Here is a 136,363-nt window from a genome sequence, read left to right as displayed (position 1 = left end):
GCATCTATTCAGTACAGTTCAGTCGCTCAGTTGTGTCCAACTCTTTGCGACCCCCTGCAACAAGCCAGGCCTCCCTGTCCATCACCAACTCCCGGAGTTTACCCAAACTCATGTCCATTGAGTCAGCAATGCCATCCAACCATCTCATCCTCTGTCATCCCCTTCCCCTCCTGCCCTCATCTTCCCCAGCATCAGGGTCTTTTCAAATGAGTCAGTTCTTTGCATCAGGTGGCCAAAGTATTGGAGTTTCAGCTTCAGCATCAGTCCTTCCAATGAATATTCAGGACTGATTTCCTTTAGGATGGACTGGTTTGGTCTCCTTGCTGTCCAAAGGACTCTCAAGAGTCTTCTCCAACACCACAGTTCAAAAGCATCAGTTCTTTGGTGCTCAGCTTTCTTTATTATAGTCCAACTCTCATATCCATACATGACTACTGGAAAAACCACAGCCTTGACTAGATGGACCTTTGTCTGCAAAGTAATGTCTCTGCTTTTTAATATGCTGTCTAGGTTGGTCATAACTTTCCTTCCAAGGAGTAAGTGTCTTTTAATTTCATGGCTGCAGTCACCATCTGCAGTGATTTTGGAGCCCCAAAAAATAGTCAGCCACTGTTTCCCCATCTATTTGCCATGAAGTGATGGGACCAGATGCCATGATCTTAGTTTTCTGAATGTTGAGCTTTAAGCCAACTTTTTCACTCTCCTCTTTCACTTTCATCAAGAGGCTCTTTAGTTCTTCTTCACTTTCTGCCATAAGGGTGGTGTCATCTGCATATCTGAGGTTATTGACATTTCTCCTGGCAATCTTGATTCCAGCTTGTGCTTCTTCCAGCTCAGCGTTTCTCATGATGTACTCTGTATATGAGTTAAATAAGCAGGGTGATAGTATACAGCCTTGACGTACTCCTTTTCCTATTTGGAACCAGTCTGTTGTTCCATGTCCAGTTCTAACTGTTGCTTCCTGACCTACATACAGGTTTCTTAAGAGGCACGTCAGGTGGTCTGGTATTCCCATCTCTTGAAGAATTTTCCACACTTTATTGTGATCCACACAGTCAAAGGCTTTGGCATAGTCAATAAAGCAGATGTTTTTCTGGACCTCTCTTGCTTTTTCGATGATCCAGCAGATGTTGGCAATCTGATCTCTGGTTCCTCTGCCTTCTCTAAAACCAGCCTGAACATCTGGAAGTTCACGGTTCACGTATTGCTGAAGCCTGGCTTGGAGAATTTTGAGCATTACTTTACTAGCATGTGAGATGAGTGCAATGGTGCTCTGGTTTGAGCGTTCTTTGGCATTGCCTTTCTTTGGGATTGGAATGAAAACTGACCTTTTCCAGTCCTGGGGCCACTGCTGAGTTTTGCAAATTTGCTGACATATTGAGTGCAGCACTTTCACAACATCATCTTTTAGGATTTGAAATAGCTCAACTGGAATTCCATCACCTCCACTAGCTTTGTTCGTAGGGATGCTTCCTAAGGCCCACTTGCCTTCACATTCCAGGATGTCTGGCTCTAGGTGAGTGATCACACCATCGTGATTATCTGGGTCGTGAAGATCTTTTTTGTATAGTTCTTCTGTGTATTCTTGCCACCTCTTCTTAATATCTCCTGCTTCTGTCCATACCATTTCTGTCCTTTATTGAGCCCATCTTTGCATGAAATGTTCCCTTGGTATCTCTAATTTTCTTGGAGAGATCTCTAGTCTTTCCCATTCTGTTGTTTTCCTCTATTTCTTTGCACTGATCACTGAGGAAGGCTTTCTTGTCTCTCCTTGCTATTCTTTGGAATTCTGCATAATCTTTCCTTTTCTCCTTTGTTTTTCGCTTCTCTTCTTTTCACAGCTATTTGTAAGGCTTCCTCAGACAGCCATTTTGCTTTTTTGCATTTCTTTTTCTTGGGGATGGTCTTGATCTCTGTCTCCTGTACAATGTCACAAACCTCCGTCCATAATTTATCAGGCACTCTGTCTTTCAGATCTAGTTCCTTAAATCCATTTCTCACTTCCGGATTTGATTTAGGTCATCTTAGGACGCCTTAGTCAGTTACTGGTATTTAGGTACCTGTCGTCTTCTCTACTGGAAGCTCTTTGAAGACTGAATCCATGCCTTATTTATCAGGATTTACAGTACTTAGCACTAAGCAGAGCTCAGAAAATACTTGTTGAAAGAGAGAACAAATCAATGAATGAATGTGTTTAAGAAGGTAAGAGGGAAAGAAAAAGAACCATTAAAAAAATTTATTGAAGTATAGTTCATGTGCAATGTAGTGTTAATTTCTTATGCACAGCAAAACCACTCAGTTATACAGATGTGTATGTATATATATATATATATATATATATATATATATATATATATATATGTATGAAAAAGAACCATTCTTAAAGCCTGCAGAATTGCAGTAAACATCCAGGGTTTTGCTTTAGCTACTGTCTGTCCGTTGACAATTTAACCCATTTCCCTGACTGCATTTTGTGACTTCTTGCTTCTCTTAAACTTCCGAATATTGATACCATTTTGAATTGTTCTGAATCAGGGAGGGTAAGCAAGGAGTGTGGTTTTTCCTGAGTGAAGATTCCATAGTTATATACTTCAGCTCCCAACTTTGGAAAATGAGTTTATGTTTACCCAAATATAACAAAACATACATGATGCCTAAAATTTTCTTCTATAAGAACCAGAAATGTAGTTCTTTTTATAATTGAAAGTTAAGCCACATGCAACTAGAGAGGCTAACAAACAAACAGAAACTAAAAACACCTGCCAATCTAGACTTCTGCATGCATGCTCAGTTACTCAGTCATGTCCGACTCTTTGCGACCCCATGGACTGTAGCCCACCAGGCTCCTCTGTCCATGGGCTGTTCCAGGCAAGAATACTGGAGTGGGTTGCCATTTCCTTCTCCAGGGGGACCCCAACCAAAGGATTGAAACCTATTGCTGGCAAATATGGAGATGAAATAAAGCAAACTTTAAAATCAAAAACTTGAGGACTTTGTTATCAGTAGACATACAAAAAAGGAATATTAGAGTATCCTTCAAGCAGGAGAAAAATTACCCACTTGGAAGCCCAGACTGACAAAAAAGGCAATTATGTGAGGGAATTTAAGTAAACACTGACCATATGAACAAAACCAATAATAAAATATTGGAGATATATATATATATATATCAACAAGATATATATATATGAAAATATAAAAGCAATAATAAAAAAATTGTTGGATAAGTTGGGAAGGTTGGGAGGAATGGAATAGTCTTCAGGCAGAAAGAAAATTAATACTAGATGGAAGCTCAGAAATGGAGTGAAGAGTACTAGAGAGGGTAAATAAGAGGACAAATTTAAATTAGTATTATATAGAATAATTCTAATAATGGTGATCTCATATAATCTCTATTGTGTTACTTTCTTCTGTCTTTTTCTTTTGGGATTTTATGAAACAGAAGTTTAAGATCACAGGTTAGAAGATATCACACATTTCAAAGAAATGTGAAAGACTTGTGTTTCTAATGTTGAACTTGATTTCCCTTAAACTTGTTTCTTTTTTAAAAATAGAATTTTTTTCTTGGGCAATATTTCCCCATTCCTGTATAACTTTGTGTGACACTGATGCTTACTCAAGAGAGCCCATGGTACCTAGTGTTTTTCACTTCTCTAGTGTTAGAATATCTTTTTGTTTTTGTTGAAGATGCAAATGAAGTATGTATATGCATAACCTGTTGAATTCACTTTTGTGCCATTTTTGTTAATATAGTAATTGGTACAACTTTTTGCATATGTTGGAACTGATTTTACACATCCGGTGATAGAGGATGTGCCAGATGGGAACCCAAGAGATTCCACACAAAGCTCTGTGTGTAGAGCTGTGTATAGAAAGAGTGGTTTATGGTCTTGGGCTTCTAGAATATCACACTGAAATCTTCACTCATCAGCAAGTGTCTACTTTTGTGACTGACATCTGTGACTTTCAGGGGCCTTGTTCACTTATAATATGTTGCCCAGCAATTTACTTAATATTAAATCATGGGTAGAATATCCATTGATAATTTTATGAAACTGCAAGTCATATAATCTATAAATTTTTTAAACATATAAAAATTTTACTTTCACAGTCAACTTCGGGATTTTAGAATAAATTTCTGTGAGTTTTCACACTCTCCTTTTATTTGACTGTTTTTTTGACTCAAACTGATGTGTAGCCATTTATACTGTTTGGAAACATAGCCGTCTGTGTTTATTCTTAATTTGTTCTGATGAATACTCTATGTTGTTCATTTTTAGAATGGTATTTTGACTATAAATTCTCATTTTAATTAACCGACTCTTGAAAACCGGTATTATTAGTAATGTTTGATTATTATTCAAGTGAAATTAGTTTCATGATAAAAGAAATACTTGAGAACACCCACCCAGGGATCTACAAGAGGAAGAACTGGAGTGGAGGTCAAAAGGCAAAGAGTAGAGGTCAAAAGGCAGAGAAACCAGCAGATGTCAGCAATTGCATGGGGGTGGAGAGAACAACTGGAGTTTGAGCAGCCAGGATGTGAAGAGCCAAGATCTCAGCAGAAAGGGAGATACAGAAAGGCACTTAGCTCTTGACACTTGTTTTCAGTTTCAGATATTTGCTGATTCTTCAGATACATGGATTAGAGGCTATACAACTAAGCAGAAAATGTCTAAAATGCAAAACAGTGTTTTCAATACTCAGAAACTGGAGTTGAACATCTGCCAAGAAGAAGGGAGTCTAGGAAACATCTCATCCCTCTCAACTGATACTCATAGAAGACATCTGCCTAGAAAGAGTGTAATCTAGAGGCAGAGGTATTAGGGGAAACACTGACTGAAACCGCCCATCCTGGCCAGGCACCAGTGACCATTTGCATGAGTTATTTTAGGATAGGAGGTCCTGGTAAGGAACACGGAACTAACAAGTCATCACCAACTGGAAGAATTCAGGAAGTGTGAGAAGGAGATGCCACATATCCTGCCAACCTCCCAGAATCCTCCTTGCTGGAGTCCATCTTGGCCGAGCCATGCATGCATTCAGGAAGGACCCTGAGTCAGAATGATTGGCCAGAGACAACCCGAAAGCTAATCCCATCACCATGAAACTGGAGACTGCAAGCCTCGTGGCACAGCGGTTCTCCTGGATTCATTTACCCTGTTCTCTGCCCAGGTGCCCCTTCCTGATAACATCTCTTCATTTGTCAGCATGTGTGTCTCCTCAGACAATTCATTTCTGAGTGTTAGGAGCCCACTCTCGGACCCCGGAAGGGGTCCCCCTTCCTGCAGCAGAGCAACTTGTAGCCCGACTCACATGAGCCCAGCCCTCACTGTAATGAACTGATCTGCCCTACTTTAGCTGCCTGCCAAAAAATAAGGTCAATGTTTTCTGTAGAAAGATAACATTATCCAGAACATTTGCAATTGTTCATTTGTTCTCCCACATTCAATCAAAAAATGCCAGAGATATCAAGAACAATGGCCTGAAGAAGCAAACAGTATCATATGAGAACTGCTTAGGGTAGAAATGACCACTACCACTTTCATATTCCCACCAGTCATCCCTGTGCAATAAATAGATAATATACTGCTTTATCATGTCCGCCCCTACCAAACTGTGTCCCATTTAAGCGCAAGTGTTCAATAAATAATGTCTGAGCATCTACTATGTTCTAGGTACTGTGGTAGACGCTGGGCATGGAGAGATGAGAAGACAGATAATTCATTTCCCTCATGCTGCTTACAGACCAGCAGGGGATGGCAAATAAGCAAAGTGTGATTAGTGCTATAAAAGATGAAACAGGGTTTCATGGAAACATGAAGCAGGAAGATCTAACTCAGGTCTAGTGAGTGTGCTGACCACCTTGCACCCCAGTATTCAGCATAATTCTTTTTTAAAATTTTTATTTATTTATTTTATTTTTGGCTGCCCCAGATCTTCTTTGCCGTGCGTGGAATTTCTTCAGTTGCAGTGAGCAGAGGCTACTCTCTAGTTGCGGTGCTGAGGCTTCCACTGCAGTGGCTTCTCTTGTTGCAGAGCATGAGCTCTGGGCATGCAGGTTTCAGTAGCTGCAGCAGACAAACTCAGTGATTGCGGCTTGCAGTCTTTAGAGCGAGGGCTCAGTTGTAGTGGATGGGTTTAGGTGCTCCAAGGCATGTGGAATCTAATTCTTGACACATGGAATACACACTCATGGAACACAGAAGTAAGTGAATGTGGTGACTGGATAGAGGCTGAGGAGCAGAGAGAAAGGACTGACTAGCTCAGTTTCACATCATAAGGGAGGATTTTCACAGAAGATTTAACACCCTGCCCACGTTGACCTCCCACTCTAAAAGATAAGTTTTGAAGTGAAAGAGTTTACCTAAAGGTGGAAAGAGCATCAGTGGTACAAGAAACAGCAAGTGAAAGTTAGAAGGACAGAAAGAGCTCTGGGTAAGATCAGAAAACACTTTCTTAAGGCTAGTTGAGATAACGACTGTTAAACTTTTATTTAGAGGCAAAAATGTATTCTTCAAAGGAAATATTATGAAGAACCCCAATATATTAAAAAATAAATGGCAGGGCATGGGTTCACTTCACTTCTGAGTGAAGGAAAGCCCTCTATCTCCTGCTGTGACCTCCAAGGCACTTCCAAGAAGAGACTTCGTTAAGCTCATTTTGTAAGCCCGTGGGCTACAAAGTGTTCACGGGAGTCAGGGGGAGCAGGCAAAGCCAGGGAGGCCGTATGGGGTCTTGAAGGGCTTGTATACCGTGCCAAGTAGGTGACAAAAAGGGCTAAATCTTTTTCATCCACTCAGTACTGAATATTGTAAAATGCCAAAACATACAAAGAGCAAAAACATCAAATCACCAATCCTGCGATTCAACATTTGGGTCCTTTTCCTCACTGAAGCATAGTTAAGCAGTGCAGGGGGTGGGGCAATTCCACTGCATTTTAAGAAAATGCTTTTGTTTGCAGCATGGAAGGTGGTAAGTGACGCCAGAGGCTGTTTAGGAAAAACTGCAATAGGTCAAACAGTCATCCCTGTTACAGTGGGAAGAAAAAGAAGGAACTGATTTGAAAGACATTGTAGAAATCAACTAAACCCTGTGACTGATGGATGGATGCGAATCAGAGAAGGTATATCCACAGTGGGTTTCTGTAGGAAATGAACCCATTTACTAAGACATGGATCGCATACAGAATGAGAAGCAGGTTTTGGAATGGAAGATCATGAGTTCACTAGTGAATGAGTTAAATTTGATAAGATGCCTGTGCTTCCTGTGGAGCAGTCTAGCTGGCTACAGAAAAATCATGAGGGATACACCTAAAACCATCGTGAATCTCAAATTTTGGTGACAGGGAAATCTTTTTTTTCAGATTCCTGGGATTCTCCAAACCATATTCCTGCCAAGAGAATTTCTTGTGTAAATCATCATCCTTCAAAATGATCACCTTTCAACTTCCCACCTCCCACCAATTTAATATCTCCTTTGACGATCATTTTTATTAGAGAAAACAATTCATGGCACAATTTCCTTTGAGAACCTATAATAAATGATTGGGGCTTCCCAGACGGCACAGTGGTAAAGAATCCACCTGCTCTTTATCTTTCTTAGGCTAGATGTGACATTATATTGATATGAGACCAAAGTTGCCAAGGACTAGTAAATACAACCTAAAGAAGGTATCAAAAACTGTTCAAGAGATGGAAAAGAAATGGTGAAAAGTCAAGACCTGACATCATAAGGGCCCCAGTCCCGCCACTGTGTTAACATAAAGTAAAAATTGACTTTGTTTTTGGTGTACACTTCCGTAAGTTTTAACATATGTACAGATTTTGTATAAGAACACCACAGCCAGAACACAGAACAGTTCTGTCCCTCCCATGCACAAAACACTCCTGCATACACAAAAACATCCTTCTCCTGAGCCAGGAAGACCGCAGTATTTCACTCCCAGATTTGAAGGGGTGAGGACACTGTTAGCTAAGAAGCCACAGACTCATAATTATTACCAGCTGCTCAGGAAATTCTCTATGGTTTCTGCCTAAGTTTATTCTCTTTCAGATTTTTCAAAAGTTATCTTTATTTTGTCTACTTTTTTTGTTATTAGCAGCAAGCAGCAACCCACTTGCTTTAGGCTGCCTCCAGTACCTCTTGAGAAGGACACAGAAGTATCTTTGAGGATTACTTTAATATGTTAATTATAAGATTTTTCTAATAGTTATGTTTTTGGTTTTTTAATTAGGATATGATTGTTTTATGATGTTGTGTTAGTTTTTGCTGTAAATTAGGTTATTTCAACCCACTTTATAGACTAAAACTCACATGGGCTTCCCTTGTGGCTCAGCTGGTAAAGAATCTGCCTGCAATGTGGGAGACCTGGGTTTGATCCCTGGATTGGGAAGATCCCTTGGAAAAGGGAAAGGCTACCCACTCCTGTATTCTGGCTTAGAGAATTCCATGGACTGTATAGTCCATGGGGTTGCAAAGAATCAGACACGACTGAGCAACTTTCACTTTCATTTATCTGTATGTATATATACTATATATATAGTTCATTTTGATCTTTTGGAATTAAAACAAGGGTTGGCAAGCTTTTTCTTAAAAGGCCAGATAGGAGAGATATTTTGGGCTTGTGATCCTAAAATGGTCACTGTTGCAACCACTCAACTCTGCCCATTGTATTATGAAGCAGTCATGGATGAAATGCAAATAAATGGGCATGATTGTGTTCTAAAAAACTTTAGTTACAAAAGCAGATGGTGGATCTGCTTACTCTGTCGATCCCTAAGTTAAAATACCTTAATAATTTATCTTACCAGACAACTGGGCTCTTGGAAAGATTTTAGTCAATATGATGTATCGAACAGAGAAGATCCTGATTAAATACTGGTGGAAGAAATGAACAATTTAAAAAGCCACTTTATTAATTATTTTGGACACTTACACATTCTTTAACCAACAGTGCCACCTACTGACAAACTAAGAGTAAATAATTTTCATGTAAAATGAATATTATGGGTGTGTGCTCAGTTGCTAAATTAAGTCCAATTCTTTGCAACCCATGGGTTGTAGCCTGCCAGGCTCCTTTGTCCTTGGGATTTCTCAGGTAAGAATACTGGAGTGCATATACACCATGGAATATTACTCAGCCATTAAAAAGAATTCATTTGAATCAGTTCTAATGAGATGGATGAAACTGGAGCCCATTATACAGAGTGAAGTAAGCCAGAAAGTAAAGACCATTACAGCATACTAACGCATATATATGGAATTTAGAAAGGTGGTGATGATAATCCTATATGCAAAACAGAAAAAGAGACACAGATGTACAGAACAGACTTTTGGACTCTGTGGGAGAAGGCGAGGGTGGGATGTTTCGAGAGAACAGCATCGAAACATGTATATTGTCTACGGTGAAACAGATCACCAGCCCAGGTTGGATGCATGAGACAAGTGCTCGGGCCTGGTGCACTGGGAAGACCCAGAGGGATCAGGTGGAGAGGGAGGTGGGAGGGGGGATCGGGATGGGGAATACATGTAACTCCATGGCTGATTCATGTCAATGTATAACAAAACCCACTACAATATTGTAAAGTAATTAGCCTCCAACTAATAAAAATAAATGAAAAAAAAAAAAAGAATACCGGAGTGGTTTGCCATTTCCTTCTTCAGGGGATCTTTCCAATCCAGGGATCAAACCTGTGTCTCCTGCGTCATTAGCAGGTAGGTTCTTTATCACTGAGGCACCAGGGAAGTCCCTCAAAATGAATATTATAGAGAAATTGAAAAAATAAAGATTATTTATTCTTTCAACATATATATATGTATGTATGTATGTGTGTGTGTGTGTGTGTGTGTGTATATATATGTATATAAAATCTGTGTACCAAGCACTGTACTTGGCATTAAACTGTATCAAAGATACAAGGCATGGATGTTTAGAATCTAGGAGGAAGGATAGAGATTAAGCAAGCAACCCTCCAGATGTATGATTAAAAATTTTGGTAAGAGTTACAAAGGAAAGAAACATAGTGAATTTCATATAATAGGAGTACATATCTGGGCTTGAGTCATCAAGGATGTCCTCACTAAGAAAGAGATATTTAATCAGAGATGTGAAAGATAACTGGAAAGTAGCCAGTTGAGGGGGGAGTAGAACTTTCCAGGCAAAAAGAGGATGCAGTACGTGTGCAAGCCTTCATGTGGAAAAAGAGCTTGGTATTTTGGAGGAACTGAACCACCAACGTGGCTGGACTGTAAGGAGTGGAAAGAAAAGAGGCTGAAGACGATGCTGGTGAGGCAGACAGGATTTTGCTATAGATGCTGTGTTTTATTGTAAGCACAGCTGGAAGGCACTGACAGCTTTTTTAAAAAACAAAGAAATAGAATACTGATTATATTTTAAAAATCAAACTCTGACTACTAAGTCAAGAATTAGAGTGGGGGAAAGAATGGAAACAGGGAAGTAAGCAACTATTGCTACTGCGGCTGCTGCTAAGTCGCTTCAGTCGTGTCCGACTCTGTGCGACCCCACAGACGGCAGCCCACCAGGCTCCCCCGTCCCTGGGATTCTCCAGGCAAGAACACTGGCGTGGGCTGCCATTTCCTTCTCCAATGCATGAAAGTGAAAAGTGAAAGTGAAGCCGCTCAGTCATGTCTGACTCTTCGCGACCCCATGGACTGCAGCCTACCAGGCTCCTCCGTCCATGGGAGTTTCCAGGCAAGAGTACTGGGTGCCTTTGCCTTCTCCGAGTAAGCAACTATACGTATTATTAAAAACAAAAATAGAAACACCTTCAGGGCTTCTGGCTGCCTTGCTTCTATCAGAACAATTCTCCTGCTGACAACAACTAGAAGAGCTGGTAAAATACATTTTAAAATGTTTTGGGGAGGAGAATGTTTAATTGTAGTAGAAAGTACATAATATGAAATTTACCTTCTTACATGTACATTTTAGCAGTGTTAACTATATTCACATTGTTGTGTAATTTAGACATGACTGAGAGACTTCACTTTCACTTTTCACTTTCATGCATTGGAGAAGGAAATGGCAACCCACTCCGGTGTTCTTGCCTGGAGAATCCCAGGGAAGGCAGAACCTGGTGGGCTGCCGTCTATGGAGTCGCACAAAGTTGGACACAACTGAAGCGACTTAGCAGCGGCAGCAGCAAATTACGTTTAGTCATGACTCTAGAATTTTTTTCACCTTACAAAGCTGAATCTCTGTACTCCACAGCACAGTTCCCCATTTCCCCTCCCCTCAACCCCTGGCAACCACCATTCTACTTTTCTACAATTTTGGCTACTTTAGATATCTTCTGTAAGTGGAACAGAAGTATTTGTCCTTTGTTATTGGCTAATTTCACTCAGCATAATGTCTTCAAGGCTCATCCAGTATTATGGCATGTGGCAAAATTTCCTTCTTTTTAAAAGTTGAATAGTATTCCATTGTATATGTATACCACAGTTTCTTTATCCATTTGTCTGTGGATAGATATTTGAACCGCGTCTTCTTTTGCCTATTGTGAATAATGTGCCTATTGTGAATAATGTACACTGAACACAGGTGTGCTAATGTCTCTTCAAAATTTTGCTTTCAAGATGGATAAAGGAGTTCTCAAAACTATGGTCTTTCCAGTAGTCATGTATGGATGTGAGAGTTGGATCATAAAAAAGCTGAGTGCCGAAGAATTGTTGTGTTTGAACTGCAGTGTTGGAGAGGACTCTTGGGAGTCCTTTGGACTGCAAGGAGATCAAACCAGTCCATTCTGAAGGAAATCAACCCTGGATATTTACTGGAAGGACTGTTGCTTAAGCTGAAGCTCCAATACTTTGGCCACCTGATTTGAAGAGCTGACTCATCGGAAAAGCCCCTGATGCTGGGAAAGAATGAGATCAGAAAGAGATGGTTGGATGGCATCACCGAGTCAATGGACATGAGTTTGAGCAGGCTCTGGGAGATGGTGAAGGACAGGGAAGCCTGGCGTGCTGCAGTCCACGGGGTCGCAGAGAGTCGGATATAACCGAGTGTGTGAACAACAACAACAAAAGAAAGAAGCTGTGGTGTAGATGCACGATGGAGTATTACTCAGCCGTGAAAAAGAGCCCGTTTGGGTCAGTTCTAGTGAGGTGGATGAAACTCGAGCCTATTAACAGAGTGAAGTAAGTCAGAAAGAAAAATAAATATCACATGTCAATGCACATATATGGAATCTAGAAAGATGGTACCAATGAACCTATCTGCAAAGCAGCAATGGAGATGCAGACATAGAGAACAGCTTGTGCACACAGTGGGGGAGAGAGGGAGGGACAAACTAAAAGAGTGACATTGAAACATATACATTACCCCATGTAAAATAGATGGTGGGGATTTGCCATATGGCAGGGAGCTCAAACCCCATACTCGGTGACAACCTAAATGGGAGGGAAGAGGTGGGAGGTGGGAGGGAGGCTCACGGGGGAGGGGGCATATATATATACATATATACGCATCTATGGTTGATTCATGTGGATGTATGGCAGAAACGAACACAATATTGTAAAGCAATCATCCTCCAACTAAAAAATGTTTTGGTATATACCCAGAAATGGATTATATGGTAATTGTAATGTTAGTTTTTAAGGAGCCTCCATAATGTTTTCCGTAGAGGCTGGACCATCCCTCCAGCTGTGCACACACTTTCCAACTTCTCCACCTTCTCATCAATGCTTGTTATTTTTTGTGTGTTTATTTACATTTTTTAGTAGCTGCCATCCTAATTAGCGTGAAGTGATATCCAATCACGGCTTTGATTTACATTGTCCATTGATTAGGCCTCCCGGGTGGCTCATATGGTAAGGAATCCGCCTACAGTGCAAGAGACTGGGGCTAGATCCCTGAGTTGGGAAGATCCCCTGGAGAAGGGAATGGCTACCCACTTCAGTTTTGTGGCCTGGAGAATTCCATGGGCTGCATAGTCCATGGGGTCACAAAGAGTCAGTCACAACTGAGCGCCTTTCACAGACAGACTCATTGATTACTGATGTTTAGCATATTTTCATATGCTTGTTGACCATTTGCATATCTTTTGGTGAAACGTCTATGCAGGTTTTTTGCTCATTTTTAATTGGGTTACTTTTTTACTGCTTGAATTGTAGCAGCTCTTTGAATATACTGGATATTCACCCCTTATCAGATACATGATTTGCATTTTCTTCCATCCCATAGGTTGAGTTTTCACTCTTGATTGTTTCCTTTAATGTGCAGAGGGTTTGAAGTTTGGTATAGTCTCATTTATCCATTTTTGCTTTTGTTGCTAAAAATCTTTCTGAAAGCATTGGTGTCCTAGGACAGCAAGGATATGGGGAACTGAGATTCAGCAGAGAGGGTCCAGAGAGGTGAACCTCAAAGCATTTACTGATTTGCATGTGGTAGCTGAGGTTCTAAGAGGCTGAGAGGCAGAAAGCAGAAGCTCTGAGGTTGAAAAGCTGGGCAGAGGTTTGACAGGACTTGGCAAGCACACCTGCAGAGCTGTATCTGAGGATTAAGATGATGCAGAAATAGAACAGCCTCACAAAGACAGAAACCCATCTTGGAATTGCCCTAGTCCTAGACGGGGTTAAAGTAATCTGCCCCCACTCTCATAACCTCCCAGAAGAGGTATTAATAGTAATCCTTTCTGGAGGAAGATAACATCATTCAGGCCCTCAACTTATTTCTATAATTTTTCACACTTAAAGACCAGGATGCACTAAAAAATGATCAGGCTTATCAGGAAATAAAACCAAATAGTAGAAAACCAAGAGGGAAAAGAAACCACTCACACACCAAACAACAGAGTAGAGACATACAGATAAATCCAGATATTGGAATTATCAGAAAAGATGTCCTATATATACTGAGCTGAATAATAGATGCCCAAATATGTCTATGTCTTAATCCCCAAACCTGTGATTATGCTGTCTTATCTGTTTAAAGGGACTCTGTGGATGTGATTAAGTTAAGGCTCTTGAGAAAGGGAGATTAACCGGGATTATCTGCATGAAAGTGAAGTGGCTCAGTTATGTCTGACTCTTTGCAACCCCATGGACTGTAGCCCACCAGGCTCCTCTGTCCATGGGATTTTCCAGACAAGAATACTGGAGTGGGTTGCCATTTCTTTCTCCAGGGGATCCTCCCAAACCAGGGATCGAACCCAGGTCTCCTGCATTGCAGGCAGACACTTTAACCTCTGAGCCACCAGGGAAGCCCTTATCTGCATGGGCCCAGTGTAATTATAAGGTTCTTAGAAGAGGACCTTCTTCCCTGGTGAAAGACCTCTTCCCTGGTGGCTTAGATGGTTAAGCGTCTGCCTATAATGCAGGTAGACCCAGGTTCAATCCCTGGGTCAGAAGAATCCCCTGGAGAAAGAAATAGCAACTCGCTCCAGTACTCTTGCCTGGAAAATCCCATGAATGGAGGAGCCGAACAGGCTACAGTCCATGGGGTCGCAAAGAGTCGGACATGACTGAGTGACTTCCCTTAGAAGAGGAAGTCAGGAGAATCGATGCCTGTGGTTGATGTGATGGCAGAAGCTAGAGATTGGAATAATGCATGAAAGCCAAAAAAGGCAGAAAAGTGGATTCTCCCTCAGTGTTTCTAGGAGGACTCAGTCCTGCCAACATCTTGATTTTAGCCCAGTGAGGTTCATCTTGGACTTCTGATCTCCCTAACTGTAAGATAATAAATCTGTGCTGTTTTAAGCCACTGAGTTTGTGGCAATCTATCATAGCAATAGGAAATCAACAGATAACCTAATAGGTGATACAATTATATCAACATACAATTTCCAAGAAGTAAATACTATGGAAGCACAGGGCTGGACTGCTCAGTCCAATCTGGGATTCACAGAATGAGGAATATTCACACATGTAATAATAACCCACATGATCCCATAATCATTGGTTACCCGTGAGTATAGGAATACAAGGATGCTGAATGGCAGATTTTTGGAATAACTAGGAGGCTGAAACAAAACTTCATTTTATCTCTAATTAACAAGTTGGATTTAATGAACATAGTACTCTGTATTCAGTACTTAAAGAACATATTTTTTTCCAGGCTCATGCATTTTCTCATTTCATCACTTATTAGGCTGCAAGTTAGGATACAAATGAAGTCTCATAATATTTGAAAGAATTGATATCCTGCAGACCATCATCTCTGACCACATGCAGTTGAATTAGATTTCAAATTTGAATGATAAATCAAAAATCCCCCTACATTTGGAAACTTAAAAACACATTCAAGGGAATTCCCTGGTGGTCCAGTGGTTAAAACTTCATGCTTCCAATGCAGCGGGATTGAGTTTGATCCCTGCTCTGGGAACAAAGATATAAGATCCCACATGTCAAGCAGTACAAAAAAAAAAACCAAACAAGGTAGTTACATCCTCATCTCCCACAGTGAGGGAAGATGATATCTAATTCCCAAAGTCAAACATTAAAGAAGTAATACTGTTATATTACTTCTGTTATATACTGTTATATATATTTATATAGTTATATATAGAGATATATACATATTTATATACTGTTATATATATTTAGTTGGAGAAGGCAATGGCACCCCACTCCAGTACTCTTGCCTGGAAAATCCCATGGACGGAGCCTGGTAGGCTGTAGTCCATGGGGTCGCGAAGAGTCCGACATGACTGAGCGACTTCACTTTCACTTTTCACTTTCATGCATTGGAGAAGGAAATGGCAACCCACTCCAGTGTTTTTGCCTGGAGAATCCCAGGGGCGGGGGAGCCTGGTGGGCTGCCGTCCATGGGGTCGCACAGAGTCGGACACGACTGAAGTGACTTAGCAGCAGCAGCAGCAGCATATATATTTAGTAATACTAAATAATGCTATTTAGAAAAATGGAACTAAATACTAAAATAATCAGCTAAAAAGATAAAATGATTGCCTTTGGGGACAGGAAAATGGGAGAGCAGTCAGTGAGACTTTGCTATTTTTCACAACAAACTTTGTATAACTGCATTATTCTAGACCAGGGGTTGGCAAATCTTTTCTGTAAAGGGCTAGGCAGTTAACATTCTAAGCTTTGCAGGCCATATGGTAGACTTGTTGCAACTACTTAACGATGGCTTAACAAAAGCAGCTAGAGACCATTCATAAACAAATGGATATAGTTGTATTCCAATAAAGCTTTATTACAGACACAGAAATTTGAATTTCATGTCATTTCAGATGTCATAAAATATTTTTTATTTTGAGTTTTTCAACTATTTAACAATAGCAGTTTTGGAGCTGTATATAAATAGATGGATTTAGACTGAGCTGTTGTTTGCTGATAACTGCTCTAAATGATGTCTTTATAACTATTAAAATAAACAAATAAAACCCAACACACCTCTTGCAAAGAAAGCTAAGACTAGCAGGAGACTTTATTTTTATCTTGATGTAGTGTACATTTTAAAACACTATAGCAAACAGCTTTCTTTTCACAGTCAAAACTTGTATATATGCACTTCCTTCAGAAAATCGGGAGCGAGACACAGATGTCTGTTATCACCACTTCTATTCAGCAGTGTACAAGGCTCTAGAGAATGCAGTAAGACAATGAGAAAAAAATATAAGGATTAAAAAGGAAAACCAAAAATATCCTTACGCACAGACAAAATAACTGTTTAGGAAAAGATGCAAAAAAATCTGCAATTTGTTACAGTTAAATGGAGAATTTGACTGAATATAAGTTCCATATATAAAAATCCATTACTTTGATATACCTGCAAGAAACTGTTAGAAAACATTAAAAATTATACGGTTTATAATCACAACCACTGAAAGCAAATTTACTTTAAGAATAAGTCTACGTGACATGGACTTCTCTGGTGGTTCAGTGGATAAGAGTTGGCCTGCCCATGGAGGGGACACGGGTTCGATACCTGGCCTGGGAAGATTCCACATGCTGCAGAGCAACTAAGCCTGTGTGCTGAGACCATGTGCTGCAACTACTGAAGCCCTCAGTCCCTGGAGCCTGTGTTCCTTAACCAGAGAAGCCACGGCAATGAGAAGCCCAAGCATCCCAACGAAGAGTAGCCCCCACTCACCGCAACTCGAGAAAGCCTGTGTGCGCAATAAAGACACAGCACAGCCCAAAATAAATCCATTAATAAAAGAAGAAGTCTACGTGCCTCAACTAGGACCCGGCACAGCCAAATAAATAAAAATATTAAAAAAAGAATAAGTCTGACAAAAGATGTGCAAGGGGTTTATGAAAACTCTGAAGTTTAGAAAGAAAAGAAAATTATACACTTGCTGAAAGACTTTAAGGAAAACCCAAATGAACGATAGTGTTAGGAAGACTCAATACCAATAGAAGAGAGATCTATTCCCGCCAAATTGATTTAGTGCCCTCTCAATTAGAATTCCAACAAGGTTTCCCTGGAAATCCACAAACTGACTAAAATGTATTCAGAAAATCAAAGGGTCAAAAATAAAAATGCCCCTGAGGAGAAAACAGGTATGGGGCTTGTCTAACTAGACAGCAACACTTCAAATTTTATTGTAATTAAGACTGGAGTTTTTGGCATAGAGATGCATGTCTGACTCTTTGTGACCCAGAGGACTGTAGCCCTTCAGGCTTCTCTGTCCATGGAATTCTCCAGGCAAGAATATTGGAGTGGGGTGCCATTTCCTTATGCAGGAGGATCATCCCATCCCAACCCAGGGATGGAACCTGGGTCTCTTGCTTTGCAGGCAGATTCTTTACCATCTAAGCCATTATGGAAATATATGAACTAACATTGTTGTTCAGTCACTGAGTTGTGTCCAACTCTTTACTACCCAATGGACTGCAGCACTCCAGGCTTCCCTGTCCTCCATGATCTCCTGGAGTTTGCTCAAACTCATGTCCATTGAGTCAATGATGCCACCAACCATCTTGTCCTCTGTCACCCTCTTCTTTTATCTTCAATCTTTCCCAGCATCAGGGTCTTTTCCAGTGAGTTGGCTCTTCGAATCAGGTGGCCAAAGTATTGGAGCTTCAGCTTCAGCATTAGTTCTTCCAATGAATAGTCATGATTGATTTCCTTTAGAATTGACTGGTTTGATTTCCTTGCAATCCAAGTGATTCTCAAGAATCTTCTCCAGCTCCACAATTTGCAGGCATCAATTCTTCAGTGCTCAGCCTTTTTTATGGTCCAATTCTCACATCCATACATGACTAATGGAAAAATCATAGCTTTTTCTATGTGGACCTTTGTTGGCAAAGTGATGTCTCTGCTTTTTAGCACACTTTCTGGGTTTGTCATAGCTCCCCTTGCAAGAAGCAAGAGTATTAACATATTAGGAATCTTTTTGACAGATACACATAGGACTCTGACAAATTACTAACAGAAATGTCTTTAGTGAGTTATTACCATAGATTTTCTATTGTAAGAAACATATTTTAAACATATATTAAGAAACTAGTTCATCAAGACTTTAGCACTACTATCTATACTATGTTTCTGTATGAAATAAACCTGTAGTTAAGTTTAAGTTGTGGGTAGCAGAGTTAAGTGAAAGGATTGCTAGGTGCCTGTGGGTAGGCACATTCTGAGGGCAATTGTTTCAAAGTTCTTTGAAGCTGTCAAAATAGCATGATACTGTCCATATAAAATATTGCCCCTTCTAGTTCCAAGCTTATCTTTCAGAAAGTACTGTTAAGAGTGATGAAAAGTAGAAAGAAGGATATTTAATTTTTCAAAATGATTATTTGCCTTCAATAGCCTATGCCTAAGAAATACAGAAAAATCTGTTGTAATAAATAACTTTCAGATAGCACATTTCAGTTAATAGTTAATGTGCTTTAGATTTAGTCTCTGACTTGCAATTCTCTAATAAAATTTGAAGTTCTAGGCATGGAATTTGATTTAAAGATATGCAAGCTCAAGACAGGCAATCCCTGTAATTTCTTTTAAAATTAGGTTATAATGATTCAAAACAGCAAGCATTTCTATAACATGTAGTTGTCATTGCTCTATACTTCTTACATGTATGAACTAAATCCTCATAACAATCCTATGAGGATTTTCCTACTATTAGTCCCACTTTATAAATGAGGACATTGAGGCAGAGGTTAAATTACTTGGCCCCAAACCCCATGGCTAGTAGGTGGCAGAGCTATGATTCAGACCTACACAGTTTGACTGTAGAAACTGTGCTTTTAATTATTAAATGAAACTGCCTCTCGCACTGATTTAATAGATTAGTGAATATGCAGATTCAAATTGCTCTGACCTTTAATTTCAATGTATCATAATGAGCTACTAGCGGATTAATTACAGTGATTAGCACAAACATGAAGAATATAGCACAGTCAAATTCATGATCACACAGAAGTAAAAGGAAAAAGTTTGCTAACCATTCAGCACTGATATTTCCTGTTATTTTCAAAATTTTTCTCTTTTCCCTTTCTAAAATGCCTGCTTTAAAAAAAAAAAATGCCCGCTAAGACTGCAAGTACCACAGGGATGGGATCCACCTTTCTGGTCTGTTTTTTCCATAACAATCTCTACATCTAGCATGGTGCCTGGTACCTAGTGGGTCCTCAAATATTTGACCAACTGCAGATTCAGGGGCCTCAAGGAATGTTCCTCAAGAGGCTGTTTACTTGCTTTGCTATTTTTGGTCCTTTTTAAGATTACAGAAGACCTTCACAAATTCTTATTGCTAAAGATTAAAAAACATGTAGGTAGACACAATAAAACTTGAAAATTCACTTTCTAAGCACCAATACCGGAGAAGGCAATGGCACCCCACTCCAGTACTCTTGCCTGGAAAATCCCATGGATGGAGGAGCCTTGGTGGGCTGCAGTCCATGGGGTCATGAAGAGTCAGACATGACTGAGCAACTTCACTTTCACTTTTCACTTTCATGCATTGGAGAAGAAAATGGCAACCCACTCCAGTGTTCTTGCCTGGAATCCCAGGGACAGCGGAGCCTGGTGGACTGCCGTCTATGGGGTCACACAGAGTCGGACACGACTGAAGTGACTTAGCAGCAGCAGCAGCAGCAGCAAGCACCAATACATACTCTTTTCCAGTTGACCACTGTCCTGTGTAGTAATTTGTCTTTATATGCATTTAATGCACATATGCCAGTACAGGTTTACATGAAAACACAAATGTAATCACAAACACACATTTTCCTGCAACTACCTCCTGTTACTTTCTCATGTCTCTATAAATATACTCCATGTCTTTAAACAGTTATCTAGTATTTCACAGCACAGACATATTCAACTTTGTGTAATTACTCCCCATGGATGGACATGCACAGGGTTTTTTACTAGTATCTACTGAAAACCATGCAGCAATGAACACTGTTGTGCAAATACATGTAGACATGTAGCATTACTGAGTAACACAGGTCCCCGATCACTGAAAAGCCTGTTAGCAGGTAGGCACAGATAGCTCCTTGGACAGCAAGGAGATCAAACCAGTCAATCTTAAGGAAAATCAATACTGAATACTGGTTGGAAGGACTGATGCTGAAGCTGAAACTCTCGTATTTTGGTCTTCTGATGCCAAGAGCTGACTCACTGGATCAGTCCCTGAAGCAGGGAAAGACCAAAGGCAGAAGAAGAGGGCTCAGAGAATGAGATGGCTGGATGGCCTCACTGATGCAACGGACATGATGAACATGGGCGAACTTCAGCAGATGGTGAGGGCCAGAGAGGTCTGGAGGGCTGCAGTCCATGGGGTCTCAAAGAGTTGGACATGACTGCGCAACTGAACACAACGGATAGCCACTTCAACTGGGCTTCTTCCCCTCTAGCTTTGTAAGAAGAGGTATGAATGCAGCCGGGGCCTCCCAGGCGGCTCAGTGGTGGAAGGATCCACCTGCCAATGCAGGAGATGCCGGTTCAGTCCCTGGGTCAGGAAGATCCCCTGGTGGGCTATGGTCCATAGGGTCGAAGAGAGTCGGACATGACTGAGCACGAAGCACGAAAGGTGAAGAGAGCTGATGAGTGCAAGATAAGCAGAGTAGTAAAATTCCTCGCTTAAATGTGTTCCTAAAGTAACTCCTCTTGCACACCGTTTTTGGTTTTTCCCTTCAAGAACAACCCGCATAGGGAGTGCAGGACAAGAGCGGCAAAAGCTCGAACGTTGGCGACCGGGAAGTCGCTGGCTAAACGAGCTTCTGGTATCAAGTGCCTGGGACGGCGATGTCCTAGTGACCATGCCTTCCTATTAAGCTCTCACCCCATCAATTTTGCCCTCTTTAGGCTAGAATGAGGAAGCAACTCTTCTAGCACCAAAAAGTTCCTGGAGACTGCAGGGCTAAACTGAAGGTATCGAGATGTGTCGTGAGAAACGAACTGGATGGTTGCGACGCCCAAGTAGGAAGCCGGGGACCTCTAAAGGACCGCCGCCACGGCTCTGGCAGCCTCCGCCGGCCCCCGCGGAGGACTCGGTTTCCCAGCGGCCCCCGCGGCCCGCAGGGGCGTCTAGCCCAGCCGGCCCTCGCGAGCGGGGGCGGGGCCGAAGCCGGAAGTCACGTGCTGCTACAGCCGCCGGGGTGAGGCCGCCGTCTCAGCCAAGGCTGGTTTGGGCTGTGACTGTGGGAGGCGCCGGGGTGATGGCGGTGGAGACTTTGTCCCCGGACTGGGAGTTCGACCGCGTAGACGACGGCTCACAGAGTAAGGGAGCGGCAGGGCGCGGGCTGCGGGTGGACGCTCATCGGCTCGCCGCCGTCCAGGCAGCGCTCCTGCGGGAGGGCTTTGCGATGCGGTGGGCGCGCAGCTTTCTGCGCCTTGGGGTGTGAGAGGGACGCGCTCGCGAGCCTAACTTTCGGGGTCGGGAGCCCCAGGGGTGGTGGGTGAGGCAGGCCGGGCCAGGGCTTGGCGTATGGGGCTGTGACTGTCCTGCGGAGCGCGCCGTGGCCCGGGGGGCGCGGCGTGTCCACTTGGTGCAACCGGGGCCCCGGGCGGGGCGCCCCCGGGGAGGTCCGCATCTTGGGGAGCGGGGGCGGCCTGGTCCCTGGTCTCCTGGCACCAGATCCTTCGAGCGTGCAGTTTTACGTGAGGTTGAGGTCCAGGTTCCTGTTTCGGTTTCCTGTTTTTCTTCTTTTTCCTCCCAAACCAACTTTGGGAAGTTTTGAGTGTTTTTGCCTTCATATTCTTAGAACTGTAGAAGGTAGCGAAAAAGAACTCACGCGTGAAAAATAAACACGTGAATGTCAATTTATTACCTTCCATGTCTTTTATTTATGTTTAGTGGTATTTTTCAAAAGTGATGCCCTGTGGTTTCCAGCGCACCTAGAAAGGTTTTGGAAATTAACAGCATATCTCCTGCAGATTTTACTTCATAAAATTGGATTGTCTCATTTTAATTTAGAAGTCCAACCCCCAAAACCTAAAAAATTCAGTTCCACGTAGCAAAATTTAGAGGTCAAGCTATTTCATTGAAACTGCTTAAGATGAATACAAATTGGAAATCTGTGTCTTATCTTTGGTAACATGAATCTGTATAGGTGATTTAAATAAGAGATATTAGGCCTTAACTGCTTTGTGAATTTATGTAGTTTTCTCAGAAGGTGTAGTTTTTAAAAATTACGTGTAAATTTTGCTTAATTTTTACAGAGACAGACACATTAGATGTAACTAGGTTTTATTAGCCTGTCAAAAGGGTGAGTTTAATTCAGGAGAGTTAGCAGTTTCTCACAAAACTTTCCGTAAGTTACTAGCTCTTACACAGCATGAAGAAACAATCCTGGTGGTAGTGACAGGATCTTTCAACTTGTTTGTGAAGAGGAGTCTGTCTTCCTTAAAGTGAACTGCACCTTGTCATGTATGAAGTTTTATGGATAGAGATTCCTTACTCTATCTGTGAAATATTTGATTAAAAAAAGGAATTCAGTTTCTTGGAAGTGATAAGCATGTTAATAGGTTTTTGGAATTTAATTCTTGAAGAATCACTGTAGAGTTCTTATTTCAGATCTTATTTTAACTTTTACCAACTTAAAAACTTACCAGCAAGGAACTTTAATGTTATTACAGGTTTTCTCTTGCCTGCTACTTTAATTTCCAAACAGCCTAAATGAATAGTTCATTGGCATGTTTTTGTGGCGTTGTCATTAAGAAGTCATTTGCTGGTCAAATGCAGCTTTGGTCATTTCCCTTGTAACTGAAAATTAGACAGATACTTGGGATTTTGAGAGTCTTAACACAGTTTTTAAAATTTAAGCTGTAAGGAAGGGAAGAGCTCTCTTCTCTGGGCCTGGTTTTCATCAATTTTTGGAATATGAATCATTTATATTTTTCAGAATTGCCTAGATTAACGCTATAATGAAGCAGGAACCTTAATTACAAGGATCCACCTGATTCCAGGCATTAAGTTAATTAAATGAATCCACCTGATTCCGAACATTAGTTGCAAAATAGTGGGGAATGTGAAGCTAGGTCTTCAGTGAATTAGAACATACTTATAGTTGCTTTGCATTGCCAATTTGAGGAGAGGGAAGTTTTACTTTTAAGAAGTCAGCGATTGAATAAAGTAATTCACATCAGTAAGAGAATCCGAGTTGGAGTTGCATTTGCTCCCTTTGGAGTAAGTAATGAGATAATGTCTGGTGCTGAGTCATTTCAGTCATGTCTGACTCTTTGTGACCCCATGTACTGTAGCCCACCAGGCTCCTGTGTCCGTGGGCTTCTCCAGGCAAGAATACTGGAGTGGGTTGCTATGCCCTCCTCCAGGGGATCTTTCAAACCCAACATCTCTTTCATCTCCTGCATTGACAAGCAGTTTCTTTACCACTAATTTTGATGAGTAGGGAAACTTTTTTGTCCAGTTTATTCCAGTGACCTCTAGAGTCCTGTCTTAATGTGTAAAGTCTGTAAATATCAACACAATGTTCTGTACTCAGTGTCCTTTACTGGCTTTTCCAATTCTGTTATGATAATTAGAACAGTATATCTTGGGACATTATAAATATAAAATTAGCAATATAAACTTGGGGCATTACAGAAATAATATGATGAAGCAGATCTAAAATCATTTCAAAAACAATATTTAGGTGTATTTTTAGGTGTAGCTTACTGTGTAATTAAGCATTACAGTTAAAAATTTTGCTTCTATGACAGCTCAGATTTTTGCACCTAAATCAGGTTTTTTGCACAAAATAGTTGTTTACAATTAAAATATAGAATTAGGACATTGAATTGTCTAAGGCATTTTCAGATTGTTTAGATTATGGGGTAAATGGAATAGTGACTTTTTCATAGTACTTTTAAAGTTATGGTTTTAAGATGATTTCTTAAAGTACCATCTACTGTATGTACAATTATTGTTCTACTTGGAGAAGATAGAAAGTTCAATTACTATTTAACTTTAGAACTTTATTTTCAAGAAGTCCAGACATTCCAAGGTGATACATTACCAATGCTTAGTATCTACTTTTCTGTGACTTTTGAGATTATTTGAAGTAAATGTCTTGTAATTCATTACTTCTCACAAACTTTTCAAATTTATATTTAGAAATTCATGCTGAAGTCCAGCTTAAGAATTATGGGAAATTTCTTGAGGAGTATACCTCTCAATTGAGAAGAATTGAGGATGCACTGGATGACTCAATTGGAGATGTTTGGGATTTCAATCTTGATCCTATAGCATTAAAGGTTGGAATTTGTTTATTTTTAATTTATGTATACATTTTCAGAATATATATGCCTTGAAAACAGTGTTCAAAAATGCGGTGTATATATTTTTTGGGATCTAGAAAGCTAAAAAAAACTTGGAGAAACATAGTTAATTTCCTTTTCTCTGAGCCATGCATGTGTTTTTTTTTAAAGAATGACCAACTCGAGTCTTTGAGCTGACTTGTCTTTCATTATCAAGAAAATGAAGAGGGTTGGAATAGCATATTCAGGCTTTGTTTTCTTATTGAGACTATTTTACATACAGAAAAGTGCGTAGATTTAATATACCGTTCAGTGAATTTAACCAAACACCTATCCCCTTGTAACTCATACCCCAGTCAAGATAAAGAATATTTCCATGATTTTTCAAAAGGTCCTTTATGCTATTTAGGGGCTCTTAATATGGGAGTTTTTTTTTTTTTTAATTATATAAAATAAACTGCTCTGTTCTATTTTGAGGTTGTTCTGTTTTGTTTCGTCTTTGAAACTGTAGCCTTTTACTACTTAAATAATAACATTTTTGAGCATTTATTATGTGCTAGACATATATGTCCTAAGGCACCAGTGTTGACTTTTTTAGTAGCAGCTTTCCTGAGATGTAATTTATGTATCATACAATTTTTTTGGTTTATAGTGTATCCATAGACTTGTGCCACAGTCGATTTTAGAACGTTTTCACCACTCTGGAAAGAAACCCTGTACCTGTTAGCAGTCCCCATCTGCTATGGGCCGGGTGCTGAGTACAGGGTCTCACACAACTTTCAGTAAAATAGAGCTAGTCTCAATTGTGTATTTAGAATTTTAATGATTTTTTTCAAATTAAAAAGGAATTTATTTTCCTTTGTTTCTATAGCTTTTGCCTTATGAACAGTCTTCCCTTTTGGAACTCATCAAGACTGAAAACAAGGTACAGATTCCTAAACCTAAAAATCTATTTTTTAAAATGCTTTAGTTATCTTCTATAATTTACTTCTTTCCTTTTGTATTTTTCCTCATGAAACTAGGTCCTAAACAAAGTCATCACTGTTTATGCTGCACTTTGTTGTGAAATCAAGAAATTAAAATATGAGGTAATTATTTGTACTCTTTAAGAGATTAAAAACATGATTTAAAAGCAAATATGAAAAAGAAAGCAAATATGTGTTTATATGTGTAAGTGTGCACAAACATTTCATGAATATTGGATGAGCTATATATTTATTTTAGCAATAATAATGAGACCATTCACTAAGTACTATTTACCAAACACCATGCTAACCCTCTTAACAGTAATAACCACTCAGGGAGGGACGTGAGGAATGGATGAGAAAATTGAAGCTTAAAGAGGGTGTCACTCATCTTACATTTTATTGGTAGTAACGGTTTGAGTCTGGGCCTGCATTCCTTCTGTATTACTTGTCATATACACTGGGTCTTCTGGATATAACTGATTTTTTTAAAAAGGTTTGAATTTTTAATATTTTGCATTGTGTCACCCATGAGCCTTTGAAACTGGTAGATGGTAAACTTCATCTTTTCTTCTTTACATTTTTTTTGTTTTGTTTTTTACGTTTTCCATACTACATGGTTGTTTTCTTTCATGAACTTGTGAGAGGATGTTGGACAGTTGAGAGTGGTCAGATAAAGTAAAGGCTAAAGAAATCAAGAAATAACTTTGAGTATCAGTAATATCTTTGATATTCTAAAGATAAATGGAATTTACCTATATTATAAGCAGTTTTTGAAGTTAAGTACATTTGTATGTTTGATGTAATTATCTGTGTATTATTAAATAGGGATAATGAAGAGAGCCTAGGAATTTAAAAACAAAATAGCAACCTTTAAAATTATTTTAATTTTTTTAAACAGGCTGAAACTAAATTTTACAACGGTCTCTTGTTTTATGGAGAAGGAGGTAAGTTTTAAAATTTCATATTGTAATGTTGTGGTGCCTTTTTTGAGATTGAAATAAACAGAAAGTTAACTGACAGTTCTAGGACTGTTAAGATCATGTAAAGTGTTAATTTGAGCAGTGAACAGTCACATTTTTTGTTGGTTTATGTTTTTGTTTAGTAAACGGGTGAAAACCTCAGTAAATAAGTGGCAGCAAATTCTGTATAAAATTGATTCGTGAATATTTTTATAAATTATAAAGCACAATAGCTGGATGAGGATTTTCCTTGAATTCATTAAATAGTGGGACAGATGGTTGCTTTTAATTGTGTGATTAATGATTGTTTCATTTTTCTCTTTAGTGTAAAATTCTATTTTTCATACTATGCAGATTAGAAGATGTCCTAATGAATAAAAATTATTTTCCTTTTTTGATGTTGATTTACTTTAAGATAAAAACTTGAAATATTCATGTTGCCTTTTAAAGCTACAGATTCCAGCATGGTGGAAGGTGATTGTCAAATTCAAATGGGGAGATTTATTTCATTCTTACAGGTAAGTGGTTTTTACTTTTTATTGAGTTTTTTTTTTTCCTCCCAAAAAAGTTTGAGTAAATCATGTAATCAGAAAAGAGTCCTGAAATGTCAAATGCTAAGAAATTGTACTCTGAGGGTAAGGCACTTCGTTGGCATTGGATTATATTTAAGGAGATTGTAATTCCTGAAAGATTTTCATAGCATTTTTAGTGACATAGCTATCAAAATAAATTTCTTTGTATAATTTCATTTATGGACAGTTTATCACCATGCCTCTTAAAACAATTTTAAACTTTGTACCTGGTAGGAAAAGATCATTTATGTTAGAAAAAGTGGTTAATGGAGCTCATTAAGCTATTATATGGACAAGGATGAAGTTTTAAAAGCAGCAGCATATGATGCTTTTAATCAGATGTTTCAATTTAGATGTATTTTTCATTACTGTAAAGTTTTATTTTACAGTGTAAAGTTATTCTAGGTCTTTTGGTTTATCAAAAGAATGAAATTAGTTCTGTTTCTCCCCTCTCCATTGTAAAAGCAGTGCTTATATGACAAAAGCAAAAACTGGAAAATGAGGAAACGGTAGCCATAATCCTACTTACTTCTGACTGTTGGATATAAGATTTGATACATTTCATTGAATCAAGCATGCTAATAGGTTCAAATCCTTTATATCTTTACTGCTTTGTTTTGGTCTTCTCACCTAATTGAGAGCATTTTGTCGCAGTTGTCCTTTATGATGGTATGTGTCAGTCAGGGTTCAGTCCGAAAGCAAGTATCACGCAGGGTATTTCAAAAGGGGAGATTTATAAAGAGCTACCATTTGGTCCAGCAATACCATTCTTGGGCATATATTCTGAAAAGATGAAAACTCTTAATTTGAAAAGTTAATGTGCACCCCAATAATACAACAGTTTATAGTAGCAGAGACATGGACGCAACCTAAGTGCCTGTCGACAGATGAATGGATAGAGAAGATGTGGTATATACCTACACAGTGGAATATTACTCAGTCACAGAGAAGTAATGTCATTTGTAGCAACATGGCTGGACCTAGAGGTTATCATACCACAAGTGAAGGTAGAGAAAGACAAATATATTGCTTATGTGTGGGATCTAAAAATAATACAAGTAACTTGTTTACAAAACTGAAACAGACTCACAGATATAGAAAACAAGCTATGGTCACCATAGGGGAAAGGTGGGGAGAGGGATAAATTAGTATGGGATTAACAGGTACACACTACTGTACTATATGCAAAATAGGTAAACAGCAGTGATTCACCACAGAGCATCGGGAACTGTACTCAATTTTTTTTATTGACCTATAATGGAAACTAATCTGAGAAAAAATATAGTTGAATCACTTTGCTGTACACCCGAAACTGATACAATATTGTAAATAACTGTATTCAATTAAAAAAGAATTTATATTAAATATAGAGAATTGGTTACGTAAGAATTGGAGGGCTGAGAGCAAAAGCAGGTAAGCCAGAGGACACGTCCCCTCTACATCTAGGGTGAAAAAGGAGCAAGGTTCGGGTTGTTAGACTCTGAGACCTGGAAGGAGGCGCCCCAGGGGACTAGCATTATCACGGCTCTGAGGCATCGGTGCAGCCTGGCTGTGCTGGGAGAGTTTAAAATGGAACATTGCTTCTGTGGTGCTGAGAGACGCTGGAGCCTGGGGCACGTTGTCATCGCTGGGTTGCACTGCTCCTGCCTGGGTTATCTTGATAAAAACAGCAAGAAATAGAAAGGATGTCCCTTGCCTGCCTTAAGTCTCCTTTTAGTGCCACCTGTTGACAGAACTTAACAGGAAGCCTGCTGGGCTGGGGTCTGAGGAAATGTAGATTTGCAGGGTTGACGTCAAGGTGTCAATTTCTCCATCTGGTTTTGTCAAATTTTGCATTTATTTTGATGACGTTTTATTTGGTGCTGATGAGTTTAGAATTGTTAATAATTCCCAGTAAATCGAATTGTTTATTGTGTGATGACCTTCTTAAACTGTGATAATAATTATGTATAAAATATATAATTACATATATATTAATTAGCTATACTAATGCTAATAAAAATCTATTTGATATTACTATCACTGCCCCAGCTCTACTTTAGTTAGCATTTTCTCTTTTTTTAAATTCTTTTTTATTCTTTCAACCTTTCAGTGTCATTATGTTTCAGTTGTGTTTCTCTAAAACTGGGTCTGTTTGGATTTTGCTTTTTCATATAGTCTGAAAATTTCTGTGTTTTAATTGGTTCTTTTTCTGTCTTTTATAGATAGTCTATTATCTGCCTTTTGCTTTGTGCTGTTTGTCCTGCATTTTCTAGTCTTTGCTTTGCTTTTATTAGATTTATAGAAGTTTAATAAGAGATATATAACTGGAGCTGTTTAAATAAAATTGAAATGCATTATTTTCACTTTTAAAAATTTAAATTGTGGCTCTCACAGCTGCATATAATTTCATTTTATACAGTCAACAATCAGTCAACAAATGTTCTGGGAGCCTGGCATATGTTAGAAACTGTCATTGCTGCCTGGGATACAGCAGTGCACAGAACGGACAAATTCTGCCCAAAGAGAGCTTATTTTTAGAACAGCCATAAATTTCATTAGATTCTAAATACTTTAGGATAGGTGTGAGATAGTTAATGACAAACACATTCCTGGGATAATCTATATTTCACTTAATGTGTGCCAAGCCTGTTAATAGGTAGGGTTAAAGGTTATAAACATTGGAAGTTATTTCAGAGTGATTTCTGAAGACCCTTTCCCTTCCCTTTCTAAACTGGCAGCTTTTGAGCTTCATTCATTCAGATGTTTATTTAATAGGCAGAAATTGAAAAGCAGTTGAAGATTAGCCACCATACTGGGCAGTGGCTATTCAAAGAAGGAGTAAGACAGTCTCTGTCACTTAGGAATTATATGAGCAGTGAAAGCAAGACTTAAAATACAAGAATGAATGAAATGCTATGAAGGCAAAGAGTTAGAAATGACTGTGGGAGGTGAGTGAAGAACTGATTGCTTGAAGGATGCTTGCAGTTGTCTTATTGCAGATTAACTGGAGATTTTTACTGGAAAACACTATTGTTTATGTTTAGCATTGTTAACATAAAACTCAGTCAGAAATGATGACATTTACTCAACTTGTAACATATACTCAACTTGTCATTTCAGGAACTGTCTTGTTTTGTTACGAGGTGCTATGAAGTGGTGATGAATGTAGTCCATCAGTTGGCTGCCCTCTATATCAGTAACAAGTAATGGATTTTAAAAATCATTTTGCATTTTTGATAGAAATGCAGGGAATGTTTTTTCTTAAACTAGCTAAATATCTAAAAGCTTTTTTGTGTGTTTACTCACTTATTCACTCATTCCTTCATTCACTTATTCAGCTTTCTTTGAATACTCATGATGTTTTAAAACACTCCTTGTTGTGTGTAATGCAGAGGTTAGTAAGACAGTTTATACCCTGGTGCAGGAACCCATTATCTGTCTGAGAATGTTGACAGGATAATCTTAAATTTAATTGTAGAGAAAAGGGCTAATATAGAATGTACTGAGTTCTCTTTACTTATTGCTTTTGAAGTGAAGTTTTCTTGGCTCATTAGAATCATGTAACACCTAAACTATTGAATCTTAGGGAGAGGGGACTAGATAATCTGTACTTCTAATGATCTTCCAAGTTTGGATATCATTGCCCTAAATCAAGAAAAATGATCAAATTGTCATAGTTAGTATTCCTAACCACCACAGAGTAATATCTGGCATTTGATTAAAACTTTATACTTAATTTTTCCCACTCAATTACAATCTTAATTACTTTGTTTAGATGTATGATTAGGGGTTCTCAGTTGTGAGAAGAGAGATAACTGAGGCCCAAAGGAAGGATTTGCCAGGATTCCATAGCCATTTCAGTCTGGTCCTTTTGGTCACCAGTCCATTCATTGTTCCGCCTCTGCCATGCTGCATCTTAACTCTCTTTATAAAGTGGAAGAGTGTGTTGTTTCTCAGCCTCGTGTTTTTCTGCTCTGTAAGATATTTATTTTATGTTCTGTGTTCTCACTAAAGTTCTCGTGGCAGAAGGGAATGAGAGCATAGCTACCCCAACCCCTATAGAACCTGGTGTGTGATTCAAAGAGACCCTTCTCTACCACACCCCGGTCCTAGAAAGACGAAAGTTATTTGAATTTTGTGTTTAATTTTTAAAGTATTCTATCGTGCTGAATATATGTGCTTTAGTATATTAAGTATTAATTTATTTATTGTTGAGTAGGTTGACTCTCTGGGAAGTAAAATTGAATTATCCTGGGGCTTTGACTTTGGTATAATCCCATTTATATGCATTGTTTCCTCAGTAGGAATGAAAACTCTAGAAATAAACCCAACTGAAGAGAGGACTAGTTTCCAAATGCCAGTTTGGGTAGGATATTAAAGATTCTAGTTGAAAATTGAGAAATTCTAATAGTTTAGAAATAAACGAATATCAGTTTCGTTATTTCTCTGCTTCATCCCAAGCTAGATGGGCCACATGTTGACGTATACCGAGTTGGGTACAGGTTAGTTCTCTTCTTGGGAGTGGACTGTGATAGTAAACTTGTGTTGCGTAAATTTTAGTGACTAAAGCCTAAATAAGAGTAAATACATTTTTATATTCCAAGAGACGTTTTCCTTAAAACAAACATGAACTGTGACCAAAAAACGAGGTTTTCTTTTAAACTTGGATGTTATTTTATTACAGGATTGCACCCAAAATTATAGAAACAACTGGAGTTCATTTTCAGGTAAAAGTAATTTAACTTGTAAAACAATAATTTTTTGTATATTTTACTTTGGCATTTATATGATTGGGGAGTACTACACTTATTGCAAAACTCTTAAAGGATTTCTTCTTTCTTTTGCATTTGTTCTCTCATCTGTGAACTTGATGAGGCGTTATTGACCCACTGTCAGTGTAACTCTTCCTAGTATTGGCCCAGTGTAGACTCTCGAAGTCAGTGGTCCCCAACCTTTTTGGCACTAGGGACCCACTTTTTTGGAAGACAGTTTTCAAACAGACCACAGGGGTGGGGGGAGGGGGGTGAGGGGATGGTTTTGGGATGATCCAAGCACATTACGTTTACTGTGCACTTTATTATTATTAAATCAGCCCCGTCTCTGATCATCAGGCATTAGATCCTGAAGGTTGGGGACCCCTGCTCTAAGTGGTCTGAGAGAATCTACAGTATCGTGATTAAGGATGAAATTTGGGTGAAGGGTTTTCCAATTTTAGGCTGACTGTTCCATCTTGAGGAGTAGTAGTTTCATCTGTAGCTTAACTTACCCACTGCTTTAAGTTAGTAATTATCCCAAGTGTGTTTAACTTTAAAATCCACATGAAGCTTAACTTCTAACTAGTGATTAAATGATAATCATTAAAGGTTTTTTGACAGACTATGTATGAGCACTTGGGAGAGCTGCTAACAGTTTTGCTTACTCTGGATGAAATTATTGATAATCACATCATGTTAAAAGACCACTGGACTATGTACAAAAGGTGAGCCAACCAAAATGTTCAAAATACTCTCTTTCTACAGTTAATGTATTACTAAAAAAAAATAGTGCAGATCCTTTAAGAGACCTGAAGATATATATTTAGAAGGATCTTATTTCAGATATTCTTTGAAGACAGTAACCATTCTTTTAATTGCAGATGGACTTTTTGAGAGTATGGTATACTTGTATAAAGCATCCTAATTCTTAAAGTATAGTGAATGTTAATTTGACTATTTTAGGACCCAGGTTTATTTTCCTTGTTCTATACAAGTAACAGTTATTTATTCTCAGCTTGGTTTTGTTTTGTTTTATACTCCAAACTTTTTAAAGTGAAGGCATTTTATTCAGTCTATTAAGTATTCACTTTTATCTAGAGAATACCAGGTATCTGAATTGAAGATGATGTAAATAGGTATGTGATTAGAAATTTAAGTATATTAGGATTATTTTTGTTCAAATTTTCAAATGTACAGAGCCAAATAAATAATGACAAATATAGGACTTTGATTTGGGGGGATATTTTTAATATAAGAATTTATTGGCAAATTGAAGGTCTGTCTCCTACTTTTCTACAAGGTTACTGAAATCTGTCCATCACAATCCTTCGAAGTTTGGAATTCAGGAGGAAAAGCTAAAGCCATTTGAAAAGTTCTTGCTGAAACTAGAAGGGCAGTTACTTGATGGAATGATATTTCAGGTATGAGAGCTGTGTCAGACGGTAATAAATGAGCTTCTCTTAGTAGACCCAGCTCAGAATTATAGTGGGGCACTTTGATAGCATATTGCTGTGCCTGTATTTTTCTTTAAAAGTGCTTAAGCTTGAAACATTGATTATGTTGTAAGATATAATTATGTCAGTATCTAGTAGCTAATGAAATTAACAGTATACTGGTTGTACTTGGGATAAAGTTTTTTTTTAATTATGTAAAAGGATAGAACTGTTCGAGGATTAGTATATAAACAGTTGTGTCAAGTGTTTTTTTTGTTGTTAATCTCTAGATTTTAGGTTTGTGAAACAGCCTCTTAAAAGTCTGTTTTATTTCTTCCTACCCAGGGAATATAATTTGGATCTATACAATTCAGGTAGCTTCTAACCGCATGTGGCTATTTAAATTTAACTTAAAATAAATCACCCTCTGCCATACTAGCAGCATTTCAAATGCCTAACAGCCACATGTATTATAGATGTCACACTTGTGTGTGCTTGGTCGTGTCTGACTCTTTGCAACCCCATGGACTGTAGCCCTCCAGGCTCCTGTGTCCATGGGATTCTCCAGGCAAGAATACTGGAGTGGGTTGCCGTTTCCTTCTCCAGGGGATCTTCCCGACTTAGGGATCAAACTCACATCTGCTGCATTGGCAGGCAGATTCTTTGTTGCTGAACCACAGGGAAGCCCTCACACTGTAAACTTAACATATGTTACATACTGGTGGTATCTCAGTAAAAGGGGGGGAAAAGTCAGCTGTGGCTAACAGTCATACCAGTCAGCGCATATATAAAACATTTCCATCATCACAGGAAGTTCTGTGAGATGACACTGCTTTGGTAGTGTTCACCAGAAGTTGCATTACAGTACACCCTTGAACAGCATGGGTTTGAACTGCATGGGTCCACTTGTATGTGGATAGTTTTCAGTAGTAAACGCTCTAGTATTACATAGTCCATGGTTGGTTGACTCCAAGTGTGGAGAGGAACTGTGGATATAGAGGGCTAGCAATAAGTTATATGTGATCTAACTCCCACTTGTTCAAGGGTCAAATGTATATTCCATTTAAAATCTGTTTCAAGGTTACCTTTAATTTACATTTTAGATGGTCACAATTTTTACAGAATGATCACAGCTCTTGTTTATACCAATTTAACTACTAATCCATTAATTTTAGGAGAATTTTTTTGTTGATTCTTTTTCTAGAAGCCGTTTCTACACATGATGTAATAAAGTGCTAGGAGAGTAATTGTAACCAGAAAAAATAAAGTCTCTTCTTAAAAGTGTAAATTAAAATAATAAAACATGCTTTTCTATGCTTCATCAGATATACCTTCTGTACATCACCAAGCACCACTGTGTCCCTTCATGTAGGATTATAGATTTTCAGTTCAGTTTTATTACTTTCACGTAACTGGTGCTCAAATATATAAGTATATATACATTTCCCATTCAGAAAGATTTAGATATTAGACTAAATTAAAAACTTGAGCCTCAGTGTTAGTAAAATTAAAAATGATGAATGTAGGATTTTATCATTCTATATTTAATTCTGTTTCATAGCATATTAAGTCATAATAACTTATGAGAGTCTAAATTTCTCTAAATGTTTTCTTTGTAGGCCTGTATAGAACAGCAGTTTGATTCTCTCAATGGAGGAGTATCTGTGTCAAAAAATAGCACTTTTGCTGAAGAATTTGCACATAGTATTCGCTCAATTTTTGCAAATGTAGAAGCCAGACTTGGTAATGTAAAATGCATTTTTTGGTTTTTGTTTGTAAGGTTTTCATTTCCTTTAAAGGAGAACTTTAAGTACACTGTTTTTCTCTCATGATGTTGTTTTATAAGGCGAACCTTCTGAAATTGATCAGAGAGACAAGTATGTGGGAGTTTGTGGACTCTTTGTATTGCACTTTCAAATTTTTCGAACCGTTGATAAAAAGTTTTACAAGTCTTTATTGGACATTTGTAAGAAGGTAAGAATTTGTAACTTCTGTTTTTTTCAATTTGAATAGATGGGAAAGATTTTGGATAAAACTAGATATTTTAAAATGTGTTTTATTCCTGCTTACAAAAAATGATAATTTAGTAATAATAGTTACAAAACTAGTAGCATAATATTCATTTAAAAAACTAAGCTGTCCAGAAATGAGTAACATTGTTCATGAAAATACCCCGTAATTCCACATCATATAAACACAGATTAGTAGGTGCTTTTCCGGATCTTTCCCTATGCATTAACTTCCTATTACTATTACTACTTTTTTCTCTTCTCTTTCTTTTCCTTCTTTTTGTCATTCATTCCCATTACTGAAGTAGGAAAAATATGAAATAATTTTTTTTTCTGTCTTTGCTGTTTCCATGGTGTGGCGCCTGATTTCAAAGTTGAAAATTTAAATATTGTGTAGAATCAAGTATAGTGACCATGAGAACTGAGCCATCTTGGATATGTATTTTGTATTTTTTCACTAATATAAAGTGAAAATAAAGGTCGTAACAATTCAAGTTTCTGTTAAATTTTTACATATTTTTGTTCATCTGAAAATCCATGAGTGTGTTTAAGTGTGTGTGTGCACATGCATGTGTATGTTGTTTAATATTTAGGCAGAATAAAATTAATGTCATGCTCCACACCAGATACAGGAATGCCTTGCCATGAAGTTTGTGCCATGTTAACATAATTTTTCATATTAATGATTATCTTTTTATCATTATTTTTCTTGAAATAAATTGTCTTCCATCGCCTGTTGTCAAACTATTAAATAGTTCATTATTTAGCCTGCATTTAGTGATTTCCCCGTTTGTTATATTTCCTGTTTCAGGTACCAGCCATCACTCTAACTGCTAATATTATTTGGTTTCCTGATAATTTTTTGATCCAGAAAATACCAGCAGCTGCCAAACTTCTGGACAAAAAAAGTCTTCAGGCCATTAAAATACACAGAGAGACTTTCCTGCAGCAGAAAGCTCAGTCACTTACCAAGTAGGTTTTATAAGTACCCATAATGAAAATACTTAGATATTTTATATTTTAACTGTTACACTGATTCTGAATATATGGAAAGCATTTGAATTATAAGATCAAACATAGTTACTCATTACCAGAGGAAAGGCTGGACCGTCTCTTGGAGATTTATTTTCTAGGAGTGTGTTCTTGTTTTAAATGTTTTAGGCTTAAACCTCAGCTTAAGATGTGGACAAATTATGCTTTTTGGAAATACATGTACCTGTGCGTATTCTCATACATACATACTCTTTCATCAGGCATTGTGTGTTTTTTGTGTGAATTGAAGCCACTGCCGTCGACGCCATCTGATGACGTTAACATTGCGTGCACATGCTTCAGTGTTGATTTTTGCAAGATTGACTCTGATGCCATCCTTTTTTTATTTTTGTGAAAGTAATGTATGCACATATTTAAGAAGTTAAAAAGTACTAAAGGTTCAAAGGGAAAACTAATTGTCCTCTTCTGAATTGCCCCCATACCTTAGTCCTGTTCCCTAAAAGAACACTTTTAACTCTTAGTTTCTTTTAATATTTACATCTTTTAGCTTCTCTTCCTATGTAAAATTCCAAATATGCACAAAATAGAGAAAATAGTATAATGAACTCCCATGTTCTCATCATCTGGCTCAATAGTGAAGTTTACTCACTGGAGTATATTGCATCCTCCCTGGAGTATAGTGCTAAAATTTTATGTTGACCTAGATGAAGACTTTAAGTGAAGTGTCATGGGACTTTGCCTCTGGCCGTGTGCTGATCACGGTTTTTATCTGTAACGTGGTTATATGATAATATGGAAAACTACCCACTTTCTATTGATCGTCACTGTTGAGGGGGCAGTTGCATCACTCCTGTACGGTGGGAAAGGAGGAGGGTGTGTGGGATGTATGCGATCCCCTAAAGCGTCTTTTAGTACTCCCAAGTCCTGTGATTAAAGTCATAGAGAGTGATAGCAACTCAATTCAGGCAGGACTACTCAGGGCAGAGATTCAGGGCTCTCCAATACATGGTAAGACAGAGTTGAGAGATGAAGACATAAGTTTGGGTTTAGATTACAGAGATGAATTCAGTAGGATGGAGAGACAGGAATCAGATTTATTAGCAGTAATCTTAAAGATTTGGATATTTTTGTTATCAGAGGCTTAACATTGTTTAACAATGCAGTACAGTTGCTAAAAATGTCAGTTCGTATTTAGACTACATTAATAATTATACCCAAATTTTGGAAATTAGCTGTCGTGTCTAGGCTAGGGGAATTGATAGTGGCATTGAATTCTTACTGGTCACATAATTAGTGTTTGGTGGTGCCACGTTTTGAGAGGGCCACAAAGTGCAGCATCCGTGGATGAAGCTGATCAGGATGTTAGATCTGAGAACCATGACCTTTGAAGACTCAGTGGAAAAGTCTCTATATGGTTTGACCTTTAAAAGAGAAATCTGAAGAATGATGTGTTTTCTTTAAGTATTTGGAGGGCGTTCAGGTTGAAGAGGGAACAGATTTAATTCCTGTGGCTCCAGAAGTTCAGTCAGAACCAAAGGATGAACAGATATTAATGGTAATTGCCAATGTTTTTAAGCTTGTCCTAGGCCTTCTGCTAAAGGATTTAAACACAGTCTTACATAAACTCTGTAACAATCCTCTCGTGTGGGAAATAGTAAAATCACAACTAATATTTAGTTGTGTGCTTTCAATAAGCTAGTGTGTCTTCTTTTTTAATCATCAGAAAATCCTGTGAGGTAGATACTGTTGTTATGGCCATTTTATAAGTGAGAAAACTGAGATACAGAGAGAGTGACCTTACTCAAATTTAAACAACTAATGTGTGGCAGAGCAGGGAGTTCACGTCTAGAGCACAAGCCCTTAACACTACTATAAAGTACTATGCTCATCCCATTTTCAGGTAAGGAAAATGAGGCTTAGAGAAATGAATGTTGCCAGGGCACACAGCTAGGTACATGTCAGAGAGGCCAGGCAGGCCCACGTGCAGCCTGCTCCTAGCCTTTGCAGCAGAGTCGTGCAAGCTGCCCTGAGGAGCCGTGACCCTCACGCCAGTGCTGCATAGGCAGTCCACGGTGCTATAGGAACTGAGTCGTCTTAAGTGAAAAATTGAGTAAGTTGACTTTCAAAGATTCGTCCCCCCGTATGATAACATTTTAATGTTTCTAAATTCTTTATTTCGAACATAAACCTGCAGTCCCTGCAGAGTGCCTTTGAGCGAAGGGGGCAGTGTCTTTTTCATTCTCAGAACTCGCCAAAGAAACCTCAAATTCACAACACTGAAGTAAAGCCCAGGAGAGGGGAGTCCTGCTTGAGTCCTGATCACATTCTCCTAAAAGTGGAGGCGTTGCCCTGGGATTCTGCCCTTTATCTGTGTTCCAGGCTTTTAAATCAAATCACCCACAAGTCAAATAATAAATTTTAGCACCATTTGAGGCAGAGTGCAGCTGTTGGTGGTGTTTGTTTAATGGAATCCTGGCTCAGCAGAAATAATTTTTCTCAGGTTTGGTGGTGAGGTTTCACCTCCTTAAAACACATTGAATTAATTAAAATTAATTTATTATTTTTAAAAGAGGAGTATACCTTAAATAGTTGTGCCCTGAAAGTTCTCATCTTGAGTGATTTAATATGCATTGATAGAGTGATGTAGTGTTAATAAGCAACCTGCTTAGTAGAATTTTATTACTGATTCAGCTTTTCCAGATTGGGACAGTTTCCTAGATTTGGGCATTAAGTCCTGGCTCAGCTGAGTACTAGTATGATGTTGGGCCCATTACTTAATTTCCCTGTGTGTCAATTTCCTGTTCTGTAAAATGGCGATCATAATATGTTAGTTACTTATAAGGTTAATGTGAGGTTGGAATGAGTTAATTTGTGTTAAGTGCTTAGAACAGTGATTGGGCATTTAGTAAGCATTCTGTAAATGTTAGCTTTTATTTTCAGATTCTAAGTACTTCCAGTCTGGTTCAGGCTGTCATCCCGTTTCCTCTGCATTATCACAGCAACTTCCTAAGTGGTTTTCCTGCTTGTACCATTGTCCCCTATATAGTTTATTTTCAGTATGCCAACCAAAGTGATATTGATCCTCCTCAGAGTTAGAGTAGTTTGCTCAAATCCGCTAGCAGGTGTCCCCAGCCTTCCGGATCTAATGCCTTGATGACCTGAGGTGGAGCTGATATAATAATAGAAATAAAGTGCCCAATAAATGCAGTGTGCTTGTATCATCCCATAACCATTCACCCCAGCTCCCCCAGGCTGTGGGAAAATCATCTTGCATAAAACCGGTCCCTGGTGCCAACAAGGTTGAGTCTAGAGGGGGGCTTCCCTGGTGGCTCAGAAGGTAAAGCATCTGCCTGCAGTGTGGGAGACTCAGGTTCAATCCCTGAGTTAGGAAGATCCCCTGGAGAAGCAAATGGCAACCCACTCCAGCACTCTTGCCTGAAAAATCCCGTGGACGGAGAAGCCTGGTGGGCTGCAGTCCATGGGATTGCAAAGAGTCGCCCACGACTAAGCAGCCTCACTTCAGAGGCTTTCCACTGAAGTCCTTCCCAGGCCTTATACAAACCCCTTCCTACTCTCCACTCTGCCTGCTCCTCCACCCACTCACCCCTGTGTATCTCTGATCTCCTTTTCTCTTCTCACCCCCCTCTCTGCTCTTCAGTCATCCTGACTTCTTTTAGCACTTCAGCATGGCACACACTCTTCTGTTGTGAGATGATTGCCTTTGTTGGTTACTTTCCTAAAATTCTCATCTGTTATATATTTTCATGGATTGCTTATTTATGTCCTTCAAATCTTGGCTCACGATCACTTTTTCAATAAGGCTACTTTGGTCCCTGTGTTTTAACTGTACTTGCTGCCCCGGTCACTTTTCACTGCTATATTTTTTTCGTAGCACATAGCTGACATCTCAGAGTTCAGTTACTGATTGCTTTATTGCACAACTCGTCTTTCTAGAATGTAAGGTTCACGGGAGCAGAGATTTTTGTCTATTTTGTTACTGCTGTTTTTTGTTTTTAGTAGTGAAAATTAGTGCCTGGCCTGTATAGACGTTGAATGAATATTTGTTGCTTAAGTAAATTATGTGTGTGCATAATATGTGTATTTTGAATTGGCTGCTGCAAGGAAATATTTTATTCTAGCCAGTATGAAGAAATGGAAGTAAATTTTATTTCCTGTGCTGAATAACCTCAATATTTTCCTTTGTTAGAGATGTACAGTCTTACTACGTCTTTGTGAGCTCATGGATGATGAAAATGGAATCTATTTTATCTAAAGAGCAGAGAATGGATAAATTTGCTGAAGACCTCACCAGTAGATGTAATGTTTTTATACAGGTAGTTGCATCTTCTTTCTTAGAATGTTTGGATTATTTATTTGTTAATCCAGGGTACAGAAGGTACACTGTGAAAGAACTGTAAAGGGTAGGATATGTTTTTGTGTTTAAAACTGAAATTGATTTGGTTATGTAAGTTTGGATCTGTGTGACTTGTTTAGATTTTCTAATAATATGCTTTTAATATATGCATCTGATGTATGCAAATCTACACTCCATGCAAGTCCTGACTTCTTAGCTGTATCCCGTAAGTTTTAATGTGTTGTATCTGTATTATTCTTTTTTTGTTTTGTATTATTCTTTACTTCAAAACACTTTAAAAAATTTGTTGTGATTTCTACTTTGCTCTCTTGACTGTTTTGAAATAGAATTCTTCATTTCCAAAGGCATGAGGATCTCCTAGTTACCATTTTATTATTGATTTCTCCCAGTATGAAAATACCTTCAGTATTGAAGTTTGTTGAGATTTGCATTGTGGATCGGGCTATGGACAACTTTGGCACACATTTCATGTACACTTAAAAAGAACGTAGTTTGCTTTTTGTTCGTCATGGTATTTTATACATATCAAGTAGGATCATATTTGTTAATTATTTTGTCTGAATATCCTGTCAGTTACTGAGATAATTAACTGGGTTGGAATCTCCCACTGTGTTAAAGATTTGTCTTATTTATCCTTTGTAGCTTCGTCAACTTTCATTTTATGTATTTTGAGACTAAGTAGGCACGTAACATTTAGAGTCGTTATAGCTTAGGGGTGAGTCAAACCTTTTGACAGCAAACCTGGTAATGCTTTTTGTCATAGGTCTCTTGTGCGATAGTAACATAGCTGTACCAGTTTTCTTTTAATTAGGTCTGTCTGCAAGGTCTGTCTGTTAACCATCCTTTTATTTGCAACCTGTTTGGCTCCTTTATTTAATGTGTGTCTCCTTTAAGCAACATATATTTCTCCCCAATGAAACTCTTTTGTGTATGTCAATACTGATACTCATATTTAATTAGCACCTGATTAGTTGCTTTCTATTTGTCTCACTTGTTCTGTGTCTGTATTCTTTTCCTTTCTTGCTCTCTTTTGAATTATTTTTATTTTATTTTTCCTTCTGTTAACTTTCATTCAGTATTTTACTGTTCTTTTAGTGGTTGCTGAAGAGATTTTAAGATGCATTATTGAACATTAAGCTCCAATATAAATGAGTAATTCACTTTCCAGACAGTATAAGGCTCTTAGGTCCTTTTAATTCTATTTACCCCTTCTCACCTGTGCTGCTGTTGTGTATTTTGATTCTATGTATATTTTAAACCATATAAGGCATTGTTGCTGTTGTCTTTAATAGTATTTGTTTAGATTTACCCATATATTTAGCTGTTCTGTTGCTTTTTATCCTTCTTGCATCTCCTCATCTTTCTACTTGTGGAATACCTGTTAAAATTTCACTTAATTTTTTATTGTTTTCTGGCTTCCTTTGTTTTTGTTGAGAAGGCAGCTGTCAGTTTTGCTGTTTTTTTCAATATATGTCTTTGTTGGATTGCTTATAAAATTTGCTTTTTGGTTTTTAAGCAATATTACTTTGATGCACCTACATGAGGTATGTGTTTTTGCTACTTGGGATTTGTAAAGCTTTTGGAATTTGTGGAAAATTCTCAGTTATCAACTCCTTAAGTACTGTTCCTGTTCTAGTCTCTTTTTTAATTATTTCTTCATCTAACCTACTATTAAACCCGTCTACTGACGTTTAAAATTTTTTCTTAGTTCTTAATTACTTTTCAGTTTGTTTCTTTTTATAGTTTCCAATTTTCAGAAATAATTTTGTGTTTTATTTCCTTCTGCATACTCAGTGTAATTACTTTGAAGCCCATGTCCAATAATTGCATTATCTAGCTATTTCTATTGTCTATTTTTTGTTGTTTGTATTTTGGATATATCTTATCTCTTTGTATGCCTGGTGATTTTTTTTTTTTTAATTTTTTTTTTTTTGCCTGGTGATTTTTAATAACACAAATTGTATATAGAACTATAGACATAATTTGAAGATCTGGGTATTGTTTTTCTTCCTCCACAAAGGATTTAGTATTTGCTTCCTATACACGTTAGTCTAGGACAACTAGTAACTGAGATTACCTCAGCCCAGTCATGGGTTTAGATGATCTAAATTGGGACCTAAATTGTATGATGGCTGTTTTTTCTAGTTCACCCTTACTTTTTGGGGGTAGTTTTTAAGAATCCCAACTCAGAGCTTGGTTGATAGAGCAGGACTCCCCCTTCTCCTTGATGGGCCATGAGCTCCTATTTTTATCCTCAGGGATCCTGAAAGATATGTCTGGCTTCTGTCTTTGTTATCCTCTTTTGGAATGGGCAGATGCCTCTATGGGAAAGCAGCCTCAAATGCTGGGCTCATGTCTCTGGATTTCTGTCTTCTCCCTATGATGGCTTTGTGGTTCCTTATTTTCTTAATAGCTCTTTGATATCTTCTAAGAGTTAAAAAAAATGTTTTGTCTAGATTTTCTGGTTGTTTTATATGGGAAGGTTGGTCCAACTTACCTATTCTGCCATTGACAGAAACAGACCCCAGACCTTCCCCCACCCCATTTAGATGCTTAAAATACATCCTTCTTGTATACCCTTCACAAGTTAATGACCATCTGGGAATGAGGTGATAGCTTGTGACCTCTCTGCCCCCTCCCACCTCTGCCCCCAAGAAAACCTCTTTTTCTGCCTGCCTTAGCGTTAGCTTTCCCTGTTCCTTGTCTCTGCATTCTGACTTTTCCCAGTGCTGCAGTAGGTTCAGGGTCTGGTGTAACAGGCCTGTAGCTGACAAGGTAAGACTTGCGGCTCTTTCCTGCATGCACACCCCAAGCTCTGATCTTACTGTCACCTCTTAGGAAGCGACCTGCTCTCTGATTTCTTAGTCCTCTTACTTGTCGCATCTCTTCACCGTAGAGCTGTTACTGGTTCACAGAAATTTCCCCTCCCTGCATTGTGTCATTCCTTTAGTCAGCCACTGTTACTCATGGTGGAGATGGAGAAAAAGGTTGAGAATCACTGGCATATAGCTGTTGCCCTGGCTCCTTGGATATATTCGCAATAATATAGTTTAGGTTCATCTCTAAACTGTACATGTTTCTCTTTTTGGTCCTTCTTTATAAACTCAAGGAATCTCCATTATTCTGTTTCTGTGTGTCCTTGGATCTAAATGAAAATATATTTGAGAGGTAATACCCTTTTTCTTGTTTTGTATTCTGTCCTTTTTCTTTGGGTTTATTAGCACCAAATTTTTTTTAGTGATTCCTATATACATTGCTCACAATTCTTTAATTGCGATTATATGCTGTAATGTCAATAGGACCAACCTTCTAGTATGTGATAGGTTACATAACTTTAAAGGGGTGCTTTGAAACTTCACCACCATGTATAATACTTTGTGTAAAGAGTATTTCAAAATCTTAAATGCACTCTAGAAACATTAGATATTGGTGAGTTGAAGGATTATTATCACATAGAGAATGAAATCTTGAAGAAATGAAACCTTTTATTGTGATTTTAATTGATGTTTTATGTTGGTTTTTTATAGGGCTTTTTATATGCGTATAGTATTAGTACCATTATTAAAACCACAATGAATCTCTACATGTCCATGCAAAAGCCAATGACCAAAACATCAGTTAAGGCATTATGCAGGCTTGTTGAACTTCTCAAGGTAAGTTTTGGATTATTTTACCTTGCCATTATAATTGAGAAATGATCTGAGCATAAAGTAGGATTTTGGGGGGTACGGTTTGACTTCATGATTATGAGTATAAAAAATTATGGGAATGTATATTTGTCTCTTAGTTAGATAAAGGAACTCGCCAGTGACAGAAATTTCTGAATAATTTTCTGTGAATGGCCAATATACTTAAACTTTATTAAAAGTTAACATGTAGTTAAAGGGAAAAGAAGGAAAATGAAAAGATTAGTCAAAATATTAGTAGTTTTACTCATGAAAGTTCTAAGTGTGTTGCATGAGTTTTAAAAACTACACATGAAATGTTATATTTTATAGCATTAAAATGCATATGAGGCTAGTCAGCATGAGGCTGTTTATTTTGTAATTTAGAGGAAGTGTTGTAATCTTGGGATTTGATTGCTTTTGAAAATGTGGTAAAATGTTTCTTAGCATACTCTTAAGTAAAAAAATAAAACTCATAGGCAGAAGAGCCTACTTGTAGCTTTTTGTAAAACTTGAGCTAAAGATTTGCTAGTGAATTTCTGTTAATAGTGGTTTTAGACTTGCTTAGGAAATAAAGATAGTTTGGAGATCTTGTCTTTAGATTTTTAGCAGTTTTTTCCTTTAAGATATTATTAGTTATATTTATTTTTAATAAAATGCAAATATAGAAGTGTATATATGTATAAATGCATGTATATCTTTTATTTAATATGTAAGCATAATTTAAAAATAATAAACACTTAAAAACCTATTATCCCATTTAGGAAAGCAAATGTTACCAGTATTTTCAAAGCCCCCTGTCTTGTCCTTCCCGGATTGCATCTTAATCTACGCCTTTGGAGGACCCACTGTCCTGAACTTTATCATTCCCTTGTTTATTTTTAGTTTGTGGCATATGACTGAACTTATCAACCACTCATTGTTTAGTTATAAATGTTTTTGAAGTTTGTACTAATGGAGTGATGTCTCATGTACTCTTTGTCTTGGTTTCTTTTTACTCAGAATTTTTTATTTGGTCTCACCCATGTTGGAATGAGTAGCTGTCGTTCATTAATTATCATTACTGTGTCGTCTTCCTGGGGTTGGACTTCTGTGTTGTTCCCAGTTTTTGCTGTTTTAAATCATGTTGCCGTTCCTTGTGTTAATTTATGTTTCATGGTATAATTGTGCAGAAGTTTTTATGAGGTGTTACAAACCTATGAGTGGATTGCTGGGTTTTATGCTATGTATATAATCAGCTTTTTAAGATGATGCCAGATTATTTTTCAAAGTAGTTAATGTCAGTTTACATCCCTCCGTCAATATATTAGATTTCTGTTGTTCCCTACCTGGCCAACATTGGTATTATCAACCGTTTGTGTGTGTGTGTGCGCACATGTACTTATGAATTAGTGTTTATAGATGACTTTATACTTAACATTTCCCTGATGATTAATGACAATATCTTTTCAAATATTATTAACTGTTTCTTTTGTGAAAAATATTTTCATGTCTTTTGTTCAGGTATCTGTTGAATTATTTGCCTTTTAAAAAAAGTGTTTATTTCGTTCGGTGTCTACATATTCTGAGTACTGATCCCTTGTGTGTGGCAGGTATTTTCTCATACATTGGTTTATCTTTTAATTTTCTTTATAGTGGCTTTTGATAAACAGAAATTTGTAATTTTAATATAGTTGAATTGACCAGTCTTACCCTTTATAGTAGTGCTTTTTTCATCTCATTTATAAATTTCTTACCAGGCCCAAAGTCATAAAGATATTCTAGAATTGTGCCTAAATATTTTAAGTTTTAAGTTGATTCTCACAGAATCACTTCTGATTCTTTTTAGGCGATAGAGCATATGTTCTACAGGAGAAGCATGGTTGTGGCTGATTCAGTCTCACATATAACACAGCACCTTCAGCATCAGGCTCTTAATTCTATTTCTGTGGCCAAGGTATAAAAGCATAATTATATTATCTTTCTAGTTTGCCCTTCTGTTGTTTTGTGTTTTCTAGTTAAACCTGTTTATCCACAGTATTCTTGGTTATTATCTCCAAGGTATTCCATGGAGAGTGATCAGGATTATCTTTAGCCTGAATTTCCAGCATTAACACAGTTCTACTAAAAAAGGACAAACTGTGCATTTTTAAAATAATGTTGTGTCTTTCTTAAATTATTTCCTTGTTAAATTGATATGGTAACTTTGAGGTACGCCTAGTAATTTGCTGTTCCTGACGGTGCTCAGCAAGAATGTTATGGAAATAAAGCATCTGACATTATCATAAGAAGTGAACAGGGAAAGTATTTGTCTTTTAAGTATTTGTTAAGTTGAATCATGGAAAAGATAACTGAAAAATTTTTCCTCATGAGTCCTTTGTTACTGCCTCAAATTTAAAGCTGCTCTGTCCTGTTTCCTTTTATCTTTAAGAAAAGAGTAATTTCTGACAAAAAATATAGTGAACAGCGTCTTGATGTGCTCTCTGCTCTAGTTTTGGCTGAAAACACTCTAAATGGACCAAGCACAAAGCAGCGACGACTTATTGTTTCTCTGGCGCTGAGTGTGGGCACACAGATGGTAAGGGTATTGCTGTTACTTACAGGGTAAAAATGAGACCTGAGGGTTCACACTTCCCTTTTTACTGACTTAAGAAACCTGTCCTTCAAGTGCAACTTCTCTGCGCTTTTCCCCTCCCTAATAGAAAACATTTAAAGATGAAGAACTCTTTCCACTTCAAGTAGTCATGAAAAAGCTGGATCTTATCAGTGAACTTCGAGAAAGGTAAGTAGGGATCTGCAGTGGTAACAAAAGATGCGGGTGGTGGAAACATCAGAGCTTTTTTTTTTTTTTTTTAAATAGGCTAGCAATACAAGGAATATAATCTAGGTAGACCTTTGGTTCCTCCTTGTAACATCTGTGGCATGACTAGAATGAGACTCTGACAAGGGTTCGTATTTCTTTCACTTGTCTTCTGTAGTAAGGATGAAGCTTTTGGAAGAACTCACTTGAAAAATGTGATATAGCCCTTAGAGGATTGGCAGACTCTGGAACTATTGTGCTTATTGTGATGGGTATCTCTGATGAACTCAGAGTTGCTGCTTTCTAACAAGCCTTCATCTACTTGTGAGAGACTTAGAGCCATCTCACATGGTCTTCCATAATTTTATTTGGGACAGAATTTGAGTTACATTGTTGGTTAGACAATCACTAAGATGGATTCATTTTTGGAAGGCTTATTTGTATAACTCCTGTGGCTTTATTGTTTTCTTTTTATCAAATAAGCATTGAGTTTCTTAGAGAGGAAAATGGGTTTTCTGAATTTTGATTTCCAGCTGAACTAAGATTACTGCACAATTTTTATTTAATGCTCATATTTATAGCATAATGTTTTTGTTATTCGGAGAAGCTCAGATTTTTGTAGTTAGTGGCATTTCACTTTCTATCTATGGAAGAAATACTGAACTTTTCTTCACTATAAGATATTTATGATCAAGTTGTTGCCCTATAAAGCATGAAATGGTCACTTGGCAAAGATAATAAATAGGTTGAGTGCCACTGGTTTTTGTGGTTGCTGTTTTGGTCACAGGTTTTTGAAAGGTCTCCTTTTCAACTTTAAGACAGGTAAAATGGTGCATGTGGTGCAGGTCTTGTAAGTCTAGTCATATCAAATAATACTGAAAATTTAAACTATCTTAATTAAAGTTATATATTTTTTAAGTATGCTTTAAAACTAAAATGCATTTATAAAATTCTGACAGTGTCAGATATTGGACTGTTTTGTTACCATTATTTGAAGAATATTTGTGACTTTTCTATGCTAATTTTGAGTTAAATATATAGGGAATGCAGATATGAATAGACACTCTTACCTTTACAGTATGTAATGTCATTCTTTTCATTATTTTGGGGGGTTGCTTCACTTTTGGTACCACTAATTACTACTTTACATTGTAGAGTCCAGACACAATGTGACTGTTGTTTTCTATACTGGCATCGAGCTGTCTTCCCAATTTACTTAGATGACGTATATGAAAATGCTGTTGATGCAGCCAGACTACATGTAAGTAAAAGAATAGTGTAAAGAACATTATTTCTTCATTTTTTTTAATTCACTGTCAAACCATTTTAATTAATTTTAAAATAGATCATTTAATAAACCATTTAAAAACTGGTGCTGTTTTTTAACAGTGCTATGCATATAAATTTTATATTAATACAAATTAATTTGAATATATATTTAACTCTTCTCTTATTCCTAATCATTCTCATTTCACTGGGTTTTAGTTTGTGTCAAAATAATTGACTTATTTGTCAGCAAGGTATTCAGATCTTTCCATTTCCTTATGGAAATGAATGTATTTGAATGCTCAAGATAAAAAGGATTAGTTAATATGATTTTGATTTTTTTGTTTGTTTGTTTGTTTTAGTATATGCTTTAGAGAATAAAACTCAACTCTTACTTAGGAAAGTAAGATAGTCATGTGTAGAAAAACAGCCTTCAGATTGAGGCTTTGTCTTTTAAGATAGGTGACTTCTGCAATATAATTTAGAGATGTAGTTTTTCTAAATTCATGTACATCCTAATTTTCTTCTTTAGTACATGTTCAGTGCTTTACGTGACTGTGTTCCTGCCATGATGCATGCGAGGCATTTGGAGTCCTATGAAATACTTCTGGATTGCTATGACAAGGAAATCATGGAAATTTTAAATGAGGTAACATTTGAGATTGAAAAGCTTAAGATGTGTTTGGAATGCAGTGTTTGGAAAAACTTTTTGGGTTGAAGCAGACTTTCACAAATTTATGATTCTTACTTACAAATCACTGTCTAGAACAAAGGAACTGTCACTGTTGTGCTTAATTGGTCTTTAATTCCTAATTTTTTGTATAGAAATCCAAATTAGGAATTTGGAATTTTTTTTCTTTTACTTTAGTAAGTAGTATATTTGAATTTAAACTCCTATTCATTAGAAGACTGCAAATGCAAAATTGGTTTGAATACTGTCTGCTGCTCATGGTAATACAATTAAGACAACTATCAGTGTTGAATTTCATTTTGAGAGCTAATGACTGAAATCTTTCATATTTAAAAGTAAACCCTGTTTCTTGTGTAACAATTTGATTGCATCTCTCCTTGTTCTAATGAAGTGTGTGTTGTAAACACTGCTATCTTTAAAACTGTATTTTCAGCCAGCAGTATTTTTATATGGAGGAAGGAATTAAAAATGAGTTTTACAGTATAAATCTTACTCAGGTTTGCTAAAACTGTGAGATTTTTAATCTGATTTCTCATGCTGAATATTCATATTTAGAAAATAAGGTACATGTCTTGGTCAGTATTTAGAACCCCATGTTACACCAAAAAAGATGATTAATTTCATTGCTGTTAGCTCAGTGAGTTTTGTGATTTTTTAATAATTATTATATGGAAGCATTTAAAAATTTTTCTCTTGCATGTTCTCAGGATCTTTCTTCCTTTGTTCTGGTTTATATAAACTTTATGCTTCATGTTGTATGTTCATGTTCCTTGTGGTGAAACTACCAGACATTAGCTTTTTATTTTCTTTGCAAGGATATTATACTTAAAATACTAATGAACTCATTAGAACTCATCTGACTGCTTCCTGGTTAAAAAAAAGTCATTGATTTAAAATGGATAGCAAAATAATTTCACTTTCCCAGTGAAACAGTATTTTACCAGAGAGTATTTAGTTTGACAGTTTGACAAGCTTTTTCATCATTGTACTGAGTATAAAGCTCTTCACATTGAGAACATGGACATCTAGAAGAATCATACAATTGGAATATCATTTTGAAAATTTAAGATATCAATTCTTTTCTGAATAGCATTTGCTGGACAAGTTGTGCAAAGAAATAGAGAAGGACCTGCGACTTTCTGTGCATACTCATTTAAAGCTGGATGACAGAAACCCTTTCAAAGTTGGCATGAAAGACCTGGCCCTTTTTTTCTCTCTGAATCCAATTCGGTTTTTCAATCGTTTCATTGACATTCGAGGTGAGTGTTCTGGTTTTCTTCTTAGGGTCATATTCTGTATGTGTTTGCTCTGTTAGAGAACAAATAACAAAAATGAAACCTTGAGAAAAATCTTTCTTTGTATTAGTCCATTTATTCTTGAATTCCTTTTTTGTTTCTTCATTTTTGTTTTCCTAGCAGCTTATTTTATTATTTAAAGAACACTTTTTAGCTCTCAGTCGTTACTTTTTAATTAATTCATTTTTTATTATTATTTTTGGTTGCACTGGGTCTCTGTTGCTGTGCGTGGGCTTTCTCTAAGTGCAGCAAGCAGGGACTTCTCGTTGTGGTGCGTGGGCTGCTGGTTGCGGTGGCTTCTCTTGTGAAGCGCAGGCTGCAGTAGTTGTAGCCCATGGCTCGCTAGTGGCAGCCTGTGGACTCTAGAGCTCAGCCTCATTAGCTGTGGTGCACTGGCTTAGTTGCTCCATGGCATGTGAAATCTTCCGGCCAGGGATTGAACCCATGTCCTCTGTGTTGGCAGGCAAAGTCTTAGCCGTTGCACCACCAGGGAAGTCCCATTCCTAGCACCTTATTTTAAAGGAAGAAATTTAATGTTCAAAGACAAGTTGTTTCCTTTTTAGTGTCATTTTTCTTCCTTTCCTACTGTTATCATGAATCAAAAAAAGTTTTGATTTTTTTGTTTGTTTTGAAGCTTATGTAACTCACTACCTAGACAAGACTTTCTACAATCTAACGACAGTAGCTCTTCATGACTGGGCTACTTACAGTGAAATGAGAAATTTAGCGACTCAGCGTTATGGATTGGTTATGACAGAGGCCCATCTTCCTAGTCAGACTTTGGAACAGGTATAGTATAAAGTGTTCTTAGTATAGTCTAATGGTAGCTTAATAGTATTTCTCTAAGACAATTTTTAAAAAAATTTTATTTAGTATGTGTTTATATTTCAAAGTTGAAAGTGAAAAGAGAATATTTGCTATATATAAAAACCTCATAGTTGAGAAGAATAAAAAATTAGTGCTGATTTGCTTTATGAAAGAATTTATCACATGCTTCCAAATGCTTATACTTTACCTTTTGTTGAAATTTTGGTACATACATAAATTTACATACAGCTTTTCAGAAACAAATTAGGATAGTGAGGTGACTTCTGCTGAACTTTTATAAGTTTAGTCAAGGTCACAGTTAAGAATTTTAAACTAGATATAATATATGTGCTTTAATATCTTAGAAAAATGGTTAAATTTATAAAATTGTATTTGTTTTCAAATTGAGTGCAAATTATTTAGCTTTATTCATTCAGTAAGCTAATTTACAAAATGGTTGTATCTCAGGAGTGCAAAGATTTGTCTTCATTTAATTTGCATGTAATTCTTTCTAAGATAATCCAGATAGAATATTTGCTAAAATCCATTAATTTAGTTCCAAAATTTGAAGATCATAATTTTTTGTTCATCTTACTGCATGTATAGGGGCCAGTTCCAGGATCAATTTGTATATCCTTTCATTCACTTATTTATAAAATTAATATTTTTCAAAAATTTGCTAGACGCTGCACTGTGTTACTGGAGAGGGTTGCCATCTCATTCCCCAGGGATCTTCCTGACCCAGGGATTGAACCCATTGACTGCTTTGCAGTCAGACTTTACCACTGAGTCTCCTGTGAAGCCCTCAGTATGTTTAGGGATACAAAAATAAATAGAAACAGTCTTAGCTTGTGTACCTGTAGCCTAGTGGGAGAAAAATAATGAGTAAATAAATTTTTAGATTAAAATGCGAGAAAATCTATAATAAAAACTTAATCAAAGGGGTGTTGTGATAGTACTTTGAGTCCCAATTAGAAAAGCTATGGAACAGTTTGCATGATACCTTTCACTAGATATTCGAGTAATCACTGAAGAATGAAGGATTCTTATTAGGTAACTTGTATATTAAAGGTACATATAGGTAAGCTCAGTCGCTCAGTCATGTCCTACTCTTTATGAACCCATGGGTTATAGCCCACCAGGCTCCCCTGTCCATGGAATTTTCCAGGCAAGAATACTGGAGTAGGTTGCAGTTTCATTCTCCAGGGGATCTTCCTGACCCTGAAATCAAACCTGCATCTCCTGCATTGACAGGAGGATTCTTTATCACTGAGTCATCTGAGAAGTCCTTATATTCAAGGTAGGTAGTCTAGTATAATTAAAAGAAGCATAGAGATTTGGAATTAGACTTTCTAAAATCCCTGGGTTCTGCCTCTTCCTAGCTCTTTGACTTTGCAGAACTCTCTTAGTTTCATTTTCTTCAGCTGTGGAATTTTATTTTTTTCCTTTTTTATTTTTTAAATTATGAAAGTAACACATTTATAGGAGACTTAGAAAATGCAGAACAAAGTTACATATAGTCCACTATACAATTATTTTTTAAGTAGATCAATTAAGATTTTTAGTTGGTGTTTCCTTATCAGACTCTCAAAAATTAATAAAATGAATAGAAAAGTAGAAGGATATAGTAGACCTGAAAAACACTATGAATCAATTCAACATAATTAAGTTTTATACAATTTTCACACAATAGCAGGATACAAATTCTATTTAAGTTCCCATAGACTAGAAACCCGGAGACACTGGAACATATCCAGGGACATAAAACAAGGTGTAAAAATTTCATGGTCTAAAGGTAACTGAAGTCATACAGTGTCTGTTCTCTTATCACTGTGGAATTACGTTAGAAATCAATATCAAAAGGTACTTGAAAATAGTCCACATATTTTTAAGTGCAATGTGTCATTTACCAAGAGAGATCTTTAACTTAGCCATTGAAAGCCTCAGTAAAAATAAAAGACTGAAAAAGCAGAGGGTGATCAGCTGTGGAATTTAGAAGAAGAATATCTTTTTAAGAATTCCATGTAAAGGACCTTGCACAGTGCCTGAAAAATAGTATATACTTTAGAGATCACCACATATTCTGGCTGCCTTTTAGAATTTGGCTGTTAATTTACTTTCTGAAAAATATAGAAAAAATTCCTTGGGAAGACAAATATTCTCAGAAGTGGTAGGGAAATGATTGTGAGTCATTGATCTTTGAAGTTTTAACTTTTCCTGTCCACACAAAAGGTATAACAGTCAGATTTCCCCAAGCAGTTAGTCCTGATTGTATGTGTCAGAAGCCTCTTCTGACCTTTGATTGTATGTTTTCTGTAGTTCTTTAAAATAATTTAAAAATATTGGGTGACTTAATATAAGCAGTAAGTTACCATATTGATAAGTTTGATTATTTTAAACTAATAATAATAGAACTTATATGTGGATTGTTTTATAGGGCCTGGATGTCTTGGAAATTATGAGAAACATTCATATATTTGTGTCTCGATACCTCTATAATCTCAATAATCAAGTGAGTAAGTTTAAAAAAAAATTTTTAATGTGGGTACGTGTTTAGTAGGAAAGGCTGAGGGGCAAAGGATTGATTCTTAGCAGTGAAAGTAAAATAAAGGAAACAGTGATTGTTTAGAGATCTTGTTTATTTCTTTGCTTTGACTATATTATCTTCTTGAATGACTTTCCAATTATCTCTAATAAAATAGAGTTCTAAAATTCTTAAGATTAACTGACCAGTGTTTGCTATGGATTGTGTTTGTTTTATTACAGATTTTTATTGAACGAACAAGTAATAACAAACATTTGAACACTATTAATATTCGGCATATTGCTAATTCAATTCGAACGCACGGCACAGGAATCATGAATACAACAGTAAGAAGCTTCTGGGAGGGGGCGTGGTACAGATGTTTGATGCTGCTGTTTAGTTTGGAAGTTTAAAAATAGTTTTTTCATTGAATATTCTGATAAATACACATTATTACCTGTTCATAATACCTGAATTTCCATTTTTCTGTTTGGTGTAATTGAAATATCTGGCACTGAAGTTGTGTTAGATGGAAATGGAAGCTTTGTGATTCAAAAGGCACTTTAGAATGTCTTACCATCTCAAGATCATCATCATGAATAACATTGGAGATTTGAAGGACATCAGCATGAATATATATCTATGTGGATTGTCTGACAGTCTGAAAAGTAGCTTTTGAAAGAAAATCGTTGATAGTTTATTTAACATCATCCCTAGTGGCTCTGCCACCAGGCGAAGAGTCTGCCTGTAATGCAGGAGACCCAGGTTTAATCCCTGGGTTGGGAAGATCCCCTGGAGAAGGGAATGGCAACCCACTCCAGTACTCTTACCTGGAGAATTCCATGGACAGAGGAGCCTGGCCAGCTACAGTCCATGGGGTCGCAAAGAGTCAGACATGACTGAGCGACTAACACTTTACACTTACGTGCTCTTTTTTGGGGGAGGGCACTTACTAGTTATTTGATACCCTTAAAAATAGCAATTTGCTAAAAATATCTCAAATCTTCCTAAAAATGGGCAGTCATGTGAGAGAATGAATCATTTGAGCTTATATGCTATTTGTCCTCTGTGGGAAAAAGAGAAATCTTTAGATTTACCTGCTTTTCAGGTCACAGTTTCTCCTTGAGGAAAGAATAATGCGAATGTTTAAACAGTACAATATTATTAAGCATATTTGGGAGTAAGGGAATAAGGAAAAGTTACATGACTGGAAGGTTACAAAGGACCATTTTTAGTGTAGTGGAGAAGCTATATTTGACCTGATAAATAATATGGTTGGAGCTCTTTGTTAGTGGTTGCCAGGAGAAAAATAAGACATGGATGGAGTTTCAGATTTCAAGTTAGGAATCATCTGCATAGAGATTTCTGAACCTTTCAGGATCAAACTCTTCTTTGACCTCATCTATCAACCATTCATGTAACAGATGTAGTTATGCTTGTATTTTATGTGTCTCAGGCACTGTGCTGGGTGCTGAGGTGAGAAAAACAGACATTTCTTGCTCTCATGGTAATTGTACTCTGGTGGGAGAAACAGCTGTTATTCAGTTAACCACACTAATAAATGGAAATTCCTGATGTCTGGTGATGGTGAGCTGAGCACAGAAAACATAAGATCAGAGACTGGCAGATTTACCCACTATTAAGATGGGTAATAATCTTCTAAGAACTACTACAACTGAGGAGATCATGAAAAAGCAGTGTTTTAAGCTGCAAGAAAAGTTCTGAGAAAGCACCCATTTCCATAACTGGGTGATGAAGACTGTTAACATGGGCATACATGTGCCAAAATAATTGGTAATATTTGAAGGTGGTGGGGATGGACATTAATGCAAGGCTTTCATCTGAGGTTCAGAATTAATCTTGTTTTGACTTTAATCGCAGCTTAAATCCTACTTTTTCAATGTTTTCTAAGTCTAGATCAGGACCTTTTAATCCATTCTCAAAACACCTGCACTTCTCATTTTACAGGTTATTGCAGTTGAGATTTCCTAGTTTATTTAACATATATTATACTTGTCTTAAAATTCTTGTCACTCCCACTAGAATACACTTGATGATGACAAGGGCAATGTCTAGCATGAGAGCAGGTGCATTGTCTTGCACATAAGAGGTGCTTAAAATATTTATGGGTAAATAATTGAATGTTTACTATCTTCCTTTAGGAAAGGTCAAAGAGCACCGTGTTTTTTACTTTAGTATCAGTTCATTCATGTGCATTGGTAATAATCTCCTGAGTGTGGTTTATGACATAAAACCTAGCGTGTCAGCAAATCTGGTGTATGATTCTCACTATAGCTCTTAGTCATATTATTATGTGACTATATTTTCTGTTTTTAAATTTCTTTTTTTGTGTCATAAAAATATTTAAGAGGAGCTTTTAGAAAGTTTTATAAACTTTGGCAATAAAAACTTCATTTATTTCAGGTCCAAAATGAATTAGACTTTATAAGTGGATTATTTTATTTAGTACTACTGATTTGAAATTAAGTTTTATATTTAATTTTTCCAATTTTAATTTTATAGGTCAATTTCACCTACCAGTTTTTGAAAAAGAAGTTCTATATATTTAGCCAATTTATGTATGATGAACATATCAAATCCAGATTGATTAAAGATATTCGGTTTTTCAGGGAAATCAAGGACCAAAATGATCATAAGGTATTTTTACATATTCTTCTGAAAAGGTAGTTTGATTCAACTGTTGAATATATTGGCTTCCCTTCCACTGCTGTGCTTTACTTCATTGTGCTTCACAGGTACTGTATTTTTTAACAAATGGAAGGTTTGTGGCAAACCTGCATTTTCAGATGCTGCTTATCTTATTTTAGCAGCAAAGTATTTTTAAATTAAGGCATGTACATTATTTTTTTATATGTAATGCTGTTGAATACTTAATAGACTATAGTACGGTGAAAACATACTGTTGTATTACACTGGGAAATCAAAAAACTAATGTGATTCACTTCATTGCAGTATTTGCCGTGTTCCAGGGTCTTGAACCAAACCTTCAATAACTTCAGTGTTTGCCTATATAGCAAATGTTTGTGCTGAAATTCATTATGAGTTACTCTACTAGGGATTTCTTTTTCTTTTTTCTTTTTCACATAACTCCCTGGTTTGACTTCCAGTTATCTGTATTTTCCCTTGTAATTTCTTACCCTTTGCATTCTCTGTAAGTGAAAGTGTAAGGAAAAAGTAAATGATGAATGTAACCAGGTATTACTTTTCTTCATTTTAAAATAATTCAAGAGCAGAAACATTTAAACAATGTGTTGTTTAACATTTAAACTAAATGTTCTCCTTCATTTCTGTCTTCTCCCAACTCCATTTTCTGGGGCCAGTTGCTATTAATAGTGTCATGTGACATCTTCCAGATGTCTGTGTGATAAACATGTATTTGTGCATTACAAATACTGCTTTTTTCCTTAACAAAAATGGACTGATGCTAAGCATACTCTTTTGCAGTGTGCTTATCACGTGTTAGTACCCATAGATCTACCTTGTTCTTTTGCAGAGTTGATAGTAAAGATGCATACTGTAAGTCCTTTAACCTCCTACTGAGAAATAGTTATTCAGTAGCTTCTGATTTCTCTGTGCTACAAACAGTGCTACAGATAACATCCTTGCATATTTATCTCTGTGTGTTAGGGACTGTTTTTGAAAGACAGATTCCTTGAAGAGGAAAAGGGCAAAGAATATGATTGTTTAAAATTTTGATACATGTTGCCAAGTACTGTAAAAATACTGCACCAGTTGACAATCCCACCAGTAATTTATGAGAATGCTATTTTACTTTCACCCTCTGGACTGAATTTTCCCATAGTGAAGTGAAGAATTGTAAGTGTTAACAGTACAGAGGCACGTATAGCCATGTGGGTAGAGAAACCAGCAGGCTTGGATGGATTTTCTGTTTGATTTGCCACATCAAGACCTGTTTTTATTACTCTTCTTAAGCATCACCTAGTTCTAGCCCTCTTATATATTAGTTGTTCATTCTTTTCAGTGTCAGAGCAGCAAAATAATTAATAAAATTACAGATTAGTTATCAGGAAATTACATTAACTCATTTTTATTGAATCAGAAATTAATGTTCAGAGAAATAAATGGTGCTGCTGTTATATAAGAATTGTTTCCATTTGTTACTCATATAAAAGGAATGATTTAAAAATTTTTTTAGTTGACTAAGACTTGAAAAACCATTTATCAGTGATAGCAGCTAGAAATTTTAGTTCAGCTGATGTGTGTTATTTGGGAAGGAGTGTGTTTTTATGTAAGCCCCTAATACTTTTCAGCCCATGGAAACTTTTCACAAATCTCTGAACAGATGTTTCTAGGAAGAATTGATTTCTTTTATCTATCTGATAGAGCAGCTGGAAGACCAATGTTGGTAATGGGAAACCTAAGTTTGGTGGCATTCATAATTATTCCCTTTAATATAAAAATATTTAATTTATATTGACCTTGAATATTGGTAGTTTTTGTGCTATATATGAATTTTTTGTCATTAAATTCAGTAATTGTTTTTTTGAACGCAATGGAAATGCAAAATTAGAACAGTGATACTGGTATGATTGATTTGGTGGGTATTTTATGTTTTAGGAGTCTTTATTAATAATAGCAGTCTTCAAATTTTCTCTGTAGTATCCTTTTGAAAGAGCAGAAAAATTCAATAGAGGCATCAGAAAACTTGGAATAACCCCAGAGGGACAAAGCTACCTTGATCAGTTCAGGCAGCTCATCAGCCAAATTGGTAAGTTATTGTAAACATGTTGAAAAGTAAAGTACAAATGCCAAGAATCTGTCTGATATATTATAAATATCTCATAGGAATAAACTTAATATGTGTGTGCCGAGTTTAGCTTTATTGCACTAGTAATTTCCTTTCCTTACCAAAAGTTTTTCAAGTATGATTAGATGGTTGGTGCACAAATAATTGATAGATAAGTAAAATATTTATAAATAAAATAGTATAAATAAATATTTTGTGGATAAATAAAACCTCTTCAATTAAATTAAAAATATAACTAACTCATCTCAAAGGCCATACTCAGTAAATAGTCAGCTGGTAATTATTTATTGGGTGCCTTTTCTTTTCAAGGTCCTATTTCAGACTTTTAAAAGAGGTTCCCTCAAGTTAAGCCTAAATGCAAAGTTGTGCAGTGTTTATGTGAAAGGTATTTAATAATTTTTCTGTGCTCCATCATTTTATATTTATATATAATTTCTTGAGTTGTCCTTCTGCCTTACAAGTAGAACTTGTTTTCTGAAATGTGTAACACTATTTAAAAGGAAGAACTTCACTTAAAAATAATCCAAGATTAAAAAAACTGTATACTTATTTGAGCTTTTCATATGCATTACCTCTATTAATGTCCTCATGGTAACCCTTGAGATAGGCATATAATCATCTTTTTAAAGATGAAAAAAGAGAAACTCAGAAATAAGTGGTGTTGCCGGGATTTTAACCAGGATTTTTTGGCTCCAACCCCGAAGATATTTCATATTCTTCACAGTTGCAGACCGCAAGCAGCTCAGTCAATTCTTACTGACTCTGAAACTGAGACTGTTAGTCGCTCAGTCGTGTCTGACTCTTGGTGACCCCATGGACGGTAGCCCACCAGTATCTGTCCCTGGGATTCTCCAGACAAGAATACTGGAGTGGGTTGCCATTTTCTTCTCCAGGGGCTCTTCCCGACCCAGGGCTCAAACCTGGGTCTTATGCATTGCAGGCAATTTCTTTACCGTCTGACCCACTGGGGCCCCATTGACTCTAATTTGGTAAAATTTGGCCTCCTGAGATTCACTGATTCATTGTTATCAAACATTTAAAAAGGCTTTGTTAACCAAATATTTTTCTCAATGCTGAGAATACAAATAGCCTTTGTTCTCAAGAGGCTTTAAGTTTACTAGTGAGAAAGGTATGATAAACATTTAGTTAGGGAATAAAGTCAGCATCAGCTAAATTGTATAGATTAATTGGTTTACACATTAAAACTTTCTATTTTGTATTAGTACAAGAACTTAGAGAATTTTACCTTTGTAAATTTTTAATTTTAAGCAATTTAATAGTGAGGTACTGTCTAATAGTGAGGTATTGTTTTATTCATAGTGATATTTAATGTCGTATTGGATTGTAAATTTATGGAGCAGTAGTTTTTAACCCTTTTTGAGAATCTGATACTGAATTGATTTTCCTCAGAATAATGCCCCATGCATGTTCACATATAATTTTGCATAAGATATACCAGAGGTCAGATGCCCAAAGCGAGAGTCCATGGTACTCAAATTAAGAGCTGTTTCTTCAGAGCAGTGTTGCTTAAAACTTTTAAATTCACACACCAATAAGTTTTTTCCCCTGGTGAATACTGCTTGTGGTAGTACTTATTTCATGTTTTTATATTTTCTAAAAGTATAGTTTTGTACTATGAAATAATCATTAATTCATGAGCTTAGGACGCTAGTCATTTTTCCCCAGTATACATCAAAATACACATTTTTCCCCAGTACACAAAAAATCATGTTATCTCTGCCCCTGCCATGTATTGCACAGTTGGTGAATATTATCCTTTATAGTTTGTTCTAGTATTTTATTCTTTATTCTTTTCTTAGGAAATATAAGTTCTTTACCTCTGCCTGTAAAAATTGTAATGTGCTTTTGAGTCTGTTAACTGTTGAGAAAAGGAGTAAGGAATCTAGAGCTAGGAGCAAAATGAGAAGTCTTTTTGTCTAATAACTTGCCTGCTGAATGAATAATCACCACCATTAACATTTATTGAGCATTCATTATGTGCCAAAGTTATTCTGAGTGCTTTATATGTTCTAACACATGTAAAACTCAATGCTAAGAAGTATTATGTTCACTGATTCCACATATTTATTGAGGACAGTACAGTAGGTGCTGGTAATATCTATGACAGTAAACCCAGTATCTAACCCTTTATAGCTTAATTTAACAAATGAAGAGACTAAGATACAAAGTTTATAACTTAACCTAGGTTTTGTAGCCAAAAAGCACAGAGTTCAGATTTGAACCCAGTGGTCTAGCTTCACAGATTTACTCTTTACTGCTGTTCCCTATTTGCTTCTCACTAGCATATTTTGATCAGCCAATTTGAAGGAAAACAATTTGACCAATTTGACAGTTTGAAGGAAAACAATCAAATACCTCATTTTTCTAAGATGCATGTTAAAGAAGCATTTTAACATCATTTCTTATATTGGGATAAGCCTTGGATTCAGTGATACCTAATTGAAGGTTTTTAAAGATATCAGATGAGATAATGTCTGTTAAGTACATAATTATATCATTATAATATATGAAGTGTTGACTGCTTCTTAACTTTTTGTCTGTTCTTACTCACAAGTATTTCCATTTCATTTGAGTAGGAAATGTTGGCTTTAGGGGTGGAGCAGTGAAGAAAACAAAAGGTATATCATAGATCTTGCATTCTAGTGGGGGGAGATACAGACAAAAAGATATGTATCAGTAATAGGTGCTGAGTAAGGTGACATATCATTAAACACTTAATGATTTAAAATGATACTCAGGAAATTAAATAGTTTAATGATACTTAGGGAGAGCTCTAAGTAGGTGACATGTGAGCAGGAACCTAAATAACACGAAGGAATAAGCCATGTGCGTGCATGGCTAAGGAAAGAGTTTACCAGGAAGAGGTGGCGGTAGATGCTGAAGTCCCGAGTCTGCTTAGCAGTTTTGGAAGCCAGTCAGGGGCTGGAATGGAGTTAGAAACAGATCAGGAAACCATTGCATAGTGTAGTATTCTAGGCAAGAACTGCCGGTGGTTTGGAGTAGGGTGAGAGCTGTGAAGGTCAGGAAAACTGGTTGAATTCTGGTGACATTTTGAAGATAGAGCCAGTGTAATTTGCCATTGATTAAAGTATGAGGGAAAGGGAAAGGAGGGTTTCCCTGGTGGTCAGTGGTAAAGAACCCTCCTGCCAATGCAGGAGATGCAGGTTTGATCCACAGGGAGAATCCCCTGGAGAAGGAAATGGCAGCCCACTCCAGTATCCTTGCCTGGGGAATCCCATGGACAGAGGCGCCTGGCGAGCTACAGTCCATGGGGTCACAGGGAGTTGGACACTACTACCTAAACTACGCAACGACATTGAGGGTAAGGAAGGAGGCAGAGAGGACTTCACTGCGTTTGGCCTGAGCTACTGGAAATCCTTCCAGACTTGTCAGTTTCTGAGGAAGAAAATATAACTGGGGGGTGAAGATCTTCAGTTGGAGTTAAACTTAAATTAAAAATTCTTCTTAGACATGGAAATGTAGGCATTGGATAAAAAAAGCCTAGAGGAATAGTCTTGGTTGGAGATACTAGTTTGGGAGGAATCAAATAAGGATTTCTTGATACCACTTGCAGCTGTGTGTGTGTGTATGTAAGAGAGAGAGGGGGAGAGAGAGAGAGATATTATTTAATGTGAGTGAAGAAGCTATTGGTAACAGTAATTTTTAAATGTTTTTTTAAAATGTGCTCAATTTAATGCATTTATCAATTGAAACGCACTTATTTTTAAAATATTTAATATAGGTTGTGTAAGTTTATGTACATTTATATTCAAAGAGTTGGACTCTAGTGACTGAGCAACAATATTTTAAGTGCACAAATGTGTAAGTTTTATTTTTGTGGAACAAAACTGAAGTAAAATACAGCAAAATTTCTCTTGGTACTTATGAGTTGAAACCTTGTAGTTGAATGCTATATATTATTTTATTCCTCATTATTAGAACTTAGAGTTATTTATATAAACATCTGATTTTTTTGTGTGTATGTGGTTTTTAAGGTAATGCTATGGGCTATGTACGAATGATAAGATCTGGTGGCCTTCATTGTAGCAGCAATGCCATTAGGTATGGATGCAAACATATTTTTGCCTTATTTATGCCATGTAGAAATTTTATGTCATTTAAATCTGTCTTTATTGTAAGTAATATTGTTTAAGGGGCTTTTTTTCTTTTCTTACTGATACATTTTGAGATCAGATACGGAAGAAAACCATTAATCCTACTACTTAAGTATTTTTCTCAAATTTTAAGACTATAGCAGACTTGAAAATCTGTATCTTTTGAAGTTAATTTCTTTTATCAGTGCAGTTTGAAATGTTCTATAGATTACATAATTTTTAAAGATTATAATTTGATGATTATATGTAAATAATTAAAAATGCTGAAATTGAGTTTTGGAACTCAGTTGTTCCAAATATAAGTGGTGATATTAATAATATAACTGAAATGCAAAGTTCTTTCCAAAGATATTGCTGAAAAATTTAGTCTTACAGTACTGCTTTTATGTCTGTCAATTTCATATATTTAACTTGCTTTAATAAATGCCTTCTAAAATTCTTACGTAGATTTGTACCTGATCTTGAAGATATTGTAAATTTTGAAGAACTAGTCAAAGAAGAAGGTCTTGCAGAAGAAACATTAAAAGCAGCAAGGTAATCTAATCTTGGAAAAATAAGTTAAATTTGGAGATTTAAAAAATCTATATTCATTTAAACATTAAAGACTAGAGGATAACATATAAACTGATATGTCAGTGTTTTTATTATGCAAATAATGGTCTGTTTATGAAATATAATTTTTTTGACTACAGTATTCTGAGATCTTTCCAATGTCACTAAAAGGGATCTTTTAGACGGTGCCCTCAAATACATGTGACTGTTCAACAACTTGACATGTGGTTAGTCCATATTGGAATGTGCAGAAGTATGAAGTTCATAACTAATTTTGAGGATTTAGCGTTTAAAAAAGAATGCCAAATATCTCATTAACAAAATGGGGCCTTCCCTGGTGGCCCAGTGGCTGGGACTTCTTGCTCTCAGTGCAGAGGGCCTGGGTTCCACCCCTGGTCAGGAAACGAGATCCCACACGCCCCGCCGCTCAGAGTGCTTGTGCTGCAGCTGGAGACTGGGTGCAGACAGATAGTTTTTAAAAAGTATAAATTAAAAAAAAATCTCACTAACAAAATTCATTTCACCTATCTTAAAAAAATAATTGTATTTACTTATTTATCTTTGGCTGTGCTGGGTCTTTGTTGCTGTGTGGGCTTTTCTGTTTGTGGCGAGTGAGGGCTGCTCTCCAGTTGTGGTGCATGGACTTCTCACTGCGGAGGCTTCCCTGTCGCGGCTCCCAGGCTCTGGAGCACAGGCCCGGGAGCTGGAGCACACGGGCTTAGTTGCTCCACGGCACGCGGGATCTTCCCGAATCACACATTAAACCCGTGTCTCCTGCCTTGCCAGGTGGATTCTTTGCCACTGAGCCACCAGAGAAGCCCCTTACCTATTTCTTTTTGCTCTTCTTTAATATTCCTCTTTGCCAGCACGGCTCTAGAATACTGGTCCGTCCTTTTATGTAACCTGGAGCAGTAGTTTCCAGTACAGTGGCCACTACCAATTGTAGCTGTTGAACACTGGAAATAGGGCTAAGGGACTAGGGAACTGAAATAAAATCTTTATTTCATTTAAATTTAAATAGCTAATGACAATCTTATTGAACAGGGCGTATGTATAGACTTTTAAGTAGTGATTTTGGAACACAATTTAAAACTTGAAAAGGCATGCAGAATTGTTAAGTATTTAGAAAATGGGGTTTTCTTATTAATAACTGTAACAGTTATTGAGTCAGGCATGAAGGGGCACCCTTGGACAAAGTGGAAACAATTTGAATATCAAAAAGAATAATGGTAGAAATTGATTATAATACTGAATTTAAGAAGAATCTGTGATACAGTGATAATAAAAGTTGGAGAGACAGAGGGAAAGTTCCTTTTTACAGTGCTTGCCAGCTGGTAAATATGAAAGGGATGAGAAAATTTAGGGAAAAAACCAGTTTTGCAACTACCACTGTAGTACTTGACATCAGAGAAAAATCATCAATGAATTCTCAAACATTTTTGGGGAACAGAATATTCAGTGTGAAAACATTGTCTCACAAATTGATTATTAATCATAAAGGGGAAAAAAACCACCTTCCCAATGGAGAGACTGATGTATCCTCCTTACATGCTGACATAGGGCCCCCTGATGCAGTGTAATGGCAAGTACCTGTGTTGTGTTCTTGCCTTAATGTTTACTTGTCAAGTGAAACAAAGTTTATGGCAGGTGATGTCAGGGAGTTAGGAGGTTATGATAATAAATTGATTCTCTAAATGGACATTAATGTCTTCTGCCGCAGGTATCATAGTTGAAGATAAATGGAAGGGCAGTGGTTAAAATGGTTAATAGATGCCTGCTTTCCAGAGGGAGGGGTTGGATAGTTGGACATAGTTGGGTCACATGCATCTCAAAGGAGAGATTTCTACCATTTATTGCTGGAGGAATAGTAATTTGAAAGTGATAATGGCCATACATAAGGATGTAGAAGCAGCAGCTAATGTTTCTGAAGGTTGACTCAGTGAACGAGTGAAAGTCGCTCAGTCGTGTCTGACTCTTTACGACCTCACGGACTATAGAGTCCATGGAATTCTCCAGGCCAGAATACTGGAGTGGGTAGCCTTCGCTTCTCCAGGGGATCTTCTCAACCCAGGGATCAAACCCAGGTCTCCCATGTTGCAGGTAGATTCTTTACTGGCTGAGCCACAAGGGAAGGCCAGGAATACTGGAGTGCATAGCCTGTCCCTTCTCCAGGGGATCTTCCCAACCTAGGAATTGAACCAGGGTCTCCTGCATTGCAGGCTGATTCTTTACCAGCTGAGCTCTGAGGGAAGCCTGAAGTTTGAGTGAGAAACTAGATTCTTGAAAAGGAGATTGGTTACAGTTGAAGTCAGGAAGTGTAGAAGTGTTAGTGAAGAAATTTAAGATGAAAAGGAATTTATTTACAATGAAATGGACTTCTGCAGGGTTCATTTTGAGAAGAAATACAAAACTAAAATTTCAAGAGGCACTACATATTCTGTTTTAGGGACTAAGTTAATTAAACAATGATAAGCTTCTGTCCATTAAAAAAAAAGTTCATCCTGTACTCCAAGGAGAGATGTCTTATAGTAATTCATATTTTTGAGTGCTCTCATCTAAACTAATGAGAGATAGATTTTAAAAGCTTTCTCTTCTCAAATTTTGAGAAAGGAACCAAATACTTTTTTTCTTTTTTTGCATTTTAGGCACTTGGATTCAGTCCTCAGTGATCACACACGAAATTCTGCTGAAGGCACAGAATATTTCAAAATGCTTGTGGATGTTTTTGCTCCAGAATTTCGAAGGCCAAAGAATATACATCTCCGAAATTTCTATATCATTGTTCCCCCTCTGGTGAGTACTTTTAATACCCAAAATGAATTTTTTAAAGAGTTAATAAATAGATCCAGTTTTTTTACAGCAAGAAATGCACGCAGACTGTACTGCTGACTTTTTGGTTGTAGGTAAAACTAAATGTCGTCTCAGTGAATGTGGCCTAGAATTTTCACTTACTGGCTATGCAGAATGAGACTTCTTTATAACTAAGATAGATTCTCATTAGTTAATAACTGCCAGAGGGATCCTAGTGTGATTTAAATGACTTGAGTATACTCCATTTTATATATATACCATGTAATCTTTGGACTGAATTATATAGTCATTTTAAGTGATTAATGTAGACTGTTAAAATGTGAAGTGTTTCTTAAAAGCATGCTGTTTAAAGGGACTTCCCAGATGGTGTTAATGGTAAGGAACCACAGCCGGAGCCTGGCAGGCTGCAGACCGTTGGTCGCGAAGAGTTGGACATGACTGAAGCAACTTGCGTAGCATCTCTCTCCTCAGTAGTAACTGTTAGCATCTAAACTAAGTTTTTTTTTTTTATCATATATAGTGTGTGCTGCTCTAATTCGTAGTTGACATCTTAAAAATACCCATAATTGCAGTATGAAAACAGTTATTACAGTGAGGAAAATGGAGTTAAGAGATTAGAGAGGTATATATTAGGAAAAAGAGTTATTCTGCTCTAAAGGTTTCTTTAACAAAGCTCTTAAAAAAAATTGTAAAAGAATAGCTCTAAAGTCTAAATATCACTGAGCAGATGTAACTTCTGATCACATCTAACGTTGACCAAGAGTACTGACTCTTTTCACGTTGTGCCTGAATTAACACGTGTGTTCTCACATACTGCTGTTAGTTGCTCAGTCGTATTCAGCGCTTTGCAGCCCCATGGACTGTTGCCTGCCAGGCTCCTCTGTCCATGGGATTCTCCAGGCAAGAATACTGGAGTGGGTAACCATTCCTTCCTCCAGGGAATCTCCCTGATCCAGGCATTGAACTGGGGTCTCACACATTGCAGGCAGATTCTTTACAGTCTAAGCCATCAGGGAAACCCGAAAGTGAAAGTGTTAGTCGCTCAGTCATGTCCAACTCTTTGCGACCCCATGGACTGTAGTCTGCCAGCTTAGAACCATTATTATGGATTCAAAGTATCTGATGGGTACAGATAGCTTTTTTCTTCATGCATTTTCCTTTCTGTTGTTTCTTTTTTAAATACATTACTGTTAATACTCTGTCATAATAATTGTTATACCATGTAGCAAAAATGTCCATATTTATGTGATAAGCATTATCTTTTCATATTTAGATAGTTGTGAGACTGGAGGCAAATCTTAGTCATATTTCAGTAATAATGTAGTTAACTCACGGTGAGTTCTCACCATCTTTCTTTAATTTGAAGCCATAGTAAACAGCAGTGAGGAACCATTTGTGGGTCTGAGGAAGAGTGGAGTTTTGCAGGGCAGCTGTCAAAATTCAGTTAGTGATGGAGAAAACAGGTGGGTTAAGAACACTACAAAGAAGAAAAGTATGGGACACTATTGTTTTCCTTGAGTTTTAATCTAATTTCAGAAAAAACCATGAAATATCTAAGGAAGAAATCTTTAACAAAGATTTTACAAAATGCAGTTCATTGTCAAGTCAGTTTTACAGGCAAAAAAAAAAAAGTGAAACTTGACAATCTTGTTTCCGTTGTAAGCTATTGTAGCACTTGTCATACTGTACCATAATTATTTTTAAACAGGCCTCTCGTTATTCTTGTGCTGTGCTATCGTAGCCCAAGTGGCCGCTTAAATTTAAATCAGTTAAGGTTTTATAAAGAGTTCGGTTACTCAGTTTTACCAGCCACGTCTCAAGTACACGTGGCCAGCTGTGGCTGGCGGCTACCGGATTGGACAGTGTAGGCGCCCTGCACTCCTGCCCTTGTCAGGGGTGTTGCCCTGTGAGTGTTACATGGTGCTCAGTTTTTTCACTGTAATTATTTCATTGGGCCTCCCTGTGGCTCAGTGGGTAAAGAGTTTACCTTCAGTGTGTTAGAGATAGGAGGAGTGGGTTCAATCCCTGGGTTGGGAAGATCCCCTGGAGAAGGGCATGGCAATCCACTCCTGTATTCTTGCCTGGAGAATCCCATGGACAGTGCAGAGGGTCATAAAGAGTCAGACACGACTAAAGCACCTGAGCACACGTAGTAAGTTTAGTAAATCTTTGTTGAATCAAATGCTGTGATTAGTTAAGTATTTTACAGGAGCTAAATTTTTAGGGAAGTGCTTTTTGGGGGGAATTTGTTTATCCAAATGACCACTAAGCTTTTTAAGCCAAGAATATGGTAAGCATGAATTGGGTGGGCAGAACTAAGGATTGCTGTGTTTAAGAGTACTTAAGCTTTTAAGTGAAGCAGACCTACTTTTCTGACTCAGCTTTGCTTTAGGTTATGACTTTAGGGAAGTTACTAAACCTCTCAAGCCTTAGTCCCTTCTTCTGTAAAATGCCGTGATATTTTAGAATGAATCTTACAGCAAGGCAGTGTGCTTGGGTTAAGTGGTGATTGAGGGAGTGCTGATATTTAAAGGATTTGGAAAAGAGCCATTATGAGATACTTACACATATTGTGACCTCACCAAGAGGCTTTTTATATGAGGCAAGTGTTTCAAATCAAAAAGGCAGGAACTTAGAAGAGATCCTATTTATAGTTTTTGAAATGTCTGTTTTAGGAACTAAATTCTGCCGACTCTTTTTAGCACAGTTGTTTCTCTGATATGTTGTTATATTTTTTTAGACCCTCAACTTTGTAGAGCATTCCATTAGTTGCAAGGAGAAATTGAATAAAAAAAATAAAATTGGAGCTGCCTTTACTGATGATGGCTTTGCCATGGGTAAGCTTAATGAAATTCTTTTCCCATGAATTTTGTGTTTACCTTACAATGAATTTTTCAAAATGTTTGCTTGAGAATAGATGTATGTGCTCTTTGTAGATTGATTTTTCACAAGCTGTGTGTGTTTACTGTTTACTTTTAGCTGGGTCATCTGGTTGGTAATACTTGTTTCCCATCATTTGTACTGTTCATGCTCCTTTGGTGTTGCTAATCACTTGGGTTAATTATTTAGGCTTTGTTTTTTGTTGTAGGTTTACAGTCTGACCATCTTTTATTTCGTTTCTCTGGGTTCCTTGTAGTTTCCTCACTTGTTGTCTGTTTAGCAGTAGAACCAGTCTTACAGCCCTGTGTTATCACCAAGTGATCTTCATAGCCATATTATTTCTTTTTATCTTCTTGATTGGCTTTTTAAAAAAAATTTCTTTATGGGATCACATCTTTTTAAGGAGGAATTAAGCCATGTTGCTAAACTTTTCATTTGTGCTGTAAAGTGTAATTGGAAAGAGGATTAATTTTAAAACAGTTAATTTTAAGAATTATTGGTAGAGTAAAATACAGTTTCTGTACACATTGTAATTTGATTTTGGTTTTGCTGACGACCCAGGTGTGGCTTACATTCTGAAGCTTTTGGACCAATACCAGGAATTTGACTCGCTTCACTGGTTCCAGTCTGTTAGAGAGAAATACCTGAAGGAGATGAGAGCAGTTGCTAAGCAACAGAATGTACAGTCAACTAGTCAGGATGAGAAACTACTACAGACCATGAACCTCACTCAGAAACGCCTGGATGTTTATCTGCAGGTAGAGGAGAATAGTAGTCAGATCTGCTCTGACTCTTTAGTACCCATTACTTCTTGATCACTAAAAAAATGTCAATCATTGAAACTCCCATTTTAATAGGTGAGATGAATAGTGGTCATAAAGAGTATATTTTTAAATGAATGATAGTTGGAAGCCATTTGACTCATATCTTTAAAAATGGATGGATTGCTTAGTTTCTGTATTTATGATTTGCACTCACTAGAGCATTTTAGAAAATGAAGAGATATTAAATATGGTAGTTTTGATGTTTTGCTAAAATATGTATTTTCAACTTTTATTTCTGATATTTTTATTTACTTAGGAATTTGAATTGCTGTATTTCTCACTGAGCAGTGCAAGAATTTTCTTCAGAGCTGACAAGACTGCGGCTGAAGAAAACCAAGAAAAGAAAGAGAAAGAAGGTTAGCAAGTGGCTTTTATTTGGAAAGACTAGTAAATCTTTCATCAATAATAGATATGAATACCCCATATCTAGTCCAGATCTACTATTTATACCCCACATCTACTATTTATCTAGTCAGACTTTTCTTTTTGAAAAAATATATAAACCTAGAAATGTCCTTTTTTTTTTTTAAAGTAAAGCCTAAGTGGATCATTTGTGAAACTGAAAAGAAATTTAACATGCATTTCATTCTGGAATAACACTTTATTCAGTTCATCTTCTCAATTTAAAATTTTACGAAGTTTGGGTTTTTTCTTTTGCCCTTTAACTGTTAGCAGGTGAGAAGGAACAGATAAGAGGAGACTACATGCCGCTGAGGGCAGGTCTGCTGATGACTAGGTGACTGAGGGCCTGGGCAGGTGACTCGGGGGGCGTGGAGCGGCCAGGACTGTCTCAGTGTCAGAGTGATCGCTCCCGTGCTCCTCTGTGGCCAGACCTTGGAGAGTCAGAGCAGTCCAGCCGTAACCACTGACGGTCACCGAGGAGAGAGTCTGTCCGATACAGTCTGTGTGGGTGTAAATCCTGCAGTATTTCGTATTTAAGGGACCCTCATGACCGTTTCTCTCAGATTTGAAATTTAGTACCAATTGTTTTCTCTGAAAAGTGATGATTTCCTTTTTTCTGTTACGGAAGTTATGCCACTTGGGCTTCCACTTCAGAAGCTCAAAACCAGGGACGGCAACTTGACAGGTTCACATTTGCTGTTTCCTTTTTCTTGTATTTATTTCACTAATCAAGAATAAAAGAGCTTCATGAACTATGATACTTTTATTAATCTTATCAGTTAAATTTTTAAAATATATATTTCACACTGAAGAGAGATCATTCATTTCAGTAGACCACTTACATCCATTACCCTATTCCCTATTGATAATGTTACATCAGTGTTACTAGCATATGCAGGCATTTTTGGAATCTATACTAAATAAGTATTGATAATTGTGTGCTTGAAAAATGATTTCAGGCTGTTGCCTGGAAGATAATCAGTATTTATTAAGTGAAAAAATACATATTTATTACTTTGGGGCTCATTTAAAAATAATATTTAGCCAAATCGTCTGGAAGAATCTGAGTCAGTATAATCTAAACTGTGAAGAGTTTAGTAACTGAAGTGTGAGTTCAGTTTAGATTAGAATCTAAGAGTTTAGATTCAGTAAGGGAACTCTTAGAACTTAGAATCTAGGAGTTTAGATTCAGTAGTTCAGTTACTGCAGTACATAGGCTGTGCTCAGGCCCGTCATGATGCCAGAACCTTGTCTGCAGGTGGACTGGATGTTTACTTTAAGGCCTAGAGCATTAAGACAAAATGAACATCGCAGTCTCAGTAGAGCTCCTTGCTTTGGACTGCTGTTCTTCAGCAACTCTCTGGGGTTTGGGGTTAATGTATATTACCCATGTATCTGCCTGATGCCTCGGTGGTGGCTCTGCTGTAGGGCTGTTTTAGCTAAAGGTTGCTCAGAGTTGCTAAATATATTAGCTAAATAGTTTTTCTCTGTTAATGAAGTATATGCACATGACATTTTTCACAAAAAGCCAGAAATTCATTTTATTATGTTCATAATAAAAAATCACATTTAAAAATAAATTATAAACATAATTGGGAAGGTATTCATTCTGGACAGTTTTATGTGTGAATTTGCAGTCATGTTTTTACCAGTAACAGCCCTACGATTTCCTCGCCCAGGTGGGGGAACGTGCAGTGTGAAACCAGCCCCACTCCAGACACAGTTCTGATGTCTCAACAGTTCCACACCCCCATTTCAAACTAGTCAGAACATCACATTTGCAGTATTTAGCCTAGAGTTCTAAAACATGAAGGTAGATAAACTGCATATAATTTGTGATATTAGAGAAATATTTGGTAGATGCAACATTTTGTTCATTTGAAATTTAGCAGTATTGTCCTTGATTTTAGTTTGTTTTTTGTTTTTTTAAATGAACATAAATATGTCCATTTTCACTCATGCTTTCAGAAGAGACTAAAACAAGCAACGGAGACCTGTCCGACAGCACTGTGTCTGCAGATCCTGTTGTCAAATGATACTGATGGTATGCGTTGCCCCTGTGAGATCATCAGAATTGTATGTGAAGTGGATGTTATAAGCTAATAACAGAGTGTTTCCTGGGCTGCATCTCTGGGAAACATTTAAATGCTGCATCTCTCTAAGTCAGTGCTCTAAAGTGAAGTCCATTCTCCGTCTAAAAGCTGTACTTTTCGAAGGTTGAAAATGAGATTTTAAAATAAGATTTTTTTCTTGGACTTTAGGCTTGATGTGCCTGCTTGGGAAACCGGTGTTTGAAATGAAATGTTAGAAGGGTTAACCCACATTCCTAAACTGCCACCTCAGATCTCTTATAATCTACATGAATGTTTATAATTTGTATTTGCATAGGTCTTTGGTCCGTATTTGTCTCAGTCATTGGAAATTCAGTGCATATACTATGTTCAGCCAGTAAATATGTTTAAACAAAAGGAATTGAGCCTGAAATTCATGAAGCATACATACCAATATTCTTATAAAAGGGATATATGAAGATGGTATTGATACTAGAGGTGAGGCGCTAGTGTATTCTTTATGTACAGTGTGAACTGGTTCATTGTTAATTTCATGTGACTCACAAGAGCTGCTGCTGTCCAGTGAGAAATTTTATAACTCGTTTACATTGCTTTGAGAACTTATTTAACCTCCAACAACTGCTTTAAATTTAAGATTTACTTAATACTCAAGATGGAGGAAAATACAGATAAAGCCATAGATTCCTGCTTGACGCTTTACTTTTGGCTGAAGGCATATTTATACCAGAGAAAACTGAATTCTTACTTCTACATCCAAACTCAGGTTTCTTCTACATTAGGTTCAGTTGAAGTCTTGGTGATGGTTTAGGCAGATTTTTTTTCTTTAAACCAAGTATAATCTAAGAAATCAGATTTAGCACTGTGCAGGCTTTAAAAAAATTACCACTGTGAGAATGAAGTTCTAAATAACTAAATCATTTACTGATTTAAAAAGTACAGAAAGATTTAGAGTAAATTTAGTTCCGGACAAGCAATTATTAGCTTTATTTTTGTAAAGATTATATCAGTTAATAGTAAAACGGTTAATCATGGCCTATAATATTTTAATATAATGATACCTTTACAGTGAAAACAAAGTTTGAAACTTTACATGTAATACTAATGTTATTTTAGGAAATACTTGATTTTTCCATTGCACTTGCGTATAAAGCATTTCTTTGGGTAAATTTTGGGAGTAATTTTAACGTTGTTTGATTTCCAGCTTTTGGAATGGATGTACAATGCCCTGTCTGTTCTCATTGATCACAGTCAGGGTAACTTTCCCAGCTCAAAATAAACATTTTCACTGTTAAAATTCAGAAGAAACAGAATAGGTAGGAAATGTTTTTTATTGTGTCAACATGACTTACAGAATTATGTACAATGGATGGATTAAAGACATTTAATATTTGTAATTCATACTAACTGTAGAAATGGCCCTGAAGCATGCTGCATAATTAATAATTTATATTTTCATTATCATCAATGTTTATAGTAATGATCTTGCATTTGACTATCAAATTGGTTACCATTTCATAGCAACAGTATTATTTTTTTTGTTCTCTAACTTCCCTAAAATCATTTCCTTTAATAGAAATTCTGATTAGAAGAGAATCAAAGGTTTCTGTCATTTTTCCCACATATGTCAGTTATTTTATCCATACTAGATAGAGGTCACATGCTGACTCCATGGATACCTATGATTATGAAAAATGTGACAGATCAATATTTTACCTTTAGTTCAAAATAATGTCACTGCAGACTGGATAGGGTATAATAAGTTTACTTATTTGAAATAAAATCTCTGAAAAAGATTAAGCATATTTAAATGCTGTTAAAGTGCAGAGCAACAGGGCTAAGTGTTCTCACACCTAAGTTAATGTACATGTTTAGATGATGGTTTTCCTTGCCAATGTATTAATGTTAACATTTTCATTTTTTTCAGACATACTGCAATTTAAAATTTGTGTAAGCATTTGTTGTAAATTCACATAAAACTTAATGTTCAAATTCTCAGGAATTAAGGACTAACCATAACATTGTCAATTCTAATTAGATTTTATAAAAGATAGTAAGTTTGTTATCTCCCTTAAGTGGGGGCTTTCCTCTCCCCCAGTTCTAAGAGAATACAATATGTATAATAGAACATTAATAAATGCAATTTCCAAAATTTACTTCCTTTGGATGTTTGTTCAGAATTGAATGTCTTAAACCAGTAGTTCTTACTCTTTCTGGAGTTCCCTTTAATAGTATGTGGAAATGTCTTTTAAACAAATACTTGCATGCATGTAGGCAAGAAATTTCAAGTAAAAAATTGACATTGGCTCCTCTGTGCAGCCCAGGTGAACTTTTTGTTTTCTTTCCTTTTTATATTTTTAATCTTTCTGTTGCTTGCTGTTTTCAAATAAAAGAACCCAAATGAATGTATAATTTTAAATCTTACTCCTGGGGAGGGATCATTAATCTGTGGTGCTGTAGTGCCATTTGCAGTCATGACTTGGACTGGAACAGTATAATAAAGAAAAGCATTCTAAATACTATGCTGGAAAAATGTTCTGCTTTTCTCTTCTGAGGTGGTAAATTTGTAAGGTTGTGGGAAAGCTGAGACAATACCATCACATACATTGTCCCCTTACTTTTTTATGCTGGACTGGCCAAATATAAATGGTGGACTTTAGCCAGTTTTAATAATTTTAGTTCTTTTTCCAGCTTAAGTTGCAGAAGTTTCAGACTGATGGTATTCCTTAAGAGATTTAATGCTACATTTTTTTGTTTTTAGATGTTAGGACAATTAAAAGTTTAAATTGTCACAGATTTCAGTTTTAAAAAAGGAGTCCAGAATAAGTGGGTCTGTAGCTATTAAGTGAAGTCATAGAAGTGTGCAGTGATGGTAATGACATATGAGAGTTTAGTTTATACAGGAATTTCTTATAGGAAAGGTTGATTTGGGCAAGTATATGGATATTTTCCTCTATTGTAATAGTTTGGTTCTTCTTTATCACCTAGTTTACCTAATAGCACTGCTTGTCCCCATGAGTGGAGAACATACTCGGGGAAAATAGGTGAAATTTCTCTCTCAGTCCGTGTAGATCTGATGTCATAATTCTGGAGTCACCTTTAAGGTGTACATTCTGTAATGTAAGATCTTTGTGTATTGAAACATTTTCTCATAATGCCGTCATTATCATTAATGTGAGGGACCAAAAAGTTAACACTTCTATACCCAGAATCTCCTGTTTATATAAAGGTGGTACTATTACAGTAAACATTTCAGAATCTGTACAAAAGGTAATAAGGCATTAAAGATGCACTTTTAAGTTGATGCAATTACTTAATATCAGAATCTTCAGAGATGACTGCATTGGAACATTTGGAGGTTGCTTTGTCTCTGGTTTTCTGTCTGCTAACAGTATAGCAGAAGCATAGATTCTGGAACCATGAGTGATTTGAATCCTGAGTTGCCGCTTACAAGTTTACTTACCTTCTGTGCTTCATTTCCTCAGGCCTAAAATGGTGTAATAACATTGTTCATAGATTGAGGATTTAGTTAATATGTATAAAGCCACTTTATTAGGAAACAGTAACTGCTATAAATACTATTACTGTGGTTGCTCCTATAGGCAGAAATGCACTTGGCATGTAATCATTAGCTGTTGAAAAGTCTGAAGATAAGCAGTCTGTATTTGACTGTCTCATAAAATCTTCCTTTTTAAACAGCTCGGTGGAGGGTTGACAGCGTGAGGCAGGTCTTGCTCCTCCCTGACGCTGGCCTGACAGGTGCCTAAACAACGAAAGGCAGTGCTGAGAGATGCAGTTTGGTGAGGCTAGCTGCCTGATAAAAGGTCTCATTTTCCTCCCTCCCACCTTCATTTACATGGATGGCACTTGTGAATTTTTCAGAGGGCTTTCCTATGCATTAATGCACATTTCAGTTGAGAGAAAGGGAGTCACCCACTGTTTCTGAATTTAAAATTTTTATTTAAAAATCTGATACATGCAAAAGTGTATTAGTATGTATGTACTATTTAGTGACTGAAAAGAGAATGCCTGTGTAGCCACCAGGTGGGTTATGAGCTTATTACCTTAGATGCCCCCATTATTCCTACAATAATCCCTTTTCTACTGCAGAGGAAGCCACAGGGCACTGCGTTTTTCTTGAAAGTTACAACTGTCAGTATTTTAAAAAATGTGGTGGTGATTGTGTTATTTTTTAAAGTTAAATGTATTCTTACTGTGTGCTTATATGACTTTAATTCAGTATCACTTTTGAAATTCATCCACATTGATGTATATAGATCTAGTTCATTTGGCTTTATTTCGCTCATCCTGGATTACATGAATACAGAGATTTAGTCTGTTGATAAGATCTGGGTCATTCCCAAATTTGGGATCGTGTGCCTAGCGCTGCTCTCGCCGTCACTGTACCTGTCCCTGGGAACGTGTGTGGAGTGTCCCCGGGCTGTGGGTCACAAGTGAACCTCACTGGTGCCAGGGCCAGCTCTACCTGCAGGTTCATTGGAACAGAATGCCAGGCTGTCGTCCCATCCCAGAAGTGCTCGAGGAGACTCCCATTCCCTGACAGGAGCTGGATTTCCGCAGTCTGGTCAATATCGTATCTGTGTGGTTTTAATTTGCATTTCCTTTTTATATGATTGAACATATTTCTATTTGAGTCTTCTTTTTCCTGTGAAATGTTTTCATGACTTTTTTTTAAAATTACTTTCATCTTTACTGGATACATACGGTAGCTCTGTTTCATCTTTTAAGGAACTTTCATACCATTTTCCATAGGCTATACATTATTAAAACTTTTTAATTAAAAACATTGATTTTGTTTTATTATGTAGATATTTTATACCCTGAACGGTTCTAAGCAAGAATTCAGGGGGCTGTGGCTCTTGAAGCTTGTCAGAACTTACTCAGCTATGAGCTACTATGGTTATGCTATGATTTTATGGTGTATACTTTCATACTGTTTTGACCAGGTTACTGTGTTTCTGATGGTGCCAGTTTAATTTTGAGTTACAAAAGTTTTAATCCATTTTAAAAGCAGCACCTTTTAAAAATTTGGCCTTGATCACGTTATTCCACTTACCTTGCATAATACATACCCTCTGCTGTGATTTCATTATGTCCTGGAGTTTGGTTTTTGTTTTTTTTAATTAACTGTTAAAGCTACAGAAACAACTTTAGTTTTCTTTCATGGATGTTGTAGAAAATAACCACAAAAAGAAACAGAATGATAGTTTTTATTTGCTAGCATTTATTGCTAGGTTAATTTATTACAAAGACAGTGGTATTTCTGTTGAACTTGGTTATAATTAAATACACTGTATCAATTAAAGATCATTATGCTTATTTCCTAATGGGCTAGGATGTCTGGAACCTGTGTGTCAGGGTACTTTTCTACCAAGCCCCACGGCCAGCTGTGCTTCAAGTGAGTTTAAAAATTCATTGGTCCCTTCTTTAAGGAGGGTCTGGCTCAGAAGAAATATAGAGATTGGTAGAGCTGCACACTGTCCATGGTGCTCCACCCCAAAACAGTATCTAAAGGCCCATACACTCCAAATGCTGGTTCATTAAGGTTCCACTGTAAAATCAGACATCTTCTGTGGTACTTATCTGCTTGTCTTTTTGTTGTGTGATGTTTGAACGATCACCAAAACTAGACCTGCGTTCCTGCTAGTGCTCGGACTTCAAAGCACAGGGCTCACCACCTGACTGCACAGATTAATGCTGTTAGGTCGAAATGATGAGACAGACTTGATTATAAACAGACCAATTTCAGAATGACAGGCACTTTCAGTTTCATTAAAATACAAAAATAGATTATATTAATAGGAAATACTTAGTGTCTATCAAATTATAAATCTAGACTTTTACCATTTTTTTTAAAGGATACTGGAAACTGAAAAGAGATGACATTGAAATAAAGTGAACAGTGTGTTTTTTTCATAGCTTTCATTCTGAGCACTGAACAATGCAATCTAAGAAAAGGACTTACCACAAAGCACCTAAAATAACATTTGTAGATGGGTATGTTGTCAACCATTCCTTACTGTTTCCCTCCCAAGTCTCAGTACCAAGGCATCAAGAGTACATTCCACAAGCGATTGTCAGCATTCTGAAACCAGGTGGTGTGCCTGTATGTATCAGAGAAGTTGAAAACCCTTAAGGAGGTAGCTCTCCTTCCTGGGTGGTCTTCACCCAAAGGCGCAAGGAAGTTATGCTTCAGATTCTGCGCCTCTATTTTCACTTGGACTTCCGTCATTGTCATCTGGTTGATCGTTTAATAGTACATATTTTCCATCATTGGTTAGTGGTATGGACAGCATTAATTGAGCCAGTGCTTCTGGATCCTGAAGTTACGGGAGTTTAAGAAGGAGAAAAGAAAACACTTAAAATGCACTTAAAACCCCTTTGGTTTGGCTGTCATATTCTGTAATCTAGCCTCATTTCTTCTGACTCTTGTCTTAGGTATGCCTTCTTGCATCTCTTAAAAAAAAAAAAAAAAACCACACCTCAGTTGTATTACTTCTCCCAAAAACTAGGCAAAGGTTCTACCTGTCAGCCAAAATATCATTTACATAGCAAACACAATCATTTTTGTGGAAGAGTCCAGAGCGGAATTTCTTTCACAGCCCTGACCGCTGTCTTTAAAACTCCTGTTTTTCCTTTTACTCTATTTCCTTTTACCAAGAAGTGCCAACTATGACTGGTTGGCTCAGCACTTGTCTTTATAAAGTTTTACTGGAATATAGCCACGCCAGGTCATTTACGTACTATGGCTGCTTTCGTGTTTCAACAGCAGAGTTGAGCAGTTTGGCAGCAGAGATGGTGAGCCTGGAAAGGTTTGGCCCTTTACAGAAAGTTTGCCAACTCTGACCTACACCATAAAATACAAACTTGCCGCGCGTGCTCCTTTTTCATCATGTTGGTCCTCGTCCTTGACCTGCCTGCCCCTCCCTGATGGAGTAGAACTGTACAAGTGTGATACCCACTAGCTACATGTTTCTATTTACATTAGGTAAAACTAAAAATTTCAGATCCAGTTCCTTAGTCACACTAGCCACATTCAATCTGCATACTAAACAGACCGTCTCTGTTACTACAGAAAGTTTACAGAAAGTTTTGCGGGGCAGTGCTGAACTAGAAGCCCCTGGGGGCAGGAACTGTCTCTGACTCACTGCTATAACTGCAAGGATTTTTCTTACACAGAATCTGCTATCAAAAATTAGTTGGCTAAATGAAAGATGATAAACTACTGATAGGTCTGAGAGTCTTCACTTCCAGTTTCCAGATAACATCTCAGTGTTGCTGGGCCTGTGGCCACTCGGGGGGGTGAGGCCTTAGAGCACACGGCAGATACTGGTTGGTGTCCTTTAATCTGAAACAGGAGACCTAGCCAACCACCACAGGAGCTGTAGCCGTGGTATTTGTTAGCAACGCCACGTGTTTCCAGTGACAGAGGAACCAGCTGACCAAAAATGCCTGACACACAGAAGGCCTAAAAGGAAGCCCCAGACGTGGCCACCCTGCCTACTGAGCATCGTTTTTGAGAGAAAGGTAAGTGTACAGATAACTTTTGAGTTGTTCAGCCAGCACTAAAATGAACCTTACCTTCTGAACCTCAATGATTTCTTTTCCCAAATTAATAGCATAACATATCTGCAAAAAAAAAAACAAGAAAAGCAGTGTTTGGCAGAGAAGGATAAGAACCTGAGAAGATGATGTGATCCTGAAAGTACAGTGAGGTCACAGTCTGCTTCCGTCACCGTGGAGGCAGAGGACCTGGCTGCAGGAAGTTGGTCAGGTGGGGCTTCTGAACACCAGCATCCACCTGTACTGGTCTCCTGTTGCCACTTTATGTTAAGTGAAAACTGACGTTATTAAATAGTCTAAAATTCTTACCGGATGCTTTTTTCCTTTCTCTCAACCATATTTAGCCACTGCATGTTCATACACACAGTGCTTAACAGATACTTCCTGAAAGAAGGGTTGAATCATTTTGATTACTTCTAAGTAGCAAAGGCAGCCACAAAGTTTCATACTAAAGAAAAGAACAGTTAAGATGTACTTTCCTGACATCTGCTTCCTTGGTTTCCTCCCTGAGAAAAGATTTTCTCCACTGTAACTTTTAAAAAAAGAACAAAGTTTAGGTGAACTGCCTTTTAACATTTCCTGATCTCTCCTAAGCAATTGTATTTCACCCTTAAAGTTCTTCACTCTTTCGCTTGATATGTACTTTCCATATGGAAATTTTACTCCAGTTTTCAGTGGGGACCTGAAGAATAGTTAACTAAATGTTGAAGAGGTTTGTGCAAAATAACCCTTTAAATATCTATTTTTGGACTGAAATATTATGGCATCCTCAGTCTAATGCTCTCCCAACTGAGCTGCTATTTTGGCCACCTTTGCAGCATCTTAAGATGAAGAAAAGAACAGGACCTTTTCGCCTTCTGAGTTGCTTTCAAAAATATACGTGCTCAGAGACTCTCCGCCTGTGGATTCAGGCAAGCGGACCACAAAGCCAACCAGTCTCTTGTTTTCTTGATGAGCAGCAAACTGGGTGACACTGGTGAGTTCAAACTAGAAAAAAACAGGAATAGACTGTTACGACGCAACAAACTGGAGTTAGGGTCATTCTCCATGGAAACAGTGCACACTACTAGTGACGTTTAATCTGGCAAGTAAATTTTAAGTGCACACTGGGTGTTTCCGGTGACTATAAAGGGGAATTAAAGAGTAATCACTGCAGTTAGCACGCAGCAGGTACTTACATTGGCCCTTGTTACTTGAGTCTGGGGGTCTATCAACCTGAAATTTTAATAAGAGATTCATTATATCACAAATGTTGGATAAAATTATATTCTTAGATGAGTCGGTAGAACTTCAGAAGGAAACCATATAACACTTTAAACATGAAAACATATTTTCACATGTTTTTGTCTGGTTGAGGGCAAGGTGAGCGCACCCTGTGACCATCCAAAGGGAGCGAGTGCCCTGGTTTCTGCCTTGATTGCACCTGTGCAGTTAAACCTCAGGGCATCTTTAATGGAAGATGATGGCAAACAGTGGGTTTCACGGCATTTTAGTGCTTATCCAAAGAGGCAGCATTATAATTCTCCAGAAAAATTAATGTGGATGGATAATACTCTGCAGCCGCCGCCTTAGAAATTCCTATCAGCCTGTTTCCCGTAAGTATCAGAAACAGATGCTTCTTAGTTTTAAGAAGTTTTCTCAAACACATGGGGTAGAGGTGAGACCAGTTAAGAGATTTAACGGAACTGTTCCCAAATTTAACCAAACTGTCAGTCTGGGTGTAGGAGGAGTCACTGTAGGAAGGCATTCTAGATACTCTCAACAGCACTTTAAGCGTCATCCATATCTGATCTGAGAAAACTATACAGAGTTTACCGTCATTTTATAGATACAAATTTCTACTTTCTAAAACATAGTATTGTGTATATAAATTATTATTGATGTGCTGTAAGTTTCATAAGTGAAAGTGAAATATCTATTCTCTTTATTAAAAGATGGCTATAATTCTATTTATATGGAATGTCCAGAACAGGAAAATCTGCTAAGACATATTAGTGGCTAGAACTGAGCAGGTTGCAGGGGAAAGGGAGTGACTGCTGATGGGTCTGAGTTTTTTGGGGGGGATGATGAAAATGTTCTAAACTGTCTGGGTGACAGTTGTGCAAATTGTACATACTAAAAAACACTGCAAATCGGTAAATTGTACAGTATGTTAAGTTATATTTCAATAAAGCTGTCCCCCACTCCATGGTAACAATTTGAAAAATATACACTTATATTTGTTAAAGCATAGGATTTATCATCAGAGGGCTCAAGACTAAATTCCTGCATACTAACTTCATGATCTTATGCAAGTCACCCTGCCTTCTCTCATCTGCTTTGTAAAACTGGGATAAGAACCTCGGTAAACTTCAAAGAGGTGATTAACAAAACATGCATGGAATTTTAAGCTACAAAGCTAAATAATTACTTATGTCTTCATTAGTGAGTGGCTCAGTAATTAGTGGTGGCTTAGAAGGTAAAGCATCTGCCTGCAGTGCGGGAGACCCGGGTTCGATCCCTGGGTCGGGAAGATCCCCTGGAGAAGGGAATGGCAACCCACTCCAGTACTCTTGCCTGGAAAATTCCATGGACTGAGGAGCCTGGTAGGCTACAGTCCATGCGGTCGCAAAGAGTCCGACACGACTGAGCGACTTCACTTTCTTTGACTTTCATTAGTGAGTATGAATTTAATGATTTTTAAAATATACATCATAAACAATTTCCCTCAAGTTGGGATAACCAAAGTATTTTGTAAGTTTTCTATAAATGGAAATTTAAAACTTTTAGTTTGTTGTGTATATCAGGTAACCTGTATTTGCTTCTTAAGATCTGATTTCTGTGTGACTTCTAAAAACATATGAATTCCCATACAAGGATGTGTGTGTGTACAGTGGTAAAATATACCCAACATCAAATTCACCATTCTTGACATTTAACACAACACAGTATTGAACAAGCATCACCACTATCTAGTTCTAGAACAACTTCATCACCTCAGAGGGAAATTCTGTATCTGTTAGAGCAGTCACTTCCCATTCTACTTTCTTCTCAGCTTTTGGCAGTTCTCACTAATCTTTGTCTCTGTAGATTTGCCTATTCTGGATATTTCATATAAATGATCATACAATATGTGGCTTTTTCGTGTCTGTCTTTCAATTAGTATGTTTTCAAGGTTCATCTGTGTTGTAGTATATACCAGTACTTCATTCCTTTTTTTAAAATTTATTTTTAATTGAAGGATAATTGCTTACAATAGTGTTGGTTTCTGCCATACATCAACATGAGTCAGCCACAGGTATACATATGTCCCCTCCCTCTTGAACCTCCATTCCTTTTTAAGGCTGGGTAGTACCCCACTGTACATATATACCCTATTTTGTTTATATATTCATCTTTTTGATGGACACTTGGATTATTTCTCTACCTTTTGGCTATTGTGGACAGTACTCTTATATGAACACTTGTTTTAAATTCTTTTGGCTATCAACCCAGGAATGGAATTCTATGTTTAAGTTACAAAGGAACTGCCAAATTACTTCCCACGGTGGCTGAACCATCTTACATGCCCACCAGCAATGGGTTCCAGTTGCTTCACATCCTTGCTAACACCTGCTATTTTCTTTTTTTAAAAAATCTATAGTCATCCTAGTGGGTATGAAGTGGTTCTGGGTAAGATTTTTATTCATGACATGAGCATATTTTCATGTGCTTGTTGGCCAATTACATATCTTTGGAGGCAGAGATAGTCCTTTGTCCATTTTTAAACTGAGGTTTTCCTTTGTTGATTTGTGAGAGTTCTGTGTATTAGATAAGGAGGATCTGACAATGTTCTCTCCCTTTCTGTGTGTGGTCTTTGCCTTTTTTTTGGATCGTGTTCTCTGATGCACTACTTTTTCCTCAGTGCTTTTACATATATTTAATCTTTTTGGTGGTGATTATAAGAACAATGAGCCAATGGCTATGAACGGTCCAGGACATACTTGGAGAAAAGCTTTAAATAAATGTAAGTTTTTATTCATAAGAACCTCAAAGCTGGTGCCCTGGGACAACCCAGAGGGGCCGGGGGGGAGGGTGGAGGGGGGTTCAGGATGGAGAGACACATGTACGCCTGTGGCTGATTCAGGCTGCTGTATGGCAGAAACCACCAATTAAAATGAATGAATTAATTTAAAAAAACCCTCATTCTAAGTAGGTTTGTAACAAATGAAAAGGACTGATTTTAATAAATGGAAGAAACTATATTCTGATTTTGCCAAAATACTGGTTAACTGTTTTGAAACTTACCATTTATTGAGCACCTTCTATGTGACAGTCATGGCTGTATTTTACATGAATTAACTCATTTATTCCTCATGACAACACTATGTGGTGTGGATATGGTTGTTTTCATTTTATAACTGAAGAAACTGAGGCACAAAGGTTAAGTAACTTGCTCAAGTTCAAACAACTAATAAATGCCAGAGTCAGGAATAAGACTCTAAAGCAGTGCTGCTGTCCCATAGAAATTTAATGTAAGCCTTATATGTAATTCAAAAATTTCTAGCAGCCACATCAAAAAAAAAAAGTGAAAGTGTAATTAATATACTACTATAATAGATCAAAAATCTTACCAGCCAGAGGTGTTACTAACATAACAATTACTTTGCTTTCTCTTTGAGGTGGGTATGACCCTGACCCTAACCCTAGTATGAGAGCTTAAATATTGGCATGTGTTTTACACTTCTCAGCTCAGATGAGTTAGGTTTCAGATGTTACATGTAGCTGCAGCATGGACAGTGCAGGTCTTAATAAAACCTGTGCCAACCACAGCTTGACCACTGTTTGCCATCATCCATACAGATCTTATTATTTGAAACCCCAAATCATGTAGTTGGTATGGCTTGACTATTTTCAGCCCAACAAATATTAACCAGATTTTCCTTGTGGTGGTCTAGTTATCTCAGGCAGGCTCATGTTCTGTTTTCACAGTTTTTAAGGTTTTATTAAACAGTACTCTGAGCTGAGGTGAAGGAAAAAACAAAACCCCTTTCATTTGCAAGCTCAGAGAGAGAGTACACTCAAAGGACAGCATCTTTATGCACAAGGGGTGGGATTCACTCACCACTGAAAATGCCAGTTTCTAAAAGTACCAGCTTTCGTCTTAAAGGGCACTTCTTTGAGCCAGTGTATCTTATGAAATCGAAATGTATTATAAAAAGCAAAGCAGAAACATGAACCGTGTCTTCACTTAATCCAATCAAACAAGTACTCTACTGTGAACATTCTAGATGGTTAGACGTGCCTTAACAGGGAGTTGGTAGAAGCTGTAGGAAGTCTGAGAACGAAACTGAACGCACCTCAGGGCCTGACTGGTGACCATCAGGTGGGACTCTGTCATCCGGAAGATGTTATGAATAGCCCGAGCAGCCAGTACTTGTCTCATCGCTTCGTAAATCACTTCCGTAGTGTTGTCTGTTTTGACTGCCATTGATCCCAAAAACCGAACTATAAACATCTGCTGCAAAAGAGAATCTGCGAGAGAGCATTTTCCGCTCAGGATCATGTTCACTTCCTGCCTGCCGACCCACGCACAAGAGGCACACGTTCTGGTCTGAAGACAGGCCAGCTTCAGATTCTCCTTGCCTTCTGGAGGGCTTTCTAAAGCCAAAACTTCTCAGTACTCTGATTATGTAAACCACAAACTGCCAAAGCTCTGAATCTTCTACTGTCTACATTTTGTCTGTTTGGAACTATTCATTAGACTAGAAAAGCACCTCTTTTTCTTCATCTATAAAATGAAACCAGATGAATGTCCTTCTAGTACTAAAACTCTAGGGACCACATGTAAAAGAAAGTGTATCATCTTCCTTTTGTCCGAAAATGAGCTTTTCCAGATAATAGAATATTCATTCATTACTTTGGCCTGCTGATAAAATCCTCTTATATAAGAAAATTTATTTGAAGACCTGATGTTGGATCTCACTCAATTTATGCACATCATTTATTACTGAAGGGCAGTGATGACATTCCATAAACTCTGGGAGATCTCACTTAACTTATTTGATGCTGATGAGCTTACAGTATTGGCTTCTTGATAATGACACATAACCTGACAAGCTGAGTGACAGCAATCACAATTGGAAAATCATGAAGAAGGTTTGGAAGATCTTATTTTCTGTAAGAACAACAGTTCTCCTTTCTACCATTTGAAAGTAAGCAGCCTACATTTTCTTCACTTTTCTTCCCTTTTAGTATCCTAGCCCCTAAAAAATAACTAAATGGTTAAAAAACAAATTAGGAAAATATAAATGACATGTTATAAATGGTTACTCCCATATGAAGATACTTTTTACAAGTTTGATGTTTTCTGTATAGACCGGTAACAAAGTGTGGACTGTGTGAAAAGTCAGCTAGAGAGTCAGATCTGAGGCAGAGCCTATTTAATAACATCATTTTTCCTTTTTCTGCCTAAAGCTGTGAGAAATGCCTCTTCGCAAGTCCTACTTTTAAATTTACATAAGTGGCATTTCATTCTAATGACATTCTGTGGCTTCAGTCAGGAAGCTGTGTTAAAACAGAAGGCCTTGCCAGCACTTCTGAACTGTCCTGGCTGGGAGCTGCACTCTGTGGAGTAGCAAGTTATGGCTAGCTCTATTGGGTATGTTCTTATGTACCTTACAAGAATGTAAATCAGACAACAATCTGAGTTACAATGAATTAAATACCTTTTATCCCCCCCCCATCTTTCATATCATCTTCAAATTTAAGAATGAGTTTTTGTGCTTTTATTTTTCTAAAATGAAACAGCCTATTTATGACGCATCTGGATTTTACCCTCTTGGAGTTTGTTTTGCAGTAACATGATAGCAGATTTAGATTCGGCAACATTGCTCTGCAGGAGCTACAAAAAGGTTATTGGATGTGGCTAGATGGTATGATGCTTGCAGAGAATGTGTCAGCCACCCCTCAGTTTCTACGCTAGACCTGTCCTAACATGACTTCACATCTTACTTCAAGGGCCCTGATAATTCTGTGCTGGGGAAAGAAAAAGCACACAAAACGAGCCACTTACCTTCTGCTTCTGGAAATGTCACATCCTCAGTTTCACCAAAGGGGTTGGTACGCCTAGGGGGACAGCCAGAGTCAAAACAATCCCGAGGGCTTCAGTTCAAACAACACTTAACACCTGAACTCTACGCCAGAAGGGGACAGTCTTTGGGGAGGGGGGGCGGGGGGGGGGACGACATTCTCCCAGAGGTAACCCCCCTTTTTAGCCCATACCTGCCTCCTCTGTTCTGATCAAGGAATTCTGTAGCGGGAAGTACAATGTCAAACTGAATAGGTGTTCCAGGTGCAATTAGTTGTTCTGCTTCAGGTATAATGACTGTTGCTTTTGGAACTATCTTGTCATTTTCCATCTCTGAACTTTTCACATTCTGGCTAGAGTACGAAGTTGGAAAAAAAATTTTTAAATGCCTCTTGACCTTAAGTTTTTACAATCAAATGAATACATGTCGAATGCCTATGTGACTTTTACAGGTAGATAAGGGAGAAGATCTAACTTACTCTACCAATAAATCTTTTAAGTTGTCATTCACATCCGTGGTTAAAATTCGTTAGATACAGCTGGTTCTGTGCATGACATTCCACATGATGCTAGAGTGCTGCTTATATTACCTATTAATTTCCTGTATCTTTCTCTCTTTAAGACAGGTTTTTGAGGGCAAGAGCTGTAGCTAAATCATATTTATTGCTTGGTACACAGTAGGCACTCACAAATGTTTGCTGAATGAATACTACATTTTGGCCTAGCGGTCACACCCTGGCTGTCCTTCCTCCGGAGGGCCTCCCTCTCCCCCGCTCAGCGCACCCTCCACTGTGCTCCTGCCAACTCTGCCTCAGTTCCACTGCTCACCCTCTCCTGCACTGCAAACATCGGCTCAGACCGCCCTCCGTCCACCAGGCCTTTCAAGCCAGCCCGACCCTCTCCCTCTGCAGTCCTGTGGTGCTTCTCAGGAAGGCAGGAGGATAGTCGTGGACCTCCGTGTGCCTCCGGGGCTTAGCACTGGACCCACACATGCTGTTTGGAGATTGTGGCCAGAACAGTAGAGCACTGTCTGAACAGTGATTCACCCTGTCTGTCCTCTTCCAGTGTCAGCATGCTGTAATTTAACCTTTCGTATGTTTATAATCTTTTCTCCTGAGCTAGAGTGTAAGTGCCTGTGAGGGGCAAAGAATGTGAAAGTATTTTGAATTTCTTACATTATTTGAACCAAAAGAAGACTCTCAGTATCTTTCCATTCATTTGATATTTTGTGTATCAGTATTTCAAATTTCTCAAGTATGTCAATAACTTAATACATTGTAAGAACTATTTTATAGTATCATCTGACAAATGAGCATAATGAATGGAAAGTGGACAGAGATACAACAGACAGAATAGCAGATAGTCACTACAAGGAGAGACACTTAGTTTAACCTCCACTGTTAACAGAAAAGGAATCCACAGCTTCTAGAGAAGCTGATGATCCTGAATGCACTCGGTTATCTGGTGGGTGAGCTAGATTAAGAACTGAGTCTTTCCCACAGTGTCACACTGCCTTAGTAAGCAGAATGACAGAATCACACCTGCTGTTCAATGCAGTCTTTAAGGGGGAAGTATGATACAAGTGACTCACTGGAGGAAGGTGTGAGTCTGACTTCCTTTACAATCTGTCCCTGTCTCCCTCTTTCCCAAGTGCATCTCCTCTCTGGCCTCCCTTGGCTGACCATCATCTAGTTACACTGATATCCTTTCAGTTCCCAAAAGACACCAAGCTCTTCTCTGCCATTCAGCCACCACAGCTGATGTTGGGAATGCAGTATGTCTGGCTCTCTGCAAGAGAGGCTACTTCTCATCTCTTACTTCTCAGTTTAAATACTATCTCCCCAGATAGGCCCTAAATTGGTCTACTCTTTATTCTTTACGACAGCATTCTTATCTTGACCATAATAGTGCTTTCCTGTATTTTAACTTATTTACCTCTTGCCTGTCTTTCCCTACGAGTCTGTAAGTTTCATGCCCTAGCTCATTGCCTGGCCACATACTGGACATTTAACAAACGTGTTGAACAACAGGATAAATGAATGAATATTAGATATAAGTAACTGCAGAATAAGTGAAGGCCACACATGAGATTTGCTTGGAAGTGAACAGCAATTTGTCCCCAAGAACACAGTTTGTCTGCTTCATCCCCTCACTGTCATCAGAACATTTCTTTATCCTTAATGAGTTGACCCTAAGAGAGTACCCTGCCCCTCCACTGCTCAGAGGCCACCTGGCAGCCACGTGTCACCCTGCCAGTCTCTGGGCTGATTCAGCCAGCTGGCTACAGTCATTTTTTTCTAGGGATTCTTCTATAGGGTCCTTTCTAAGAATGTAGTTTACATATTCTAGAACAGAAGAGAAAAATCAGTTACTGAATCTGAGGCTGCAAACTGTTTTTTCAGAAAGCCAATCACACCTAATTACTAACAATAACTGAACTTTGGCACCCCAGACAGTATTTTAAGAGTGGGAAGAGGCCTTGGAGGTGGTCTAATTCATTTCATGTCAGAGTCGGGACAGAGGCCTGGAATGTTGATAACTCACTCAGGGACATCCATCTGTGTTCAGAGCAGAGCTGTTGGTAAGACCACGTCTCCTAACTCCAGTCTAGGGCATGTTCTCCACTCTGTCCCCCTCACAATCTTGTCCCCTCACACTCGCATGGCTTTACAAAGAGAGGACAGACACTGACCCAATCCGAGGCTCAGAGAGGAGCCCCACTGGCTGGATCTGGATTTCCATTTCCATTCATAAAGTTCTTTCCTTAAAGCTGCACTTGATAAGCATGCTACTTGTGTGTAAACTGGTATCCTTAAATTAGGGCACTGGAGTGTTCTCAAGACTTGCTGCCTCTTCCTCATTTTCATTCCCTTGGCTCAGGTTCTCCTCACAGGACATCGCATGGGGCCCTCTGCCCTTCTCCTCTCCCACCCCACCCACTCTCTCCTAGGAAGGGCCACCAAGCAGTCTGGCCACGGCGTTCAGACTGCCCCCCCTTCTCAGAGCCTGCCACTGCCATTCTTTCACGGTTGGACTCAACCTGTCTTGTTTCACCGCGTGCTCTTCCTCCTCCCGTCCCCGTGCTGGGTGTGTGAACACTGGCTCCACACTGCACCGGACTGAGACCCTGGCAAGTTACTTAACCACTCTGCGCTTTCTGACAACTGTCTGCTGGAATCACTGGACAGCAGCCGTAAAACACATAATGGGGTTCTTCCTCCCATGCCACTGAAGATGGGTGCCTGATACATCCATGATTTAACTCACCCCTTGATACCATGCTTTCATCAGCATAACAGATAAATCGGCCTGCTATTATTTAACCAGTGGAAAATCCTGTTTAGATAAAGGGCGGCATTCCTAGAATAAATCCTAATGCAGCATTCAAAACAAGAGGATAGCTGTCCATGTGAAAATGCTCACTATAAATGACAACAGCAAGTAAAGGAAGGGAAGACAAACCAATGTACTCAAACAGACAATAATAATAATTGATGGAATAGTGTGGAGTTAAAGGAACAATTATGAAAAAAGTAAAAATATGAAAAATATGTATGTGAAACATGCAGATATGAAAATACCACTGTATGTGCTGAGAAGGCCTACAGCTGTAACATGGACACACAAAAGGTGACTTTCTTCCTTATTTTAAAAAATTTTGTTTTGGTTCCATAACTCTGCTGATACTGACACCAATGTGGGGAGAACTCCTGACTAGCAGACATGCTGGTCGGTGCACGTGCCATTTGCTCAGGCTGTAGCCACGTGGACCCAGGGAAGGCGGCCGATGTTGAAAGTAGGCAGCTTTGAATCCTGGCTTGGCCCCCCATCTGTGGTGTGACCCTGAGCGAAGTGTTTACCCTTTCCTGGTCAGAGTTACTGTTTCTGTAGAACAGGGCTGGACTGGGAGGTCTGGAAGCATGAAATTTCTAGTACATGTGAAATTCCTAATACACAGTTTGGCTCCAAAAAGCTACTTTTCTTTTGTCCTTTAGTTACCTGGGGCATGGACTTTCTTGTTTTTTTGCAAAGCTTGTAACTGGAGTCACTGCTTGGAGAGCTGTCTGATTCAACTTGATGGCGACCGCCTAAAAATCCACAGGAAGACACACTCAGGTCCAGGAGGTGGGTGCTTACCTTTCACACTGAGAAAAGTGCTGAGATGCAGGTGGGGTGGCTGTGAATTACCTCTGGGTTGTCAGTCAGGTAGATCTGTCTGGAGATGTTGTTTATTGCACATATCCACTGCAGACGACATAAAAAAAAAATCCTGCTGAATCCCAAAGTCACCCACCATACTACAACAGAATAGAACAAATGAAATCTTTACCTCTTCGTTTTCCTTTCTGCTTTCTGCCTGGAGGATTATTCCCCTGAAATAAAGAACATCTAAGTAAGTGCCTCCCAGATCTCTGTGACTGGGACATACTTCCCTCTCCTGGGCCTCAGGTTTCCCATCTCTACAATGAACAAGCTGGACTCAGACCTGCTAGCCCAAGGTCATGATTCTGCAGCGTGGACCATCTTGTGGCCCTGCGTAGATGATCCAAGGTGGCCAAAACTCTGGCCTCACCACTCCTCCAGCCACACCCAAAGGAGAACCAGCAGCCATTCCACACCTTCCTAAAACTGAATAGCTGCATGCCCTGGGCTGGGAGTAAGACACAAGTCACACTGCCCTACCTCCATAAAGGCATCGCTCCTAAAGGGACTCCACACCTGCCGGCTCGTGTGTTCCTCATCTCATCTCTGGGAGCTGGGCAACATGGATCGTATTTCTTACCTCAGGGAAGTGAAGCCCAGAGGAGTTACGTAACTGCCTGGGACTGTGGCTAGAATCCAGAATCTTCATTCCCAAGTCATTCCCCAACACCCAGGGAGGAAGGATGTCTAAATATGCTCTGCCATTCTGGGAGAAGAGACGGTCTACACCATACAACACTGCCCCGCCCCTGAGAACGTCAGTTCAGAAGCCCAGTGGAGAAGGGAAATGTAAGCAGAGCAGCTCTGAGCACAGGGCCGCTCCTCCCACAAGCAGGTGAGGCCTGGAGCACCTCACGGGGCTCCGGACTCCGCGGAGCAGTTTCAGAACAATGCTCTAAATGAGAGGGGATCCCGCCTGGACAGGGTCTACTGTGATGACACGAGCCTGCCGCTGTGTAAGTGTGTGGTCTCTTCTGGGCCTGAGGTGCACAGCAGTATGTGGGGACAGCGGGTTAACGAAACGACACTGCTGCAGCCGAACGTCCTGCTCACATCAGCTGGGTCAGCTGGAGGAGTGGACTCCTCAGGCAGGCACCCACCTTCCCCTTCAGCTGCACAGCCAACCCCCATGATGCAGACACAAAGGCTTGTCTAGTAACAGGAAGAGCCTGGCACCACCCCTCTCTCTGAGCTGCTACTGATCAATAGCTCCTTCCATCGCTCTCTACACATGTAGGTCACCCCTTCTCCAAAGTCACAGACAAGTCCTGCCTGGGACTTCTTCTTTTTGGCTGCGTGGCATGCAGGATCTTAGTTCCCTGAACATGGATCCAACCGGCACCCCCAGCAGTGTCATAAGCATGGAGTCTTAACCACTGGACTCCAGGGAAGTCTCCTCCCTGGGACTTCTTATATAAGGCAGGCTGGACTCTATATGGTCCTGTGTCCTTGGTTAATTAAAGAGAACATAAAACCAGCCTATGCAAAGGTCGACATCACTCAGAGCGGGGCCTCCCCCAAGGAGGGCCAGCTCGCAGAGTGACCTAGGAGGCCCTCACAGAGGCGGACTCTGCCCACTCCTCCCGCAGGAGCCCATGTGGCCTACGCTTTTCCATTGGGAGTGGTGATCTGGAAGCAGTATCGCCGGTCCTCACAGTCCACCGCCATCACAGAGCAGTTGTCCAGGTCCTGGATCAGGCCCCCGGCCACGGCGCCCCGGGGCTGGCACATGAGATTCCCACCTTGGGTGAAGAAGTAGAGTCTCTCCCAGGTGGTGGAGACCAGCCCTGTTTTACTGTGAGAATTGAATTGTGAAAAGCCCGTCAGCGCCAGGAAGCATGAACAGCACCTCAAGAGTCTTGCTGCCTCTTTATGGATATTGGTAGTGTTTTAGAAACAATGGGTTTCTTGACATTAAAGCAAAAGTGCTTTGAAAAGAATTCAAGTGCAAAGACTAGCAGGGGAGGGGCCACGCGGCCTGAACGAGTGGGGAGAAGACAGGCTCTGCTGGTCCCAGGGCCAGCTCCAGGATGTGTGCGGGTAGACTGCAGGCACCTACGCCACGGCAGCCAGACTGCTTCTCAGCCCAGTGTCAGCCATCGGACACTGAAAACCTGGACGGCCACTTCTCTCAAGACTCAGAGCTGAACTGCTCGAAATCTAGTTATAGAGTTACCAGGGTCACCTCAGCCCACAGCACATACCCCAGAATCCTGGGTGCCTTTTATCAGACTGGGTTTTGTTCCAGCTTAGGTGTTATTCTTGTTTTTTGGGCTGTTTACAAGAGAAAAATCCAGCTCCTGGCCAGTAACACCAGAACCTTGTGGCGTTTTCTGTACAGAACTAAAGGAGATGTGTGGCTTGTGATCTTGACAAGCTTTACAGACTCTCAAAGCTCTACCCTGGAAGGAAAACAGCTGGCTATTCTTCTTCATACACCCTCCATTTGGGGGAGCATCGAATATATTTACTTCATTCCCTGTGTATGGAGTGGTGACTATGTATGGGACACCAAGTTTCCTGCCTCAATAATTACAATTTCCAAAAATGGTAACAGCTAACATCGGAGTGCTTCTTGTACCTGCTAGGAATTACCTCAGTTAATCTTTGTAACAATTTAATGATGTAGCTTCAATTTTCAGCTCTATTTGACAAATGAAGTGACTGGGGGCCCGGCCAAGCCAGGGCGTCTGACCAGTGGGAGTTCACCACTGCACCTGCTCTGCTCTCAGGCACAGGTAAACCTGAGTGTCTCTTTAATTTGAAACAGGCAATTGGAAGACCTGAAGGTTAAATGTGAGATTCAGTCTATAGAAATCTAGACGACTCTGAAAGGTTCCTTGCCCTCAGACTCTGGCCTCAGTGCTGGGCCACTGGCACGCTGCTCTCACCCACTGGGGGTCTGGGGAAGGGTCTCAGTGGTCTAGGACGATGACCGGTAGGCGCTGTCTACCTACAGACGGCCCTGGAGAGCAGGAGGGGGTGGCCTGTGGTGTCCTGGACTAGGTCTTACTGGGTGAGCCTCCCGGGTTCTCACTCCCACGACTGTTTCAAGCCCACCTCTCAGCAGTTTGGGACCTGGCCCAGGTCCTGTGTCCCAGGCAGGAGGGGCGCCTGGTGGGAGCTCTTCCCCACCCTCACACACCCCCACCCTTTGATGGGGCACGTAACAGGTGCTCTTCACTGCTAGGGAACACAGCTTTCAGAAGGAGGCAAGCAGAGCACTCTTACTTTCTAAGATTAAGGTAACCGGCCTTCTGGATAAGGTTCCTGTTGATCTGGGGCGCAGCCACATCGAAGTCTGGGGTGTAAACAGCTTCATCCAGAGAAAGTAATTCTTGCTGGGATGCCCTCATCTTCTCTGCTTCCACTTCTAGTTCCACCTGGATGCTTGGGACAGAAGGTGTCAGGTCAGCTGCTTGTCACAGCAGACGGCTGCGCCTCCCCATGGCTTCCTGCCTCACGCAGGGTACACAAGGCTCCACCTGAGGCCCTGAAAGCTGAAGACCACAGGGACTCCAGTCTGTGTTACCCCAAGTGTCAACAGGACTGCTGCTTCCAAACAGAGCGTAACTGGGCGAGGCCTGAATCCAGGTACGCGGTTACTCTGCCCACACAGCAGTGTCCAGGCTCAGAACTACCAGCACGAGCTTGAGAAGGCAAGCCCATCCTCGGGAGCCACAGGTGCTGGCAGCCGCGGAAGTGCCGGAGAGGCGAGGAGGAGACGGCCGTCACTCATGCACCCACCTACCCGCCATCTAGGCAGGAGTGGAGGCGCAAACACAAAGGCAAGGCCAATGCTTCTGCCTTGTGTGATAGCTACTCAACTGCTTTTGAGTTGAGACGGCACGGGCCGGCAGGCCAGTTTGCCCATGGTCTGGCTTTCATTTCCTTGTGCCCTGAAGTGTGGAAAACCTGGAAGCTTTACCTTGAAACAAGCAGCTGCCCTTTCTCCCCCATAAGGTGAGGCCTCAACAGCTACCCCACCCAGTGAGGACAGCCTGGGTTATAAAGTCTTAAATACAATCTGCCAGGATGGTCCCTCCACCCAAGAAAACAAACTCTGGAGGTACTGTTCCACGTCCCCACTGCGGTAAGGAGGCAGGACTGAACTCCAGTGTTGGTTTCAGAAGGAAGCCTGGGGGCCAGTGAGTCCAGGGTTTTAGAGTGAGCTCCTCAGCATTTCCTTTCAAAAGCGTTCTGCAGGTGAGTGAGCTCGGGCTTGGTCATTCCACGTTCTCCTCTCAGAGGTTCACAGTGTCTACTGCCTGGGTCTTGTTTAATGTTGCCCTGATACAAGCAGTCAGTCTGAGTTAATTTTGGCTATTGAGACATTTGAATGGAATGCCTGGGGCTCCACCAATGAACCTCATTAGTTTAACCTGCCTGTCACTGCCAAGGCTGAGAGAAAGAAATGAGGGAAAAAAAATTAAGCAGTAAGGACACAGAAAGAGGATATACAGAACCTCGTATGCTCATCAGCTTTTGTGAGAAGCCTCTGAAGATCTCATGAAAGGTAAGTCATGTGAACCAACACAGCATCGTGCGCACATCTGCAGGGAGCTTTTAGTAACTGCCCCCTCCCCTCCCCACCCATGTGGACTCAGGCTCAGAAACTGCGCTAACGCAGGAATTCAGAGAACAGGGTAGAAAGGTCACCATCTTCATATGTTCCCTTCAACGTTTTTTGTTTTTTACAAAATCATGTTTTATTTAGTTAAAAAGTGTGTGAGAGGAGAAACCAAGAAAAAAGGCTGAAGTGTTATCACTTGGAGTAGGCATTAAACGCAAAGCCCCTGGCACCAGGGGTGGTTTGAAATACCACCCATTTGGGTTCAGGCTAGGTTCTGAATCCTCTCACTCCTGATGGGAGCCCAGGCGTCCATCTCCCAGGGGAGCCCTGCAGAGCCCAGAGCCGCCACGAGACACTGCTACTCGGCCTCTCAGGTGGGCTGGCTGCTGACACACGGCAGGCAGTGCAGCGGTAAGACCCCTCCCGTGGGGTGGCGGGGGGCAGCAGTACTTATCTACTCACCAGAAGAAAACGGAAGGGACAGGAAAATGAGAATTCTTCACTGAATGCTTTCACTGTTTGAACCAGGAGGTGCCGGGGCTCCCGGGTTCAGCTGGGAACCCCACCTGCTGCCTCCGTAGCAAAATGCCTCGTCAGGCAGCAGAAACGTAACGCAACTCATAAAAGTAGACCCAGCCCTTGGGAGCAAGCTGTGTGGCCAGGGCCCAGTCACGAGACTCTGGGAAGAGCTGGTGCCCTGGTGATGGTTCAGAGAGAGGCTGACAAGGAGAGAGGACGCGAGCACTGCAGCATGCCGGAAACGGGCACAAACGTCCTGCCATCCGTTAATATAAAAATCTAGTCCACGAGAAAACCCTGAAGCACAAGTAATTCTCGCAGAGACACAGAAAACCACGGGACTCTGAGAGTTAAGGCAGGATGAGAGAGGTGGCGAGATAAGGGGGAGAGCGTTTTGCAGTGAGAAGTTAATGGGCTCCCGATTTTCACTTTCTCCTGACACTCCCAGGGGCTCACAGTCAAATTACAAGGCAGGAAACCGAATTCAGATTTCACAAGCCGCTCTCTAGCATAATTATAAACTTACCCTGCATCCAGAAATTGGGGTGGGCCGGGAGGGAAACAGCTCAGGGACTTTCACGAAGGAATATATGCTTTCCTAAACCACAATTCTCCTCGTGTTGCCCAAATAAATTCTGCTCCCTGGCCTTTTAAAGATACTTTGAAATTCAATGTCCTCAAGAAAATGAACAACTTTCATTTTTCCACACAACATAAGATCCTATACTTTTTTTACACTGACTTATCAGTTATACATCTATATATAGAGAGAGACAACATTTCTATATTCCAGCAATCGTGAGGGGTGCTCAAGGAACTGCGCGTCTGTGCTGTTAATGAAATGAGCCTGGTGTTGGCGGTGCCTGGGCGCCTTCCATGAGCTTACTACCGGGGACACTGATGGCAGGAAGCAAGGAGACTCCGAGCAGCCGCAGCCTCAATTAAACGTGGGCAGGACGGTCTACATTTGCAAGGCTGAACTGCAGTTTGTTAAATGAATTTTTAAAAGGCTTAATGTCTTATTTATCTATTTGTCATTCACAAATGATGCCAAGTTTCCTGAAAAGCTGCAGCACTTCTGGCTGATAACCCCATTAATTCTCAAGAGAAAAAAGCAAGCATCTCTTCTAAACTGAACTTGCTGGCTTATAATGTGAAACTTGAGTATTAACAAAAGAAGATCTTAAGAAGAGGAACTTGGACTTAATGGGAAAGTACCCTTGTGGACGTCTTAATTTTTATTTACAATTTGTAGTAGATAGGACTCTGGCTCCATACAAGTCAAGAACTGAAGATATCATGACTTTCCAAGCACTACTACTCACAAAGAGCACAGTGAAGAGATGGGTGCTGTCTCTGAGCATTTACGGAGTGGAGGCGGTCGGGGTGGGGGGTCTGTGGGGCCCTCCCTCCACCTTGCAGAGAGACTGACTCAGGAGAAAAGACAAAAGGCAAAGGAGACTCAAACCAGAGCACAGCATTACCTTTGAACCATGTCTGCGACGGAGGATAAGAAGCCGTCCATACTCTGGGAAAACATCTCTGCTCCCCTCTTAAAAAAGTTAATCTGAAAGATACAATTATCACATTCTGAAAACTGTCTGGGAAAGGTGATTGATAAAACTCATGAAATGTGAGCTTGACAGCACCAGGGCGGAAGACACTAGCAGGCCCTCCTGCCTGCAGCACTGGCTGCCTTCTAGCTGAGCCCCACCTCACCAGCTGAGAGTCACTCCCAAAGCCCTCAGTGCGTCAGCAGAGGGAGGGGGGTGAAGCCTGCTAACTCACTGAAAGGCTGTGAAGACCAGAGGTGGTGTAAGTGCTTGGTGCATACTCCCCTCATCAATAACTACTACTGATAATTATTTAGATATTATCATCCACCTTTTTCCTGTGTGAATTTAGAGTTTAGAGTCATTTCTTCAGGGTCAGTATTAGGTCTTATTCATCTCTGAACCTCCAGCAGCTACCACGGAGAAATGCAGAGCACCAGCAAGAAGCAGAGGCAGTGTGTGGCTCTCAGTGAGGGGCAGGCCACACTGACCGCCCTGCTCACCGAGCCACGTGTGGCTCTGAACAGGCCGGACAGACAGTGACCTGGCTGCCAGCTTGCAGGGGGAAAATGGGGCTGAGGATCCTGAAAAGGCCCTTCCAACTCTGACATCAACTTAAAGGGGATCGTGCATGAGGACACAGCAGGGCTGTGGCACTGCATGGGTGCTGGACCCTGGGGGTGGGGTCCTCCTGCTCCCCTACATTCTCATCTGGAAGCAGGTCTTGTCTGGGTGGTGGGCATGGAAATCGACCTCTCACCTCGAAGAGGCTAGGAGGTGTCATTGGTACAGTCTGGCATCCTTATGCCTGGCCCCCCAGACGCCCTGCGGAGGTACGTACACCAGTGTACTTAGCTCTCACAGCACAGAATCACAATGCTCGGGGTATTCCTAACGCAAGGGATACCTGCAAGGAAATGCCCTGGCTCCATGATCTTGGACCCATACAGAGATCAACATTGTAAATGCCACTCTGAGTCCCAGAAATGTTAAACTAATCAAAGTCTGTTAAATAAGCACTCCACATTTCTGAGGACACAGCATGAAGGTGGTTTTCCTCTGCTTCCCCTCCCTGAACTCCTTGGAATTGATACTCTAAGTCCATACCTCAGCTCCTCTACTATTCCGTAAATGCCGAGGGCAGAGGCTCATGCAATTCTTAAAAAAAAAACCTGATGGAAGGAAGGCATTCGCCACTGGCTTCTACAACCACATGATGTACAACTCACCCTGTAAATACAACATTTTTTGTGTTCTCGTGTGCCTGTACACAGATGACAAAACCTCAATCTGTAGGCAGGCATCAAGCCTGAATCATGGCTTAACTGGAAAGCTGTTTACTGAGGGCCAGAGAAGGAAAACATGGAGTCAAACCACCCCCACTAAAGTGAGTGGTGCTCATCTGGGGCAATGTCATCCGAAGACCTCAGTTTGTGGCCCTTTGTGAACAACAGAAGTACTGTGGTCATGTGACCATCGCTACCAAAGCAGGTGCTCCGTGGGCAGTGGGTACAAAGGGCTGATGAGGCAGGAGGACAACGAATGCTTCAGAATCATCCAAAGATTCAGTGTCAGGCAACAACCTCGTTTCAGGAAGGAACTATAGTTTTTATCAGAATTTAAAAGTCTGCAGGGTGAGACTTTCATCCAGCCTTCTGTCTTGAAATCTGCATACTTTTCATATAAAAAATTAAACATGCCATCCTCAGTCCTCAAAAACGATGCTGCCACCATCAAACAAGGATGGTGTGCCCCATCCTTCTTCAGGCCTTGTGAGGACCCTGCTCTGACCAACCCAGCTCCCCAAGCACTGACCTGTCAGGGCTGGAGCTGTTCATCTTTCTGAGATGCTGAGTTCAGGTCCTTCCCTGACTCGGGGCCTCTAACTGAGAAGGAATTACTGCTCCAAAGACAAGAACTGCTAATCAAGGAGGTCAGATGTAGGAAGAGGTATCAGTCAGAGAGAGCAGGGAGTCCTGGCATTGTCTAACTATGCCAGGACAAGGGCAGGGGCAGAGGGGCAGTATTTAGCAGGAGAGGGGAGGGCAGCACGGTGTGAGTGAGTATACACGAGTAGACACACGTGCCCCTTCCAAGGAAGCTGGCCAGCGCCCAGGGATTTGCTGAGGATTGGAGCCCACAGCTGGACAGCGCCAGTTTTTGGTTTAATCCAGCTTTACTCAGCTGACACACAGATTATATTGCTCTAGTTAAATATTACCTCTGAAGACATAAGCTGACCTTACTGTCCCCACCACTAAACAATGTAACAAATGTACTGAGAAGATAGCTGAGCTTAAATATTTGAAGGTTCTCTCTTATTCTTTTTGTATGAAATGAATATTTTATTTTTTGGAAGTATATGTATTTTTAAAGTGTATTTTAAAAATAATAGATGCTCACATGTGGGGTTTTTTTAAAGTTGCCTTTTTCCTTCTCAATGTTTTGCTTCCTCACATTCCCTTCTGTCCCTAGAAGGTTAACTGAGAGGATTCCCAGGTGTGTTTCTCACTTGCCCAAGTGAGGTTCTGGAGCCAAGCTAAGTGGGGCAAACGCAGGGCAGGGGTGGAGGGTGAGGGCTGGTGCCCCAGGTCAAGGCCCCATCCTGAAACTGTAGCCTCCCTGCAGACAGTGTTCAGCAGCCCGTGAAGTGGGAGGAAGAAGCTGGATCAGTATTCTACAGAGACTTCATCAGGCAGTGGCAACGTTTCCCCATGCCCCAGAAGCCAAGGTGCTGGCAATAGCCTCAGCAAGGTTATCTTGTGAGAAGAGCCCTTCCCACACAGAATACAAAGGAACATGCAGAGTCCTGGGTTGCAGGCCCAGCTCCACCAATCTGGGAGTCAGAGGCTTCTCAGAAAATTGAACCAGGCCTGGCTTTCATTGGAATCAGACACAAAGGCCATGCCGGCTCCTCCCCACGGGAGTCCTGGGAATGGGCCATTGTTTCCTGCACATACAGCCTAACAGGTCCAGCTACTGAGGACCCAGCCCCTCTGGAAGCTCTCCAAGTGCTGCATCTAGTAGCTTCCAGGAAGGCTGTGCACCTGTGTTTCTTTCTCTGATGATGCTTCCATGTCTCCTAGGGGCTACGTCAGCAGAACACCACGCTGTTCTCCACAGCTGGTCAGGTCTGAGGCCTTGGGGCAGGGGGACCGGCCTACCTGTCCGTGGGCGAAGCCCAGCATGGGCTCCATCATGGCCACGCGCTTCCTGTACTGCAGCGCATTGAGGGCACAGTAGTACTGAAGGGAGGAGAGGTGCTGTTTCCGCCGGGCTGCGGCCACCTCCTTCACAATTTCAGTCTTCACCTGGTTAAAAGGGGAAAGCAAGACCGATGGCAAGCTGTCCAAAGCAAGAGGCAATTCTGTACAAGCCGGCAACTTCAAAACATGTTTGTTTACTCATTAGAGCAATATTTGTGACAAAAAACATAAGGTTCTCCCTCAAGTTTTTAAAAAGTCAAATTAAAAATACCAAAATTAATGACATCTCAGTGTTTGGGAGGGTGAAGACAAGACTTTCTGCTGGCAGCACTACAAAGATCTACAGTCCTTTAGGGAAACAATATGGCAGCATGCAATCAAAGCCATAAACATTCTGGTTCACTCATAAGACTGTATTCCCAGGAAATCATGGAATGGAAGTAAAAGTTATATACCTGAAAATATTTGATATTCTGTGTGTGTGTGTGTGAGTCATTTAGTTGTGTCCAACTCCTTGTGACCCCATGGACTGCGGTCCACCAGGCTCCTCTGTCCATGGGATTCTCCAGGCAAGAATACTGGAGTGGGTTGCCATTTCCTTCTCCAGGGGATCTTCTGGACCCAGGGACTGAACCTGGGTTTCCTGCAATGCAGGCAGATTCTTTACCATCTGAGCTATAGGGAAGTCCCCGATATTCTCTATAGCAGCTAAGAAGCTAGAAAGCATTAGTTAAAGAATCAGAGTCTACATCCAGGGCAAGGAGATCAAGTGCCTGAGTATATATGAGTCAGATAATCATATGAGGTATCAAGCTTAGGTTAGAATCATTAAATGATTATCATTTTACAATGGTTCCAAGTTCATGTTTAATAAACCAGTTTGAAAAGCTAGAACAGAGGAGCAGAAGTCTACTTAAGAAATTCAGAATAAATATTTTTAAAAATCCATATGTAGGAAAAAAAAAAAGAATTCATCAGGATACCCTCAATGCCACAAATTTATAACAGAAAAACATAAAAGGAGCTTAAATAAATGAAGTGAAAAATAACATGGAAGGTAGGTTTTCTTACCTTTTCATTCTCCTTTTTTTTAGGAAGCCTACTATATTTTGCCATTGAGAGGTCGTGCTCTAAAAATAAAGAGATATTTTAGCACCCAGATGGGCTGAAAGGCAAGAACATTCATTCAGCATCTCTACCCACAGACAAACTAAACCCTCATACCAAGACCAGAGAAGATGCTTACCGCTGCTGGCGAGTCCAAAAAGATCCTTTAAAGTGCTTACTTCTGAATGAGAGAAAAGAATCATCTTAAAACAAGGAAAAAGAAAGTATGCCAACACAGAGCTCTGTGTTTTCCCAGGAAAATAAAAATATGTACATGGAAGGGAAAAGTCTTCACCAGCACTCCCAGGTCCTGGTGACTGGGGACGCTTGCTTTAATGAAAAACATCTGAAGTGATGTAGTATACTGTACTTGCAACAAGCCAACACCAATAAATGTTACCCCATGTAGGTGCCACACACATCATATATAAAGACAGCTTAACAAAGTCTAAGACCAAATAATCAAAGTCAATGTTAAGACAGCAATGACTGTCCAAGGTTAAAAACTTAAAAGCATGGAGATATTTAAAAGGAAGTGACACTTTCTACAACTCTAAAATAATCCATTTTTACTTTATCAACAGAGAAAAGCATTTTCACATTTTTTATGTTGTTTTTTGTCTGAAAACTGCCTCCAGCTTACAAATTTCTCTGCACATTTTTGTTCTTTCTAATATGGGGGCTACTTTCTACCTTTCTGTTCTTTAATTTTTCTTTCTCATCTTTTACTTCCCATTGGAGCAGTTTTAGAGTTTTTTCCTTATCAATTTTAAATCACTTGCTTAAAACTTTTGTATTATCTTCATTCAGATTATGTACTTATACTGGTGGGTAAGCAGGCTTCCCAGATAGTTCAGTGGTAAGGAACCCCCCTGCCAATACAGGAGACCCAGGTTCAATCCCTTGGTTGGGAAGATCCCCAGAGGAGGAAATGGCAACCCACTCCAGTATTCTTGCCTGGGACATCCCATGGACAGAGGAGCCTGGTGGGCTACAGTCCATGGAGCTGCTAAAGAGTTGGTATGACCCAAGGCAAACCCTTCAAATCTCTGTCTTGGTGTCATCAGAAAAGGATAACAACTTTTTTCATGGATACTAAGAGACTTCTCTTTTCAAAACTACTACTGGATATTTTTATTCTCTTAAAATAAAAATTAACATCCTGGTAAATACTACTACTCCACAAGTTGAGCCCTCTGGACTAACCAAAGCCACGTCATCAAGGCTGCGGGGCACTCTCAAGCCGAGGTTCCCATCAACAAACCTGAGAAACATCAGTCTGACCATACAAGTTGTCAGGAGAAATTCTTCTGTCTCCAAAAAACTTAGAGTTTGTTTTTTAAATGACACCCCTACACATTTCTAGTATTTTCATTTAGAGAAAATCTTTTTTTAAAACGCACTCAATGAAGTTTTCAGTTGCCACTGGCTAAACAGCACACAACACAATTGTATTTAGGTCTGGGATTTACATGCGATTATAGATGAGCAACACTAAAAAACATAAAGAATTCTGCTCAATCAAGATTTCTCTTCGTACAAGCTGACATACTATTATTTTTTATTTATTAAGTGTTACTGCTGCCAAACTGCTCCTGGGTGGAGTTTATGCCACTTCTGCCATCCCTCTGGTAGGCCTCAGGTGATATGATCACAGAGGATCTCAAAGTGAGGGGGAAGAAAGCTTCGTATTTAAGATTTGGCCTTCCATGAATGGTATCTTTTCTGCCTAAAAAGAAAACTTTAAGGTGTTGTATTTTTAAAGAGGAAGTACTATCCTAAACAACAGATCTTTCAGTACTCAGGTTCAGACTTTCTGTTCTATAATTTTTTATATCAGTGTTGTAGAAAATACAATTCTTTACTCTCTGAGCAATGAATATTTTCAATGAAATAAAAATGGACAAAAGGACTAGAAAATCCCCATTCCCAAAAGTAATATCAACTAAGTTTTTTCAAGATTATATTTATTTTTTCACTACCTTCATTTCAAATGATATAAAATTATCCTAAAGTTTTATTTTAGTTGAAGAACCAAAATTAACCAAAAAGAGCAACTAGGTTCTCTGAACTAGTCACAGGTACTCCCTCCCACTAAATGAGCTCCACTGTTGTTGTTCATAGCTGTATCCCAGAATCGAGCACGGATACTGCATGGTCCCTGCCGGGAGCCGGCACACAAGATCCCACCCATGACAAGGTCATGAGGGAGAAAACCTGACAGGCAAGGCAGATCAGGTTTTCAGGGGTTTCGAAAAGGCCAGCTCACGAGATCCCACCCATGACAAGGTCACAAGGAGAAAGCCTGACAGGCCAGGCGGATCAGCTTTTCAGGGGTTTCGAAAAGCTGCCCCTGGTGCTCACCTTAAAGATGATATCTGTCTTTCTGATGCTTGCTTCAATAGACTACTCCCTAATTTCTGTGACACAGGCAGAAGGCCTTCCCCAATCTCTTTCCAAATAAGAATCAATTTAGAACTTTCATCAATAATTTTCCCGGGTGGTGGTATCTTATGAGATTATCCAGGATGAAAGGAGTGTTTCAATTTAAACTCCTTTGCTGGAATTCTAGTTTGTTTAGCAAATGCCTTTATGCCCTTGGTACTAATATGCATGACTGCTCATAATACCCTAATCATAAAATAGCATAAAGAACCTGATCATATAAAGGCCCTAATAGACATAGAGCCTTTTTGTGGGGTGGAGGAGTCCTATTAGAAAACATAAGAAAAATTATTCTAAAGGTGGTTATTGGATTAACATTTGCTTGCTGTGTTTTTGCTCTTAATGTGCTAAGGTTGTGTTATGGAAACCATTGTTAATATAGTTATAGATCTAGAAAAATAAGAGCTAAGCCCTAGTGTGGTGACAATGAGATGGTTGTGAATTGTCACCCAGGAGTGCTAGGCAGAGGCTGCCTCACCAAAGTCGCAGAGTCAGTGTGGAGTAAACTTCTTAGATAAACTCAACTGACAACATCTGCAGAAGGATTAATTTTTATGTTAACAAGGTTATACTTCTACTCTGTACTGTTGCCCTATGAGACTGCTACCTTTCAGTTAAGGTCACCACAGAAACGGAAAATAGGTTTACATTCACCTGACCTGCATAAAATGTTAATGGGCCCCAAGGCCAAAAGATAATGTACAAGACCCTCATAAACAAAGAAGTATGCAGAAAACACCCTGGTTTCGTGAAGAACAAGCTGATGTAATGTTAACCTATCTTCCCCTTAGAAATGTACTAACTTATGGTATAAAAGCTACAGTAAAAAATAAAGCATTACCAGACCCTGCAAACACCCCCGTCTGGTCTCTCCCCCCCCCCCGTCTGTCTCTGTCTGTCTGTCTGTCTGTCTCTCTCTCTCTCCCCCTCGCAGACTTGGCCCCATCAAGGCTGGTCTCACGTGTCTTCTCTCGCCGACACCGTTCACCCTGAGGGTACCCCCTGGATCCTGCCAAGGCTGGACCCCAGCAGGTCCCCACTTTGACGTTTCCTCCTGAAGCTTCCCACTTACATTCCAAAGTATTCATTGGCTCCACAAGAACAGCACGCCTTTAACAAATGCCCCCAACATGAGTTTGGGCAAACTCCGGGAGATAGTGAAGGACACGGAAGCCTGGCATGCTGTAGTTCATGGGGTTACAAACGTTGGACACGATTCAGCGACTGATCAACAACAACCTGTAATATGAGCCTTGTTATCTCTGTCTACTTGGTAAGCATTTATTTATCAAAACCCAGCTCAGAGATCATCTTCTCTAGGAAGCCTTCCTTGACACCCCATCCTCAAAAGGGTAATCGTGCCTTTCTGTATGCTGCTTCTGTTCCCTGTACAGCTCTACCCTGCTGCCCTCGTCACATTACAATTGTTTCCAACTCTGTTTTCTTATTAGCCTTTGACTTCCTTTAGGTGAGCCAAGAACACTGTGAGGATTTAATAAAAGCTGAAAAAGAGGCTATTTCTCAATGATCCACACACTTAAATAGTTGCAGAAAAAAAATACTAAAAGAATTAATATTCTGAAAGTATATGGCATTGAACTCAGATACTTTACCTGTAAGATCCTTTTCTCGAAATTGTATAATTGGTAGAACCATTGTGTCTGCCAACTGTTTAGCCAGCTCTGTATGGAGAACATTAAGCTGAAAGAAAGAGAAATCTATTGAAGAAAATTATACCTACAATTTCTGACATTGTCTTATTTCACCGAGCGATCACACTGAACACTTCCATGTGGTTAAAGAGCTCAGTTAGACTTCTTAGCAAACAAATTACCCTTCATAAAGCAGTAAATGACATAGGCTAAGAGGTATTAAAAACTAAAGGCAAGGTTCTAACTGACCAGAGCACCCCTTAAGTTTGCTAAAGGCATTTCTGAGCCCATGGTTACTGTTTGTTTACTGTGCAAATTCTGGCTCTGTGTTCTCGATGTGAGCCACACGCACCTGGAGAAGGAAAAAGTTCTGATGTGCGGGCAGTAAGGTTAGCACTTTGCCAGGCCTCTGTGCGCATGCGCTCTCTCAGACGGGGCTGAGGTCATACCTGAAAGACTGGCCCACTGGGAACCTACCTACCCTGCAAGTGTAGGCACTGGGGACCTGGGAATTGCTCTGGAGAGAGAAAGCTCCCTGTGGAGACAACCCAGCCAGATTGCAGACCTTTCCAGGAGCAAGAAGGCTATATTCAGATATGCTCCTCCTCACCAGATAATTTTAACAGCTCTTGATTCTTTCCTCCCTTCCATCTCAAGGCCTTACTAAATCTTGTCTTTGTAAAAGGTCTGCTGCTGCTGCTAAGTCGCTTCAGTCATGTCCGACTCTGTGCCACCCCATAGACGGCAGGCTACCAGGCAGCCCCGTCCCTGGGGTTCTCCAGGCAAGAACACTGGAGTGGGCTGCCATTTCCTTCTCCAATGCATGAAAGGGAAAAGTGAAAGTGAAGTCGCTCAGTCGTGTCCGACTCTTAGCGACCCCATGGACTGCAGCCCACCAGGCTCCTCCGTCCATGGGATTTTCCAGGCAAGAGTCCTGGAGTGGGGTGCCGTTGCTTTCTCCGGTAAAAGGTCTAGGAGAAATAAAAATCATCCCCACCAGCACTAGCTCTTTGGAGCACCTCGTGTACCACTGTGTGCCAGCTTTTTGTGCTTTTGCATCACTTACTTCCCATCTACTCTGTCAGATTGGTATTATTTACTATCATCAGTTTTATAGGTGGGCAAATAAATCTCTAAATCTAGAGAGCAGATAAGTGGAACAGCTAGGATGTTAATCTCTGGCTACTGGGATCTAAAATTCACACTCTTCTCAAAACAATGTCTAGGATACAGAGTTTGTCTTTCACGCTCACAAAGTGGCCAAAACATTAAACATGTGGTAGCTGGTAATGAACACAGTGGAAGGCCCAGACTTCCGGATACTATGAGGATGCTCTGGGATTCCTGTTGGGTGTATAAGGAGCAATCACCCAGCGACTGTTTTTTGGGGTAAATGTTAGGCGAAGTTTCTTTCAGCAGTGATCAAAGTCACACGCCCGCATCCCCCTTTTGCACATAGATCTCCCAACAGATCTGGTCCTTCAGGGTCGTGCTTGCAGGGGCTGCTCTGATAAGATTAAAAATTGGCCTAAGGTCAACCATCTGTCAGGCAAGGGAGCAGCTGGCCAAACAGTCAATGTTCCCCTTATCTTTCAATCAAGCCAAAGAATGGCAGTTGTTTTCTTTTCTACCTGTGGGGGAACACATGAAGACAGCCATGCCAAAAAATGCATTAGGATAGAATGTGTTAACTACTTTTCCTGAATAACTGCAATAAGAAGTGTACCTTTTTTTGTTTTAACTAAGTTAATTAGATGAATTCAATGAACTGGCTCTGCATCGAATACTCTAATTATTTAATCGTTATAACAGCTTGGCTAAGTGGACTATCCTGCTTCTGTCATTTACAGATGAAAAAAACCAAAACACAGAGAGGTTAAATGGTTTTCTTTCCCAAGATCATAAACCTCAGGAATGGCAAATTTCCGAATTATTCACTTTCTTCCTAATTTCTTCTTAAGGACCAAGGGATCTGTGTCGCCAACTCTTTCCTTTGGGGCTTTGGGAGGTAAGGGATAATCACTTCCAAACACACCACCTCTGCTGAGAAGTGTGCAAAGAGCACAGACCACCTCTTGGCACTTCAGTATCATCACACAGAAAATGGGCATCACAGCATGTCCCTTGCATGACTCTTTTGAGGATAAAACAATAACGTGAATAAGTATCACTCAGAGCAGGGGCCTGACACACACTAGGCAACGGAATCAATAATGTAAAAAATTTCCTGTTTCAGATGCACTAAAAATAAGTAATCTAGAAACCTTGCTTTTGGTGAAATCATCCAGGATAAAAATCTCTATATGCCTATAACATCAAAGATCTGAATCCAACACATCCTATTAAATATAAGTGACACAAATCTCTACTTTTAGTTAGATTTTTCAATTTCTGAGTCAAATTACTTCTTTTGAAAAACTGTCAACCTGATATAGAGCCAGGAAGAGAAAACTACCTCAAAAGTTACTCTCCACTTTCCACCGGAGTTAACTGCTTTTACTGGCTTAAGTCTTGACATCAACAGGCTTGTGTGAAAAGTCACAGTGCTAAGCTTCCAGGAGGCTATGATACTGCCTATAAAAATCACACTTCCAAGCTTCCATCCTTTTGGAATGATCACTCCCCACTGAAAGAATCATCACTGGCCAATAAGTTCATGAAAAGATGCTCAACATCACTAATTGTTAGAGAGATGCAAATGAAAACTACAATGAGGTATAATAAATGCTGGACAGGGTGTGGAGAAAAGAGAAAGCTTCTATACTGTTGGTGGGAATGTAAACTAGTGCAGCTACTATGGAAATCATATGGTAACACTTCTACATGGAATTTTTAATATGATACAAATGGGCTTATTTACAAAACAGAAACACACTCACAGACATAGAAAGCAAAGTTAAAGTTATCAAAGAGGAAAAGGTATGAAAGAATAAGTTAGGAGTTTGAGATTAGCAGATATAAACTACTACATATAAAATAAACAACAAGGTCCTACTATGGAATCACAACTATATTCACTATTGTGTAAGAAACTATAATGGAAAAGAATATGAAAGAAAAAATGTATATCTCAATCACTTTGCTGCATACCAGAAACTAACACTGAAAAATCAACTATGTTTCAATAAAAATCAATTCATTAAAAAAAAAAAAAAGAATCACCATTCCTGCCCAGGAAAATATAGTCATGAGCAAAGATCTTAAAGTAGAAATCCTAATTTAGGATTTCTAATCCTAATCCACATTTCCTTAGCAACTCTCTTTTGGTCAAGAAAACATAACTTCAGTGAGTGGACTACTGCTTCTCCCCGAGTTATTCATTTACTGTTAATTAAGAAAAATTCTTCTCACTGTCAACAAAATTACTTGTTCAGTTCAGTTCAGTTCAGTCACTCAGTCGTGTCTGACTCTTTGCAACCCCATGAACCGCAGCACGCCAGGCCTCCCTGTCCATCACCAACTCCTGGAGTCCACCCAAACCCATGTCCATTGAGTCGATGATGCCATCCAACCATCTCATCCTCTGTCATCCCCTTCTCCTCCCGCCCTCAATCTCTCTCTCCCAGCATCAGGGTCTTTTCAAATGAGTCAGCTCTTCGCATCAGGTGGCCAAAGTATTGGAGTTTCAGCTTCAACATCAGTCCTTCCAATGAACACCCAGGACTGATCTCCTTTAGGATGGACTGGTTGGATCTCCTTGCAGTCCAAGAGACTCTCAAGAGTCTTCTCCAAAATCACAGTTCAAAAGCATCAATTCTTCGGCGCTCAGCTTTCTTTACAGTCCAACTCTCACATACATACATGACCACTGGGAAAACCATAACCTTGACTAGACAGACCTTTGTTGGCAAAGTAATGTCTCTGCTTTCTAAAATGCTGTCTAAGTTGGTCATAACTTTTCTTCCAAGGAGTAAGCGTCTTTTAATTTCATGGCTGCAGTCACCATCTGCAGTGATTTTGGAGCCCAGAAAAATAAAGTCAGCCACTGTTTCCCCATCTATTTGCCATGAAGTGATGGGACCAGATGCCATGTTCTTAGTTTTCTGAATGTTGAGCTTTATGCCAACTTTTTCACTCTCCTCTTTCACTTTCATCAAGAGGCTCTTTAGTTCTTCTGCACTTGTTGCTCTTCTCTAATTCCATTTTCCATTCATCTTCCTCCTCTTCTGGACTAGACATGCATCCATATTATTATACAAAGAGCCCCAGAGTGGAACAGAGGACAAAGCTCACTACCAACTGGACAGTTTGTATCTACATCCCTAGTGCCTCGAACTGCATCTGCTAAATAGCAGGTGGTCAGTATTTGTTGAATGAATATCGACTTGGTGAACTGAATGAACAAACAATTGGCACAAATTTATGTGAACATTAGTTTCTCATTTTATATGCTGAAGACTGTCACCTTCACATCAATGGTTGCCCAGTGAAATGGCACCTGTACACTGTCTTGTTTGCTTATTCTCTGAAGACATTCTATTGTAAGTACTACAAACGCTTTGAAAAATGAAGTCGTTTATGCTCATCTAATTTGGCAGAGGGTGCTGCCCAGCACCAGTAGCACCTGAGCTCTGAGTTTTTTACAATTAGGATTTAGGCACTTTTCACAAATATTCCACATATATCGTACAACAGAGCCGTAAGAACAGCTGTCAGAATCTCTGTAGTGGGCTGACTCACGCTCCTGCAAAGTTATGTCATACCATGTGAATTTCAGGGAAAAGGATCTTTGCAAATACAATAAAGGATCTCAAAATCAGATCTGGGTTATCCAGGTGGGCCCTCAACCCACTGACAAGTGTTCTAATAAGAAGCTAAGACACAGAGATGAAGAAAACACATGCTGGTAGGGTAGGGAGAGAAGGCCACGTGAAGTCAGGGGTAGAGACTGGAGTGATGCTGCTGCAAGTCAAGAACACCCAGAGTCACCAGAAGGTGGGAGAAGCAAGGACAGATTCTCCCCTGGATGCTCCAGAGGGAACGTGGTCCTGCCAACAACTTGATTTCATACTTGTGGCCTCCAGAACTGTGAGAGAATACATTTCCATTGTTTTAGGCCACCTATGTGTAACTTTATTATAGCAGCCCCAAGACACTAATTCTTCCTCCTTAGGAAACTGAATTCTTAGAAGTCTTTCTTTCAGTCTATTGCTTATGTGTACCAAAGCCCTTCCCCTCAAGCCAAAATCAAACATAACCACACACAACCTCATTTATGAAATGAGCCTTGGAAGATAAAAGTTGAGATACCTTCTCAGATATTTAAGTAGATATCTAAAAATAAAAAGTAGGCAGAAATAAAGATGAAAGAAAGTTCAGAAAAAGAATCAAATAAAAATTTGCTATGTATACCTATGGCTGATTCATGTTGATGTTTGGCAGAAACCAGCACAATTCTGTAAAGCCTTTATCCTTCAATCAAAAAAAAAAAAAAAAAAGTTTGCCATGTTGCTATCTTACCTCATCCACTACTTTGGAAAAGTAGTGGAGTGTAGAAATTACCTCTTCATCGCCTTTGCCAAGAGCAAAATTCTAAGACCAAAGAAAAAAAGGGCCAGGTGTTAGCTGAATGCCAGGGAATTCAGCACTACAGCATCATCCCACAAGACACTGCTCTCCACATCGACCTCCTCTCCTCCCAAGAGCACATGATGTCAGAGGTCTGACTGCAGAGAACCAGAGCTCTCCCTTGGTCTGCCCCGGCCACGCTGTCAACTGCCCTTCCCAGGCTATCCCGTTGGTGGTCATCACCCCTCTGTCTCGATATAATGGCATCTTTCAGTTTATTGCCTGGAATTCTTAGTGGTGATGCACTTGTAGTCCCTCAAAAAAAATGAACCCTCAGGGCAGTTGATTACTTTTGTAAACTAATTTTAAGCATACATAAGAATACATCATAAAGACTTTGGGATAATCATCAGTTAGAACTTATCAGTGGATAGGAAAAGGCAAGAAAAAGAAAAAATGGAACTGGCCTATGGAAAAAAACAAAGGAAAGAAGGAAGGTCTCTAAAGGATGCCCGTAGAAAATTCCTTTATAAGAACTCCACCTAGGACTCTCTTAAGACATTTGCCACATATATATCTGTTACCTGCTTTTCATATGCCAGCAGTTGCTTAGAAAGCTGTTGAGTAGCCAGGCACATTTCATTCTGTAGGGAAAAGAGAAAAGTAAGTAAGATTTGTCCAGTGCACATACACTGAAAATAATGCCACCTCAGAAAATCCCTTAAACATAGTATGTATCTATGAAATAATAAAATACTTTGTTCAGAAATTATTTGAAATACAAGACCAAAACAAAAATTAAAAAAAAAAAAGCTTTTCTCATACCCACCATTTATAAATCAGTGCTCCTTCTGGTCATTCAGTCAGTAAACAAATGTAGTAAACCACTAAAATGTGCCAAACATCCAACCAAGGTGTGGTCCCTGCCCTCACAGGGTTTGTTGGGGAAGAAGACATTAAAAACTAGTTACAAGCATGATGAGACCCACAGAGGAAAGACTGGGTGCATTAGGAGGCTCTGACTGGAGGAGCTGGATGGTCTCTAATGAAGAGATGTTTTAAGCAGACAGACCCCTGGAGAAAGACCAGGAATTGGCCACAGGGATGAGCTTTCCAGGAGGGATGGGCATGTAGAAAAGCACCCAGCATGTTTGAAAAGCTATAAAGCGGGGTGTAGCTGGAGCTTCAGAGAAGGCAATGGCACCCCACTCCAGTACTCTTGCCTGGAAAATCCCATGGATGGAGGAGCCTGGTAGGCTGCAGTCCATGGGGTCGTGAAGAGTCAGACACGACTGAGTGGCTTCACTTTCACTTTTCCCTTTCACACATTGGAGAAGGAAATGGCAACTCACTCCAGTGTTCTTGCCTGGAGAATCCCAGGGACGGGGGAGCCTGGTGGGCTGCCGTCTGTGGGGTCGCACAGAGTCGGACACGACTGAAGCGACTTAGCAGCAGCAGCAGCTGGAGCTTGGGGTACAGGGTGTGGAAGTGAGACAAGCCTGGCAAGGCAGGCAGAGGGAGGGCATGCGGGACTCTGCGGCCCAGTTGTAAGCAGCATCACGACAGGACACATAGTCGGATTCTACCAAAACCACGGCACTAGGTCAGTGTTATCCACGGGTTATCACTGTGTTACCAATGATGGATGGTAACTCAGAAGCACAGCTACAACGCCTGGGAAGGGCCCTTTGGTACTGTTTTTCACTGGCAGACATGGTCCACTTTCATCTTGTTGTATTTCTCCCTCTCATCTCTGGCTACACAGCAGCTGTCTACCACTATCCTCCCACAATCAACACATCTGGCCTAGAAAATGTGTCTTACATTTCTATAGCTCAGTCAAGGCTTCTCTCTAGGTTTGGGGTATACTCCTAAGAGAGGACCAGTGCCAGATGAGGGGAGGGTACTGGCCAGCCTTGACCTCCACTGCTGTTCTAATTCTCCTGGGTTTCTGTGCCTTAGGGGTGAAGGCCTGAGTTCTGCCGGGGCTTGTTTTATTTTTCATGGGCCTCCTTTGCAAGATCCATCAGAACCCAATCCTGTGGGTTTTTTTGGCCTTCTTTGCAGATAACTGGTCAACCTGTTCCCCAATTTCCTTCATCTGTCCCAAGAAACAGACATCAGTAGACCCTGAAACATGGTATGCTCTCTTCTCCCCCATAACAGAGTCAGGCAAACATAATGAAAATTCCTAGCTTTGGCATCCTACCAGGGTGCCACCACTTTGAAAACAAACTAGAGCTGGCAGTCAGGTAGCCAAGAAGGAGGCAAGGAACAAATCCAGAAGCACCGTGTCCTGGATCTAGACAGGAGTGTGCAACTGTTCTTGGCACAGAGAAGCGCTCCCCAAGTGCGTGATGAATGGAGGGACAGAGAGGGTTAGAAGATTCACCTAAATTTCAAGTTTTTAAACAATACCTGGGATCACAGTGTAAGGGCAAAAATACTTCCTCATCGTATAAGGCAGCATCACAAACAAGGGGGAACAGGGTACAGAGTGGACAGGGATGATGCAGTCAGCCAGGAGACGGTCTGCTGACCATCTTCAGCAGTGCTGTTCTGACGATCAGGGCGCAGGGGAACAAGGTCTGAGCCCACTCACTGAGCTGCTACTCTGCGGTATCAGAAAACCCCCGACTCCTCTTCTCTGAGTTCATGGCAGTGGGTCTGAGATGCATCTGTTCAAGTCACCCCAGACAGCACAATGGAGACTATGATTTGCAGACCCACAGAATCATCCTAACCATAGCAGTGAACATTTACAGAGCACTTAATTCAAGCCAGATGCCACACTAAGTGCATTCTTGGCACTGTGTCATTTCATTCTGACAACCCGGTAAGACAAGTTCTAACTATTAACTTGATTTTACAGAAGAAGAGACATTAGGACATCTGCCCAAGGTCACATAGCTAGTTAGTAGCAGGGCTGGGATGTGAGTTCAGGTCTGTCTGACTCTAAAACCCATGCTCTTAAACACTATTCTCTAAGATCCTAAGTCCTGCTAAGAGAAAAGATCTGAGAAGACCACTACTTTGGGCTAGAGATGACACACTTTTCCTATAAAAGGCCAGATAGCAATTATTTTTGACTTATTGGACAGATGGTCTTCGTCATGACACAAAAGCAGCCATAAATAATTCACGGGCAAATGAGTGTGGCTTTGTTTTCAATAAAACTTTATTTACAAAAATAAGAGGCCAGTCCAAGGGCCATCAAGTGCTGGTCCTGTTTAGACAGTAAACGTCTCACAAGACTGTCCTCTGCCTCACCTCCCTCAGGAGGCTCTCCATGAAGCTACAACCCTTCTAGAGTCAGGAACAGATTCTGCTCTTCTAGTCCATTCTTTTCTTTATTTTAGCTAAGTCTAAAATATTACTGCCCCATATCTGCCTCCTTAGAGACCAATCAACATGATAACCACACTCCTTGCTTTCATAACAAGCAAGGGCCACAGGCTGCTTGAATCCTTCTCTACCTCAGAGGTCCTGGCAAGCACCCTCACATGTGGTGGAGATACCTGCCAGGGAGCCGCCGGCCCCCGACTGTGCCCAGGCCTGGGGGGGAGAGGGGTTGTTCACGGGGAGGGGGTGGTGCAAAGCTCCAGAGGCTCGGGGAGACAGGCGGAGCCAGCAACGCACACAGCCGCTTCCAGAACTCCTGTGCACACTGGCCTCTGCCAGGTCTCTACTAGAAAGAATTTCTGAAAATGCTGTGCATCTCATGTGTGTGATTCCAGGCAGCAAGACTGTTCTACCAGCGTGACTCCACCAAGGACAAAAACAATATATGCTACAAAATGGCCTGTCACCTGCCCTGAAAGGAAATGAAACTCCCCTGTACAGAGCACACGACATGAAGTCTTTTTAAACTAGACCAACTTTAATCTTAACTCATACTTAATCTATTGTACTCAAAGGTTTCATAAACGCTTTACCAACATCAATTAATTAATCCACACCCTGTGAGGTAAGCCTGCTTAATTATCTCTGCAATAAGACCTGTAAAACTGGAACTTATGTGAAGAGTAAATATTAGCAGTAACAATAATAAAAGTAGCTGCTAATATTTACTGAGTCTTTTCTAGGTACCTGAACTGCTGTTACGCATTGTTTATATATCATCACATTTAATCCTTATACGGCACTTACAATGTAGAGAATATTCTTATTCTCATACAAATGAGGAGAAAGGTTCTTCTATAACTACACAATTAGTACCCGGAACGGCAACAACTCAACTCAGATCTGTCAGACTCAAAATTTAAAGTGCAAGTTCTTAACAATATATTGGGTTAGCCAAAAAGTTCATTTATAAAACCCAAATGAACTTTTTGGCCAACCCAATACTATTTCTATCCAAAGTCCAAAACTGCACTTAGTTGTACTCTGTGGACAGGCCTCATAGGGCCTATAAATATCAGCATAAATTCTCTATTTTTCTAGCTGTAGTTCAGCAAAAGCAGTGGTCTAAAATGTAGACTCTATGAATAATGGAGTTCTGGGAGTAGCGTCCTTCAGCACTCTGGAATAGCTCTCTGGTTACTATCTACTCTATCAGATGTGTCATAAGAATCCTTAAGAGAGAGAACCTGATGAAGGGCTTACTGACAAAATGTTCTATTTTAAACAGCGCTTCGCAAGGCTGGTGTGGAGCAGAAAGACCATTGGTAGACAAACTCAGAAGGAAAACTGAGATTTGGACAAAGGACAGTTCACCTCATGGTGGCAGGGAGCACTCCCCACGTGCAACTGTCACCTGAAGCCACCTGAAGGCCCCGGACAGGGGAGGAGAGGCCGGGGCGGGGCAGAGGAAGTCCACTGGTCACTGTCACAGCGAGGCTCTGCTTGCATCTCCACCACACATTTGGCCAGAAGCGTTGCCTAAAGTCAAGTGGTTGAGAGCCTCATTCATCACAGCATTACACCCAGGCTGACGGGATCGGGAGCCCTGGCTGGAGCGCGGCAAGGAGAAAGGTTAGAGCGCCCTGACGGGGCAGACCCTGAGGGGTACCCACCGAGGACTCTGACAGTACTCTGCAGGCACCGGGGAAGCCCTGAGGAGGACAGAGGTTAGAGAGCCCTGACGGGGCAGGCCCTGAGGGGTACCCACCGAGGACTCTGACAGTACTCTGCAGGTACCAGGGAAGCCCTGAGGAACCTGGGCAAGAGAATACAAGGTCAGATGTGAGCAGAATTTCGTAAGTGGCTGTGTTGCAAAAGAAACCTTGAAGGGAGAAAGAGGATGACATGAGGGTCAGGAGACCATTTGAAGTTGAGTGAGACAGAGAAAAGGCTGAAGCCAAGCCAGAAAGTAGAGAAGGTGGCAGAGATCTGCCTGGTATCGCCCAGGCAAAAACATCAGGCTTGAGTGAATGGGGGAGGAGGAGGAGTCCAAGACGGCTGGACCCTAGACCGGATGACCCACGATGGCAGTGTCCCAAGCTCCGGTGCTGATGGCGGGGCACAGATCTAGGAGGGACAATCAAGTACACAGTGGGGGTACGCGACATTCCAGTCGGTCCTTCACTTAACACCTAGTTATCAAATGGTGAATGAGGCCAGGCAAGATGCTGGGCACTGGAGACAAAGAAAATCTGCTCTCGGAGCTCACAGTGCACAGAGAGGCAAAAAAAAAAAACCCCACACACTGTCCCTCAGAGCTCTGACCAACAAGAGTGCAGGGTATCCGGGTGCTTCGGTCAGAAGGGAGAAAAAGAACAAAGGAAAGGCGTCAGACACCTCAGATCTGAAGTCAGTCTCAAAAGTCATCTGCTGGGAAGGTCATTTGCCAGGACAAGGAGCCCATGGGGGTTCCTGGCTGCAGGAATGGCACAGCAAAGTCTCAAGATGTGTGGAGGGCCTGGCACACTGGCCCAGCTGAAGACCAAACTAGAGGAGTAGGCTGAGACTCAGCTCACAAAGGGCTTTGCGTGCCTTACTGAGGGGTTTCATCTCTGCTGTGTGGTTACAGGGAGCCACAGTAGCATCTGAAGACAGGGAGGGAGGGAGGGAAGGTTTGGATGTGGTAGCTTGAGGGTAAAGAAAGGACCGAAAAGCAAAAGACAATCCTCTGACTAAAGGGAAACTGCTTAGGACGGTGCTGCAGTAGCCCAGGTAAGAGCGGAAAACTCACTCTCCACAGTGACAAGGGGCAAAAGTCATTTGTAATAAGAACCTAAAGATGAGGGCTAGAAATAGATTCTGAAATGGCCAGGCTGTGCTGCAGTGACCTTGCCCAGGAAGCTATAGAGACTAACCAGAGAAGGGTTCCTGTGGAATTAGACTTAAGCGGTAGACAGCAAAGGGTGCCAGCACAAGAAAGCAATCAAGAATGGTGGGCAGAGACTCGGGAGAGACACTGTCACGGGGACCAATGATAGTTGTGCAGGGGCCGCTGGTACCAGCGTCAGGGGCTGCCCCGGAGGGACGGTGGACCGGGGCTGGGAACCAGGCACCAAGCGGCCTGTGCAGCCAGCGGGGGACGGAATCTAGAATGAGGAGCAAACATCAACGATGCAGTGAGGAGTTAGAACGCAGGTACACTGCTCCTTCAGGAAAGTCAAGATCAGAGGACCAAGTTCTATTTAACCCAACCAGTGGACCCAGGGTACAGTGCTATCGTAACTATGATTATTCTAATGCTTAGAAGGTGGTTATGTTAACGGTGAGCACTTCCTGCCAAGAACTGATCTTATACTTTACAGGTATTAGCTCCATTAACCCTCACAACAACTTATGAGGTGGTTATTAATATTAATATGACCTCTGTTTAACTGATAAGGAAACTCAGGCAATCAAGTGACCTGCTCAAGGTCACCCAGCAAGTGGCCAAGACTGGAACTCAGAGCTGATACAGCTAAGGTCACACACTTAACCTTGTACCTAAGGAATGAGCCTGGCCCAGAATAATCTTCTCTACCCATCTGAAAGCCTTCAATGCTGGCATGAGGGAAGGCTGTAGATTCCATATGCAAACCCAGGTCTTTGAGGTTGCTTCCAGGAACCATTCAGGGGCTCTCTGCTCCTGTACCTCACCTCGTACCTGTACCTGTTCCTTGAGCTACACATACTCCTCTGTCCGGGTCACACGAACCTCAGTGTGACTGTTTTTGAGAGCTGTTAAAATGCACTGATTGAAACCATTACGAATAAATCCAATTAAACAAGGGGAGTTTCCCCGGGACACAAAAAGGAGCTGGCTCCCACCTTTAACACTACAAAGCTGCTAGGCTGCTAAGCAGGGTTGTTCCGTGATGACAAGAACAACTGTGGAAGACTCCCACTTCCTTAGCCTCGGCTGCCACGTCCAGAGACCAGCATGTCAAGAGGGGTGGTGCAGAGTGAGAGTGCAGTAAAGTTTCACAGCCAAAGACTGAGTTCAAATTCTGATCCTGCCTCTCATCGGCTGTGTGATCACAGGCAAGCTGCATAACCTCTCTTCGTTTCCCTGCCTGTAAACACCTACTATGATAACACCTCTCTATTGTGAAAGCTAAATGAGATTACACACAAGAGGTGTCTCACCAAGTGTGTGGTACATTTATGTGTCTCATACTATTTTTATTATTAAAATACACAGTTCTAATCCTCTTTGACTCCCAAATCCTTCTCTCTCCCCCATTAAGGCTCACACTCCTGGATGCCCACCACTCTGTTTCCCAAGAGGAACACTGACTTATTTAGCTTGATATCTATCTATCTATCTATCTATCATCATTTATAAAGAAAAGTATTTTCCTTTTTATAATAACAAATGTACGCACATCTTGCAAAGTATTTTACTCCTATCCCCTCCTGCTGTCTAAACCCAATTTGAAAAGATATGATTCCCAACTCCAGTGTAGACTTTTACATTTTAGAATCAGGAGTTCTGCACTCCAAAAGGTCTGTTTAAGAACAGCTGCAAAGGGACCTTCCTGGTGGTCCAGTGGTTAAGACTCTACCTTCCAATCCAAGGGGTATGGGTTCGATCCCTGTTCGGGGAATTACGATCCCATATGCTGCAGGGAGTGTTTTAAACTTGTAAAAAAAATTTTAAAGAAAAAAGTTAAATAAAAAAGGAACAGCTGCAAAGATAAGACCATGTTTAAGCAACCCAGTTTTGCTGAAGGAAAGGCAAAGAGCCTGAACCATGGTTCTCACATCAAAAAATTCCATCCAAAATGTAATTAAAAAAAAACCAAACAGAACAAACGAAAAAATCCATCCAGACTGAAGGCATCAATTACAGAGACTTGTCATCTGTTGGAGGAGAAAGACAGGTTCTAGGAGACGCCAGGTTTCACTAACACTGCTGGGAACATCATTTGACCTCCCCCTGTTTCCTCAGTACAGTGTCTGAGAGGGGAAGGTATCTTACCAAAGTAAACTTGCCAGATCCCTAACAAATCCATTAATCCTAACCTTTCTAAGAAAGAAACAAAAGTAAGGCAGATATACAAAATCAAAACAAATATATGAAATATATCAAATGCAAAACTTGGGCAGATTTTTACTGAATATGTATACACGTGCATATATTTAAACACTATGTAAGTTTTAAACTTACTTAGTCAATAGTTTCAAAGACAGAAGAGATTTCTAAGTATGTAAACCACTTCTGCTGCAGGAGACGAGTTCTTTCATTCAGATGACCCACAATAGAGTACTCAGTTCCTGCGTGTGCAAAGGCATGTCTAACACTTAGGAAACCACATGTGATCCAGGGACTGCTGCAAAACGCTGAAAACAGCTTAGAGCCCACAGCTTCATTCTACTGCTTAAGACAAATAAAATTACAGATTTTCCCCAAACCAGCCAATATCAGCAAAACTGCCCACAGAACTTTCCTCTAGTTTTTTTTCACTCTTCCTCTTTCTAAAACTAAGGCCCAAATGGTCAAGTTCACTGTATCAGAATCTAGTAAATTACCATGTGGCTTGACTTAAAATATCATTTATGAACATTTATCATTTATTAACAGCATTAACCTGGTTTAAAAAATGTAATAATGAAAAACATCTTGCTAAGCACCTGTATTTTAAAACGAAATTACAAAACTCTATTAATATAATTAACAGGTCTAGGTGTAAAATATTTAAGGAAGAATGTTAAATAAAACCAAGAAAACATAACCTAAGGGGGAAACGCTGAATGAAAATATTAGCAGCACTTTCTCTTTCTTCCTCCCTCTCTTTCTTTCTCTGTTTCTTCCCAACCACATACAGAGACATAAACAAATGGATCAAAGAGGAGTTAGAAAAGTTTTCTTTTTAATTTAATTAAAAAGAAACAAAACGTGTTCAAACAAACCTGAAAAACAAGTAGCCCTGACCCAACTAGCCCTGACCTCAGCCAATCTGAGCGCCTCTGGACACTGCCAGCATCCGTCACTGAGCTGGCAGCATCAGCCAGACGTTCCTGCTAAGCTTCTGCCACAGGAAACGCCGAGGCAGAAGGAAGGGTTTCTGCCAGCACAAGAGCCCATGTGACGATCATGTGGTGTGAGCTGAAAACTGGTTACAGTCTCTTGGAATGCAAGACCCACTTAATTTTGGAAAAATGCAGTTTTCTGGGCTCAGAAGAAAAAAAACACATAAGAGAGTGTCTGGACATCTCCAAGTAAATGATTCTGACAGACATGGAGAAGCAGAGCAGAGACTCCTGGGAGTGGCGGAGTCGTAGTCCCTTAAGTCTTGGGACTCTTAAACCTTAAACAGGAGACCAATCATTTGACAGCAATATTCAAATTCCTGAAGAGCAAGCAAATTTCAGTACAAGCTCAGTAAAAAAAAATTTTCTATTCTCTTAAATTTTGAATATTCAGGGAAAAAAATACAAAAAATGTAATTGAAATAAAGAGGGTTTTTAAAAAACTGACAAAGTGGGTCTCCCAGTTACTGAGTGCTTTACCTGAACAGACAAGCAAAACCACAGATAAGTGTGTGATTCTTTTGGTCATTAAAATTAGTTCCAATTAATAAGTAACACTTTTATAACACAGTAGTTTGCAAATCTCTTATCTCCAGCCTGAACTCTGGATCTCAGCTTTCAGCATGATCTCTTTCCCCCCTTTGATGTCTCATGGACATCTCAGCCTTTCAAGAACTAAGACCGGCATCTCTGCCATCCCCGTCACGGCCACCCCCCCCACAGCCCGCTCCTCCTCCTGTGTTCTCCGAGCTGTGCACCCTGCCGTCCAGGTCAGAGACCTGGGCGCCACTCCCCATTCCCTCTTCACTGACCTGACCCTTCACATTCGGTCAAGCACCAATCTACTCACCTACTGCCACCGCCCTAGCTCAGGCTACCACCCGTATGTTTAGTAGGTAAGAGTCTGGGCTTTGGCTTCAGGCTGACTTGCTATACCACGTATTAATAGGGTGGACTTGTGAAGCCATTCATCACCAGAATCCTTACATCTCCTGACCTAGAAAATGAAGAAAATAGTAACAACACTCACCTCACAGAGTTGTGAGTGAATTTAAATGAAATGGTTACAGGTAAAAGCCTCTGAAACTGCGCCTGGAACTTAAGAAGCAGTCAATAAATCTCAACTGTCACAATCCTCCTCCTTTTGGGTGTCCCAGCACAATTCCTCCGGGTTAGATGCCCTTTCTGGCCCAGCACCTCTACACTCTTTGGTAACTGTTTTGTCTCCCAACCCGGCTGTAAGCTCCCTAATGGCAAGGACTGAGTCTTTTTCCCATTTATGATATGGACGAATGATTAATAAAACAATGATAATAAGTGATTATACATGAAGAGTAAGTATGTAATAATAAATGACTACACACGATTACTAACATATACTATTATACACTGAATGTGGTCTTTATTTAGAGATCATAAGTGAGAAAAAGACAGATTTAAGTCAACAAGGAATTAATAACGAAATTAGTTGCCATATTTTGATGTGTAACGTAACAAATTTTATTTTTAAGTTAACTCTCAAGTTTTATCCTAGAAAGTAACATACATAGGCAATTCTTAATCCTAAAAAGATTCACTTTTGCTACTCAGCAGTTTATTTTCCAAGGTTTTGCAAGACAAAGATACTTGTTCCTCAAAACAAAGAACCACCCAACTGTTCTAGAACTGTGACTCAAGTCTTTTCAGAGGAAGCACTTGAAAAAAACATCTCTACGCGCCTGCGCTGACATCTAAGACTGACCATTTATGAGAAAGAAAAGAGCCATGCCTCAGAATACTGAACCCACTCATTCACAAGTAGGAAGAGGAGACTCAAACGTTTCCCTTTGGGACTGCATTTTTTTTAAGTTAAATAAGCAGTGATGTGGTACCTTTCTACTGGTTCTACTAGTTACAGGAAAATCACCCTCTTTCTTAGGCTATGAAAACAAACTGTCTTAGTTTTTTGAGGTGAAGAGAAGAGAAAAACAATTGTGATTTCATTTCAAAAATTTAAAAGGGGATGTTCTGACTCAAATCTCTCAACCTCCTGAGAGAAGTTCAAGACGAGGGCAGCGGGCTCCTACTCTGTTCCCCTCCAGCCGAGTGGGCAGGAGCATACCTGGGCTCCATAGACGCGCTGCATCGCCTGGAGCAGCTGGTTGGTGTAATCTGTGAGAGTGCCGGCATCTTCCTCAAACACACTCAGCAAAGAGCGAGTCTGGAAGAAAAGAGGACAATGTTATTTCTAAGTGGGAAAGTTACACAGAAGTAAAACAAATACACAGACACACACAGAAATGGGGAGGGAAGATGCCTGTTCTCTGGCTTTCTTTTTTTATTCCTAATACTGATACAAGTCGATTCCTGGAGCTTTAATTTAGAATTCCTTTTCTAATCCTTTAGACTACAGTGCAAGGGCAAACTGAATACAGTTCGAGTATTGGGAACAGAGAAGGAAAGCCAGTTTCTAAAGGGTTAAGACTCAAGGGCTATTATCTGTCTTGACTTTAGCCTCTACCTAAGCACCAGTCAAGTTCACCCAATAAAGCAGTGTTAGAAAGGGCGGCCTCTCCCTTCAAGCCTGTAAACTGAGTTCACCGCCAGTCCTGTCTGTGTGCCTGGGGCGCGGTCACCCGGCACCGCATCATCACAGCAGTTAACCACCTGTCTGGTTTTCTGCAACCCTGAGTGTCTTGCGGGAGTGTGTCATTGCTTCCGCTTAAGACACTACAGTCAATCTCCATGTCTTTCATCACATTCTAGACAACCAAGTTTTTAAACTCATGGCCAGGAAACTTCGTGTACGGTGGGCATGCCAGCAGAAGTTCTGGGCACAAAACTCAAACAAAAACTTAGGAACGCTAGCTCCATTCCTTTGGGAAGACTACTCAGTGTTTCAAGAACAGCTGACCAATGTCTTAGATGAAAGGTATTTCCTATCATTTTCATGCAGAGTGCCTGATCTGCTGAGCACTAAGAAAATATTTATATATTGGAAGATGTCTAAAGAAGTATCACGGCATTACATAAGAGACCATGTCTGTTCAAGGGGCTACTGTTAATGTGTCCAGCACAATGGGAAACATTAGTGACAATGGGATCTCTATTTCAGAGAACAACCCAAGAGGCACAGAACAGAGAGAAACTATACAGAAATGTCTTTAATAAGGTGATACCCGGGCAGCTTACAAAGAACAATCCATTAAGGTGCACAGCTTCCCTGCAAATGAATTTCAATTCCTTCTTTCTTTTTCTAACTTATCTCAGGCAAGAGAACAATAACTGACCCAAAAGCATCCCCCAGTAAACTAGAAGAGAAATCCAGGCGTTTGAATCATCCGACCTTTGATTTTGTTGACAAACTCTGGGGCACTTCACAGCAGTACATATTATCCTGGTTTTGCCGGAGGTCTTTATGGCTAAAAATACCTTCTCTGAAACCAGTGAACTCTCTTCAGTACCAATTCCTATCAACAGAAGGATCCGAACAAATCAAACAAAAACCATGGCTGTGACCCACCGGATCTCTTAATCCATCACTGGGTGTCAATGAGTAGGTGAAAAGCACTGGCTTACAATTCTTCATTACATCTCTTTCAAATATACTATTTGAAGAAAAGAAGATTGCTAAAAGATGTTTTTAGAACCTACAGTGACTAGTCTATTACTCTGGAGTCATTCATTCATGTATATACTTATGCCTTCATCCAATATTGGATGAAACACTGTGATGGGAATTGAGATTCAGTGGTGATCAGAACCAACTCTGTTCTCCAGAAGCTTATAGTCTATTGGGGCCTCTCAAAGGCTCTGTGATCCCCTTGGGACCATGTCAGTCCTGGGTCCTAATTCAGGCCCTAACACTAATCTGCAGGTAGCCCTACAAGTAAAGAAAGCACTTAAGGTGCCTACCAGCGTCTAATACATAGTGGTATCGGAGGATAGTGATCATGAAGAAGAAAATGAATGTCGGCTGCTTATTACACATTGGCTTCACATGTATGATTTCATTTCAACACTATGGCAACAACATCATCTACACAGTTAACTACTGATATAAACATCAGCTAATAGGAGAGAACCATTCAGTATTCATGGTGTCAATGATGAAGGAGTCCTTCAATGTTTATGATGATTCGGGTTCCCTTCTTTGCTGTAACAGTATGTCTAAGAGAATGAAAAATAGTGATACAACCAGACTGAGGCTATTTAATTTTTTAAAACACTACTGACATCTATTTAGTTGACTTCTACTTACTGTTTTTAAAACTCTTAGGAACAAAACAGAATGGAAAACGAGCTGTAGGATGAAATGAGAGGGCTTGTATAAATATCCTCCACAAAGAGAGCAGAAAGAAAACTAAAAACTACCATTTACTCTGTACGTCCTAAGTGTCAGACACTGTGTCGAGCACTAAACACTACTTCATCTAATCCTTCCACCAACTTTACTAGATACCACAGTTAAACTAACTCCATTTTACAGATGACAAAACTGAGGCTCATCAAGGTTAAGAAACCTCCCCAAACTGGGAAGCAGCAGGGCTGCAATGTAAACCCAGGTCTGGCTGGCACCAACGGCCAACCTTTTTTCCACCATAGGAGTCTGCATCCATCACCCAGCAAAGATGGGTCTCATCAGTGGGCATGCTCCTTGGCCCACAGCCCACCATCCCGTCTGGAGACAGGATACAGCTGTCTGGAGCTGGCTTCTCTTCGGCCATCCTACTATCATGCTCTCACCTGTGATAACAGCCAAAACTACATCACAAATCTTTTTTTCTTTATATCCTGAACATGTTTACCATGATACTCATTAAAACTAACAAAAACGCTCCAATCTTCCCTTTCTAACTGAAGGAGGCCATGATCATCCTTGAAAAAAAAATACCCAGCTATCTCAGACACTGTTTTAACATCCACATCTATCAGCTCTATATCTGTTTAAACTTATACATGGAACAACAGGAATGTTCTGAGATATGAAGAAGGAACAGGACCAGTCAAAGGTACACTAGTTGCTGGAAAGTTCTACCAGAAAATCCAGAGGACACTGTTGCATATAATTATAAGGACAATAACAGCAATCCTTTATGGAGTTACTGTAATATGCAAGCATGAAGATACTGATACTTTACATATGTTACTTATTCTCCGTAAGAATTAAGCAAGTATTTTATTCTGATTTCACACATGCTGAAACACAAGCTCAGAGAGGTTGAGTCACCTGCTGGATCAAGATTTAAATTCCATCCTTTCTCTACTAGTCTGTACTCTCAAGAGTATGCCTGGATAGAAGAACAAAACCAAACACCTTAGCCTTAGCTCCACACTACCCTCTATCTCAGAATAAAGAAACCAAGCACCATCTAATAAAATAGTCCTAAACATTTTTCATGCCTAAAAACAGCATCTAATTATATAATGGCACATTTTAATAGCTGTGATTATAAAATATACACACACATAGGTGTATGTATACACACATATGTGTATATTTTATATATATTTAAAATGTTTCAATATTTATCACATATACTATATACAAGTATAAATATTACATATATATGTTTAAGGTAAAAACAAAACTCTTATTCCCATATTATGGGAGAGGGAGAGAAATGTCTTGGTAGCACCAAGTCTACTGAAATAAAAATGTATTATAAACAAAGAGTACAGCAGGACAAAAGTCTTCCACAATGAAGACAAAACCACTAGGTAATGTTCTGATGCATCTTGCCTGAGTTAAGAAAGGCCTGGTTTCCCAGCTGGACCTCTCACTGTGTGATCTCAGAACTCAATCTTTAAATTGTCTGTGCTTCAGTTGTGCCAACTGCAAAGGAAACAAACATCATAACAAAACAGCAAGCAACCGCGCTTCCCTTTATCTCAAAAGCACACCACGTACAGGCAAAAGACCAGCCCCTGGAGAGGGGCAAGCTGCAGCAGCTCACGGTTGCATCTGTGTTCCTATCACAGTGGTGCTCACTCAGTGCTGCAACTGCTGCGTCCTTATCTGTCTCCCAGAACAGACTGTGAGCCAGCAGAGGGCAGGCACTCTCGTCTTATTTGTCACTACATTCCAGCATTTACCGGCACTCAGCCAGGAGCAGGGGGCTTCCCAGGTGGCTCTAGTGGTAAAGAACCCGCCTGCCGATGCAGGAGACAAAGGAGACGCAAGTTCAATCCCTGCGTCAGGAAGAACCCCTGCAGAATGTAATGGCAACCCACTCCAGTATTCTTGCCCGGAGAATTCCATGGACAGAGGAGCCTGGCGGGCTACAGTCCATAGGGTTGCAAAGAGTCAGACACGACTGAAGTGATTTAGCACAGCCAGGATCAGAGGCTCCCAAACAGCAACAGAGACAAGTATCTTAATCCCTAAAATATTCTGTCTCTCATATAGCAGAGATCAAATTGTGAACATCCGTTGGATCACTGAGAAAGCAAGAGAGTTCCAGAAAAACATCTACTTCTGCTTTATTGAATAGGCCAAAGCCTTTGACTGTGTGGATCACAACAAACCGTGGAAAACTCTTGAAGAGATGGGAATACCAGACCACCTTACCTGCCTCCTGAGAAATCTGTATGCAGGTCAAGAAGCAACAGTTACAACTGGACATGGAACAACAGACTGGTTCCAAATCGGGAAAGGAGGACGTCAAGGCTGTATATTTGTCACCCAGCTTATTTAACTTATATGCAAAGTACACCAATCAAAATGTTGGACTGGATGAAGCACAAGTTGGAATCAAGATTGCCAAGAGAAATATCAATAAACTCAGATATGCAGATGACACCAACCTTATAGCAGAAAGCAAAGAACTAAAGAGCCTCTTGATGAAAGTGAAAGAGGAGAGTGAAAAAGTTGGCTTCAAACTCAACATTCAGAAAATGAAGATAATGGTATCTGGTCCTATCACTTCATGGCAAATAGACGGGGAAACAATGGAAACAGAGAGATACTTTATTTTTGGGGGCTCCAAAACCATTGCAGATGGTGACTGCAGCCGTAAAAATAAGACACTTACTCCTTGGAAGGAAAGTTATGACCAACCTAGACAGCATATTGAAAAGCAGAGACATTACTTTGCCGACAAAGGTCCATCTAGTCAAAGCTATGGTTTTTCCGGTAGTCATGTACGGATGTGAGGGCTGGACTTTAAAGAAAGCTGAGTGCCAAAGAATTGATGCTTTTGAACTGTGGTATTGGAGAAGACTCTTGAGAGTCCCTTGGACTGCAAGGAGATCCAACCAGTCCATCCTAAAGGAAATCAGTCCTGAATATTCACTGAAGGACTGATGCTGAAGCTTCAATACTTTGGCCACCTGATGGGAAGAACTGACTCCTTAGAAAAGACCCTGATGCTGGGAAAGATTGAAGGCAGGAGGAGAACAGAATGACAGAGGATGAGATGGTTGGATGGCATCACTGACTCGACGGACATGAGTTTGAATAAACTCTGGGAGTTGGTGATGGACAGGGAAGCCTGGCATGCTGCAGTCCAAGGGGTCGCAAAGAGTTGGGCACGACTGAGCGACTGAACTGAACCAGAAATAATACATGTACACCCATCAACTAGTCCTATAATACGTTGTGCAGCACTGTGAACTATAAAGAAAAAAGGATGTGAATAGATGTATCTAAGGTCAGTGAACTGTTATTCAGCTCCTCTTGGGTCACTGAGTTTAAACATAAAAGCTTCTGTGTTCATTAATGAATCCTGTGCAACCAGGTTACTAGAGTAACCCTCATAAATACTCCATTTAAAACAAGAGGAAACAAACAATAGACGGTTTCTTAAGAACACTTCCTTTTAGTGAAATATTCTAAGTCACCAATAACAGAAAAGCCAGGTGCTAGGTAGCTGGGCCAACTTGAACAACACAGGCAGACTGCCTGGGTTCCAATCCCAGCTCTTCCAGTCTATAATGTATAATCTTGGGGGCAAATTATTTAACTTCTCTGCTCCTTGGTAATTTTAATAGAGGACCTACTTCAAAGATTGTTGAATTAGATGAGTTAATATACGTAAAGTATTGAGAAGAGTGCCTGGCACATAAAATGCATGTATGATACAGGTGTTTGCTATGGTTTTTATTCTTTATAGATAAAATGAAGGAGTTGGATTAGATTCCTTCCAATTATAAGTCTATGAATCTCTTGGGAGGAAAGCTGCATTAGGCACAGGCCCCACACAAGAACACTATGCTTTGATGTGTCCTAGAAGTTAGCTTCCTTTCAAACCTCACCAAGAACCCTTATAAGTAACACTCATGTCTCAAAAGCAATGACAAATTCATCACATAAAGAGGAACATTAAAGACGAAGGACAAGGCCTCCATACCTCTTCTTCCTCGCGCATGATAAAACTTTAAGCCCCTTAAAGATCATCTGCTTCTCATTCTGCAGATGAGAAAAACCAAGCCAGTCACACGCTTGGGCTCCTGCTGTCGCTCGGTCATGCCCAACTCTTTGCAACTCCATGGAGTGCAGCCCACTAGGCTCCTCTCTCCATCCATGGGATTTCCCAGCATGAATACTGGAGTGGGTTGCCATTTCCTCCTTCAGAGGATCTTCCTGATTCAGGGGTTGAACCAGGTCTCTTGTGTCTCCTGCATTGGCACGTGTGTTTTTATCACTGTGCCACCTGGGAAGCCCCAGTCACAGGACAGAAATGAGGAATTCACCCAAATCAAACGGTGAATTAATGTTAGAGCCACAATTAGGACCCAGGTGTCCCGACTTGCTTGCCAGTCCTCTTTAGCCTGCCTCACAGCTGAGTACATCCCGAAAACCACTCAGAACTAGTGCAAATTCATTGATGTGAAAGCCAAAAATTCTGAATGTTAACTCATCGGTGAGGGCAACACTGAGATTCAGTTAGTGCAGCCTCTCTAACCTGGCTCGGCCATCACCATGCTCCATTAGGAAAGCAAAGTATCTTTGCATCTCAGTTTCTCCAACTACAAAGCAAGGGGAAATCCTTGTTCAAAATGATAGAAATCCCACTTTATTATCTTCAGATCCCATACAATAGGTGTGAGGATGGACAAAATGACTTCTACCAAGGGCTTTTGTCCCATCAAAATGCCAGAAGTACAGAAACTTCAAAGCAGACTGAAAAAGGTCAATCAGACCAGAGGATGCCAATTAAAACACAAACAGACAAAAAAAATCACAGCTTCCTTACAATTTCTTGACGATGTAAGGAAGATCACAAAGAAATGGGCACAAGTTTCCAAGCAGAGTCCTTTGACTACTAAGTCTGAAGTGGAGAGATGTAGAGTGGGTAAGTTCATCAAAGGATCATCTCCAGGAGGCCCAATTCATTAAGAAGGAAATCGAAAGGAAGCAAAAAGGGAAGAGAAGTTGTGAGAGAAAAACAGTTTTACTCTTAAAATCTCATTCTCATTTTTCAAGAGTTGAGACAGTAGGGAATAAAGAGACCTACTTAAATAACCCAGGGATGCAGAGCCACTAGGGTAAAGAAGCAGCTGGGGAAACGTTAATGAAGGTGAACAAAGGTTCCCTGGGGAAAGGTGCACTGATTTAGGAACTAAAGTCATTCTGCACTCACTATATTTACACACCAGCTTTCTGCAGAGCTCAAAGGACTTGAATCTCATCTCGGGAGTGCTAATGAAGTTTCCCCCGTGCGACAAATGAGAGAGGTATTGTATTGTTACAATTTCCTCTTCACAAATAGGAAAACAGGGCCAAGGGGAGGTCTGGCACCGCTGGGAAAGAGGTCGAGGCTCTCTGTCTCTCACTCTGGCCCTAAATCCACCAGGTCTCAGCATATCAGCAGCAGTAATAAGACTGCCTTCTTATTCTGTGTCAGACATTACTCGCTAACAACTTTACAGGCATTTCTTTAATTCTTACAACTCTAGGAGGCAGGTACAATCATTATCCCTATCTTACAGATGACGAAACTGAGGCAGAAAAAGATTATCTGCCCGGGGCACTCGGCTAGTAAGCGGTGAGCCCAGGTGTAGGCCAAGCAGCCCCGGTTTCAGCTGAGTTTGGAAAGGGGTCGGGACACAAAGACAGAGGGTTGCTTTCCCGGTGTCTCCAGCTCTGCCTGAGGGATGCCATGTCCCGGAGCATCCCGGGTTCAGGACGCTGGGCCGGGACCCGCCCCCTCCTTGCCCCCAAGGTGGCCCGGCGTACTCCCCGCCTCCACCCCGGGGCTGGAAGGGCCTCCTCGGCCTCAAGACCTCGGGCGAGGGGGACCCGGGCGGCGGGAGGTACCTGGGGGCTGTCCTGCAACGCCTCCTCTAGCAAGAGCTTGTCCACGGCGGGCATGGTGCCGCGCGGAGAGCCGGGGGCCGGATGGAAGCACGGAGGGCGGATGGCGCGGCAGTCGAGGGTGCTCCAGGCTCAGGCGACGAGCGTATGCTCTGTGCCCTGGGTGGCCCCGCGCGCGCCCACGCCTGGCCAGTGGCCGTCGCCGTCCGCCCGCCGGCCCTCCTCTCAGCCCAGCCCTCAGCTGAGCAGGATCAACAGGAAGTGTGGCGAGCGGCCGACGCGGCCACCGGAAGTGTGGCGGCCCCGCTTCCGCCAGCGCCCTTCTCTCGCGGGAAACCGCATACCCCGCCGGGCCGCAGAGAGCCAGTAGAGTGTGAGGGTCGGTGGGAAGGGGCCGGTGCTTAAGCTCCTCAGTGCGTCTAAAGCCCAGGAGGGGGAACTCAAGAGCGGAAGCGAGTGAAAGTCGCTCAGTCGTGTCCGAGTCTTTGCGACCCCTTGGACTATTCAGTCCATGGAATTCTCCAGGCCAGAACACTGGAGTGGTAGCCTTTGCCTTCTCCAGGGGATCTTCCCAACCCAGGGATCAAACCCAGGTCTCTCGCGTTGCAGGCAGATTCTTTACCAGCTGAGCCACAAGAGCGGAAAGATAAGGTTTTATCTGCTTGTGGTACCCAGACTTTTTGAGTAAACGAGATTAAGAGTCGATAGGTTTTGAAAATCTGTGAAATGCTCTGTGACAATCTTAAGCTCCCCGCACCACTTTTTCTAGAAAAATCCCCGTGCCCTCGGGACAGCTCTGAGAGCAGAGAGGTCAGTTAGTTCTAGGGGAAAAAAATAAGTAACTGAATCATCTGTGGTGTTTAGAAGTAACCTTTTGGCGAAACCACAGCTATTTGGCCAACATGGTTAGGTCTCGTCCTCGTGAATTGCTACGTTTTATCATTTTGGAAAATGTCCTAATTAAGTTTTTAGGGTAGATGATCTAGTTCAGTGTTGTCATTTAGAGATTTTTTTTTAAGGGACCCAAAGAATGATTTGGTCAGAGTCAGTTAATGGAAGCTAGAGGAAGAAGAGAAAGCTTTCAGGGAAGAGGAGGTGATGGTGAAGACTGGCAAATGAAACTTGGTATCTTCCTATACCAAAGGCAAGGGTTTCAGAATCTCCTCCTTTAGGAATCTAAGATTTTTGTAATAGGACATGTCACCAAAAACAAACAAAAACACCAAAACCAAACCAACAAACAAAAATGGCAAGCAGAATATGATTTTTTAAAAAATACAAATTCTGTGTTTTATAGAAACACCTGGGTATATTAAGGCACAGTCTGAGTTGCAAACACCTCTGAAAAGCCAGTGATATTCTGCCTGATCACTTGAAAGCTCCAAGGCCATTATTCCCTGTCTGGCTCTAGACAGCACTAACCTTTCCTGAGCCATGGTGTAGGCTCCATGGGGAAATCGTCCACCATCCTTCCCCCACCATATTGTTTCTTCTTGTTGGGTAGCATCATGCTCAAACCGTGTTTCTTCCTTTTCCTGTATTTTCTATCAAGTATCATTCAGAGCTAGTGGTAAAGAACCCACCTGCCGATGCAGGAGGTGTAAGAGATGCTGGTTGGATCCACGGGTCTGGAAGATCCCCTACAGGTAGGGCATGGCAACCCACTCCAGTGTTCTTTCCTGGAGAATCCCATGGACAGAGGAGCCTGGCAGGATGCAGTCCAGAGGGTGGCAAAGAGTCTGACACCACTGAAGTGGCTTAGCACTCATGCACATCATTCAGTTAATTTCACCTCACACACTCTCCCAACTCTTTTGTGACTGAAATCCTTTTCCACAAGGTCAGACTCAAACACTGTCTTCTCCCTTCCTGGCACCAGAGATTGCTACCTCCTCTGAGCCTTGACCGTCATCTGAAGTGACTTGATTGTCATCCAGCATGACTTACTCGGTAGGACCTTTTCTTTCTACATGCAGGTCTTACTCTGTCTATAGTGAGTCTCTATCACCTTCCCTCTATTCTGAATACTGAGACACATAATACAAGTTTGCTGTTTATAGCACATTCATTTCTTCCAGTTCAGTTCAGTTCAATTCAGTCTCTCAGTCGTGTCCGACTCTTTGCGACCCCATGAACCGCAGCACGCCAGGCCTCCCTGTCCATCACCAACTCCCGGAGTTTGCTCAAACCCACGTCCATCGAGTCGGTGATGCCATCCAACCATCTCAGCCTCTGTCGTCCCCTTCTCCTCCTGCCCTCAGTCTTTCCCAGCATCAGGGTCTTTTCCAGTGAGTCAGCTCTTCGCATCAGGTGGCCAAAGTATTGGAGTTTCAGCTTCAACATCAGTCCCTCCAATGAACACCCAGGATTGATCTCCTTTAGGATGGACTGGTTGGATCTCCTTGCAGTCCAAGGGACTCTCAAGAGTCTTCAACACCACAGTTCAAAAGCATCAATTCTCTGATGCTCAGTTTTATTTATAGTCCAACTCTCACATCCATACATGACTACTGGAAAAACCATAGCCTTGACTAGATGGACCTTTGTTGGCAAAGTAATATCTCTGCTTTTTAATATGCTGTCTAGGTTGGTCATAACTTTCCTTCCAAGGAGTAAGCGTCTTTTAATTTCATGGCTGCAATCACCATCTGCAGTGATTTTGGAGCCCAGAAAAATCAAGTCAGTCACTGTTTCCACTGTTTCCCCCATCTATTTGCCATGAAGTGATGGGACCGGATGCCATGATCTTAGTTTTCTGAATGTTGAGCTTCAAGCCAACTTTTCACTCTCCTCTTTCACTTTCATCAAGAGGCTCTTTAGTTCTTCTTCCACTCCTTTCCAATTAAGAGGAATTTCCCTCAACCTTCCATCTTGCTTTGTTTCTACCCTTCCATTCAATTGGAAACACAACAGTTGTTAATTCCCTACCAAACAAACAGTAAAAGTCCTTCTGAAGATAAGAATCGTACAAGATTGTACCAAGGGAGAGAGATTGCATGCATTTTTATTTGAAATAGATGTAAAAAGGGGACAGAATACTTGAAAGGTCTCAGAAGTCCCATTGGGAATTACCACATTTTTCATGCACCCCCTCATCTCCTGATTAAAGTTACTTTTCCTCAAACACCAGTATTCAAAATTGTTTAAACTGTGCCCTTACATGATGCTCTTACTTTTCTATGTTTTATTGCTACACTTTGGGCTAAACAGCTTTAGTGGCATTTCTTGGCACTTAAGGACCATTTATAAAATTGTTTCTATGAGAAAATGCATCCCAAATTCAAAACAACTAAGTTATAAAACCAACCTGGGAATACAACACATTTGTAAATGGTTAATTCATTTCATTAATTTATCCAATTATTCGTTCATTTAATAAATATACCCTGCTAGATGCTAAGCACTGTGTCTCCCACTTATTTTACTGTCTTTTTTGTGGTTCTCATTTAAATTCTGAAGCCAAGGATTCTCCTCTTCAATAGTTAATCTGTACAAAACTATGTAAGAGGAGTTTTTATGTAAACAAGAGACATTTTTCATTATAAGTATCTGTCCCTATAAACCTCTTATGAGGATAGACTTCAAACATCCACCCAGCTGTATCTGAAATCCCTGGACAGCTGTGAGGTTACTGACAGGAAGAAGAGAAATGGACAATTTAGAGTTGTCATGTCCTCTGGGGAGAGACACCTGAACTCTATGGAGCTACAATCTTTTTACCCATTGAAGACCAATGGGGAAAAGTACAAGTGTTGTTTCCATAGGTAACTATCTGTGTGTCCTGTATTAGTCAGGACTTTCTCAGTTGCAAGTGACAGAAACCGAACTCCTCTTTGCTTAAAGAAAACATAAAGGTATGGGAGAAACTGAGGGGTGAGAAGACTGTATTTCTTAGATTACTTGTACACTGATGAGGATGAACCAGTGGAACAGGGGAAACAGATGATACGGAAGGGTGGAGAGATAATTGCAGGAATACAATCCTTGAGCAGACAGAAAGGAATGGCAACGTAGTCACACATGGGGGGAATGGAAGCAGGGACAGAGCATTCAGGTTGATAGATAAGGCAGTAGGTTGGTAGAGTAAATGGAGAATGATGCAGGAGCTCTTTTCTGATTGCTTTTATTTTCACAGGCCTTACTTCACACATCTTTATTTCTTCAACACCAAGCTCAGGACTTGATTTATAATTGGCTTTCAATGAAAATTTGCCCAGTGAGGTATCAGTAGGGTTAAATATGGCTGTAACTAATAAGAAAAAGATTATGGTGTCAGACACCATATAACTTTATTTCTCTTAAGTACTTAAGAACTCTAGAGGTGGTAACGTGGCCTTCACTGATTCCTTCTATCCTGTCCTCTGGCTTCCCTTCCCAAAGTCACTCCATGGCCCAAGATGGCTGCTGGTATTCCGGTCGTTAAGTCTACCTTCCAAACCAGCAGGTTGAATAAAGCAGCAGGGGACATGCTTCCACCAGAAAGTGCACGTACCACTTCTTATATTCCATCACCTAAGCCAGAACTTAGTCTTATGGCCACACATAGATATGTGAGAAGCTAGAAAATTGACCTTTTCCCAGGATTAGTATGCCCAGCTAAAACCAAAGACTCTCTTTGTATACTGCTGGTGGGGATGTAAAATGGCATAGCACTGTGGAAAATAGTTTAGCAGGTTTTCAAAATATTAAACATAAAGTTATCAAATGACCCAGCAACTCCTTCCTAGTGTAAACACAAGAGAATTGAAAAGATCTGTCTGTCATTATATGTGAATGTTCAGGGTAGCATTATTCGTAATAGCCAAGAAGTGGGAAACAACCCAAATGTTTATCAACTATCGATAGATATGGCTTTCCTGGTGGCTCAGGGGTAAAGAGTCCACCTGTCAATGCAGGAGACATGGGTTCAATCCCTGGTCCAGGAAGATCTCACATGCTGTTGAACAAATAAGTCCATACACCGCAACTATTGAGCCTGTGTTCTAGAACCCAGGAGCCTCAACTACTAACACCTGCACACCCTAGAGCCCATGCTCTTCAACAAGAGAAGCCACTGCAATTAAGAAGCCCGCACCTCACAACTAGAGAGTAGCCCCCTCGCTGCAACTAGAGAAAAGCCCATGCAGCAACAAAGACCCAGCACAGACAAAAATG

The 136,363-nt window shown here is 40.0% G+C and overlaps 2 protein-coding genes across 4 annotated transcripts; one reads left to right on the top strand and one right to left on the bottom strand.

Moving 5' to 3' along the window:
• Positions 1–21,509: 21,509 nt before the first annotated feature.
• Positions 21,510–74,685, top strand: WASHC4 (WASH complex subunit 4). Its single transcript, XM_043882577.1, has 33 exons — positions 21,510–21,649; positions 24,486–24,625; positions 25,500–25,553; positions 25,651–25,716; positions 26,495–26,540; positions 27,006–27,073; positions 30,230–30,312; positions 31,794–31,836; positions 32,485–32,588; positions 33,164–33,284; positions 34,916–35,039; positions 35,143–35,270; positions 36,117–36,277; positions 40,506–40,632; positions 44,201–44,326; positions 46,167–46,274; positions 46,749–46,895; positions 47,020–47,099; positions 48,273–48,378; positions 48,916–49,032; positions 50,165–50,333; positions 51,004–51,158; positions 53,614–53,688; positions 53,943–54,047; positions 56,224–56,358; positions 58,342–58,450; positions 62,506–62,572; positions 63,073–63,159; positions 65,823–65,970; positions 68,729–68,825; positions 69,430–69,626; positions 69,949–70,048; positions 72,063–74,685. The coding sequence occupies exons 1-33, from the start codon at positions 21,589–21,591 to the stop codon at positions 72,128–72,130; spliced, it is 3,522 nt and encodes a 1,173-aa protein (XP_043738512.1). The 5' UTR covers positions 21,510–21,588; the 3' UTR covers positions 72,131–74,685.
• A 2,703-nt stretch (positions 74,686–77,388) lies between these two features.
• Positions 77,389–131,482, bottom strand: APPL2 (adaptor protein, phosphotyrosine interacting with PH domain and leucine zipper 2). 3 transcript variants are annotated; one of them, XM_043882578.1, is made up of 21 exons: positions 131,213–131,482; positions 123,074–123,172; positions 112,146–112,205; positions 111,514–111,585; positions 106,015–106,102; positions 102,096–102,137; positions 101,921–101,979; positions 100,808–100,954; positions 97,575–97,657; positions 94,230–94,388; positions 92,605–92,793; positions 91,126–91,168; positions 90,984–91,040; positions 90,795–90,883; positions 86,990–87,148; positions 86,781–86,833; positions 85,066–85,240; positions 80,926–80,962; positions 80,594–80,734; positions 79,766–79,813; positions 77,389–78,504 (listed from the first exon to the last, which is right to left on the bottom strand). In XM_043882578.1, exons 1-21 carry the CDS (start codon positions 131,264–131,266, stop codon positions 78,370–78,372), a joined length of 1,989 nt encoding a protein of 662 aa, XP_043738513.1. In that variant the 5' UTR covers positions 131,267–131,482; the 3' UTR covers positions 77,389–78,369. The 3 variants fall into 3 exon arrangements, with proteins under 3 accessions (XP_043738513.1, XP_043738515.1, XP_043738516.1); XM_043882580.1 differs by having other exon boundaries at positions 77,389–78,288; XM_043882581.1 differs by lacking the exon at positions 131,213–131,482 and adding an exon at positions 121,823–121,969.
• Positions 131,483–136,363: the final 4,881 nt, after the last annotated feature.

Source organism: Cervus elaphus, chromosome 22 (genome assembly GCF_910594005.1).
Source record: "Cervus elaphus chromosome 22, mCerEla1.1, whole genome shotgun sequence".
In the NCBI taxonomy this organism is placed as follows: domain Eukaryota; kingdom Metazoa; phylum Chordata; class Mammalia; order Artiodactyla; family Cervidae; genus Cervus; species Cervus elaphus.
Note: the sequence above shows the minus strand (reverse complement) of the source record. Positions and strands in the feature narration are given on the sequence as shown.

What these genes read in the sequence shown, in the direction of transcription:
- WASHC4 (XM_043882577.1), top strand. Translation starts at nt 21,589, where the DNA reads ATGGCGGTGGAGACTTTGTCCCCGGACTGGGAGTTCGACCGCGTAGAC. An exon ending in GATTTATTTCATTCTTACAG is followed by an intron (nt 27,074 to 30,229) that starts GTAAGTGGTTTT and finishes TTGTCATTTCAG; the next exon opens with GAACTGTCTTGTTTTGTTAC. An exon ending in TTGATGCAGCCAGACTACAT is followed by an intron (nt 48,379 to 48,915) that starts GTAAGTAAAAGA and finishes TTTCTTCTTTAG; the next exon opens with TACATGTTCAGTGCTTTACG.
- APPL2 (XM_043882578.1), bottom strand. Translation starts at nt 131,266, where the DNA reads ATGCCCGCCGTGGACAAGCTCTTGCTAGAGGAGGCGTTGCAGGACAGC. An exon ending in GTCACCAGTCAGGCCCTGAG is followed by an intron (nt 80,963 to 85,065) that starts GTGCGTTCAGTT and finishes TTAAAATTTCAG; the next exon opens with GTTGATAGACCCCCAGACTC. An exon ending in AAATCATTGAGGTTCAGAAG is followed by an intron (nt 78,505 to 79,765) that starts GTAAGGTTCATT and finishes CCGTAACTTCAG; the next exon opens with GATCCAGAAGCACTGGCTCA.